This window comes from Colias croceus, chromosome 8, assembly GCF_905220415.1.
Source record: "Colias croceus chromosome 8, ilColCroc2.1".
Taxonomy (NCBI): domain Eukaryota; kingdom Metazoa; phylum Arthropoda; class Insecta; order Lepidoptera; family Pieridae; genus Colias; species Colias croceus.
This window is the reverse complement of record NC_059544.1, coordinates 5,593,226-5,725,057: the sequence shown is the minus strand read 5'-3', so window position 1 is coordinate 5,725,057 and position 131,832 is coordinate 5,593,226. Positions and strand designations below refer to the sequence as shown.

The 131,832-nt window shown below is 33.2% G+C and overlaps 17 protein-coding genes across 24 annotated transcripts; 11 read left to right on the top strand and 6 right to left on the bottom strand.

The window, feature by feature from the left end:
- The first annotated feature begins 4,615 nt into the window (after positions 1–4,615).
- On the top strand, positions 4,616–6,482 carry LOC123693920 (uncharacterized protein KIAA1143 homolog). Of its 2 annotated transcripts, none has more exons than XM_045639190.1 (2): positions 4,616–4,809; positions 5,047–6,482. In XM_045639190.1, exon 2 carries the CDS (start codon positions 5,086–5,088, stop codon positions 5,470–5,472), a length of 387 nt encoding a protein of 128 aa, XP_045495146.1. In that variant the 5' UTR covers positions 4,616–4,809; positions 5,047–5,085; the 3' UTR covers positions 5,473–6,482. The 2 variants fall into 2 exon arrangements, with proteins under 2 accessions (XP_045495146.1, XP_045495147.1); XM_045639191.1 differs by having other exon boundaries at positions 4,642–4,684.
- Positions 6,483–8,241: 1,759 nt separating this feature from the next.
- On the top strand, positions 8,242–13,985 carry LOC123693959 (menin). Its single transcript, XM_045639225.1, has 5 exons — positions 8,242–8,909; positions 9,005–9,230; positions 9,331–9,634; positions 10,705–10,854; positions 11,553–13,985. Exons 1-5 carry the CDS (start codon positions 8,352–8,354, stop codon positions 12,031–12,033), a joined length of 1,719 nt encoding a protein of 572 aa, XP_045495181.1. The 5' UTR covers positions 8,242–8,351; the 3' UTR covers positions 12,034–13,985.
- A 5,082-nt stretch (positions 13,986–19,067) lies between these two features.
- Positions 19,068–26,301, top strand: LOC123693762 (cytoplasmic dynein 2 light intermediate chain 1). Of its 2 annotated transcripts, none has more exons than XM_045638972.1 (4): positions 19,068–19,315; positions 22,046–22,397; positions 23,529–23,779; positions 25,813–26,301. In XM_045638972.1, the coding sequence occupies exons 1-4, from the start codon at positions 19,214–19,216 to the stop codon at positions 25,999–26,001; spliced, it is 894 nt and encodes a 297-aa protein (XP_045494928.1). In that variant the 5' UTR covers positions 19,068–19,213; the 3' UTR covers positions 26,002–26,301. The 2 variants fall into 2 exon arrangements, with proteins under 2 accessions (XP_045494928.1, XP_045494930.1); XM_045638974.1 differs by lacking the exon at positions 19,068–19,315 and adding an exon at positions 21,804–21,835 and having other exon boundaries at positions 25,813–26,300.
- A 14-nt stretch (positions 26,302–26,315) lies between these two features.
- Positions 26,316–30,321, bottom strand: LOC123693761 (tetratricopeptide repeat protein 8). The gene is made up of 5 exons (XM_045638971.1): positions 30,055–30,321; positions 29,577–29,825; positions 28,395–28,819; positions 26,668–26,842; positions 26,316–26,472 (listed from the first exon to the last, which is right to left on the bottom strand). Exons 1-5 carry the CDS (start codon positions 30,319–30,321, stop codon positions 26,347–26,349), a joined length of 1,242 nt encoding a protein of 413 aa, XP_045494927.1. The 3' UTR covers positions 26,316–26,346.
- A 2,152-nt stretch (positions 30,322–32,473) lies between these two features.
- On the top strand, positions 32,474–33,404 carry LOC123693763 (thyrostimulin alpha-2 subunit). Its single transcript, XM_045638975.1, has 3 exons — positions 32,474–32,567; positions 32,697–32,863; positions 33,278–33,404. The coding sequence occupies exons 1-3, from the start codon at positions 32,480–32,482 to the stop codon at positions 33,368–33,370; spliced, it is 348 nt and encodes a 115-aa protein (XP_045494931.1). The 5' UTR covers positions 32,474–32,479; the 3' UTR covers positions 33,371–33,404.
- Positions 33,405–37,439: 4,035 nt separating this feature from the next.
- Positions 37,440–40,590, top strand: LOC123693912 (vacuolar protein sorting-associated protein 54). Its single transcript, XM_045639179.1, has 2 exons — positions 37,440–37,662; positions 37,842–40,590. The coding sequence occupies exons 1-2, from the start codon at positions 37,565–37,567 to the stop codon at positions 40,411–40,413; spliced, it is 2,670 nt and encodes an 889-aa protein (XP_045495135.1). The 5' UTR covers positions 37,440–37,564; the 3' UTR covers positions 40,414–40,590.
- A 1,279-nt stretch (positions 40,591–41,869) lies between these two features.
- Positions 41,870–44,237, bottom strand: LOC123693503 (UDP-N-acetylglucosamine--dolichyl-phosphate N-acetylglucosaminephosphotransferase). The gene is made up of 5 exons (XM_045638642.1): positions 43,771–44,237; positions 43,583–43,697; positions 43,295–43,508; positions 42,903–43,134; positions 41,870–42,713 (listed from the first exon to the last, which is right to left on the bottom strand). The coding sequence occupies exons 1-5, from the start codon at positions 43,908–43,910 to the stop codon at positions 42,227–42,229; spliced, it is 1,188 nt and encodes a 395-aa protein (XP_045494598.1). The 5' UTR covers positions 43,911–44,237; the 3' UTR covers positions 41,870–42,226.
- A 2,840-nt stretch (positions 44,238–47,077) lies between these two features.
- On the top strand, positions 47,078–54,431 carry LOC123693505 (exocyst complex component 3). The gene is made up of 11 exons (XM_045638647.1): positions 47,078–47,428; positions 47,727–47,875; positions 48,005–48,200; positions 48,354–48,608; positions 48,875–49,156; positions 49,242–49,424; positions 49,579–49,737; positions 49,982–50,089; positions 50,282–50,461; positions 52,401–52,799; positions 53,339–54,431. The coding sequence occupies exons 1-11, from the start codon at positions 47,336–47,338 to the stop codon at positions 53,594–53,596; spliced, it is 2,262 nt and encodes a 753-aa protein (XP_045494603.1). The 5' UTR covers positions 47,078–47,335; the 3' UTR covers positions 53,597–54,431.
- A 269-nt stretch (positions 54,432–54,700) lies between these two features.
- On the top strand, positions 54,701–60,733 carry LOC123693504. Of its 3 annotated transcripts, none has more exons than XM_045638643.1 (7): positions 54,701–54,972; positions 56,507–56,728; positions 57,093–57,212; positions 57,830–57,965; positions 58,671–58,852; positions 59,812–59,883; positions 60,631–60,733. In XM_045638643.1, the coding sequence occupies exons 1-7, from the start codon at positions 54,936–54,938 to the stop codon at positions 60,690–60,692; spliced, it is 831 nt and encodes a 276-aa protein (XP_045494599.1). In that variant the 5' UTR covers positions 54,701–54,935; the 3' UTR covers positions 60,693–60,733. The 3 variants fall into 3 exon arrangements, with proteins under 3 accessions (XP_045494599.1, XP_045494601.1, XP_045494602.1); XM_045638646.1 differs by lacking the exon at positions 54,701–54,972 and adding an exon at positions 55,640–55,726; XM_045638645.1 differs by lacking the exon at positions 59,812–59,883.
- A 3,654-nt stretch (positions 60,734–64,387) lies between these two features.
- LOC123693965 (fibroblast growth factor receptor substrate 2) lies at positions 64,388–66,791 on the bottom strand. The gene is made up of 2 exons (XM_045639233.1): positions 66,365–66,791; positions 64,388–66,260 (listed from the first exon to the last, which is right to left on the bottom strand). Exons 1-2 carry the CDS (start codon positions 66,582–66,584, stop codon positions 64,954–64,956), a joined length of 1,527 nt encoding a protein of 508 aa, XP_045495189.1. The 5' UTR covers positions 66,585–66,791; the 3' UTR covers positions 64,388–64,953.
- A 980-nt stretch (positions 66,792–67,771) lies between these two features.
- Positions 67,772–73,891, bottom strand: LOC123693963 (rab3 GTPase-activating protein regulatory subunit). Of its 2 annotated transcripts, none has more exons than XM_045639230.1 (9): positions 73,750–73,891; positions 73,451–73,662; positions 73,091–73,340; positions 72,797–72,968; positions 72,416–72,565; positions 71,718–71,967; positions 69,113–71,638; positions 68,813–69,010; positions 67,772–68,211 (listed from the first exon to the last, which is right to left on the bottom strand). In XM_045639230.1, the coding sequence occupies exons 1-9, from the start codon at positions 73,826–73,828 to the stop codon at positions 68,035–68,037; spliced, it is 4,014 nt and encodes a 1,337-aa protein (XP_045495186.1). In that variant the 5' UTR covers positions 73,829–73,891; the 3' UTR covers positions 67,772–68,034. The 2 variants fall into 2 exon arrangements, with proteins under 2 accessions (XP_045495186.1, XP_045495187.1); XM_045639231.1 differs by having other exon boundaries at positions 72,797–72,959.
- A 5,012-nt stretch (positions 73,892–78,903) lies between these two features.
- LOC123693966 (mediator of RNA polymerase II transcription subunit 8) lies at positions 78,904–88,139 on the top strand. The gene is made up of 4 exons (XM_045639234.1): positions 78,904–79,220; positions 79,396–79,641; positions 87,528–87,624; positions 87,815–88,139. The coding sequence occupies exons 1-4, from the start codon at positions 79,056–79,058 to the stop codon at positions 88,051–88,053; spliced, it is 747 nt and encodes a 248-aa protein (XP_045495190.1). The 5' UTR covers positions 78,904–79,055; the 3' UTR covers positions 88,054–88,139.
- Positions 81,158–82,719, bottom strand: LOC123693967. Of its 2 annotated transcripts, none has more exons than XM_045639236.1 (5): positions 82,596–82,719; positions 81,996–82,061; positions 81,822–81,905; positions 81,614–81,736; positions 81,158–81,484 (listed from the first exon to the last, which is right to left on the bottom strand). In XM_045639236.1, exons 1-5 carry the CDS (start codon positions 82,666–82,668, stop codon positions 81,258–81,260), a joined length of 573 nt encoding a protein of 190 aa, XP_045495192.1. In that variant the 5' UTR covers positions 82,669–82,719; the 3' UTR covers positions 81,158–81,257. The 2 variants fall into 2 exon arrangements, with proteins under 2 accessions (XP_045495192.1, XP_045495191.1); XM_045639235.1 differs by lacking the exon at positions 82,596–82,719 and adding an exon at positions 82,358–82,539.
- LOC123693964 (T-complex protein 1 subunit delta) lies at positions 88,083–93,840 on the bottom strand. Its single transcript, XM_045639232.1, has 11 exons — positions 93,615–93,840; positions 93,014–93,066; positions 92,049–92,138; positions 91,696–91,863; positions 90,906–91,047; positions 90,419–90,627; positions 90,078–90,217; positions 89,770–89,974; positions 89,315–89,597; positions 88,758–88,957; positions 88,083–88,376 (listed from the first exon to the last, which is right to left on the bottom strand). Exons 1-11 carry the CDS (start codon positions 93,718–93,720, stop codon positions 88,359–88,361), a joined length of 1,614 nt encoding a protein of 537 aa, XP_045495188.1. The 5' UTR covers positions 93,721–93,840; the 3' UTR covers positions 88,083–88,358.
- Positions 93,841–94,630: 790 nt separating this feature from the next.
- LOC123693908 (TATA-box-binding protein-like) lies at positions 94,631–97,062 on the top strand. 2 transcript variants are annotated; one of them, XM_045639174.1, is made up of 6 exons: positions 94,631–94,938; positions 95,053–95,360; positions 95,599–95,745; positions 95,995–96,091; positions 96,350–96,548; positions 96,845–97,062. In XM_045639174.1, exons 1-6 carry the CDS (start codon positions 94,897–94,899, stop codon positions 96,919–96,921), a joined length of 870 nt encoding a protein of 289 aa, XP_045495130.1. In that variant the 5' UTR covers positions 94,631–94,896; the 3' UTR covers positions 96,922–97,062. The 2 variants fall into 2 exon arrangements, with proteins under 2 accessions (XP_045495130.1, XP_045495131.1); XM_045639175.1 differs by having other exon boundaries at positions 95,019–95,360.
- Positions 97,063–97,370: 308 nt separating this feature from the next.
- Positions 97,371–98,727, top strand: LOC123693909 (cytochrome c oxidase assembly protein COX20, mitochondrial). The gene is made up of 2 exons (XM_045639176.1): positions 97,371–97,838; positions 98,114–98,727. The coding sequence occupies exons 1-2, from the start codon at positions 97,788–97,790 to the stop codon at positions 98,426–98,428; spliced, it is 366 nt and encodes a 121-aa protein (XP_045495132.1). The 5' UTR covers positions 97,371–97,787; the 3' UTR covers positions 98,429–98,727.
- Positions 98,728–108,140: 9,413 nt separating this feature from the next.
- On the top strand, positions 108,141–127,236 carry LOC123693506 (xanthine dehydrogenase-like). Its single transcript, XM_045638648.1, has 8 exons — positions 108,141–108,317; positions 113,290–113,444; positions 114,270–116,418; positions 116,493–116,801; positions 116,998–117,335; positions 117,900–118,704; positions 119,878–120,045; positions 125,610–127,236. The coding sequence occupies exons 1-8, from the start codon at positions 108,246–108,248 to the stop codon at positions 125,658–125,660; spliced, it is 4,047 nt and encodes a 1,348-aa protein (XP_045494604.1). The 5' UTR covers positions 108,141–108,245; the 3' UTR covers positions 125,661–127,236.
- The last annotated feature ends 4,596 nt before the right edge of the window (positions 127,237–131,832 follow it).

Genomic DNA, 131,832 nt, shown 5'->3' with positions numbered 1-131,832 from the left:
GGTATTGATATAAATTTATTTAATACCATACAAATGACCGATATCAAAACTATTTAGTAAATAGCACATCTAAACGCACAATTAATAATATCGTACGTACGCAGTAATTAATAATATCAAATCTTTTTTGCATTTAACTTTTTTTTTTTTTGAAGTTGGTTTTTTTAGCGTAGTTATTTTTACTGTATGCACATTGTACATACAAGATTGTACAACTATGATCTATCATCTATCATGGATCTATCAGTTGTTTTTTTTTTTAAATAATTATACCCATTTTGTATTAACTGGCAATTTCGTTTAGTTTTCTCAAGAAGCTTATATCCTCTAATACACTGGAGATTGCACTATGACCATTAACTTGAAACAAGAAACTATGACATTCAATGACGTCAGTCATGTTATTTGTCTCTTTCTGTCGAGTGACCACGCTGGTTTGTAAATTCAGGATTTTTCAAAATAGAAAAAACTAAAAATCATGGTCTATAAATAATAACGACATATATTTTTAACAGTATTTATATTATAATATTATGGTCATACTTTATAGGTAGGTACATACAATTTTAATTGGTATAGAATGATAGTTATAAATAACTTTTGGCTACAAAGCTTGGATATGAACCGATATATAGCATTAACATCCTTTGTAAATAGAGGAAAGTTGTGTTTTGCATCAGATCCTGTTTACCAAATTGTTAGCTACTCAGATCTTCTTTTTAAACGCGTTGCTTCGACGGGTCAATTTCAAGCCAGAATCATCAAAGAAAAACTGTTTATAGCAGCCTTGCACAAATTTCAGCTAACTTTACAAAGTTTATTTTTCAAAAGGTATTTTTTTCTGGGTCGTAATCCTCAGTAACCTTGATGGGCACATATATTTCTTTTTATTTTACTTTTTGGAAAGCCGAAATACGTAAAACAAAAAAATATGAGGTAAGTTAAAAAAGTATAAATTTCAATGTAAAAACGAACAATCTTATAACTACATGTGAGTGCAATACCGATGTCATGTGTTGTTTCATTACTAGTAACAATCTTTAAAATGGTGTTCTAAATTTTCATCATAATATTGTTATTACAATATATTCTCTTCGCTATCCATAAAAACTCGTCATCATGGTTACCTTACTTGTTAAATCTGTTTATTGAAAACTTGTTGAAAAATGATAAAGTATTAGGGAAATAACAAATTTAACATTACTGCTTACTAAAATGATGCTAAATTAGACAATTTTTGCCATTGAAATGATTCTAAACAGGTAAATGCAGGAGTATTGAGGAATATTGTAAATAACGTAAATATACACTTGCCTGTGAAATTCTATGCCAGAATTTGGTGTCCAAACACTTCTGCAATTTTGCACAATACAATGCATTCTTTATATTCGGAAAATATTCATTAAATAAGCAACAATATTAACTTAAATATTCGAAGCGACGCAATTTTTTTGACACACATGCCATATTGACAAAGTGAGAGTTGCTACAATTTTATTATGGTGACTACCCATAATCAGGGAGTATCGCTTTTTAATAATTGGTTCAGATACTTAGTTTATAAAGCATAAATAATAATTGTCTCATCCAACAATGCTTCTGAATGACGTTGTTGGCAATTTATCAACAAACTCATGTACAAAAACTAACCTTTTGCACAGAATATCACAGCATACATAGTAGCCTTGGGAAAACTTCGTATTAACAGTGGCAATACCAAGTTAGGTGTGAAAGTGATAAAAAACATGAACTGGGCAATATTTTCTTGTTACACGTCAATGTTCATACCGAAATCTCCAGTGTATTGATATAAGCTTCTTGAGTTTTCTCTAAAAAATTCTGGCAACACTCATGATGATATCGGAACGATTTTATCGGACAACGTGAAAGGGCAAATTCGTAGGCAGAGAAACTAATATAGGTACAAAGCAAGAAGCTTATATCCTCTAACACACTGGAGATTGCACTATGACCATTAACTTGAAACAAGAAACTATGACATTCAATGACGTCAGTCATGTTTTTTGTCTCTTTCTGTCGAGTGACCACGCTGGTTTGTAAATTCAGGATTTTTCAAAATAGAAAAAACTAAAAATCATGGTCTATAAATAATAACGACATATATTTTTAACAGTATTTATATTATAATATTATGGTCATACTTTATAGGTAGGTACATACAATTTTAATTGGTATAAAATGATAGTTATAAATATTTTTTGGCTACAAAGCTTGGATATGAACCGATATATAGCATTAACATCCTTTGTAAATAGAGGAAAGTTGTGTTTTGCATCAGAAGCTGTTTACCAAATTGTTAGCTACTCAGATCTTCTTTTTAAACGCGTTGCTTCGACGGGTCAATTTCAAGCCTTGCACAAATTTCAGCTAACTTTACAAAGTTTATTTTTAAAAAGGTATTTTTTTCTGGGTCGTAATCCTCAGTAACCTTGATGGGATATTTCTTTTTATTTTACTTTTTGGAAAGCTGAAATACGTAAAACAAAAAAAATATGAGGTAAGTTAAAAAAGTATAAATTTCAATGTAAAAACGAACAATCTTATAACTACATGTGAGTGCAATACCGATGTCATGTGTTGTTTCATTACTAGTAACAATCTTTAAAATGGTGTTCTAAATTTTCATCATAATATTGTTTTTACAATATATTCTCTTCGCTATCCATAAAAACTCGTCATCATGGTTACCTTACTTGTTAAATCTGTTTATTGAAAACTTGTTGAAAAATGATAAAGTATTAGGGAAATAACAAATTTAACATGACTGCTTACTAAAATGATGCTAAATTAGACAATTTTTGCCATTGAAATGATTCTAAACAGGTAAATGCAGGAGTATTGAGGAATATTGTAAATAACGTAAATATACACTTGCCTATGAAATTCTATGCCAGAATTTGGTGTCCAAACACTTCTGCAATTTTGCACAATACAATGCATTCTTTATATTCGGAAAATATTCATTAAATAAGCAACAATATTAACTTAAATATTCGAAGCGACGCAATTTTTTTGACACACATGCCATATTGACAAAGTGAGAGTTGCTACAATTTTATTATGGTGACTACCCATAATCAGGGAGTATCGCTTTTTAATAATTGGTTCAGATACTTAGTTTATTTAGCATAAATAATAATTGTCTCATCCAACAATGCTTCTGAATGACGTTGTTGGCAATTTATCAACAAACTCATGTACAAAAACTAACCTTTTGCACAGAATATTACAGCATACATAGTAGCCTTGGGAAAACTTCGTATTAACAGTGGCAATACCAAGTTAGGTGTGAAAGTGATAAAAAACATGAACTGGGCAAAATTTTCTTGTTACACGTCAATGTTCATACCGAAATCTCCAGTGTATTAGATATAAGCTTCTTGGTACAAAGGTACACTGTCATTGCTGTAACCGCGACTGAGACAAAGATAGTTTGTCAATGTATAAGTTGAATGTTGCCACAGTATCCGAGCTCCCGGATGTTTTGCAAAGGGTAAATATTTTAGGATCAATTAAATAAAACCAGTTATGAGATTTTTCTTTTGTCTTTATAATCAGTGTAGTAGATACAAAAAATATAAATAGATTGATTATTGATGACGAAACAATGTTAATTTCGTGTACACATTTCTTATTTTTTCATTGGCTTGTTCATTTTTTTTTTTTAATTTTTGAGAATCCAATCTTTTCTCCCACTTCGATCCATTTATTACGTAGGTCTGGATCATCTGGAAACAAATCGATAAACATAGGTTAATAATTAATGCTCGCAGGTAGTTCAGATCTCTAAAACTAGAAGTGAAATTTTATGTCAATCACAATTACTATGAGAAATAATAAATTAAAATATGTTTTCGATGCCGAAGTCTTCCCGAAACACTTACTTGTTGATGTTTAAATAGGTTATTGAATGTAAAAATCGATATTACGCTAATATTTTCCTTGTTATGTCGCGACTTGTTGTTACTTTAGGCTTAAGTATAAATAATTATCACTGAGAAACTATAAATATGAACAATAAAGTCGTACTTACGCGTGAAAAGACACACCGGCAATTTTCTTCTTACTATCGCTTAAACATGCAATAACACGACAACGCACCATTCTATTTACTTCGATGTCTATATTATGATAATTTAACCGTCTTTTCAATGTACTCGTATCGATTTTTTACTAAATAATATCCAAAATTCGAACACCAAGCACGATGAAGGCACGACCTGTCAAAGTTTGTTTCGCAACTCAAGTTGCTGACCTTGAAAAACAGGTTACGCACTAAGGGACAAAAAATTGACTATTTGTGTCTTTGTCTTATGCATTTGTTATGGAATTTTCGCTCTCTTTCTTGTGTAAGTGAGAAAGGTATCGTCATTGGGTCTATTAGTTACTCTCTCTACGGGCAAATTGCAAAATTGTATCCGATATCCGTTATCGGATCGGATGATGTGAAAACCACAGTGAAAACGCTCATTAATGTCAAGCTGTGATGTCAAAGTGTACAATTTTGTTGTGACAGGTGACTACTGACTGTCAATGATATGTCAAATAAAAATCAAAACTCAAAAACCAACTGGTAGGTACTATCTGAGGGTACTATATTACTTGCTCTGTGCCAACTGCAACTGGGTGCTCAAAAATCATCAAAAATTATTGTGATTGAGACGTGAGTACACAAACGGAATGCAGTGAAGGTGTAGATGGATATAATATTACTGTCTAAAATAATAAGATGCTATCTACTTATGCTATAGTATTGGAGCAAACATTACGAATAATATAAATCAATTGGTAATTATGATTGTGATTGTCAATATAATATCAAGCAGTAATGTAATGTGCTTGTAATGTGTATGTTTCTAGTGTTTTTTTTTAATAGCTTTTTTTTATATGAGAAACATAGTTCTATTTTTCCAACTTTCAATATGTAATAAATTCAAACGACTGAGTATGAATGTATAGATAATATTATTACTTAAATATTTAATTGTAATATATATAATATCTAATAACTTGTATTGTTCACAGAATTTGATTTAGGTAGGTAACATATATTATACTATCAAGATGAACAGGAAAAGGAATGTAAATTTTATAAAACCTGATGACCCACCATTTTTAAAAGCTTTAAAAAAGCAGGCTGGCTATGATGACAGAAATCATAAATTTGATGAACTTCAAAACAATGACGAGGATTTTGTAAATGATGATGATACAGAGTTACCCCAAGTAGTAGTTTTGAAAAAAGGTGACCTTACTGCAGAAGAAGCTGAGATTGAAGAAGAAAAGTTGAAAAAAATTGAGTCTGAAACTAAAGCAGATTTAAATCAAAGAGTAATATTTAAAAATAAGAGAAAAGTTAGTGAAGCAGGTAAAAAAGGCTCTGAGGATAAATCAAAAAGCAAAAAAAGTAAACAATTATTGTCATTTGCTGATGAAGATGTAGATGATTGAAGAAATTAATAGATAATTAGGGCCAATTTTTCAAACCTTAGTTAAAACTTATTCATCGAATATCGTATTAAACAACCACTTTAAAAATGTGTTACTTGCCCACTTGTTGACAGTTTTTAGGTGACATCTGTATATTATTGTGTAATACTTTATTGGGCGGATAAGATTTAACTAAGGATTGAAAAATCAGCCCTTAGGGCCAATATAATATTAATGAAAAAATAATATTAATGTTATAAAATAAAACACCATGTGCTTTTCAAAAAATCAACATTTTTTCTATCAGTTTTTGATAATCTTAAACCAAAATTATATTCGTACATAATCTTATGATCTATAGGCATAAACAAAAGTACTTGCCGCATTATATAATTTGACACAAGTTGCAAATAAAATTATATGTTCGATAAACAATGTATTGTCAGTCAGTTTACAAGATTGTGTCTGGAAATGATTAAGGGGGGATACTTTTTCCTGAATCTTCATGACTTCTTCGTTTTTTTGGTTTAGTTTTTGAACCGTTTGGGGGAATAATTGTTGGTTCATTTTTATAATATATCTGGGAAACATCAATACCATTTTCATATTCAAGTAATTTTCTCAACAAGAATTTTCTTTCATCCTTAACAATTTGAATGTTTTCTTGAATTTTAGCAACTTCATCACACAGTGCTGCATTCTCCTAATAAAATTAATGAAAATATTAAAATAAAATCTTTAATGAAATAATATCACACTTTGAATTAAATATTTTTTTATTTAATATAGATATCTCATTTTATTTATCTTAAAATAAATAATAAAAATAGTGTTCAGATTTCACAGTGTTATTTAGAAAATGATATCACGTAAATGGAAAATTTTCTCTGTTTGCTTCTACCCACTTTAAAATCAAAATTATTCTTACTAAATTAAAAAAGAATTGAGAATAATTTGTGATTTAATATAATAATAATGTATTTATGTATAAAAACACGGATACTCACAATTATAAGACTTTTAACTTTTAATTTCATGTTATTGTATTTCTTTCTATACCGTTTATTCGGACTGCCGTCTTGGACAAAATTCATTCCTTTTTTCGGTACCTACCACCTACCTAAAAAATAAACTTTGTTGAAAGAATTATTATATTTTGTATTGCACAAAAACGTTTGTAAACTGTTTGTTGCACCAAACTTACTCCAGGTTTTTAATTTAGACGTAAAAATATCAGAATTTAAATATTTTCGAATTAATCTTTATCTTATTCGTAGTCCAATTATTTTAACAATTTTCATTGTACCTAATAGCGGCAGTACACATGGGGCCAAGGCGTTGGGCCAACGTGTTGGGTAAAAATGAAGGATTCAAGATTCCTGTTCACACATTGGCGTACTGATCATTCTGCATTGGCGCTTCAAAGATGGACGTAGTCCGTAGAAGTTCTTGCAGCCGCGGCAATTTATTTATACAGTGCGTTTAATTATTACGTACATGTGCACCAATAACATTGAGTGTACTCTGCTGTCTATGATTATTATTCTGTACAAATAAAACATTATTAAAAAAATATGTTTACATTTTTTTAAATGTTTTAAATTTGTACATTTTACATTTAATTTTAACTATAAAACGAAACTTTAAAGAGTACGGACGGATGTATTGATTGGTGATATTTGATAATATTATTTATGTAATACCTAAAGCACAATTTGATATTTGATCAAAATCATGCTCATTGTATATTGTTATTTAATTTTTAAGAACAAGTACCTACTTAACTGTTTCATACTATTTTACTCATTTTATAAATTTATTCATTTTTTATCGAAAATGTATGAAAGTGAGTTATGAAAAACATCTAGAATCTTAGTCTAGAATAATATAATAAATAGAAAATAAAACATCTAATTTATTGAGTCAAATGGTTTTTATTTTTGTGTAGTTCATGCCGTGGATTCCAAATTATTCATTCATGTCGATACAATTCTACGAATTGTAAAACCTCATTGCTTGTCCACATCGGCGCCGCCATCGCTATCGGAACATGGAAACGTAAATTTCATTGACGCGCAACGATACTGTCTCCGCTGATGAGTAACAACAAACTGAAGAACACACCAACGTGTGAACGCTGTTTGCGGAGCGCGCCAAGATCCTTTGAAGTGTGCACAAAAAACCGACAACATTCGGATGGCCTGCCAATATTGGCGCCAACTACACTAATGAAGCCAACATACCGCCAAGTAGCTCTCTACACGTTGGCCCAACCCGTTGGCCCAACACGTTGGCCCCATGTGTACTGCCACCATAATACAAGTGAGTACTTAACACTCAACCAATATTTTTTTATTGATTAAAATTTCTGACAATTTACTCAATTTGACATGTCATGTCAAGAATCAAGATTGAAGTGTTGGGCATAGACAGCACGCCACAGATCTATAGATCTGTGCAGCACGCTCAGGTAATTTTGTTCATTATTGTATGCTTAAAGATACTTAATTATAATAAATGGAGTTACGGACACTCTGGGGCACTCGTTAAAAAAATAACTGCACTCTTGCAATCAAGAAGCTTACATCTAGTGAAAACTGAAAACACTGGAGTCTGGAGATATCGTCTAGAACAGTACTGACGACTGCGGACTGAGTACAATTTCATCGTCCGGCCGTGGTGGGTGCGATTCAAGGTCCGATTATTGTCACAGACGTTAAATTTAGAAAATATTATCTGTTACAGTTTAATAAAGATTAATAAAATATCTGTGGTGCCGCTGTGGTCACCGGCATTTTGACTACCTACCTACGGTTATTTATTTACTGTTGTTAATAATTATATTGCATATTTGCTGTAATCATTCAATACAAACCTGATTAATATGTAAAACTTTAGCCATGAGTGGACTTATTGAATATAAATCTTTTTTCCCCTTTGACAGTATTCAAAAGGTGTGTGAATTATTCGAAGAGCAACTGCGTAGCGAAAAAGAACCTGATTTGGCTTTGTTTTCAATCATAGTAGGAGCTGTTGAAAACAACTTAACTAATATAAAAGCTAATGATAAAGATGTAACACTCGCCAATAACAAGTTTGTTAAAATGAAATTCCCTTCGGTGTCCTGGGAAGAAGTAAAATCTCTATATGATCGCTTCATTTCGTTGATGAAAAGTGGGGTTGATGCTAAACTACTAAGCGGTGAATTTTCAAGTCGAGAACTTGTGAAAAGAGTTGCTGATGTTGTATGGAATTCTCTTACCCGCAGTTACTATAAAGATAGAGCGCACCTTCAGTCTATATACAGTTTTTTAACAGGAAACAAGTTGGATTGCTTTGGTGTTGCATTTGCAGTTACTGCGGCCTGTCAGGTGCTAGGTAAAAATGATGTTCACCTGGCTCTATCAGAAGACCATGCCTGGGTGGTATTTGGAAAAGATGGAAAAGAAACTGCGGAGGTAGTTTATAATAATATGAACATACCTATAAATTTAGTTTATTTGTCTTTTATTAATAGGGCAAATACTTTAACCATGGTTTATACATATCACAGGTAACTTGGCATGGCAAAGGTAATGAAGACAAAAGGGGAAGATCTGTGGGAGATGGAGTGTTAGCCCATTCATGGCTCTATGTAGCTGGCAAACCTGTTGTTTGCACTCGTGTCATGGAATTAGCAGCACTAGTGTCATCAATTAATCCAACATTAACACCAACAATTGATGTCCATGAAGTTGCATTAATGCAGCACAAGCTTCTTTGGTTGTTGTATGAGAAAGGTACATTTTTCAAACAGCACTCTTGATATGAGACAATATTATACAATGATTCCATTAAAAACTAGCTTAAATTATTTATAATCTTTTAACTTGATTGCAGGTCATTTACATACCTATCCAATGGCCTTGGGTAATCTTGGTGATTTGGAGGAATATATGAAATTGTCAAATTGCTCAGAAGAAATGAAAAATTCAGCAACAAAAGAAGAGAGTACAAATACAAAAAGTAATACTCCAAGACCAGATTCAGCTGCATTGTATTTACAAGCCATAAGGTCATCCCGGCATCACTATGATGACAGACATGTGTATCCATATACATTTCAAGGGGGCTACTATCACCGTCATAAGATGTATAAAGAAGCATTTCATGCTTGGGCATGTGCTGGAGATGTTATTCGACAGTATGTTTTTAGTATTGTTTGCACTATAGAAATAGAGGCTTATTTATGTTAATAAATTACATATTATTCAAATATAAATCAGGCTAGTAAATATATCATGATTACCAATTAAGAAAAAATCTGTACTTTGTTATAAAGGAGAATGCCCATTTTTGGTACTGGTTTTTCTCATGCATCAAGACAACAATATTATTAAAAAAATCTCGGTAATTTAGAGGCCTTCTTACCATCGGAAAATATATTTTGAACAGGGAATGTTTTGTAAAATCTAATAAGACATGTAATTGTTTAGATCCGTTATTATAGATTTAGTGTCCATTACCAGTTACCACGGTAACCAAGCGGTAAAAAAAGTATTAATATCGATTATTGTTTTCATTGAATTACAAAAAAATCAATTAACATAAAATCACTCTTTAAGGTATTGTTTATACACTGTAGGTTGTTTTAACATAGATAGTGAAGTAAAATAATATAAATATATATATAAAAAATTACAAAAAATTATGACATAGCTTGGTAGGTAACCAGTTATTTCTTATTTGTTTCTTTCTTCGAATATGTAGTGAAAAAATGATTCATACAACAACAACAACATGTAAACCGAATAAAAACTCTATTGGCATTTTTAAAATATATATTTAGGTTTTCTTGAAATCCGTCCCGGAAGATTTCTGGTGCCTACCTACACTAGCCGATGAACAGATGGACTTTGTCTGAAAGCATAAGCTCTACGCATAGATTAAATATGTTAATCGAAAAATAACCTTCGGCAGATAAAATGCTACCTAAATCACACATAAACCTAACTAAATCGGTGTTATTTAAGTTTTGAGGTTATTTCACATTTTTCCCAATATCTTGAAAACCCCTGTTTTTATCATAAAAAAATCAATTGGTAAAAATCTTTTGAATATCGAAGAACCCTCCAAAACCACTCTGGCATTGACGCAACACTATACTGTGGTCCATACTTTCATGGGCATTCTCCTTTCACATTTATTTTCATGTAATTACACAACTTTTTGAAACATAGAGAAATAATTTATCAAAATTTTTATTTGTTTTAGTTATAATTATTCAAGAGATGATGAAGAAATTTACAAAGAATTTTCTGAAATAGCAAATGAACTCATTCCTCAACTAATGAAGGCTGAAAGTTCAGGACATTCCGCAAGATCCATCTTGAAGGATCCAGAATGTTTTGCATCTTTATTGAGGTAATTAAATTAAAATAATAATACTGTTTTATTTCATTAGCTTTGCTGCAGTTATGGTTTTTTGTATGACTCTCCAAAACTTCATTGACTTTGTGGGGAGCATTTTTCTGCTTCTATATATAGGGTGTAATTTTGCAATAGTACCTGGAGGGAAAGAACTCTTCAAAGGAAACAAAAATCATTCCTCAATTTTTTTTAAATTTGTATGTCACACTGCCTATCAAACCACTGCCTACAATATAAGTATATGATAAAATTTACACCCTAATTGACGATTTACACCCTAATTGACAAATAAATAAATATAGACAAAAAAATCAGTGGGTCAAGTTAAGTAATTTTTCATCAACTGACTGCTTGACTCAGAACCAGTGCTTTATAAAAATTATTTTACTATTTATGCGCCGGTATGTTGTATGGGCTAAATATTATATTTGACAGGCCATCGTATCCTCAGTCCTCTCGGCCATTTTAGTCACGCCTTGTAATATATTTACGCTTTTTAAATAATTTATTTAATATATAATATTATTATAAGTAATAAAAATTTGTAATGATTATGCAAATACTGTTTATTAGTTAAATTATAGCAGACATAATTGCTTCATCATAATATGTAATACATTAAATTACATACATTACAATTCAAAACCAATTCACTAAATGTATAGATATAAAAAGAAATTATCCATTTTCAGGTTTTATGATGGTATTTGTAAATGGGAAGAAGGAAGTCAGACTCCTATTTTACATATTGGCTGGGCTAAGCCTCTGGTTAGTACAATTTCAAAATTTGATGCAGAGGTAAGAGCTCAAGTAAATATTGTTTGCAATACAGAAAATAATCATATTGGTGATGATATAAAGAAAACTGAAGAAGGGGAAAATAAAGATTCCACAGCCAGTAATGATAGCTGGAATAATGCTTCTGAGAACATTGAAATGACTGTTAGAGAGCAACTAACAGCGGCGGTGAATAGTCGGCCACGCGTGACTTTATATAGCCATAAAATGGCAGCGCTTAAACCTTTGTTATTAGCAGAGAGATTAAATACGCACGCACTGCAGCTGCAACTAACAGCTCAAAGTCAGTTACAGAGGCCTCAAACACAAAGGCGAGATGATGAAGAAAATTCGGGATCTGTATCGCGTGCAAAGCGAGCTCGCCGTGAACGCTGATTGATCTGCGGATTCTAATTGTGATTGAATAGGATATGCAACTGTTTTACGCTTACTGACGATTATTTTGTTATAATTCTTTATTGATTAATATAATGCATGTTTCTTTTAAAGCTTAGTGGGATGTAACCTTTAGGAATATTTTGTGATGACACTTATTGTGTCTTATTGCCATAGAATAGGCCTTAGGGTAAAACTATCACAATGGTGAAGCTTTATTTTTTCTTTATTAAGGCATTTATGCCAGCTATACGCTGACAAATATACTCTATGAAAGAGTAAGTTGGACTTATGATAATGTACAAAGTACAAACAGTATTTTACTATTTACATTGTTATGAAGTTATTATCTCGTGAGTTTTCCATTAAATGTTATTTTAATAAGATTTTAAAATTACAATTATATAAAGAGTTTAACTCTGTATTCTTGATGTTAATTATTTTTTTGATCTGTCTTGCAATACATATTGGTATTTTGTAAAATTAACTCTACTTAGTAGATGTTTAGTAGTTTAATGTGGGGCTAAATATTAGAAATCTTATTTTTGTCAGTTATTTTGAAGAAAAAAGTAAGTACATATAGTTATAGTGAATACTTACATTTTTTCACTCATTGGCATATTTTATTCTATAAAAATAAACTAAACATAAGAAATCATTCATAATATTGTTAAGATTTATTCTATATAATATTCAATTTAAGTTTACAAGTTAACAAATCAAACAATATGCCATTGCCTCTCAATATCTTGTAATTATCTAGTCTATATCAGTACTAACTGCAAAAGATCATACATTTAGACATTATAATAATTAATTTTAATAATAAAAAAAGATTCAATGAAACTACAACATTCAAATTGATTTTATTTCTGACTGACATGTCAGTAATAAAATAATCTTTTGCAGTTTAAAATAGTTAATCTTAAATGGCTGGTTTACACGCATTAAGTTGATAAGTAGGTAACTAAATTTTAACTTAATATTATGTGACTTATATTTAAGTAGCTGTCCAAACGTTAGTAGTCAAGTTCATTAGGTAACTCAGGATGGACGATCAACAACGCAAAGAAGTCGTAAATTCTATCCTTAAATTTATTATTAGTGAGATTTAAGAAGCGGTTAAAGAAGGAAAATATTAATATAAATGAAATAAAGAGAGAAATAATCACACCCAAAAGATTGTGGGTGAGAAATTGGCTAAATAGAAGATATCAGTACCATGCACATTCCACAAGCATTCTCTTTATAATATATTCTTCCACAAATTTACAAAAAGAAAAACGATAAACAATTTTTGTGCAGTTTTAACTAAATTGTAGCTGTCCAATCGTGTCAAGTAATAAGGCTGGTTGCAGAGCTTGACCGACCGTCAGTGCGTACCGTCGGTCCTGACGATACGCATCAACAATTGTATGACTATGACACTAATGCGCATGACAATACGCGTGCGTATGGTCGGTCTAGCTATGAACGGTTTTATGAATTTCCATACATATGACAAGCGCGACTGACGTACGCACTGATGGTCGGTCAACCTCTGCAACCAGCCTTAGCCTGAAGCCACACCCACCAACATAACAGAAAAATAGAAAAATTCTAATTATCGAGTTCAGTTGTGAACTAAATTTTAACTTGCAACTTGCTACTAAATTGTGTGTTTACACGCAATTAATCACTTAAAATTTAGTTATCTTATCAACTTAATACGTGTTAACCAGCCATTACCAGAGTACATACCTTAAAATAAATAAGCATTTAATCTTTTCTATGTCTCAAAAAAATTACAATTGAAGTCCAGAAAATATTTGTAAACATGACGTATGTAATAGATAATTATTAATAGCTTGAAAGACATTTCCCTTTACCTCATACTTTACATAATATCATGTAGTTATGGATAGTGTAATTCCCACCGTTAAAACAACATAAAATATAAACTATTTTTTTTATCCGTCCTTTTATTATTTTTAATGCGTACTTACTTCAAGAATAATTAATTATCAGTTTCTAATTATTATGTTTGTCTTAATGTGAACAAATAGGTAGTGATTGACAAAAATATTTCACAATTAGATATTTTGAGTAATTTTTTTAAACAAGATGATGAAAATGCAATATGTTAATAAGATTTAAGAATTATTATAGGATAGCAATAATTTATGCATGAAATTACAGTAAAAGAAAGTATTTAATAATACAGAAGCTTTACGCGCAGTGTTATTTTGTGAAGAAAGCGCGCCATTACTAGTCGTGTTATGGTTGGAAAAAATAAAAATATTACGTATCAATGCATCCAAATTACGAATACATATTTAATTATCTAGTCCGGTACATTGAGATATACATATGGAGACGACACCGCCTACATCACTTATGTTCCGCTCAACATACGCCATATGGCGTAACTGCACGCTTATTTTTTATTTGTTTTAAAGTGAAACGCATCAAATATGCCTTCGTGTGTGTTACGATATTGCACAAATAATACAAATAATACGGAAAAGTGCAAAGGAATTACTTTCATCGGTAAGTACCTAACTAGATAATAATTTTTAAAACTTAGTTAGAGCAAAAAAATGGCGCACAGATTTTGTTCGTGGTGTCTCCTCCATACGAAGTAATATTATCTCAATGGTCCGGTATATTATTTTATTAACATATTGCATCCTTAGAGCATTGCATCTCATTTTTATTATTGTGCAATTTCGCTGCATTTGAGAAACCATGACGTAAAATTTTAATGACGTCCACTTCTACATCCTAAGCTATGTTCTATAACGATCCTTTTTATAAATATTATTTCTAAAAGCTTGGCTACTTTTTATCTTTCTATGACTGGATATACATGTTTTAGAATTAATGAAGACATACTAAATTAACACAAAGTAGAAGTAGTGACAATAAGTTAAATTGTAAATATTAAGACTGGCATTAAAAAGCTGTAAATAATACCTATATCTACAATTATTATTATATTTCCATTCTTTGATCAATGTAATTCGTAGTGTAAATTTTATAAATATGTATTAGGTACTGGCAATGTCTATATTTTATTATACAAGTAGTTATAAAAATGTGTGCGTGTACTAGTGTACACACGTAAGAAGTGAAACTTCTTTATGACCTTATTTTTCAAATAATGATTTACTATATGCAACTTTACAGAAATACGTCGAATCACGCGTGGTAGGGATAAGAAAAAGATGGTGCGTAACGGAAAAATGTCACGCGTAACGAACAAATTTTACACTAAATTTTTTTCCAACCCCGATAAAGAAGTTTTAATTCATAAACTTCTTCGGGTGAAAAAAAAATACATTTAATTGTCTTTCCACTGTTACGAAAAAAAGTAGGTGATTAATATTGCTCGGTTAACATTACTCCAGTCCATAATAGCGACCGAATCTTGCGCTGGATTACTATTGGAATAATGTAAATTTTGCACTGAAATGCACTTGATCCATTCCAGTATATTTAATACCAAATACCAATAGATGATAATATCATAAAAAGAGAGAAGTAGGCCAACTCCCGGCGTTTAGGTACACACGGCGCGGCGTGGCTAAGCTGTGGCTAAGCGGTCCGCGTGCATACAAATGACGCGATGAACCTTTGTTCGAAATAACATATTTCTCTCTTTTTACTATGAATAATCTTTGAATAATAGCTAGTTAATACCAAACATTCGTAACTGCGGATAAATAAGCCTTATAGTCGTCGTGGTTTTTCCGAGCCTTTTCCCGTACACGTAGAGCGTAACACATACCTACCAACAACAATCGACAAATAAATGATTGTTAATTAGATACTCGTGGTATTTATTTTAAAATAATGGCCACATTTTGACGACGCGGTTGGCGCAGTGGTAAAGTAACTGCCTACTGAGCCGACGGTCCCGGGTTCGATCCCCGGTCAGGGCAAATATTTGTGTGATGAACTCAATTATTTGTTCTTGGGTCTGGGTGTTATTATCTATATATGTATTTATTAAATATTATATTTATCGTCGCCTAGTACCCACAACACAAGCCTTAATTGAGCTTACTGTGGGACTAGGTCGATTTGTGTAATAATGTCCTATAATATATATTTGTTTGGTGTACCTACTAATTACTAATATGTACTACTAGGAATAGAATTGATTCAGCGCCATTATGTGACGACATAAGTGTTAACTCAAACTTATTATCTAATATTCGGGCAAAGTGGATAGAATGGTACCTATATTTGTATACGTAGTATATTATTATTAGTCTGTGCCTATATATATGAATTATGTTTGCAGTCTGGATATATTATTCTTATCTTTTAAATATTTTTATCTTTCCTTTTCACGATATTGCAGGATTTAAACATGATATAACTATAGGTACATTGCCAGGAACCGTATATATAATATATACATATTAATACAATATGTAAAAACTACGATAACTCATGAGTAGTTACTTAGGGTTATAAATTATTTTGATCTAGATATTGTTTATTAAGTGCTATATTTATTTTGATAAAATTTGAACAACTATTATAGTTATATGCTTAATTATACATTACAATTTACAAAGCCTTTTTATAATTTGTAAATTATTATTCATTTATTGATTTTGTTATTGTACTCACAAAATGTATTTAAAATAAAGATGACTAAGTACGTACCTAATTGTATTTTTTTTTGAAAAGGAAACTGTAACTATAGGCTTACTGTTATTTAATTTTTTTTTCATCGAATTGTTTATTGTATTACCACAAGAATTACCAAAAGCATTTACCATTCTCAGCACAGACCAAGAAGCTTATATCTAATACACTGGAGATTTCGGTATGAACATTGACGTGTAACAAGAAAATATTGCCCAGTTCATGTTTTTTATCACTTTCACACCTAACTTGGTATTGCCACTGTTAATACGAAGTTTTCCCAAGGCTACTATGTATGCTGTAATATTCTGTGCAAAAGGTTAGTTTTTGTACATGAGTTTGTTGATAAATTGCCAACAACGTCATTCAGAAGCATTGTTGAATAACCACTCAACGGTTCGACGCCTCCTGGAGGCACTTAACGGTCAACACTCAACGGTCGGGCGCTCCAAACATCCTTACGTGGTCATTGGTTAGGCCTCTCGCGCGTACTCCCGCTCGCGGGCGCGCAATCGGCTTGTAATGAAGATTTCTCAAAAATGGCAAACACTTATAAAAAATAAAAGAATTACTCGTAATTCCAGTGAAATTTCCATTAAGACAGTATTATTTACATCGTATTTTTATTTGAAATTCAATTAAAAATAATGAGTTGAAGTTGCAAAGAAATATTTCACCATTTTCTTGTTAAAACATGTGATAATACTGATACACAAACATTTATTTGATTCAAATTTATTTTATACTTTACAATGTTGTTTTAGGATAAAATACCACATCTCATATAAAAATATTATTTATTTGAAGACAGAAAATGAAAAGACTCCCAAGACTACGACGAACTTCAAACTAACATAACGCGACAAAATTGTATCGACCTTGACCATAATTCTTCGAATATAGTTAGAATGGGATGTGTAGATTACAATTTGTATAAGTTGGACAGGGACAGGAAGAGTTTGGTGTATTTTAAAGTGGATATTTAAAACAGCTGCGTGCTTGCCTCCAGGGAGCATAGAACCATTCGAGCAGGTCAAAATAGTTGCCGCCAGGAGGCGTTGAACCGTTAAGTGGGTAAGGATGTTTTGAGCGCCCGACCGTTGAGTGGATAAGACAATTATTATTTATGCTAAATAAACTAAGTATCTGAACCAATTATTAAAAAGCGATACTCCCTGATTATGGGTAGTCCATCGCCATAATAAAATTGTAGCAACTCTCACTTTGTCAATATGGCATGTGTGTCAAAAAAATTGCGTCGCTTCGAATATTTAAGTTAATATTGTTGCTTATTTAATGAATATTTTCCGAATATAAAGAATGCATTGTATTGTGCAAAATTGCAGAAGTGTTTGGACACCAAATTCTGGCATAGAATTTCACAGGCAAGTGTATATTTACGTTATTTACAATATTCCTCAATACTCCTGCATTTACCTGTTTAGAATCATTTCAATGGCAAAAATTGTCTAATTTAGCATCATTTTAGTAAGCAGTCATGTTAAATTTGTTATTTCCCTAATACTTTATCATTTTTCAACAAGTTTTCAATAAACAGATTTAACAAGTAAGGTAACCATGATGACGAGTTTTTATGGATAGCGAAGAGAATATATTGTAATAACAATATTATGATGAAAATTTAGAACACCATTTTAAAGATTGTTACTAGTAATGAAACAACACATGACATCGGTATTGCACTCACATGTAGTTATAAGATTGTTCGTTTTTACATTGAAATTTATACTTTTTTAACTTAACTCATATTTGTTTTGTTTTACGTATTTCAGCTTTCCAAAAAGTAAAATAAAAAGAAATATATGTGCCCATCAAGGTTACTGAGGATTACGACCCAGAAAAAAATACCTTTTGAAAAATAAACTTTGTAAAGTTAGCTGAAATTTGTGCAAGGCTGCTATAAACAGTTTTTCTTTGATGATTCTGGCTTGAAATTGACCCGTCGAAGCAACGCGTTTAAAAAGAAGATCTGAGTAGCTAACAATTTGGTAAACAGCATCTGATGCAAAACACAACTTTCCTCTATTTACAAAGGATGTTAATGCTATATATCGGTTCATATCCAAGCTTTGTAGCCAAAAGTTATTTATAACTATCATTCTATACCAATTAAAATTGTATGTACCTACCTATAAAGTATGACCATAATATTATAATATAAATACTGTTAAAAATATATGTCGTTATTATTTATAGACCATGATTTTTAGTTTTTTCTATTTTGAAAAATCCTGAATTTACAAACCAGCGTGGTCACTCGACAGAAAGAGACAAATAACATGACTGACGTCATTGAATGTCATAGTTTCTTGTTTCAAGTTAATGGTCATAGTGCAATCTCCAGTGTATTAGATATAAGCTTCTTGGCACAGACATTAATTAAAAAAGCTGTGTTTGTTTTCGTTCTGTGGTTTTCGTTACTAGGCAACCAAAACCTGTAAAGGAAGCGAAGCTTTATTCAAAAGATTGTTTTTAATATGGTTTAAATAACAAAATCTATCAAAACAACAACTTTAGAATGTCCATACCAGAGTTAGCATCCGAACTTGTAAAGAAAACTCTTTCAGAACAAAATGATCGTTCCATGAGTACAATAATAATAGCAGGTAGTAAAAACGTTGTAAGTACCTACCTACTAACAGTTTTAGTTATATTACATCCCGCATTGTCAGTTACTGTAAATTATACAGTTAATCACTGCCCATTACCCCGCTTCAAACAACCTAAGCGTCCCAATTTTAATAAGTGTAATTTCTCGCGTGCTCGGTATGAAGTTTCTCAAATTGAATGGAACAACGTGCTTTGTTCCAAGGATATTGACGTCAACGTCGATATATTTTACGGCATAATAAATAAAATCATTCACGATACATGCCCTTTAACATCCAAAAGTACCGATGAATTTCCCTTATGGTTTACGCCTGCATTGAAACGATGTGTTCGTGAAAAATTAAAGTTTCACAAAAAATTTAAAAAGTTTAAAAATCCACGCGATTACGATACATACTCTCTATTACGTCGTCGCAGTAAATTGCTTATTTCTAAATCTTATAATAACTTTATCTCCTCAATTGAAAGTGCCTTGCAGGATAATATTAAATGTTTTTGGCGGTACGTTAATGATAAGAAATCTTCCAAGTCCTCAATTCCTAAGACGATGAAGTATGGTGATCTGGCATGTTCTGATAGTAGGGGGATATGTGAGTTGTTTTCTAATTATTTTAATTCTGTTTATCAAGGCGCGCAATCCTCCACTTCATCATTTACCGATAATACAATCTCTGCATCTTTAAGCAACTCTGTACTCAACAACATCGCAGTCAGTAAGCAGAAGATTATTACAACAATTCGAAAACTTGATGTGCGTAAGGGAGCAGGACCAGATGGAATACCACCCCTCTTTATAAAAAATTGTTGCAAGGAATTGGCGATTCCATTAACGATCATGTTTAATCAATCCCTGAAGACTGGTACATTTCCTAGGGTATGGAAAACGGCTCACATAATACCCATTTTGAAGTCTGGTGACAAATCGAGCTGTGAGAATTACCGACCGATTAGCATACTATCTTGCCTGGCTAAATTATTTGAAGCAGTAGTCTACGATACACTGTATTTTCATCTCCTTCCCTTGATTTCTCCGAATCAACACGGATTTATAAGACAACGCTCGACAACTACAAATCTCCTGACTTACCACTCATATTTATGCTCTGCCTTTGAAAAAAGACAACAAGTGGACGCTATCTATACCGATTTTTCCAAGGCTTTCGATAGAGTAAACCACATTATACTTTGTAATAAACTAAGTGCTTGGGGAATACATGGTAATTTACTCCGATGGATTACTTCTTACCTGTCCAACCGTAGTCAGCTTGTTGCTCTTAATGGCTCATTATCCTCACCTGTTCTAATACCTTCTGGCGTCCCGCAAGGGTCCCATCTCGGACCCTTACTCTTTATCGTATTTATTAATGACCTCATCGACAACTTAAAATGCCAATCTCTTATGTATGCTGACGACTTAAAGGTATTCTCCACTGTGGCCAATATTCAAGATGCTTATATACTACAAAATGACCTAGATTCTATAGCGAAATGGTGTGAACTTAACCAAATGACCCTGAACGTTAATAAATGTGCTGTTATAAGCTTTACGCGAAAGTTTAACAAATTAAATTTTAATTACAGTTTTAACAGTCAGGTTCTTCCTCGTGTTTCCGTTATTAAAGATCTCGGTGTTTACTTTGACGATAAATTGTCTTTTAGAAGTCATTTCGATGATATTATCAATAGAAGCTCTCGTCTCCTTGGGTTTATCTCAAGGATCACGAAGGGTTTTAAAACACCATCTAGTCTTTTACATTTATTTGAAACCCTGATTCGTTCAATCCTAGAATTTAACTGTGTCATATGGTCACCGCACTATACAATTCACATCAAACGCATTGAACGACTTCAGAAGCGTTGCTTAAGGCTGGTTTCTCTTCGTTACCACATCGGTCGAAGTGGATCTAGCTACGAAAGTCTTCTTGAGAAATTTAATATTGTCTCGTTGGAAAAGCGTCGACAGAGGCTAGAACTCATAACACTCCATAAAATCGTTCACTCATCTATCCACTCTCCGTCACTGCTGTCTACTGTTAATTTTAATGCTTCATTTCGCTTCCGGACTAACAAAACTTTTTCTTTACCTTTAACCAGGAATAATACCTCTTTTTATAACCCTATATCTCGTTTCTGCCGTTTGTACAATGATTTATCCACAAGATTCCCCGATTTTGATATATTTGATCATCGAATAAACATATTCAAAGAACATGTCTGTCGAATCTTGAAATGATGTCCTAGTTTTGTTGTTAATGTATTGTGTAATGTAACCATTATTTTTATTGTCTTTCTTTTATATGTAATATTGAATTATTGGATTTTTAAATATGAAATTATTGTAATACGCTTTAGATAACTTTAAGCTGTATCCCATTGTAGTATTGTAATTGTACACATTTTGTTGGGTTCCGATCTGCTCGTAAAAATGGTGTGGCGCCTATGGACCCGGCAAGATCGTGGCCTGTTGTGTGTATTTAATTTGAATAAATAAATAAATAAATTGAAAATATTCACTTAAATCAGTAAAATGGTAGGCAACTTATAGAAAAGCTTTACTTATAACATATTACCAATAAAAAACACCAATACGTGTATAAATAAATAAAAACCACCAAACGTTCTATTCTAATTTCTAAGGTTCTATTTCTCTCGTCCTGAAGTTTGATTGTACATTAGCGTCATAATACATTAATTTTACATTTTCAAATAACAAATTTTACATGATCTATTAAATTTTCAGGGAAAATCGAGTTTAATTAATGCCTTCCTTGATAAAAATGATAATCCGAGGGAAACGTTAGTCATGGAGTATTCATTTGGAAGGAAGTCATCCCAAAAGCCAGGCATCGATAAAATGATTTGTCATGTCTGGGAATACGGCGGCAAAATTGAAATGCTTAGCGATGTTCTCTTGTCTATACCTATAAGAGGATCTTTTTTCTTTTGTATAATGCTTGATTTAAGTAAAATCAAAAAAATATGGAATACTTTAGAATCTTGTATTCAGGCTCTTCAAAATAATTTTTCGAATGCAGATTCTGCACTAGAAATAATCATCGTTGGCGGGTACTATGACCAGTTTAAAAATTTTGGTAAGTAGGTAGCAAGGTCGTAAACATGAACTCATAGACATGATGTTAACTGGTTGTAATAATTAAAAAATATAATATTTTGTACAGTCATGATGATCTTATCTTTATCATCGAAACTAAATTACCATTGAACAAACAATTACCTATAGATTTATGTAAGTAACTACCTACATACCAGTGTACAGTTAGGTACTAAACATTTTGTCAATATAATATCTACTACATACCTTCTTCCTTTTTAATTTTTATTGTAACCAAGAATTTCATTACAACCTAAACTACCTACCTACTACTACCTACCCGAAATAGGCTATGATCGTATAATAGCAGTATTTCCCATACTTACCTGTGTAAAAATTGTTATTGTTACCTGCAAAAATTGTGTGCTCGGAAAAGGATTTAGTTCAGGATACATCGCCCATTTTTGCAAGTGACTACTATCAAGCTGATTTTCCGTTTGTAGCTTTATTTTGATGAGACGCCCAATAATTTCGTGCACGAAACTCTCGATTGTGGTAGCTAACAGAGATAACAAGGATAAAAATTTTTGATTTGATGGTTCTCAAATATTTATTACTAACTGAATTTTTTTTTTTTGGTTCAATCTCAAGATAATTACCTAAATTATTCGAAAAAATATTTGTCCTACATAATCTATGGTTGGTTTAAAGAGTCCCCCTTTCCAAAGTGTATCGATAACGAGGTCATCATAAATGATTACTAACAAGCAGATTTTTTTGTTTTCACTTAGTTAATGTTTATATAATTCAACAGATATATTGTCCTACAAATTGCGTAATAAATATTTGAGAACCATCAAATCAAAAAATTTTATCCTTGTTATCTCTGTTAGCTACCACAATCGAGAGTTTCGTACACGAAATTATTCGGTGTCTCATCAAAATAAAGCTACAAACGGAAAATCAGCTTGATAGTAGTCACTTGCAAAAATGGGCGATGTATCCTGAGCTAATTGCTATAATATGTCAGTCGTCGGCCACGGTAGGTATGGCGAAACTCACTGCGAAAGACGCAGGTTCGATCCCGTCTCATGATCGGAATTGTAATCATTTACATTAGCATTAATTTAAGTCCATAGAACGTAGAACTAAAAATTTAAATCTCTTTCAGACACTGAAGTTAAAAAAATAGTTTGTACTACATTGAGAAGTGTTGCTTTGTTATGCAACGCACATCTTTTATTTTATTCAAAGAAAGATACTCATTTAGCCAGGAAAGCAAAAGATTTATTCTATGGAATGGGTTTTGGAAACGGCGTATTATTAAAAGAAAAAAATACGAATTATTTGAAGCCCATAATGATTCCTAGAGGTTCAGACAATTGGGAAAATATTGGTGTTTCGCCTTGCAACTTAGATGAGGTAGGTGAAAAATATCTAAATATCTAATGCGAATCAGACTCGCGACACTAGGGTTCCTGATGATGTAATGTTTTTCCTTGTATTAGCTGCTCTCATAAGGAGTTGCTGTCATTAAGCTTTTTTATATCTTTAATATTTGTTTTATTTTAATTTAATTAGTTAGGTATTCTTTTTTATTTTTAAGTAAAATATTCTAAAGGTTTTTTCAAACTATGACGTTTTGCTGAGCCAAGACCTTTTCAGGGAACATTGAACATTTTAGATTTTAATTTTTAAGTGTATTTTTTTAATTTTTTATTGTTTAGTAAGTACTTAGTTAGGTATTTAAGAATTGTAAAAGATTTTCCCTGATTAAATGAATATAGGTAAACCAGAATCTGATGGCAATTGGGGAAATCAAAATTTTGAGTGTGCAACCCTAGGGAAAATGGACTGACCGATCTTGATACTGCTTATTTTTTATTTTGTCCTCAACATCATTAGTCACATTACATAAGTGAACAATACTGTACCAAATAATGAGATATCCACTTAATATTTTGTAGGTACTACTTACATGTATAATATACATATTACTTTTATCTATGTAATACATATTATTATTTACCTACACATACCTGTATTTGTATATTCATTATCATTAAGCCATGTAAAAATATGGATGTAATGATAATGCAGATCAAAACTAGATAATGCTAATATTTTTTTTTTATAAAATAGAAATAACAATAAAATAAAATAAAACTATGTTTATTTTCGTAAGTATTAACAGATACACAAATAATTATAAAATTGACTTGGACAGCTTGTACTTGACGTATAGCCGTATTGGAAACTCCTGTAATAAGTTTTCATAAAATTATATTGTAATCAAAAAACAATATTATAGTTAGTTACCTACCTACTTATAATATTTTTAATTTTAAGTATCAAAACGGGTAAGTCCAATTTACCAATAAAATATTCAAAATTGAAAATTGTGATGTGTTTGACCCTTCTTCATGGAATGTTTTTCTATACACATTATAAACAACACCTCTTGCTTGTGATCGCAGCGGCTTTTTCGACATCTTCGAAGATTTTTTAGACAAAATCCTAAAAATTATTCAAGAATTGCAAAGAAGACAAATAATTTGACAACCATTTTGATAGTTGTCAAATAAAATTGCCATATGAAAATCTTTTATTTCTTAAATATAAATATGCCATCAGATTCTGGTAGACCTATACCTAATAATTATGTATGGGAGGTCCCTTATATTTATTCCATAAACTAGCTTACCGGCCGCGTCTTCGCCCGCTTTGTCTAGGACCTAATCTATACTAATAATTATAAAGCTGAAGAGTTTGTTTGTTTGTTTGAACGCGCTAATCTCAGGAACTACTGGACTTATTTGACTTGATTGACTAGACTGATTAGCTAGTAAATTATATAGGTACTAAAACTTCCTCTTGAATCACTCGATCTATTAAAAAAACTGCATCAAAATCCGTTGCGTGAGTAGGTACCTACCTAGTTTTAAAAATTTAAGCATACAAATGGACATAGGAACAGAGAAAGCGACTGTGTTTTATACCTACTAAGTCAATAACTACTTTTAAGTAATACATATATCAAGCTACCTATATTATATATAACGTTAAACGTGGCTTATTTTTAGTAGGTAGGTATTTGTTCTAATAGCGGCAACAGAAACACATATTTTCAGAAATTTTCAAATGTCTAAATATCATGGTTTATGAGTGGCACACAGGCAGAAAGCGAAGTCTTAGTAATTAATATGGTCCCGTTCAACCCTTTCATATGGAACCAAAAAACATGAAGATTGTTCATCATTTCAACATTAAATGTTAAAACTTAAAATCACCTCGGGGCCGACCCCACGAACTTGAAGTTAACCTTCTACAAACTCCTCCTACACACCCGTAAAATAAAATTACGTCTTCTGTGCCCTGAGAAAAAAAATATAACATTTCAATGGACTGTTCAGTGCACGCGACCTTAATAATTTGTGTTTATTTTTTTCTTCCAGATAAAGAAACGATATACCGCTAAAATAGCTTCGGATCCAATTATAAAATCCGATTACAGTCAAGATATACAACGCACTCACCCTGAACCTATATTAGATACATTAGCATCTTTGAAATACGAAGAGTTGCGGTGTATGGAATCTTTTGAACCATCAATAAAAGATTACTTGTTTTGTGTAAACAAATAATCGCTTCATTTTATATATCGGCCTATATCAGATTTGTTAACTTAGAGTTTTGTATGTAGGTAGGTATTACAAAACATTTCAAATGTGCTATTATACATATGAAGAGGGAGAATCTCCGTCGTCTTTGGGAACATCTTTTAAATTAGTTGCTTATTATTTGATAGTTATATCACAGTATTACAATATGTTATAATATGGTATTGGTTAACCTCTATTCTACTTTGTGGCACAAAATGTTTACCATTAAAAATTTTGGTGCAGATGGAGTGGTACCTACGTACGGATCTTATGTGAAATAAAACATTGTATTGTAAAAAAATGCTTTTTATTATTAAGATGAACTAACTACATATTTTTGCGTACTTTCAATCGTGCATCTAGCGCAAGAAGAGCTTGTCGCGACGGACCATGGTCAGATACAGCTAGGCTATTTTGTAAACATCTTCTTGTCAAAATTAAATCACCCGTTGACTGAAAAACGTTATGAAATGTAGTTAAAATAATACAAACAGCGAAAAAGAAGTTATACTCATCTGCGTCATGTCTTTCTTTAAAATATAAGTACTTAGTTTTTCTGATATAATTCGTATAGCAATTGGCATATCTAAGTACTAAGATGATCAATAAGCAATAGAATGAACCAAAATATTTTAGGTTTTAACGTACAAGAGCCACGTGAGCAAGATTAAACCAAATATTCGAACGGGACTCAACATTTGTAGAGTAATATAGGGCCTGCTTGAAGCATGGTAAGATTAGATCCCATTGACTGCAATAAAGGCAACACAGCCCCAAATTGTTGTATATTTCAGGGCCTGGTGGATTAGTGGCCAACAGTCTTCTGGAATAAAAAAGAACAAGTTTTCAGTAGTTGTATTTACCTATTCAGAATTATTTTTTTTTTTTTATTTTTTTTTTTTTTTATGTCAGAGCAAGCAAAGGAGCAGGTGGGCCACCTGATGTTAAGTGGTCACCACCGCCCATAAACACTTGTAACACAAGGAGTGTTACAGGTGCTTTGCCGGCCTTTAATGGACAAATACGCTCTTTTCTTGAAGGCCCCAATGTCGTAGTTGTTCGGGAACACCGCAGGTGGCAGATCGTTCCACAGTTTCACCGTACGCGGAAGGAAGTTGCGGGTGAAGCGGACAGTGGTGGAGCGCCAACCATCCAGATGGTGCGGATGGAACTGGTTTTTACGGCGTGAGGTCCGGTGGTGGAACTGTGCGGCTGGTAAAAGGTGGAACAATTCCTCAGAGCACTCCCCATAGTAGATTCTGTACAGTATACAGAGAGACGCAACGTCTCTCCGCACTGACAGTGGATCGAGCCTATCGGAAAGCCTACGGTCATCGACAATTCGAGCTGCTCGACGTTGGATGCGGTCAAGAGGAAGGAGTTGATACTGTGGGGCTCCGGCCCAGAGATGAGAACAGTACTCCATATGCGGTCGCACCTGAGCCTTGTACAGCTGAAGTCGGTGGGCCGGCTTGAAGTACTGTCTCGATCTACTGAGCACACCAAGTTTTTTCGAGGCTAATTTAGCCTTCGCTTCCAAATGACTGCGGAATTGAACGTCACTCGAGATTTCAACTCCGAGGATTCCGATTTTCGGCGATATACTAAGGGGAGTACTCTTAAACCGAGGTTCTACGACAAATGGGGTCTTTTTAGCGGTGAACGCGCAAACCTGTGTCTTTAGGGGATTGAACTCGACAAGATTAAGTTCGCCCCAATCCGAGACTTCTTGGAGAGAAGACTCGACTTCAGACACAAGTTTGTTTCGACTCTCATTGAGGCTTTCCTTTGAGGTGTTTGCACGGCCGGGATAAAGAGCATCCCCCGTACTGTCGTCTGCATAGCAATGAATGTTACTGATTTGTAACAAATCATTGATATGCAGAAGAAACAGTGTAGGAGATAGCACGCAGCCTTGTGGGACACCAGCGTTCACATGAAGAGGCTTAGAGCAAGAACCGTCGATTACGACCTTAATGCTCCTCTCTTCCAGGAAGCTGGCAACCCAATCGCATAACCTCGCAGGAAGTCCGAAAGATGGTAATTTCGCTAGAAGTGCCTTGTGCCAGACCCGATCGAAGGCTTTCGCTACATCCAAACTTACAGCCAATGCCTCCCCTTTACTCTCAACCGCCTCCGCCCATCTGTGAGTGAGGTACACCAAAAGATCACCAGTCGAGCGACCACTACGGAAACCGTATTGCCGGTCGCTTAACAACTGGTTCTTCTCCAGATACCTCATGAGCTGGCTGTTAATAATGGATTCCATTATTTTTTATTAATTATTATGAATACAAAAAATATCCCAAGTAAGTAGTCTGTAGTTTATCATTAGGTAGGTATATTATACTTATAGATAATTTGTGTTTGTTTACCTGTAATATCGAAGTGCTATTTCAGGTTGGTCATTATAAAAATTATACATCGCTATATTTGCTACAGCCTCCATGTTTGATGGATCCTCTAGTGCTACCATGCGGTAATATTTAACAGCTACAGCATTGTTGCCCATCATCTCATGAATCCGGGCTTGTTCAAGAAGCAATGGAGTGTACTCCTGAGAAACAGATAATCCTTGCTTGCACACGTCTAATGCTGAAAGAGGTTGATTCATGCTGACGTACATGGCCACTAAACGTAAATATATTGCCACGTGTTTATTTTGTTTCAATGCTTGCCGTAAACAATCTTCTGTATTTCTGTACATTCCAAGTGCATAATAGCATCGTGCTAAGGAGTAATTCCACCACCAGTCGTATTTTTCATCCAATTTTTTTACTTGAAAGATAATCTCCATCGCCTGTTGTAAATACAACATATTGTGATATTATTTTACATAAACTATGTGTAAAAAGTCTGGGTGTGTACTGATTGTTTTTAAAAGATAATTACTTTACATATTATTAGTATTATTATATATACTACTAGTGGTCCGCCCCGGCTTCGCCCGTGGTACATATTTACGTTTTCTCTACACAAGAAACATCCTCGTACTTCAAGGAATATAATAAAAAAAGAATTATCGAAATCGATGCCGCGGCCGTGAAAACGCGAAACGGGTTTCATTTTTAACCGACTTCAAAAAAGGAGGAGGTTATCAATTCGACTGTATTTTTTTGTATATTTGTTACGCGATTACTCCGGCAATTATAAACCGATTTGAATAATTCTTTTTTTATTTGGTGGGTCATACGTCAGAGATGGTCCCATTGTCACCAGTTCAGAATCTGATGATGGGATCCTCGGGAAATCGAGGGAAACCCTCAAATTTTGTAGGTATATACACTGTTTATCAGAAATTATCTTAATATATTATGTATTTTTTTGTATCTAATGGTCACCATCTGATGTTGCTGAGCTGATGATGAATGGTAGGAGTATGGGATCTCTGTAACAAAATTATGTAATACCATCGAATTTGAATGTGATTCTACTTTTCAGTTTAAATTTGTACATAAGTATAGGTATAGTCTTGAAGTCGGTTATTGTTTTTTTTTTCTAAAAATTATATTATTATTATTATAATACATATTATATAGGTAGATGATATGTGGTACCTTTCGAACGTCACCTTCGCAATAGTAAATATATTCGAATAGAGTTTTTGCTGCAGGTATAAAGTTTTTGTCATCTTTAGAAAGAAAACGTAAAATTATAGGAGCTTCTCCAATGGCCGTGCCACCAGCTGACGCGGTCGCTGCGCGGGACAGACGGGATGCCGTTAACAAAGCAGATTGCGCGGTACGAGCACGGGCAGTTACAGTCCCAGCTCTTGACTTAATTGTGGCAGTTGCCGGAAATCGTTGCTGAAATATTTTTACACAATTTGTATTTTAGCTTATATTTTAATTTTGCTCAAGATCACACGTGTGTGTGATCTTTAAATTGTCACACATGAAAAGCTTTTAATTGAACTTAGATTAAGTTTTTTTATGACAGAATATACATACTTCCACTGAAATATAATTTAAAGCTAACTTTAATATTAGTTTAAAATTCCGAATCAAATGCTTTCCAGACATTTGCTTCTCTTACATTATGTGCGGTTTTTATTTCCCTTTGAAATGTAGTTCCTGGCCTCGGAGTTTTTGCTACTGCAGTATTTATTAAATCTTCTTGTACGGGATAATACTCCACTTCTTCATAGGCATTACCAGCTATTTTAGCTTGAATGGTTAGAGCACGCAAATGAACGAAGTCGATTACTTTATTGCTAGTTTGTGACGCATTTTGACATAATTGAATACACTCGTCGTATTGTTTATTTTTGTAAAGATTAATTATTCTGTATTCTACTTCCATTTTTAAACAGAACAAGCACTTAACTTGTTGTCAATTACACCGTTGCTAGGTAACGAACGAACGAACAAATATATTTAGAACTAACTTTCCGTCAGCGACATCGCCCGCGTAATAAAAGAAAATTCTGCATAGTTCCCGTTCCCGTGGGATTTCCTTGATATAATCTATCCTATGTCCTTCTCAAAGGTCTCAATGCAATATCTGTATCAAATTTGAAGTAAATGCATGCAACACTTTTTTAGATTAGCCCGGACATACAAACAAACAGACAACAATTATAAAAACCTATATTTTTGGCTTCGATATCGAGTGTAGATATCACGCACCAAATATTCTTTAAAAAAATACTATAATTTATCATTATTTACTATTAAGTAAGTACATATAAGTATTTTACCTAGCTGTAATAGACATTTTAAGATAATCCATTTATCTACTGTTCCGGGAGCCACATGCATTTTCGGATCGTTTCTACCCCTCGAGTGAAACTTCTTAAAATTCATCAGGGACTTATACCTACTATATGAACACACGCGACCGTCAGCAGCTGCAACTTCCTTGGTGGGTCGGGTAGTAGCAGCCTCCCAGAGTCTCACGCATGTAGAAGAAAATTGATTTTTTAGTCATTTCCTCTCATTTTAAAATTTGTCATATTACATTTTATGTAGTATCTTGAAAGAAAGACAAAGTCACCTGACCGTAACATGGTGGATTGTAGATACATCAGCTGGCTGCTCGAACAAGAAAAAAAATATTTTCATTTTTCAATGATTTCCTCTCAACTGGATATTTAGGTGATGGTTTACTTAGATCGTTTATATGTTGATATAAATGAAAATTAATATGAGCTGGATGTATCTCGGAAAAACGTTCGTCTGCTGGTAGGTACCTTGAAAGATGTAACGCAACAGCATCTATCCTACATGCATGAATGAGCATGAAACCTAAAGTAGGTTTTATAATTTATCAGCTATGGTCAAATTTCTTACATATTGAAACAAAATTATTAGTAACTAGCTTTCCGCCCGCGGCTTCGCCCGCGCATTCAAAGTACCCGCATAGTTCCCGTTCCCGTGGGATTTCCAGGATAAAACCTATCCTATGTCCCGGGGTAAAAAGTAGCCTATGTCCTTTCTCAGGTATCCAAATATCTCTATACCAAATTTCATGCATGTTGGTTCAGTAGTTAAGGCGTGATTGTGTAACAGACAGACAGACAGAGTTACTTTCGCATTAATAATATTAGTACGGATTATTATTAAATCTAAGTTTATAGGTAGGTACATAGATGATATGTAAAGCTATATGCTGCATATACTTAGTCACTTTAACCTTTTACGTCACGAAAAGAAAACAACTCTATTTTTCCCTTTCGCTCCATAACGCCAGTCGCAAAAATTAATGACATGAAAAAAATGTTCTTTCATTGAGGTAGTCTGAGGTAGTAAACAGTTTTAAATTTTCAAATATATTTACTGCGTATTTTTTAAATTAAGTAGGTACCTATAAAATACATATATGCAACTATAGCTGCGCCCCGCGGTTGCACCCGCGCGCGTGAATGAGTTTTTCCTTTTGATCCTAATGTTCCTGAGGGAATATCGGTATTAAAAATTACAGTGAAAATCCCAATTGCAAATTTTACTGCTAAGTATCGAAACTATTGACACCACTCACATAAAATACATTTTTCATTCATTTATTTTAAATAACATTTTTTTTAAATCCATACTTCCATACTTAATATTATAAATGCGAAAGTAACTCTGTCTGTCTGTTACTCAATCACGCCTTAACTACTGAACCAATTTGCATGAAATTTGGTATAGAGATATTTTGATACCCGAGAAAGGACATAGGATAGGTTTTATCCCGGAAATCCTACGGGAACGGGTTTTTCTTTGTAAACGTGGGCGAAGCCGCGGGCGGAAAGCTTGTTTATTATATGTTTTCGGACACGAATATAATTAATCAATTAAAATTTTCAATTCAACCTACTTGTTCTTATGCCTTCCCCAAAAGAGCATGTCAGTTTAGTAACTAAAAATAAGCTTACAGACAAGTTAAAGGTTGAGAATATTTGACTAAGTTGCAAAGAAAAATATAAAAGCAGACGCTAAGCTCTCAGCACTCACACAATTCTGGTAGTTTATACAAAATGCTTTTAAGAAGTTTCTTGCTTACCTGTTTTCTAAGTCACTTGTTAGCTGCAGAGTCATGGAAAAAACCAGGCTGTCATAGAATAGGTATTGATATTGTATATATTACAACATAGTTACTTTACTACATAATGTAACTGCACTAATATAATATATTTATTGACGGAATTGTAAGAAAATTTGGATTATGTGTACAATGTATTTAAAAACTTGTAGGTCACACAAGAACAATAAGCATCCCTGATTGCTTGGAATTTAAAATAACGACGAACGCATGCCGTGGTTTTTGTGAGTCATGGTCTTTGCCTAGTATCATGCTAGGCTTCAAACGTCATCCAGTTACTTCATTGGGACAGTGCTGTAATATCATGGAATCTGAGGATGTAAGTGATAACAGAAACAACAATAGAAAATACGGGTAACTCTCCGGTTACAATTTAATTTTCAAAATTTCAAACCGGAGAGCTACCTGACGATATACTGATGTGTATTGTGTATCTACGCGATCTGAGTCGATAAATTTCCAGTTTGAATAGGCCTTTAATGTAAAAAAATATACCAAAAACTCGTTTGAATAGGCCTTTAATCTAAAAAATATACCAAAATATATACTTACTCAAACTTCAAATGTGCAAACTTCAAAAAACGCATCAAAATCCGTTGCGTAAACTACGCTAAAGATTTAAGCATACAAAGGGTCAGGGACAGACTACAGAAAGCGACTTTGTTTTATACTATGTAACTAGGGGTAGCTGTTATGCTATTAATAATTTTTGATATATAATACTTATTTTCAGATTCCGGTGAAGGTATTATGTCTGGACGGAGAAAGAAATTTAATATTCAAATCTGCACTATCGTGTGCCTGCTATCACTGCCAAAAGGAATAAAGCGACTAATTTATACCATTTACCAATGACTTATAATTTGTGATAGTAAAATATTTTATAAGATATTAAGTAACATAACTACTAATATATTTAATTTATAAAAAATATTTCGCGTTAGTATTAATTATCCTATGTTTTTAAATTATTGTAATAGTGTAAATTCGTATAAAAGTAATATTTAAATAGTGTGTAAGTTTATTAATATTTTGTATAATTTATGTAATGGTTATGATTAAACATATCGGACGTTAATAGGTATATAATAAAGTTTAAAGCATTATATAATTGATTTTTTTTCCCTCAAATAAATAAAAAACAATTTAAATCAAATTACGATTGAATGCAACCATTTTTTAACATAAGACACACTAAAGTCAACTGTAGTAAAACATGTGACACAAGGATTCACAGATTTATTGTACCTATCTATATACTATACTACATTTACAATGGTCAATATGTGTGTGCGTGGTGGCTGCAATAAGCCCTTTTTTTTAAGCTATCGCGGGCCTTGAGCGCGGGGACCGAACCCAGAAATTTCGTAACGAAAAAACCTCACGCTCCCCCTTCTACAATAAAGCCACAACTAAACAATTAATATCTCATAAATGTTTCATTTTAACGCATATTAAACATGATATAAACAATAGAAACTGAATATAATATCAGACTAATATCGTGCTTATTAAGGTGCTTATATTGGCTATGTGCGAAGTGGGTGGTAGGGAACAGCAAATCGACCGTAGCGCACGACGTGGCAGAAATGTGAATTAATTCTGGGCTGTCATGTGTCAAATTGCTTTATTTTCATAACTTCCTTTATAATTATAAGTAAAAACATAAAAATTTGCGATATGGGTCATAGTACATGCTGTGTCGTAAATTGTAAAAACAATGGGAAAAACAGTTCCTGCAAGTTTAATTCGTTTCCAACATCAAAGTGGACATTACAGCAAAGACAAAAATGGATAGCTGCTGTGAAGAGAAAAAAATATTTTTCACCAGGAAGAAAATCGCTAGGTATAATATACACACTCACTTTTTTACACTATTTTTTTCAATTTCGTTGAAAAACTAGTCGAAAATCAATATCACAAAAATATCTCATCTAAATGAAATGATTTGACAGATGACAAGTCCTGAATAGTTGCGGCCACTAGGGGCGCTGTCATCGCGCACACAACGAATAGAAGTGTATCATTATTATAGTATAATCGCAATATTAGTAGCCGACTTTACACACTTGCATATCAAATTTCTCCTGGAAGATAATTTTAATTAATAAAATTAAATGAATAATTATTGATATAAACGATCACAGCTAGATATGTCTTGAATTATTTATTTATATTTAAGGAGATGAAAAAAAAAAAGAAATCGAAAGTACATATAATAAATTAATCGTAATATTTTTTTTTATGGTCCGATCTCAAGAAAAAAATTTTCAACGTTAGAGCGTTTTCACATTGTCCGGTCCGATATCGGATATCGGAAGCCGATAGCCGATATCCGATATCGGACACAATTTGCCCTTTCACATTATCCGATAATATCGTCCCGATATCATGAGTGTTGCCAGAAACTGGAAAAGTAAATATATGGAGAATTAAAAAAAACAGTGGATGCATTTATGTTACAAAAAATAAACTTTATTTTAAATAAAATAAATAGTAATAAATAAACTATGTTTTTCAAACCGGTTTAATCTGCTGACTGCGGAGTTTGGATTTGTACCCTCTGCAGAGTCAGAATCTAGTTTCAATATTCAATTTCATTGTGAGGCTTGTTTTTTTTATATGCTGTTTTTCTTTTTTTAATAATAGAACATGTTGTGTGGTCGCGTCGTAGTGAATTTTAGAACTTTTTTATATTAAATCATGTACGACTGTTATGTTCTTATACAAATAAAATAAAATAAAATTCAACTCAGTATTAAAGCGACGAAACTGGCAAATATAAATTCAAATTACATTTACAAATGTAGGTGCTGTTATCTACCACAGAACAGTAAATTATCTACGTATAGGTCTACCAGAATCTGATGGCATATTTATATTTAAGAAATAAAAGATTTTCATATGGCAATTTTATTTGACAACTATCAAAATGGTTGTCAAATTATTTGTCTTCTTTGCAATTCTTGAATAATTTTTAGGATTTTGTCTAAAAAATCTTCGAAGATGTCGAAAAAGCCGCTGCGATCACAAGCAAGAGGTGTTGTTTATAATGTGTATAGAAAAACATTCGATGAAGAAGGGTCAAACACATCACAATTTTCAATTTTGAATATTTTATTGGTAAATTGGACTTACCGGTTTTGATACTTAAAATTAAAAATATATAGTAGGTAACTAACAATAATATTGTTTTTTGATTACAATATAATTTTATGAAAACTTATTACAGGAGTTTCCAATACGGCTATGCGTCAAGTCCAAGCTGTCCAAGTCAATTTTATAATTGTTTGTGTATCTGTTAATACTTACGAAAATAAACATAGTTTTATTTTATTTTATTGTTATTTTATTTTATAAAAAAAATATTAGCATTATCTAGTTTTGATCTGCATTATCATTACATCCATGTTTTTACATGGCTTAATGATAATGAATATACAAATATAGGTATGTGTAAATAATAATATGTATTACATAGATAAAAGTAATATGTATATTATACATGTAAGTAGTACCTACAAAATATTAAGTGGATATCTCATTATTTGGTACAGTATTGTTCACTTATGTAATGTGACTAATGATGTTGAGGACAAAATAAAAAATAAGCAGTATCAAGATCGGTCAGTCCATTTTCCCTAGGGTTGCACACTCAAAATTTTGATTTCCCCAATTGCCATCAGATTCTGGTTTACCTATAGTACCACAGACTAATAATAATATAGCCATATATAATGTAAGCATACGAGCCATGACAACCAAAATAGTAAACAAGCCAAACAAGCTCAAAAGTCGCCGCGCGTTCTTGACAAAATGTAAGGTCGCCGCATTCTAATTCTGAAATTTTAGAGAAAACTAAACAAAATTGCCGTATTGTAAATTTTCTTTTCAATAAAAAGAGTTTGATTTAAAAAAAATTCAACTGATAGATCGTAGTTGTACATACAGTAAAAATAACTACAAAAAAGAAACCGACTTCAAAAACAGCTGGAAAAGTAAAATATAAAAAAGATTTGATATTATTAATTACTTAATATTATTAAGATGTGCTATTTATTATACAGGTTTGATATCGGCGCTAAAACAAAGCACTAAATCTGTGACTCAATGACAACAATACAATAAACAGCTTACAGCACAACAGTAGTCCAAGTAGGAGGAGGAGCGAGGCAGAATGAGTAAATAAAGATAAAAGACACTAATAATTCGAAAATACGGTTGAATTTAAGAACGCAATATATTTTTGTTTACTTCAGTTCAGCCAATTGCCGTATATTATAGGACGGTATTAAAATAGCTCCCGTAAAAATAGTATTTTTAATGCCTTTAAATACTTAAATGAATGTTTTCTTAATAAAAAGGTTTAAAGTAAATGAACTAATAATTCGAAGATACGGTTGAATTTAAGAACGCAATATATTTTTTTTACTTCAGTTCAGCCAATTGCCGTATATTATAGGACGGTATTAAAATAGCTCCCGTAAAAATAGTATTTTTAATGCCTTTAAATACTTAAATGAATGTTTTCTTAATAAAAAGGTTTAAAGTAAATGAAAGGATTTTTTTTTTACATTTAGCGCCTAGAAATGACTGAAAATACACAAACTAGTGCTTTTTTTGCTGTTGGTATACTACCTTTTCGAAAATTGAGTTGGTAACACTGAACATTATCGTCCGATAGTTCACGGGAATATCGGTGTTGGCTCCGATATCCGATATCGGACTGGACAATGTGAAAGACAGGTACCTAAATCATACATTTTACTTAGCCTCCGATATCGGATATCGGCTATCGGCGCCCGATATCCGATATCGGACCGGACAATGTGAAAACGCTCTAATTGTTGATTGTATTTGAAGGTATTTGAGGTTTTGCTGTCAAATTGTCAATTGTCAATTTGACGGAGTATCTTTCATCAATAATCATGAAATTTCTATTTTTTTCTTCGGACAAATATTTAGATGATAGTTTATACACATTAAATAAAATTTAAGTGAAGTTGAAAACAAAAATGTTATGGAGGATACTTCCAATGAATGTACGAAAACGCCAACATGGCAAAATTGTATCCATTGCCCAAACTTGCTGTTCACCACATCCTCAGAATTCGAAAAGTAAGTAACATATATAAATATAATGAAGAGAATTATTCTGTATACAATGTGTGTAGTCGCTAGAAACTATAATGATATGCATAATTCTTCTAATTACTTTATGTCTATCTATAATTTATATTTGAGAAACTCCAATAAGGTTAGAATAATGTTTAATTTCTACATATTATGTTTTTCAGACACATACAAGAAAAGCATAGTATAAAGGAAGGATCTATTATTCTTTGCCAATATGGACAGAATGGCATTTGTTCTGCATTACAATTTGGTGATCTACGAAAAGCTGGTTTTAAATATCATATACGACAGCATCACTTGTTTAATACAGATGGCCCTGAAAACTGGGACTTTTATTCATCATCACAAAATATACCTGCAGTTTTAAATGATCCAAACCGAGGGAAACAAAGTAATTTTTTTACAAAGACATGGGGTGATAGTTTTATAGATAAAGTTGAAATATATCCCAGTCCATATTTGCCAGAAATAACATTGTTGCATTTTGAATCATATTGTAAAAAGATTGCTAGAAGGTACAGAAGACATTGCCAATTGAAAGAAAATGCTCCAGTCAAATCAAAGACTCCTGTTGTTGAAAATGTTTGTGAAGTTCCAAGTATATTTTATGAGCAATCACTAGCATTAAATGACCCTAAAAATTTTTCCAAAGTTTTCCCTGGACTTTCCGATTCAGAAAATATAAATACTGCAATAAGATCACTACAGGAAACATTGAGTACTTATCTTGATGTCATTGAAATGAAGATATCCAAGCAAGTTGCACAAAAATCAGATGCATTTTTCCATGCTATGCTTTCTCATGACACTATAATGGAGCAAATGGCAAGAGCTTTAAACACAGTGCAAACTTCACGGAAAAAAATCATTGATGTGAAACAAAATTTAACATCCAGTCCCATAAAATTAATTAGTCTTACAAGAATCAATCATAACTTGAATAATGTACACGATTTACTCAAACTAATGGGGACAGTTCAACAGACTCAACCAATGATACAACTTTTGTTAAGTACTTCAGACTATGTAGCAGCACTTGATTTAATAAGTTCAACCCAAAAAGTTTTATCATCTCGTTTATCAGGTATTCAAGCTTTTAGGCATCTATCACCACAGTTAACAGAAATGAAGAGGTTAATACAAAAAATGCTTAATGATGAATTTTCGAGATTCATAGTGGCAGATTTAAATAGATCTCAAGCGGATCCTGAAGAGTTACCAGAAAGAGATAAAATAATTTCCATTGTGTCTGGAATACTTAGACTAAAAGAATTTGACTTTATTGATAATTTCAAAATTGAAGCCATGACCTCAATTCAAGCAACAATTAAACAGAGTGTTGTTGAAATAATATCTGAAAGGGAAGGCAATACAGAAATTGTATTAAGGGGATCAAACACTGATACATGGCTTCTTTGTAATGAAGGCATTACATTTCTTCAAAAAGTAACTCCTAATATAGTGAATTTGTTTAGAAGAATCTTATCAGTTACCAATGTTATCCTTGATGTCAGTCAAATGAGTGATGTTACTGGAAATGACAGTGAAGACAATTGGACTCAAGCAGAGATTACTTCTTTAGAAGATAAAGTTAATAAGTTGATATCATCCCTCTCGGACTACAGTAATGAGAGATGTGCCAATCTCATTGTAACCAGGACTGACAAAGATTATGTTTTCTCTGATTTAACTCAATTATCAAAATTGTCAGAATTAATAGATAACTTTTCAAGAGAATGTGAAGAAATAACTGGACATAATAGCAATGCTATGAAACTAGCTTTGAGGAGTTTTGCTATGAAATACATCCAAAATCTGCACTTAGAGAGAAGAGCTCAACTAACTACAGCTCTCAATAATGAAAGATGGAAAACGGCAGATGTTCCTTACGAATTGCAAAGCGTCATTAATAAGATTTGTGAAACTGGTGAAATACCAAGTGTGTTACAGTATGAAAGTGGAAAACCAGATGGAAAATTTTTAGTAATAAACAGAGAAAATTATGCTGTTGTTGCTACAGTACAGCTTTTGATAAAAATATTGCTAGAATACTGTGATGCAACAAAACAATCTCCAGATATTGTCCAATACTTAGTACACTGTATGTTAGAATTAATTAGACATTTCAACTCACGGTGCTGCCAGTTAGTATTAGGTGCAGGAGCCATTCAAAGTGCAGGGTTAAAAACTATTTCTACTTCAAATCTGGCACTTGTATCTAGATCACTACAGGTTATATTGTGGCTTTTACCTCTTGTAATACAACTTCTAGAAAAACTACATTCTAAGGAATTATCTCTCAATGGATTCAATAGTATAGAAAGTGATATTGCTGGTCATAAGAAAGAAATAGAAAATAAAATATCTTTGATTGTAAGTAATATGCTTTGTTCTCAACTATCAGCATGGGATGCTAAGCCACCAGTTCCTTCTCAAACATTCCGAAATATTTCGAAACATTTAGTTAAATTACACGAGGCCCTTATTGATATTTTGCCCCTTGATCAAATAAGAAAAATATATATGAAAGTCCATGAAAATTTTAAAGACAAGTTAAGAGAGCAGTTGGCCAAAATGAATATAGTGGCAAATGGAAGTCCACAACATGGTATTGTTACATCTGAATTAACATTTTACTTGCAAACACTTAAAACATTAAGAGTGATCAATGATAGTGATCCTGAAGATAATATATTATATGATATTTGGTTGACTTATGGTAAAGAAACTTAGATATTTGAAAGTTTTATACAGAATTTATTTAAATGTGTAAATAGCATAGGCAAATGTGAAAAAGCTTAAACATCTCCTTTAATTTATTTTAATATGTTATATGTATAAGTATTTATAGTACGGGAGCTAGCAACGTTTAAAAAAAAGTAATTTTAGTATAGTTGGGTTTTTGATATACTGTTTCTCTTGCTATTTCGGTTAGAGTCCGGGCTGTCTGGCTGGCCGCTGTGGTTGCGTTTATTAGTGCGCATCTTATCTGCACAGGAAAATATCCTTAATTTAAAGTCATTTTTTAACGCGTAATTTTTAATCTTTTGCCTTTAGATAGATCCATCAGACATAATTTTTTTATTGCAAGATGTTTTTTTCGTTGTAAAATAGGTGCCATACGCAATTTTTATTTCAAAATAACTAAAATGTCATCGAAATAAGTGAAATTACATCAACATGAGATAAGATGCGCACTATTAAACGCAACCACTGCGGCCAGCCAGACAACCCGGACTGTAACCGAAATAGCAAGAGGAACAGTATATCAAAGAACCAACTATACTAAAATGCTCACTTGTCAACGTTGCTACCTCCTATACTATTATTGATTTTTGGTTCTATGACTGAGCTTATACTATGAAACAATTGAGTCATTAAAAAGTATTATTTGTACATTATATTATTATATTATATTATTGCACATTCTCACAATTTACTTCTATAAGTACAATTTTTAATTTCAGGATAGGCTTTCTGCATAGCGAAGTTAACTATATTTTTGTTTAGACACCGCCCTAGCAATAGCAATCAATTTATAGATCAATAATGGAGATGTATTATTACTTAAGAATATTTATAAAATATTGTAAATTAATCAATCTCAAGTCATAGTGTAGGTAATAAATATTGTTGTGTTTATACTATGCAAAAAATTATTTGTAAATAATCATTTTGTATCTCATTTCTGATTGTTTAATAAAAAAATGCATTCCAAATGTATAAACGATAATAAAATGTTTCTGCTTACATTATTACTTTTACTGTATTTCATTTGATGTTAAAAAGTAGCTCTTTCTCGGTATGATATGAAAATTGGTTTATGTTTATTCTTGAAGAATACTGTTCCATTTTCATTGTATAGGTAATGTCACTTATATTTTGCCTGATAATAAAAGCTTCTTTATTACTTACCCAAAATAAATAAAGGATGGTGCAAAATATTGCTGGTAAATTATTATCATAATAGAAGTTTTTATCATAGCTATATCAACATTTTCGAGCATTTTTCTTCTGAAAAAATATTTTTATTTATTTACTACATTATAGATATGAGAACTGCATGCACTAAATTTATACAAATCAAATTTCAATCATAACTTCTCAAAACAATAAGAATTTTGAAGCTGAAATTGATGTATGGTTGTTGCATTTCAATGGTTTGTTTGGCTTAAAAATAAGGTGAAAATTGGGTGCTGTGTGAACAGTTTATTGTTTTATTTTCATAACAAAATGATATACAATTCTGTAAAATTATAGAATCAACTATATGGTTATATATAAGTTTTCTTGAAAGGAAAGAAAAAAATAACTACATTACACAATACAGATACAATCATAAAATAAATACATATAGGAAAGTTACCTTATACTTATTAAATAAAGTAACCGCAAGTGACTTTATCATTTAAATGTGCAAATTTTAAAAGACTTACCTATATTTTTACTTTAGCTAAGCTATTCCTCACATACATAAAGTAATTTAACATTTATTTACAATTATATCCTCACAGAGTATCACAGACTCAAATAAAAAAAAAAACTGTCAAATATTATAGAAATATGATGCCATTGGATATCTTATTATAAACGCTAAACATGAACAAAATATTTGGAATATTAACAGACTTGAAGTTAATCGTTTTTCAGGCATTGGTCCCAATTTAATCAAAAATAAATTGATTAAAGTTAAATTATTAATAGTAATACATTCTTCATCTTCAACTTTTTCAATAAGGTGCAGCACTGTAAATATTTTTAAAATAACACTATTCAATAAATGCAAATCTTTCTTTGCTATCACAGTTCTACTGGCTTGAACTAAATCAGTCTCTGCACTGTATTTAGGTAAGCGATGCCTTGGACATGGTATTATATGAAAAAGTTGTGGAGTAGAATATATGAAATTAAATATTTGGGGTATAAAAAATAAGAGGACTGTTTTACTGAAATGTCCTAGGATACCAACAACTGCAAATGTCATCCCAGAAACATAACAAAATGTATCTCCAATAAATACTCTTGATGGGTACCTGAAACATAAAACAGTTTACAAATGACAATGGGAATTTTTGGGGGACAATTGAGATATTTATATTTTAGTCTAGTAGTAAACTCAGCAGTAGCCAGAAGGTTAATATTAGATAAATTTATATGTACAACTGCAAGCACATTTAAAAACAATAGTTTTGTTTTCATTAATATTATTTTAAAATACATACCAATTATGTTTTAACAATGCCAGTGTTGTTGCTAGATAAGGAATCATCAGATGCAATGAAAATGTATGTGCCTTAAACTGTTCACCCCTCAACTCCATAAAATCAAATACAATTATGGAACTAGCAATAACAACAGACTGTCCAACCTCAAGGCCATTAATTCCCGCCAATATATTTATTGCATTTGTACAAAACACTGCCAACATCCCCATGTATACATAATAGAGAAATCCTGAAAAAAAAAATTTTAGATTTAAAACCTATACTTAAAAATCATTACAAACATTATAAATTCAATGTAAGTAAGAAATATAATTTGTTTATAAATTGTTCTGAAACAGAAGTTCCATATTATATAATATGTATTATCAAGGAACTAGAATCATACAAACCTATATTTATAGAAGGCCCTAAGTAATCTCTTAAAAGTATAGGTACAATAATTGTTGTTGAGTTGAAGTTGACATAATAAACAACTAACAGGGGCAGTGAAGCCACAGTTGGTAACAGAAGTTTGTATCTCCATCTTAAATCCAATACATCATCCGCAAACCCAAGTAAAAGCATACAGCATATTGATAATAAGCCTGCTAACAACTCGGCAAACTGAAATACAAGTTTTATGTTATTATAGGTAAATAATAAATATAGTTATTTTATAATATGCCCATTTTTTCTACCTCATTATGGGGAAAATTCCTTGTGTCTATGAGACTATTTCCAAACACAACAGGTATAAACAAGAAGTTAGTTACTAAGAATACACATCCAGATACCACTCCAATAGCTTCTGGTCTGAAAAATCAATAACAAAATGTCAATATCATAAATACTGTCTAGTATTACGATAAATGGTAACAATACTTACATTTTATCTTTTGACACTTTGCATAAATCTACACCATACAAGCCGGCTTTTATAAATAAATCTTTTAGCTTTGGTATTAACTCATCAGTTATGAAATAGGCCATTATTGAAAGAATAAATATTATTATTATCGTCCACATTTTCGCTAGTAAATATAAATCAACATCGCTATCACAAACCTTTGGCAAAGATGTACCTAGTTCTAAATTATTTTAGACTCAGTGCGTGTTTTTTTAAGTTCGTGTAAACATTTAATCTTGTAAACTAGCCTTTACTGTTAGATAACACAAAATAAATAAATTTGGATTGTCCTTCATTTAATTTCAATATCTAGTTAATAAAAACGTGTCCTTATCACAATCAGCTGTAAACACGCAAAGTCAAAATAATAAAATCCAATCCAATTCCAATTTCCAAGTTCCGAGTTCCGACCTTCCAACACAAATTCAAACAACGGATGACGTTGACAGACGACAGTAATGACACCTGAGAGCGTTTTCACATTGTCCGGTCCGATATCGGATATCGGACGCCGATAGCCGATATCCGATATCGGAGGCTAAGTAAAATGTATGATTTACGTACCTGTCTTTCACATTGTCCGGTCCGATATCGGATATCGGAGCCAACACCGATATTCCCGTGAACTATCGGACGATAATGTTCAGTGTTACCAACTCAATTTTCGAAAAGGTAGTATACCAACAGCAAAAAAAGCACTAGTTTGTGTATTTTCAGTCATTTCTAGGCGCTAAATGTAAAAAAAAATCCTTTCATTTACTTTAAACCTTTTTATTAAGAAAACATTCATTTAAGTATTTAAAGGCATTAAAAATACGATTTATACGGGAGCTATTTTAATATCGTCCTATAATATACGGCAATTGGCTGAACTGAAGTAAACAAAAATATATTGTGTTCTTAAATTCAACCGTATCTTCGAAATATTAGTATCTTTTATCTTTATTTACTCATTCTGCCTCGCTCCTCCTCCTACTCGGACTACTGTTGTGCTGTAAGCTGTTTATTGTATTGTTGTCATTGAGTCACAGATTTAGTGCTTTGTTTTAGCGCCGATATCAAACCTGTATAATAAATAGCACATCTAAATAATATTAAGTAATTAATAATATCAAATCTTTTTTATATTTTACTTTTCCAGCTGTTTTTGAAGTCGGTTTCTTTATTGTAGTTATTTTTACTGTATGTACAACTACGATCTATCAGTTGATTTTTTTTAAATCAAACCCTTTTTATTGAAAAGAAAATTTACAATACGGCAATTTTGTTTAGTTTTCTCTAAAATTTCAGAATTAGAATGCGGCGACCCTTAGACTAAGGATTGGTCTCCGCGCGCGCGCTACGACTAGACTAGATACCGCTCCACCTAAAAACAATAGCTCCGTGAGTGCGGCAACTCAGTTCTGTAGTGTGTGTAAGGCAATTTGTAAGGACGCTAGTGTGTGTGAAGAATTGTACTGCCAGCTACATAAATTTTACCCCATAAATGGGAAATGGGCTATCTTGGAAAGAAGTTTGAAAAATATTTTCATTTCATTTTGGCCTTGCCGGGAATCGAACCCATGAACATGTGACTCAAATCCACTTGCGATGCCACTATACTATCACAAAGGTTTTTTAAAAGTAAAAAAGCAGTAATAAAAAAATAACATATGAGTCAGTTAAACAAGGTTAAACAGAAATAAATTATTGTTATTATCATTTTTTTTATAATATGCGTTAGTACCTAATAGTATTGAAAAAAAAAACATTATGAATAAAATAAGTTCAAATTAAAAGTGTGTTTTTGGGATATGCAGTACGGCAACACTAAATGGCGTCGTATTTTCGTAAACAACATTTTCAAAGTACAGGTGAAATATCGAATAATACGATTATTCCTGATGTTACGTGATCCCAGTGTCTTTCTTATTATTTGTTGTATTTTTTTTAAACAGTTTTATGGCACAAACAGGCATTTTACTTCAGGTTTTGTCCAAAATCTTTAGAAACTATCGGTACACCCTCTCCACACAATGCTTGTGACACGACTGGCTCGGGTACGCCGATTTCGGCGTACTTTTAGTTGCCGCATTTTTCGAGTACGCCGGCGGTATCTAGTCGTAGCGTGCGCGGAGACCAATCCATAATCTAAGGCGGCGACCCTAAATTTTGTCAAGAACGCGCGGCGACTTTTGAGCTTGTTTACTATTTTGGTTGTCATGGCTATATTATTATTAGTCTGTGGTACTATGTACATTGCGGAATCTGTGACTGTGAATTAGTTTAGTTTAATTTATTTCTGTTTAAATATTTGCACCCCCAGATATTAGGTAGAATGTACATATTAGCACTATAAAATTGTAATAACAGCACCTACATTTGTAAATGTAATTTGAATTTGTATTTGCTAGTTTCGTCGCTTTAATACTGAGTTGAATTTTTTTTTTATTTTATTTGTATAAGAACATAACAGTCATACATGATTTAATATAAAAAAGTTCTAAAATTCACTACGACCACACAACATGTTCTAATAATAAAAAAAGAAAAACAGCATATAAAAAAACAAGCCTCACAATGAAATTGAATATTGAAACTAGATTCTGACTCTGCAGAGGGTACAAATCCATACTCCGCAGTCAGCAGATTAAACCGGTTTGAAAAACATCAGTTTATTTATTACTATTTATTTCATTTAAAATAAAGTTTATTTTTTGTAACACAAATGCATCCACTGTTTATTTTAATTCCCAATATATCTACTTTTCCAGTTTCTGGCAACACTCATGTTATCGGGACGATATTATCGGATAATGTGAAAGGGCAAATTGTGTCCGATATCGGATATCGGCTATCGGCTTCCGATATCCGATATCGGATCGGATAATGTGAAAACGCTCTCAGAATGACACAATAAAGAACAGAATACCTATAAATTAATAAAATATTTAAATATTACAACGTGTGTACGGAATAAAATAAATACTCGCATTAAAAATGTAGTGATCACGAACCGTGATCACGAATCACCAACTCATGAAATTCGTGTCTGATACATACCTGATAATATTTGATACTCTTATTACAACTAGGTACTTACTACTATATTTAATAAAAGCCTTTTCCCTGTTTTGTTGAAGTTATTTTTATAATTCTAAAGGAAATTCCCATGTCGTATCGTGAATGGACTTTTGTTTTGTTCGTATAGAAACATTTTATGAGATTTGATATTAATATTCTATGGTTCTTATCAATTTATGATGTACGCTGTGGTTCGTTTTTCTTGTCCGATGACAGATGATTTTTGGTACCTATCAAAAATCAAAATACCTATCAAATCAATGTCAATCTTTATTCTTGTATTATTCTTGTATTAATAACATATTGACATAATATTTTAAAAGGAAAATATTAGAAATTTTATGTTTTAATTTGTGCACATACCTAGAAATTTTATTAATTGATATTAATTTCTAATTTAACTTACAAGGTTAAATCAAATGTGCAAAGTTTATAAGTTTATACGGTTACTTTGAGTACTGTTGCTTTTTTTTTTGTAAATATGAGCACCATGGAAGAAATAGAAGAAGAGTCAAAAGCAGCAGCAGAAAAAATGGTTATGAATATGATGCAACGACCTGGTCAGCTGGAAAAGGTTCGTCCCTTTTAAACCTGCTCATAAAAATAGAAACGAAATATGTACGCTTTGAAAGGGGCGTATATTTAATAAACATGATAATATACTATAAGTTTTAATAACAGCCCCCGGAATCACAGACACAATAGAAAATCTATGGTGTCTTGGACCAATCGGGCCGCTGGGGGCTCAATGGGTTAAGTACTCGCTAAGAATAATCAATGATAACTTCCAAATTATTGTGATTTCATATTGTCTCATTAAAGAACATTTATATAAAATTAATAATAAATTCCCATATTTGTATAAAATTCAGGTTGAACAATATAAAAAACGGATAACACATAAAAAGGCATCAATTGAGGCCCAACTTAAATCAGCAGTTCAAGGAAAATTGGATGGAGTGAGTGTAGGTTTACGACAGCTACAAGAGTGCCTTGATGATGTTCAACAAATCAGTTTAAAGTAAGAAGCATAACTTTATCCTTTTTTTCTTATTTTCATGTTTATTATACATTTACATATACTCCTTTCATATTTTAGAATCCAATCTTTAACTTATATATTCTAAATATGTTCAAACTGTTTTTTTAGAATGGATGAATTAGAAGAACTATTAAAAGGTGTACCACCGTTAGTAGCATCTCTACAAGCAGTGCGAGAAGAAGATTGTCGTCATTCTCAATATGTTACTGCTATGGACAGTTTAAAACACATTTTTACAGTTCCAGAAAGTGTTGCAAAAACCAAGCAATGGATTGGTGAAGGAAAATTGCTACATGCTCACCAGGTTATTAGTCTCCTCACCTTTCCCCAAATACAATTTAGTCATTTTTGTTTAGAACTTACCTTTATACGTCTAATGCTGTTAGTTGATAATGTTGAGATTCTCATTTGACCAGATATTAAATTTTTACTTAATTTTCTTATAATATATTTTCAGTGCCTCAGTGATCTTGAAAACTCAAGAGATGATCTGCTTTATGAGTTGCATAGACTTCCCAATCAGTCTTCACATGATAAAATTATGTTAAAAGCATATTTTGAAGATGTTGGTGTTGTATCCAATTTATTGGAGAAGCAGATAAAACTTATACTGGCGAGAACTCTAAATACCGTTAGGAAAGAGCCAACCGTCATTGTGACTGCATTGAGAATTATAGAAAGAGAAGAAAAGAGAGACCAAATGGCATTACAGGTATGTGTTTGAATTTTTATTTAAATCACTTGTTATTCTTGAAATGCATGAAGCATTGGAGCGAAGCATTTGTCCCTGTGAAAAATATAGACAACACTCTTTGAGGTACAAAATAGAACAAAACTTGTTATGGTCATAGTTATAGCTCTAAAGAAATCGCTTACGACGCGTTGTGACGTGACATATTTATAGCGACATACTATTCAACTATGATGTATGTTGGCAATGAAGAAGAGCTATTTACTATTGAACTTGTTCTGTTTTAGCAACAAGATCAGTCTGGCTTTATGCCACCTGGTAGACCAAAGAACTGGAGAAAGACGGCATTTGAGGAACTAGAACGTGCAGTTGCTCAGCGCATCGAAGGCACGCGAGTCGACGAGCGTGAAGATAACAAATTATGGTTGATACGATATTTAGAACTAACAAGACAACTTATTTTAGAAGATTTGAGAGTGGTGAAAACCTTGTGTGTGCCTTGTTTCCCGCCACATTACGATATTGTTAATAAATATGTTAATATGTATCACACATGCCTTTCTTGCAGTGTAAGTTTATACATTGTGTTAATAATGTGTAATTAATATAAATTATGATATCGGTATAAAATTATAAAAATACAATACATTTCAGTTGCAAGATGTTGTCCAGAATGGTTTAGAAGGCAATGAATATGTGACTTTGTTGTCATGGATACTAAACACATACCCTGGACAGGAGTTAATGGGAAGTCCAGAACTTAAAATCGATGTTTCTACGTTACCTCCATTACTCAGTGATGAAATGATGCAAAAACTGCAAGACGAATATTTACAGGTACAACTCTATAACATTATTTGACATATAATAAATTATCTATATGTATAATAAAAATGTAGTATATAAAATTATAGTAACAAAATATGAGTATCTTAAAATCTATAAACACTTGGTTTATAAAGCTCTTGACTAATTCATTTGTATGTTACAGAAAATGGAATCCAACTACCGCGAGTGGATGGACAAGACGCTCGAGTCGGAGCGCGCGGAGTGGGGCGGCGAGCGCTCGCCCGAAGTGGAGCCGCACACTGCCGCGTTCCACACGCACGCGCCTGTTATTATATTCCAGATGATCGATCAGAATCTGCAGGTTTGTGTGTATAATGCACGAAAAATATCGGATTTAACCAGTAAGTGCGCAAGCGACGAAATTTTTAGTTTTTGGAAAATGTTGGTTTTGTCTTTTTATTCACGATTTAACCTAACGGAAAAAAATTCTTAAATAGAACTGATCTCCAAAATCGAGGGACTTTTACTGAGCATAAAGTAGATTTTTGTGAACTTCCTCAACCCACAGTTAAAGACATGGTACTTAAAGGATTTTTTGTTTTCAGGTTACAGAAACAATAACAAAAGAAATCACATTCAAAGCTCTCCTATTGAGTATTGAACAAGTGACTCGCTTCGGAAATATGTACAGGGAAGGTGTAATACAGTTTAAGGTATGTGATATTTTCCGTAATTTTTATAATTATTTCCTTGAATTATTTTATTAAATGAGATAATAAAAGGTAAGATGAATCTTTCTTCTCCTTTATTATCTCATTTATATCTTAATAGCTTTCGAAAACCCTACTAATATAGGCTAAAATTTTGCACGATCCGTAGAAGATATACTTCTATTCCTTTACCAGAACGCACACTTCGCGGACCGCGCTCGCGTCGCTTACTTCACGCACCACATGATCACAATAGTGAATAACAGCGAGCAGATGGTGCGGCTCGCGCAGCAGACGCAGGCGCGACACTGGCCGCCCGCGAGACATGACCCGCCCGCTGAGGAGAAGTTCAACAGGATGCTGGCCACGTTCCAGGTGAGGTGGGGATAACAGCGAGCAGATGGTGCGGCTCGCGCAGCAGACGCAGGCGCGACACTGGCTGCCCGCGAGACATGACCCGCCCGCTGAGGAGAAGTTCAACAGGATGCTGGCCACGTTCCAGGTGAGGTGGGGATAACAGCGAGCAGATGGTGCGGCTCGCGCAGCAGACGCAGGCGCGACACTGGCCGCCCGCGAGACATGACCCGCCCGCTGAGGAGAAGTTCAACAGGATGCTGGCCACGTTCCAGGTGAGGTGGGGATAACAGCGAGCAGATGGTGCGGCTCGCGCAGCAGACGCAGGCGCGACACTGGCCGCCCGCGAGACATGACCCGCCCGCTGAGGAGAAGTTCAACAGGATGCTGGCCACGTTCCAGGTGAGGGGGGGATAACAGCGAGCAGATGGTGCGGCTCGCGCAGCAGACGCAGGCGCGACACTGGCCGCCCGCGAGACATGACCCGCCCGCTGAGGAGAAGTTCAACAGGATGCTGGCCACGTTCCAGGTGAGGGGGGGATAACAGCGAGCAGATGGTGCGGCTCGCGCAGCAGACGCAGGCGCGACACTGGCCGCCCGCGAGACATGACCCGCCCGCTGAGGAGAAGTTCAACAGGATGCTGGCCACGTTCCAGGTGAGGTGGGGATAACAGCGAGCAGATGGTGCGGCTCGCGCAGCAGACGCAGGCGCGACACTGGCCGCCCGCGAGACATGACCCGCCCGCTGAGGATAAGTTCAACAGGATGCTGGCCACGTTCCAGGTGAGGAGATTCCAGGGGTTCTAGGGGATAAGATGGTGCGGCTAGCAGTTAGGAGGGGAAAAAAAAAAGATTAATATTGACTGACTAGCAATAACACCCCCTTTATTTACTACTCGCGCTGACGCGTATTGCTCACGATAGTGAACAATGCGCGCAAATGGCGCGTTGCGACTCACATAATTATCAGAGGCAGGTGTGCCACGCTCAGCAGTCGCAGGTGCGGTGGGGTGGGGGTGATGGTTGTGGATAAAACTGACTATGCTATTTTTCATAATTGTATGCAGTGCTATCTTGCTGCAGATCTGTCAAGAAATATTATTATACTGACTAACTGATGAGGGACAGTTCTGTGATAATTCTGTAGGTTTATTTCTGCTGGAATTAGAAAGTAATATAAGTACGGTAATTTTTAACCGACTTCAAAAAAAAGGAGGAGGTTATCAATTTGGCCGATATGTTTTTTTTATTGTTTTTTTATGTATGTACACCGATTACTTTGAGGTTTCTGAACCTATTTACGTGATTCTTTTTTGTTAGATGCAGAATTGTGTCGAATTGGTCCCATAAAAATTTTATTCGGATAGGCCTAGTAGTTTTTATTTTATGAGCATTTTCTCTGATCTCGATGATTTAATTGAAATGTAGCAAGTAACTTTGATTCACTTCCCGGTAACCGATTGAGCTGTATGTAAATTTGATGGCGATGAAACATTATCATGACAAAGAGCTGATTTGATGATGGAATCGGAAGGTGGCCATAGGAACTCAGTAATATATTGACTGAACTTTATCGAGTTTGGGCTCGTTTGATTCGTGTTGAAAAATACACTAAAAAGTATTAAATAAAAATAACTACGTTAAAAACAACAGACTTCAAAAACGGAAAAGTAAAAAATAAAAAATATTTGATATTATTAATTACTATATATTATTTAGATGTGCTATTTATTAAATAGGTTTGAAGTCAGTTGTTTTTAACGACTACGTTAACTATATATATTTTTTTTAAATAACTGTATTTTTTCTCAAAAATGCTTCTACTGACAAGATCCGCTTTAGCTTCTGTTGTGACTTGTTTAATTCTCAGTAAGTTCTAGTTTGCTAAAGCTCTTCCTAATGCCATATCGCATTAGGCAACAACAAAAAATACTCATACATTTTTTATAATACTTTGCAGAATTTGAGAAACGAGGCTGCTAACTTTTTACTCGAAGAAGCCTTTTTAGATCTAGAAGAACATTTTGATGATCTTTTTACAGCCAAATGGCTAACTTCTAGCATTCCAGTTGATACAATATGCGTTACGCTCGAGGATTACTTCCAAGACTATAATCATTTGAGGGAGAAAAACTTCGAGTACGTAATAAATCAAGCGCAAAATCTAGTCTACAGAAAGTATATTACAGCAATGTTGTCAAAGAAAGTTACTTTTAAAACTGTTGATGAGGCACAACAAGCAGCGACTAAGATAGTGAAAGAAGCCAACCAGATCAGATCGTTTTTCAAGAAAATTGCTCTCGCTGCCGAAGGAATCAATGTGGACTGGCCGTTTGAAGTACTGAGCACTCTAGCTGAAGTAAGTGACCATAAATTTACTTTATTTTCGAACACATTTCACACAAAAAATCTTGTTTATTGTTGATGCCTTAAATAGTCTTCAGTACCTGTTATTAATGTCTCATAAACTACATTTCAAATTCCATCAAAGAGTTAGAGGCCGCAAATTTTATTGAGCATAATAATTATAACATTATTGCAGTCGTCAATCACCGTTTCAAGGTTTATAGCCAAGGTTATATTGTTGTACGATTTTCTAATACGCAAGGAAATCATACTTTCGCAACGACGCAATGTGCGGTTATTTTATGAGTCCATTACGTGTTCCTAAATTCTACTAAAAACAATTGATATGAAATTGCTTTTTAACGGACCGGCGATTCGAACACGATTCACGATTCAGCGAATGTGATTTCGGCGAATTGTGGTTTTACAAATCTTGTCGGTGATTAAAATATTTTAAAGTAGGTAATCGGCTATCAGCTTTAAAATCCCATCACTATATATTTTGAATGCACTTTCTGAAATTACAAGAAAAACATTTAAAAATTCACACAGGTGCTTCGTTGCCAAGACATCGAGATGTTATCTCTGGACCTGCACGGTGTAGTGGACAAGTGTCCCGGGGTTAGCGAGGAGCAACTGGCCCGCTTGGTCATGTTGCGGGGCGACGTGCCCCGGGCACATGTCCGCGATACTGTAGCCCACGTGTGCTCCACTAGACGACCTGCGAGATCTAGCACGCACCCCACACATCCCGATTTGTTCAAGGATATCACGTTTAGCGATCGATTGTTGTCCCACTTTACTCTGTAGAAGCTATTATTTGGGATTTCGTGAATATCTTTAAAAATAGGTTTTATTGCATATATGTTTGGATAATGTAGCATACGCCTTATGCGTAATACAATAGATGAACCAGTCCCATAGTCCAGAAATAATATTTAGTAATAGATAATTAATTTACGTTTTATAAGCTACAAAATAATTGAAAAGACATTTTTTATGTTCTTCGCACTATACATATAAGGTGCATTTGCGATATGCAGTACATATTATGCTATCAATTTTCTTTATTGACTAGTCTGATTTGACTATTAATTGCGTAAATCTTTTTTATTACTTATATATATATTAATTAGAATAATAATATACAAAATGTTTTAATAAACCGTTCATAAAAATTCAAATTAGAATCTAAATGAAAGCCCTGTACTTTGCTTATTTGCCTTTCAGCCTTCCGTATTCTGACAGGATAAATAAACAAATTGCTTTACGCTTTAAATATTGGGCAGGCAAAAATAGATCCCGTGTGGTATCTTGCAGTCGCTCTTTAAAAACTAAATTGTTAAAATACATAGGTTTAGCTATTGGTAATTATATAATTAGTCGAAAATTTAATATTATATTTAATTAATTGACTTTAGGATATATTGTGGCTTATCCTCGCCTTTTCTTGAAATAAGGATATTTGTTTTGCAATTATTTAAAATTGATGCTAACTGCTTAATAAAATTACATAGGCGAAAGTTAAGTGCAGATTTCAAGGATTGTTCATAAATTATAAGACAAATATTATTGTTTATTGTAAATGTATAAAGGTTTTTATTACTTAAATTATTATTTGTTTAATCTGTTATATGTAAATATGTAATTTATGATACAATATTATTATTACTTTAATAAATAATTATATTTTCTTACGTATTTGTTTCTTTTTTCCTCGTTTCTTTATGTACTGGAAAATACTTATGTACAAAAAAATTGAAAGAATATAATAGCGGAATTTTTCTGTAACCCACAAATGACTAAAAAATTTAATTGCTTCTGTTATGAAAACAGTATGTAAGGAACCCCATATTATGAGTACTTATTTAAGATGCCTTGAAAGAAAATCCGCTCCTACGCAACTACAGTATACTTTGCCATTATGTACCTATATCGCTTCCAAGGCGGGAGCGGACGCGCAAATTGTTTGGGGAATAAATTTTATGTTTATTCGTCAGAGACACCGTAAACTATTTGTTACAGTGACACATCTTATACTGTGAAGTGATTCTGTGCTCGTAGGATAAAACCTAGAAATCGAGGATTACCGTCAAATTGCAAGAGATAGAAAGCGGCAGTAGCGGCAGTTCCTATCGTCCAAAACAAAATGTTACGTTTTGGACTGCTATTATTGCTTGTCACAGGTACGTTCATATTTTCCTACTAGGTATATAATTCTAAATGCCATATAAACTACAAACTCGTTATGAACATTAGATAAAAAAAAATACTAATAAATATAGGTATACTCAACTACTTATATTCTCACAGAAGATGTCCATAGTTATTAACAATAGTAATGTAATAATGACAACGACGAATACCTACTCATATATAGGAATAAGAGCTGTTATTTTAAAATGGGAAACGAATGTGATGTTTTTGTAATACCAATGGAGATACCATGTTACATGTATTTTTTTTTTTATTTATTCTTGACATTCAAAACAAAACATTTACTTAACGGTCTATGAACGTGTATGATAAATGCTAAACATCTGAGCGATCTCGTCATTCAGAGTTATTATTGTATATTATTCATAGCTGCATCTTTCCGTGTATTGAGAGGGCTTCATTGTAGAGTATAGAGGCATGCGCGTCCTCTTATCCCAGATTAGATAATAATACTAACTCTATCGAATAATTCGAATAATCGGCGCGTGCGATACACACTGAGGTCGCTCCCGACCGCCGTGGTATTTTTAACATTCCCGGACCAACTCAAGGTTGGCCAAGATAGCCCGCTTATTCATTTGGATATGACCTAATTTTAAATGATATTCAAAAATAATGTATTAATAGATAAAATAGAATACAGATGCAAACTAAGAGTTCTTGATATCCTCTAAAGTGAACTCATAATTTAGTGCTTACAATATATTTTTACGAACGTAGTAGGTACGTAATTTGCTAGATCCTATAAAAAATATGTAGGTGGACACCTAGTTGTAAATCATATTGAATGGTTTTAAACATAACGATGATCTATGACCGAGGTGTAGGACATTTAAATTATGTTCAGCTAAAATAAATATCTGCCCACATTCAATGAAACTCACTGTTACGAAAACATTTTATTATGTACACAGAACGGATAGTTAGTCAAATAGTTATGAATATTAAAATTATACATTTGTCTATCTAAATAATAATGTAGGTCTACATATTATATTGTCTCTACAAATGAATGTGTATTGTGTACGTAGGTACTCTCCCACGTACCTATCTACTTTATGTATATTCTCGTTTTTGATATGAATCATTTTATCTGATATTTTACTAAGTATCTTGTTGACTAGACGTCCCCAAAAGCACAGTATTACAATATATTTCCTATATTGTTATACTGTGCTAAAAGTCTACTGAACTCTTCTGAACTTGGTTAGTATGTTTACTAAAAAGGTTCCATATTCTAATTGCAATTAAAACCCGAAGTTACAAAATTGACTGTGTTGATACACCTCTAGGCTCTACTACCCCTATTACTTGTCTCAAGAGGCATATTTCCACGGTTTTCCCAATCCTTATGTACCTACCAAAGGACTGAGGGTGTTAAGATTGCACTAATTGTGTTTGATATAAATTATTTCTCCTTCGCCTTTGTCTAGTCTCATGTAAATAAGCAGGAATTAATATTTTTAATTAATAGATAAATAATTACAAAATGTTATTTTCCAGTCAGTAAACAACTGTCAATATCAGAGTTTAGCGTACAAAGTCCAGTCAAAGAGGGTGATGATGTTCTTCTGCAATGTCGGTATAAATTAGATCAAGGTGAATCTGATAAGGCGCTATTTGTCAAATGGTGGTTTACCCCCATGAATGGCAGCAGTGATAATAGGAGCCAAATCTACCAAAGAATAGTTGGCCATGAACCTTTTTCAATGCATCACGATATAAGTAAGTTTCAATTGATTTATATGTATTTTAAAATAATAATTGCTCAGGTACGAAAGTTAAGAACATTTACCTACCAATTCATTTCGTGTAGATACACGGCATGTAAGAACAGCTTTTCAACCACAAGTTCTTTCAGTTGGTTGCCTGGAAGAGATCACTAATAAGTGATAAGGCCGCCTTCTGTGCTGTTTTTTCCTTTAGAATTATAGTTTTGTGTATATTTTATTATTTTGGCAGCACAATAGAGTAAAGATAAATTAATAAATTTAGGATTATTTACAAGTTAGTGTGGGGTACTAAATTTATGAGCGAATAAACATTTACCATAGGAAATTAATTAACATTGGCATGTTTGATGTTTCAGAAATAGTGGAAAATGACGACATTTTATTGCTGAACGTTTCGGTGAAGGACTCTGGAACATACGAATGTGAAGTTTCGAATATAGATGAAGTTCGTGTATATAGGGATTTAATAGTCTACAGTAAGTACGTGTTTATTTTAATAATTTTATAACATCACATTTTAGTATTATGTATTATTATTAAGCTTATATCATTTTATTAAGAACATGGACCATGGTGGTGCAACGGTAAAATTAGCTGTTTTGAAATTGGTCTAGTGAAGTCTAAAAAAATGAAAAACTACTCCTACACGTCTTGTACTACTCTTACAAATTTTCTCCCGATCACTGTTTTTAAAATTAATCTAAAATTGGTTCTACTCTTTCTACGGTTTTTTATATACTATATAATATCAGGTCAATATAAGTTGAAACCTTAAACATGTTTTCTGATTATTATTAACAAAAAATATGTTTATTAACCTCCTAGTCACATCAATCTATATTTTCTTCACGAAGTCGTGAGAAAACCAATATTTATTTACAAAATCCATAGAAAATAATTTTTATATTAGATATACATACCTAATATATTAAAATTGACTATTATAATTTAAAAAGAAAAAATGATTTTCAGTGGTTTCCAATTTCCCAAACATTCTTTTCTAGCTAATAATTATTAATTCACACTTTTAACAGCGTCTCTTGGTGGGTTATTAGATTGAATAATAAATAATTATTACTAAAAACCATTACAGCAACTGGCAGTGGTGTCGAACTGGACCTTTCAAGAACAGAGGACGGACCTGACGAAGACGAAGACGAGGATGTAGTGATCACTTGTTACGCGACGGATGTGTCGCCGTATCCTGATCTCACTGTTACTGTTAATGGGTTCGTTGACAATTTCTGGTAATTTATTTTTAATGGAATTGAACTCTGATAAACGTTGGCTAGGCGAGGATTGTAGAGGGAAGTTGTTAGTTAGGTACAGTAGTAGGTACAGGTAGGTAGGTACTTACTGCTTTGTAATAAAAAATTAAGCGTTTTCCGAATAATGTTTAAGCTATTGCATAGCTTTTATAGCGGGCCTTGAGCGCGGGGACCGAATCGAGAAATTCCGTAACGAAAAAACCTCACGCTCCCCACTCCAACGGGCTCGGAGGTGTGGCTTGAGGGCATAGCATGCAATAGCTTTACCGCGGCAGTCCCCGACTGCCACACGTCTTTTTAACTTTATAGTTGTATATAGATACGACGAATATTTACATGACTTCTTTTTCTTTCATTTATATTGTAATATTTTTAAAACCCGTTTTGGCTCGCTTTTAACATAGTAGAGGTTCACCCCAGCTCCGCCCATGGTACCTACCTATGCATTGTACATATAACCATTAGCCAATATAGCATTCAGAGATCACGTTTATAACGAAAGAAACGTTTGAAATCGGTCCAGTAGTTCCTCAGATTAGCGCGTAACTACAAACTTTTTTTAATATTATTTATGTTAAAGTATTAATGACAATAATTACCGGAACCTATAGGTTTGAATCGCCATCGTATTTTGCTTATAAATAACGATGCAAACACTAATTCCAGAGTCATTGTAAATTCGTCAAAAGCTGTAATAACGAATGAAGAAGAATTGTTCGACGTGTACAGCAACAGCACGATTAGCGACGACGATGCCGCTGGCGCCGAAATCAAATGCGAACTCTCGTTTCAAGACGTGCAAATTACAGATGAATCACTGATCGTCACCCAAACCTACAGTAGCACTGGTATGTACTTTAATCTAAACTATCATAAACACTTAATAATTATTATTATTCAGTACACCTACTTAATTAGGTATTAAAAGTTGCAACGGTTGATAAGTTTTAGAACATGATTGTCCCATAAGCACTGACAAGGATTTTCTTTTTATAAGTATCTAGTTATAAAAAAATAAACAAAATCGTTATAATAACTTATCTTATGGTTATAATTTTATATATGGTGGTTTCGATTGTATAAAATAATTGTTAAGGCAATATGCAAGATGTTTGTATGTACTTAGTTCATAAAAAAATATGTACTAAGTAGGTACGTATGCATGTGGTCCTGTGAGCACAGATTGCATGTCAATTATTGTATTTCACTAACATCGACACAGCTTTTGAGATTTTTCAATTATCTGAGGACGAATGAATTGCTTGAGCACAAAATTTAAATAATCTCATGCATGTGCAATTTTACTGTAAGAAAAGATAGATATCAATTTAATAAGGCCTTAAAAATTACCTAATATTTTTATGAAAAATTACGTGTAAACAAAGTGTTTAATTGAGTTTGAATTTAAGCGATTATTATTTATTATACAGATAGAAGTGAGCCTAAATAAACATGTTGCCTATGAAATATGCATGTTCCTAATGATATCCTATGAAACATGGCACGACCGCCCCAGTATTATTTTGTTTATTGAGATAGATTGAGATATTTTCCGACAAAAATGGAATATTTTTTAATAAATAAAAAATGGAAGGAGATAAAAGTAAACGAATAATAATTTATATTCGTAGGTTGAAGGACTAAAACGGGCTGAACCATCCCGCTTCTGGTTTCTAATGTTATCTTCATTCCTACTAATCCCTGATGACAATATCTTATTCTCATATAAATTGTATTGACATCTAAAAAAGAAGCATAAAATGCAACGATACTTAAAATTATTAACTTGCTTTGGTTGTTAACGCAGCTGAGCCTCTGACGGAGAATTCCACAGAAATGGTTACTACTACGGAGGCCACTGAAACCGATATGTTAAACTGTAAGTTTAGAAACCCACATACCAAACTTTACCCTCCTTTACTTCAAACAATATTCAAATTCCAAAAGTTTTCCTTAAATTTCTAAATATCTTGTTAAAGTATCTCATCACTCCACATTCTCCGTTAATTTAGTAAACATTTTCACAATTAATAAATTATTATTTAAGTACCTACGAAAAATTATCTGTTTAAAAATAAACTTACTAATTCTTGACAAGGAAATTAAGGACAAGAACTAAAGAAGACAAGGAACGATTAAATACTAAGTTTAATTGGTGTGCATGCTTGTATTAAATTCAAACGTTGATATTTAACGCTTCACCTAACAAATGCTTTAATAAAACACTACCTACGGAATTTATTTATTTTATGTATTTTTTTTTTACTGTAAATTTGATGATAACAAAGGTTCAATACTACTCTAAAAGGGGTGGGAACGCTACCAGTACCTATATGAAATACTAAAGTTCTAGTTTTTTTTTCTGATGAACCCGGAATCCGGGCCCGGGAAGTTTGCAATACGACTACGATGACGCGTAAATTGACACAAGTTCTCGAATGCGATCGGTTTTTACATGTGTTCTGCTATTTGAGTGTAATAATGCAATCTACGACTTCCTTTTCCCGGTTTATTCCCCGAACAGACCAGAATCCAGATCTTACATACACCATAATGTGAACCTACGAAAATAATAGTGCATTTCCTTTGCATAATATGATAACCGCATAATGAATTATTTTTTCAGCTGGGAATGGCGTCACACCATACTGGATAGTACTTCTGCTTGCGTTAATTTTTATGTATTAAAAATGTTTGTAATAATGAATGAATTAAACGTTGAATTTTAATATTTTGTTTTATTCTATCCAGCTTCTTTAATAGGTCTATGTATTTTTAGATAACTTTATTTCTCACTAGCTTCCGCCCGCGACTCCGTCCGCGCGGAAAAATGAAGAAAAATTAAGATTTTTTTCTACGTATTTTCCCGGGATAAAAAGTATCCTATTTTATGCCCAGGATAATAAGGCCAAGTTTCATCGAAATCGAACCGTCAGTTTTTACGTGATGCCTTCACATACAGACAGACAGACAAAAATTTTTTTAATCACATATTTGAGTTGTGTATCGATCCAATAACACCCCCTGCTATTTATTTTTTCAATATTTTCAATGTACAGAATTGACCCTTCTACAGATCAAAGTCTTTGGGTGAATTATAAACAAAAGCTTTTTTCAACATAATATTATGTTTATTTATTTACAAGTTCTCTGGTTCATTTTAAAACACATTTCTCAGGTACAATGCCTCCTAAGGAAGTCAACTAACATTTATACTGTTTAAAAGAGGCAATTTTGATTACCATTGATTTTTTGAATGTTCAAGAATTTTTGTATATTTAAAGTACATACTTAGTAAATTTTTGATAATAATGACACTTATCAATAAATCAGTCACTCAGGTTTCTCTAAAACTTACAAAAACAGTTTTATGTAGTTACAACACTCACAAAATAATCACTCGAACAAGTGGCAACATTGATGCGCGCAAGAATATACAGCCAGTAATACGTCGTGACATTCTCATTCATATTACATAATTCATGCAGTAATATTTCAATTACCAAATTGTACATAAAAACCTTACATTATGTATTAAAAATACTAAAAAAATTACAATAATTACACAACTTTGTTTATACAATCTTATGCATGTATAAAATAATAAAAACAACGCATTTAAAAATATATCAAAACCATAGATAGCAGCCCATTACATAGTGTACTTTTGTGCTTACTTAAAAATATTATAACTTAAATAAAGTATTATCTTTATACACACTTAAAAAATCATAAATCTTTGGTACATATTTAAAAGCATTTATTCACTACATAATAATATCAATTGGCCTAAAACTATTTACAACATTCCTAAATTTACTAATTATATTTGCATTTATTACACAAAACAGGCCATTTATTTATCAACCGATAATCCTTCAATTATTTATCTACCTTTTTTTCTTATCTATTAAAATGTCTATTAATTATAATTAAGCAATTAGCATTGCAATTTTAGCCTCAAATATTTCTAAACATTCAAACTTATTTCTCTTTCAAATTATTATTCAAATTTATTTCTTATCTAATGTTTGTCTTGAAAACATTTATTAATATAGTAGAGCCATTTTAATAGGCAACATTTGACAGTTCAACAAAATTCAACAACGTAACCTAGTAACGACGACATAGAATAACATGATATTTCGTTTTGTTAGAACTGCACATTTGCTTAACTTTTTTCAATTATGATTACATATTTATAATAATAATGACCGATACAAGTAATTTTAAGATTTGATTTTACTGATAAACCATACTAACAATTTCTGAATTGAAGAACTGACGTCGCTACAATTTTGTGTCAATAAACCTTTTTTCTTTTTAAATACCAGAGACGTTACTCTAAAAATCGAAATCTGACATCTAGAATCGAATGCATTGATTACTTGTGAATAAAAATCATCATAAATTAATAAATTCGATTGACAAATGTTTCAAATCCGTATCGATTAATTCACTTTAATCGATGTTTTTAAGCAGGTTACCTCTCTTCGAAGATAAAATTGATAGACGTCAAATGTTGCCTATTAAATTGGCTCGACTATAGTTACCTTTACACATGGACGTATAAAAAAAGACGGACGCCGTTTTACGAACAAACAACGTGAAGCCACCGTAGTAAGCTAGCGATCGTGTAAATACAATAAACACGCACACACTCTCACCATAGTAAGCTAGTCGGCCGCCATTACGTTGCGAGCTTCCGAATGAATAACTGCGTCACTGTTCCAAAATAAATATTTAAAATGCCGTCTTGAGTTGTTAAATGGTGTCGCAACAGTACAATTTGAAATAAGTCTCAAGGGATTACATTCCACAGTTAAGCAAGTTATTTCTTTTATGTTTTAATGAAAAAATTATTACGTCAAAATTTATAGAAAAAATACAACCGCCATTGTTGTCAGGACAGCTGTTGCCATTGTGTTGCCATTATTCGAAAATTTCATTCTCCCAAAATTCGGGGAGTTGATGTAAAGTTAATTAATTTTAAAATACGCTAAAATAATATTTTATTAATCCATATTTATTTAATTTAATTTTACCTCCACATCCACTCAGAGAGTAAACACACCCATTGTTACTTTTTGTAAAGAATACGCTCATTATACTAATGATAATTTTGCTGCTTTTAAATATTTTTATATGCATAGGTTAATAGGCTGCGTTTTTATATCGTGATCCCCGAATTTCGTTATTTTGTGCTGTTTAATTGATAGCGGGTAGTGACTTTTCATAACAAACTGCTTTTCATTTTCGCCGGAAATGCGTAGTTTTTGTGAAAATCGAAAATGATTTTTTTTTTAGATAAACTAATATCTGTATCGTATCAAAATGTCTAATTCCGCTCACACGCAATATTTTAAAAAATAAATTTTCGTACCTATGAAATTATTAACATAATATTACAATAATTTATTTTAACTAGAATTTATTATAGCCAAAAATCGTTCATTTGTCATCAAAGACCAAAGTTTGTTCATTCACATCAGATTGGATATATTGGTAAATACAAACATAAATTTTTGGTCAAATTTAAATAATGTAATGAAATTGTTGTAAATAAATTAACAATCCGGCAATATATTTGAAAATATTGCATGTGTGAGAGACACAGGTGCGAGATTTATTTAAAGTTTATTTTCAGTACAAAAATAACCTTAAAAAAATAATTTTCACTTTCGATTTGCACAAAAACTACGCATTTCCGGCGAAAAAGAAAAGCAGTTTGTTATGGAAAGTCACTACCCGCTATCCATCAATCACCTCAAAATAATTAAATTCGGGGATCATGTTTCAAAAATTTAACCGTTTAACATTCTAATAGTTAGAGTACACATAAAATGTACAACAAATTGAGAAATAAAAATACTAAAGCGTGGGGTAATTTTAATACATCTGGCAATCAATCTGGCACACACACATGGATGTGTCGCCGCCATTACTAGGCTTCACTCAATGTTTAGGCGATATACCGTCCGTCTTTTTTTATATGTCCATGCCTTTACATTAAAATTTCTATATTTGGCATATTTTAACCCATATCTCATATGAAGGTATGATTTATAATTTGAATCCAACTCACTGCAAAAATGAAGTCCTATTTCTAATCAGAATTTAAGTGTGGACATTTTATAGCATTGCTTTTTTGCAATCATCACATAATCCAGGAACATAATTTATGTTACATTTACATATAATACATTTATGACAAATAATAGGTGTTTTTGATCTTAACTATAAAATTAATTGTCTCATTATGGCCTTGGAATCAATTACAAAAATATTTCTTATATACATTACTTACAAAAAAACATACCATAACAATGTCTTTAATAAATTATTCATTAAATATTTTTAACAACTAATTTATTGGCCAAATATTAGTAAATATAAATATTGTCCATTCATATAAGGTTTCATAAATTTTATAATAAATTGAATAATATTTTTATGCATATAGTAAAAAATATATTAATATTAGGGTATGAAAACCATTAGGTTGTTGTTATAGAAAACATATTGTATGGTTCATTTTTATGCTAAGTACGCTCAAGTCAATTAAGTTGCAGTAAATGCATAAACTCCTAGATGACATGCATAACTTACTTATTTATATTATTAGTTTAATTAGGTTATTTAGTTTAATTAGGTTATTAGTTTATTCAGCTTTGGCCTTTACCAACATATCTTTGGCTCTTAATTTAAGAGGCTTTGGCCTTTCTTGGTATTTAATATCTATCGTCATACCCAACTACATGTTGTGTATAATTTTCATTTGGCATAAAATATTTGATCAGCAGTCACATAAGATAATTAAAAAATCCAAAGAAACATAGTAGTCACTATTACAACATTAAATTCCAAATAGACAAGGTGAGAAAAGAATTTTCTAAACACTTATTCTACTGTTCAATGTAAAAATTTAAATATTTAACAAATATTTACCTTACTTTTTATCTGAAGAAATCATTATACATGAATTGTGTCTACTTTTACGACAAGCATCCAGGTTAGCATCAGCTGCTGCAGCTACTGATGTCAACGCTACAGTTTTATCAAAGTCAATAGTTGTGTAACCAATGCTTGCCATAGGCAATGAGGGGACAGCATTAGTACTTGAACTTTTGTCAATACTGTTTTGTGAAACCATTCGGCTTCGGGCATGTGATGAATAAGATGCAGTGCTTTCGTTTTTCGAACTATTATATGACTGACTCTCAGGGCTAGCTGCTGAGATATCAGTTTTTAGTGTTTCTTTATTATTATCAATATCCAAAATTGCATAGTTAACTTCCAACTCTTCAACAGGAGACATAGATGTAAATGTATCGGATTCTGAAAATTTCTGGTGATGTTCATGCTTCACAAATTTCATGCTTTCAGAAATTTCACCAATCATAAGATTTGCATATGTGTTGACTTCTGGATTTGAGCCAATAGTTAAATTACAATACTCCACTGGTCTAGGTGTGACTGGTGTAACAGGTGTTATAGGTGGTTGGTCATTTTTATTTTCTAAAGGAATGTTTTCATTTGGGGCAATGTTCACATAAAGTCTGGCTGCTTCTTTATGTTCCACATTTAATTGTGCGTAATGTTCACTTGAATGGCTAGTTGTTGGTGATAATGCCTCATCTTCAGGTTTTTTTGTATCATTTTCTTTATTAGGAGAAGCCTGATTTGACGATTTCTTTTCAGTATCTGTGTCATTCTCCATGTATCGACCCTCAAGAAACCGTGTTTCATCTTCAATATCCCTTATAGCAATAAGAGCCATTTCACGTCTTAAAGTCTTCCTAAGCATTGCCAAATCTTTGTTTATATCATTTGTGTATACATGTTGTACCAATCCACCTTCAGCCTGGTTATTATTATGCTCTCTTTTAAATTCCCTTACTTGATAGACATTTGTTGCTTGAGTATTTGTTTGAGATCGAGGATATAAAGGCATTACTTCGAGAATATCTGCACTTGATGGAGATCTTGGTGCTGGATTACGTGGCAGGGGAGGCATTGCTGTATTTGACGTGTTATTGTTGTCAGGTTGGCCATTATCCACTGAAGATCTATGCACGACAGTGGCTTGAAGAGTTTGTCGATTTTGAGGTGATTGAGTAATCCTTGAAACTGGATATGGAGCCGAATCATGAACCACATTTCTTAACTGAATTTGTTGTTGCAATGTGCGAAAAAGAAATGAAGCTCTACGGCATCTAAAAGCATATATTCCTTCACCGGTTTCACATCTTCTACCTAAAAAATAAATGATTTTCCATAAATTAAAATCGATAAAAACAACGATAACCCTTCCATATTATTATAATTCATGAATTCATTTCAACAAAAACAAAATTTACCTGATTCGAAGCTAAATAAATCTCCTTCAAACCCATATCGTCTTAGGGAATGTAGGGGCCATATAGTAGAGTCTCTGCCTTCTCTATAAAGTATTATATTAGATTCTGTGATTTCCAATTGACCAGAACACAAATTCGATCCATGTTCATCAATATTGATCACACGAAATATATTAGGATGCAAATCTGATATGTCTTTTTTACTCTGAAAGCACCCCATTACGGCTTTATCTCCGCAAAATGTACGATTCTAGACTTGGCCTTCAAAACATAATTTTATACACTGCACTGTATGCATATTAGATTCTCATTTCCCATTTGAAGAGGATGTTTCAATTACTTCATCTCACTAACAATAACAACAGTATCCTAATTTTATGTAATTACTACGTGATTTGATTTCAAATACGAATTATGACAAAATTGACATATTTTATTGTAAACATACTTTTTTGTTGAATTTACCACAGATATCCTTCAGAAGAAAATTGTTAAACAGATAAAAAAACCAACGATTTATTGTGATGGTAACAATACGAAATTACGTAGAAAATGAATCCCAAAATGTGTTGGTAAGCGCATAACTTTAGAACAGCTGGAATATGTACCACGGGCGAAGCCGGGGCGGACCGCTAGTTATAAATAAAAATGAAACCCGTTTCGCGTTGTCACGGCATTACGCGTGAACGGGTGGACCGCTTGTTATTTAATAATTCAATAAAATGTTAATACCTTTAATTCATCGTAATAATAATACTATTTCGGTGAAAACTACGAAAGCCACCTTTTTAACCGACTTCAAAAAAAGGAGGAGGTTATCAATTCGGCCGGTATGTATTTTTTATGTATGTACACCGATTACTCCGAGGTTTCTGAACCGATTTACGTGATTCTTTTTTTGTTCGATGCGGGATGGTGTCGAATTGGTCCCATAAAATTTTTTTTCGGATAGACCCAGTAGTTTTTATTTTATGAGCATTTTTGTCTGTAGGTATTTGTAAATGTTGCAAGTGCAAGTTTGAAGTCGGTTGTTTTTAACGCAGTTATTGACTTGTTGACCTTTGGTCTCGAATAGTTTTTTCCACAGTGTAGGTACCTAATGTTTTTTCCAAGTAGGTAGGTACCTATCGGAATGACGAGGAATTTTAATATATTATTATTTTTTGAACAATTTTTAGCTAATGTGAAGTTTTGTACTATTGGATGTATAATTTGATCGCACTACAAGTCGTAAATAAATAAAATAATTACCTAAATAAATATTTCAGGACAATTTTCACGGCATCGTCGGGTGGGTTTGTAGAACTTAGATTTAAAAATAAACTCATTTCTTGAGTAAATTATTTTAATATGCATAATAAAATGTAGGTATAGTACGCGTCACGTAAAAAGAACGCTGGATGAAAGTGATGGGGTGTGTTTGCGCATGGATCGAGTTTTGCACGAAAGCTATGTGCCGATTATTTTATTTTTGAACTAGGCTCGCGAATCGTGGCTTCGCATTTACCTATTTATTATTCTTATAACCACCTCATAACACCAAATAGACCGATAAATCGCCAATGCGCAGCCATCCGTCAGCGTTCTTTTTACTTGACGCGACTTGTACAGTTGTAGGTAACGATATGGTATCAGTATCAGTAGCATGTATATACCTATATAAGTAATACTTATAACTTGCGTCGTATTATAATTTCACAGCTGTCAATAAGAAGTTTGATGAATTTCAAATCTTGAACATCAATTTTTGCTTCCGACGACTTCTTATCTATTTGTATTAAAATATTTTGCAAGAGAGATACCGTTGATGTTAGAGATGGATTCGAAGGTACCGAAGGGTCTGGAGGCTGCAATGAAATTAATATAAGTATTGAATAGTGAATAATTATAAATGGAAAACATGAATCCTGCTGGTACAAATGCCTCGTTAATTGAGAAAATAAAAATCAGCACGAAGTGAATTTGTCCATTTGTAACTATATTTTCCCGTAACTTCAATCGCACTGTCCTGTAATTTTTGTATATATCCGGGTGATTTTATATAATTATATAGTAGTAAGTAGTAGGTAGTAGAACTTTTTGGAAATAATAATTAAACTAGATTTATCCCGAATATACCTAAATAGTTTATGTTATAGGAATGCGACTTTACATTTTTAACTTTTATACACACGCTAGGCGTGTTAATTGGTGTTCATCACGTTTGCAGCACCGTTGCGGCCGCGAAGCGGGCGGCATGTCACTTGACGCGGTGTGCGAGAAGCAAACCTACCTACCATATTAAATAACAAAAAAAAAGTACGTGTTAAACCGCATGCGCTGATTGACTTTTTCTAAAATATTTATTTGTAATTGAATTTTACTACATTTCATTATTTACCTACATAGTTAGTGTAGGTGTACATATTATTAGGCACTGATTCTGATTTTACAAGAGCAAATACAAACCGTGTTCTGCATGCGTTTATATAGTTGTGGGGGCATTGAAACAATCCACTCTGCCTGATTGGAAGAATTTTCAAGACTTTTCTTCAGCCTTTGTATCGTAATAGCAAGAATAGGTGGTAACACGGATTCTGGTTCATTTATTAAAACCAAAATATTTTCTGCGAGGCTGTCATAACCTGAATGATACAATCCGATAATCTGAAAAGTCGATCAACATGATTATATAAGTAACATGAGTAAATAAGCATTAAAACTCGTAGAATATAGCAAGTGTTATATTTTAATCTACAATAAACTCACATATTGCCGTTGTACGAAACTTTTGTCCACTTCCCAAGACTCAGCCAAACTAGATATGTTATCAATCCATTTTAAACATTCGCTATCATTGTATATTTGATTAATTTCGTCACTGTCGATACAACTAATAGTTTCAATTGCAATTCGAATCAGTTTTGTCAGATATTTCATTCTAGGGTTCAATAATTTTTCGGATGGTTTTGTAGAGAATACTTTTTGAGTATTAGCAGCTAAAGCTTCAAGTAAACTCTGATAATCAACATCATATAACGTATCCAAGGGCTTCGATATTTTCAAATTAAAATAACATTGATAGTATATTGTACAGGACATTTGGTGTAACAGTTTTAACACACTACTGTTAACATTGTTGGTATCTTGGGCTACTTCTACCAAAGAAGGTAAACTTTCATCCCAAATTTTTTCGAATTGTATTGGTTCTTTGTCATGGTTGACTAAAGAAGTAGAACATTGGTAAAAATTTTCTAAAAATAACGTCATGTTTTTAAGAAATTTGATTAAACTTTCACTGTTTAACCCCAGGTCTTGGGAACAAAGATGATCTTTTGGCAATTTGCCAACCTTATTTACTAAACGACAACTAAGTTCAAAAATCTGTTTAAAATAGGTACACCATGTAATCGAAAAAAGCCCTAATCGTAAGTGCAAATTGGTGATGTGGTCAAGACAGTTCAGTACAGCAGACAATTCTTCAGTTTGTTTCATAGCTTTTTGCCATTCAACAGCATATTCCCAACACATATTTGCAATAATATAGTCCGATTTAGTACTCAATGGAAATTGACGTCTAAGAAGTGATAACCATTTAAATATTTTAGGATTTTTATCAACACAATGTCTGTTGTTTTCCATAAACACATACAAAGACTGATCTTGGCCTATCGTATCACACATTTCAGAACTAGCAGACACATCAAATACTTCCATTAATTCATTGACTACAATAGCTTGTGGTGGGACTCCCATACTACATAACCACTTAGCTATCAATTCCGTTACTGATCCTTTTCCTCTGGTATATATGTATTTTAAGTTCACATTAATATTCTCAAGTTTTAGTTTTGTCGTAGATTCGCCAACATAGGAATCTTTGAAAATAAGAATAATGCTTAGGATAGAGATGTCTTCCAGTTTACCGATCAAAATGCCCCACTTTGCATTTTCTGCAGTAACTGATTCCCAATCATCTTTATCGACGACGTTAGTTTCAAATATATTTACAACTGCCTTACAGGCCATTGCTATTATCATACTTCTCAAGGGACACGACATATTTATTAATATAGTTCGTAAGTCTTCCCACCACAAGGATATTTCGTTATAAGTAATTTTTGTAGCTTCTTCTGAACTGCTGCAAATGTAATATACTATTTCAATGATCTTTTCTATTAGCTCTATATTAAAGTCTTCAAGTGGCATATTCATCAAATGAGTTATAACAAGTTTAACAAGATCTTTAGGATCTATAACACTATGTTTAAGAAAAACTTTTAAATCGGCAACATTCTTCAGTTTTAGAATAGACTTAAAAATATCTGATGCCAAAACACATACTTTGTCCTCGGATAAATCTGATTTTAATACAATACATTTGGCCTTTTCATCAAAATTAAACATAGATATAAATTCTTTATAAGAATTGTTCCCTTTATCCGCAAAAGTAACTTTTGCGTGTTGGTACTCTTTGTATTCTTTTTCTTGGGCAAGTATCAATAATCGTTCTAATACGCAGCTGTCATCTTCCACAAGATGAAACTCGAATGTATCATCTTCATCAGCTGATCTGAGATCTTTTTGATCGATATCACTATCAATATTCACATCCAGTCCATATGACTTATATATTTTGTTAGCCAAGTTCTTCATATCTTCCGTATTATCACCTTTTATATTCTTATAGAATAATGTAACCAATACTATGTTACTAAAATAGTTTTTAACTTTTTGATCCAATTTACTTTTTTCTTGAGAGCACAAGCTGTCCCAAAATATTTCCAAACATTCTATAACTATGTCGCTAGATATTTCATAGGATTTTATCAACAATTCAATGCAGTGCTTTTTAATTTCAAGTGTCTTCAAACTTGAAATACTTTTTATGATTTCAATTTTTTCTTCTTCATCGTGACATCCTTTTTTTAAAAGATCTCTTATATTACGTAAGATATGCAAATCTTTGGACCGTTCCAAATGTTCTCCTTCTAGAGAATAATAGAATGGAATGTTGAATTTTTTAAGTTTTCCATCTGGATCTATTAAAACACATTGAAATTCAGGCAGGTTTAATTTTTTATGAGAATAGTTCTTTTCCGCTCCTACTAAACCACATGTGTTATATAAAAGTTTACCATTCTTTGTAGCAGTAAATACTGCTACTCTATTCCCTCTTTGCATTAATCTTATATCTATGAGACCCTTTTTAGGGTTGTATATAATAAGAAAGACTGCTCTTTTTATATCTTTGACGACAGATAGTTGTGGCTTTTTGTTGTCCGAGTCAAATAGCTAGAATAAATGTAAAAATATGAAAAACATTATGAAACATGTCACACTTACATAATAATGACAATTTTGTAGAACCTACTTGGATAAAGGCGCATTGAGCATCTCTGCATCCTTTGAACAATCTTATTAGATAGCCTTTATTAACATCCAAGACAGAAACTCTACCCAAATTATCAGTAACAGCAGCAAGTCGTCGATCTGGAGACACGACAACGGATGTTCCGTGACGCTGTGCATCATATAAACCGTTACGCATTGTCAAGGCTTCGGCTCGAATAAGTGGTTCAGTACTAGGAGTGGCACTTTCAGTAGAACCACCAAGCCAGCCACTAAAAAAATGTTTCTTATAAATTTCAAGGTATTATTACAATTTGTAATTCAATTTTTTCTATAGCAAATAGGATTACAGTTCTTGCAAACATCAATCAACAATATCAACTAGGTGTCACTTCGGCGCAAAAAATTGTCTAGGCGAGCGCATTTGAGAATTGAGCTCTTATTCTGTTTAGTTCGATTGAACACAGCGTTTATGTTTTGTGACAAATGCTTGTAAGTTTAATTGTACCTGTTTATTACGATTATGAAAAAAATGTAACTGTATATTTAAACAAAGTGGAAATTTTCTATTGGCCCTGGTTGGCTATTGCTATTGGCTTGGCTACTTTTCCTCCAACCATATTAAATTTCCACTGTATATAAATTTTCAAAGCTTTGAATTAGTATTGTTTTCAAACTCTTGCAAAGTTACTATATGACAAATTAATTTTTTGTACATACGGAAGGGCTGATTTAATTTTATTGGCTACAGCACGGGCAACATCTTGAAGTGGTGGTGTGGTACCACCTTCAATAGCATAATGAAATCCCAAATATGGTGTGTGTCCAGTTGCTGATATTAAAGTGTTGACTGGTGGCACTGAGCGGTACCTGAAATTATCATAAAATATATTATGGTGGCTGGAAAATTTTTAAGTATTGAAAAGTACAATGTTTAAACAACAAAAATCTGACAATGAGTAGATAGAATAGTTTCAAAAATATTTATTACTATTACATTATATTTTTTTATTGACAAATTTAAAAAAAAAACATGAAAAAAAAGTTTTTTTTGTGTTTGACTTTTATAGATGAAGAGAAAAAAATTGTTTTCAATCAAACCATATATCATATCCTCCATAAGTTGAAGCAGCAAGTAAATGATCATATGTATTTTTCAGTTCAAGTCCAACAACTGTAGCATCTGTAATAGTCTCCTGGTCTGTGAATGACCATTTCCGGATAGATATGTTTTTGCTGTCCACTGCATAGTCTTCTTGAATACCTGCATGTACTATTGAGCCATAATATACACTGACATAATAGTTTATCAGTTTATTTCAAAATTGAGTAATAATAGCTTACAAAATAGTTGGAATTGGATAAAAAATAGTTAACATGAAATATGTAAGTTACCTTTTGCAAGTTGAGCCTTTGCATTTCTAAGGCTGGGAAATAAACTAGAACCAGATATAATATACACACAATGTTGGAATAAAATGTGAATATCATCAGGCAAAGTTCCATAGGTACCAGTGTGACATGATATTTTCATGACAGGTTTCTCTTCTAATTTCTCAAGCAATAATAAATGTCCTGTATTAGTGTAGAACCCAACACTACCATTAACAAATCCTACTATAACACAAAACCAATCTGGTCCGTTCTGTAACAGAAAATATTGTAGGTACTGTTCATTTTTATTTTATGCTACTATCTATTTCATAAGGTATTTTATATAGAAGGAAATAAATATTTTTACAATATTTGCATTACCTGAGATGATTGCTGTGTTGGACATAGAGAAACTGATAACACCGATGTTATTTCAGAAGGAAGTGTGCCACTCCATGATATAAGATAAGAATTGCTTTCTATCGAGCTTATCCATTGGGCGGTGAGAAAACAAAGACGATTTTTATATCCAACAGCAAGAAAGCTACCACATGAAGATAGTGATACTAAACATTGAGACAACCAAGAAGTATCTAAAACACAATCGTATGGGTAAGGAATGGGAAAAGATTCCTAGTAGAATATTAGAATAGCATAATTATGGAAAAATAATCGTGTACCATCTTTTTCAACAATAAATAATGCTCTTCCTAAACTTAATATATCACCACAGTCTGCTATTTGTTCAACATTACACATTTTCGTAGTTTAATAAAATACAAAATAGTTAACGATACTTTTATCTGGCTTAAAGCATAATATTATTTCATTGTGAAAACGTAAACTTATTTATTTCCAAATTCCAGCAGGAATAGGTACGCTACGCTCATGGCTACGCTGTTATCATTAAAAAAACAGCTGACAGCTGTCAAGTGTCAGTATTATAAAGGCCCTACTCACGGTTCAACACAACCCACAATCTGCTGACACAATTTGTTACAGTCGCGATTGAGCGTTCTCTACTCACGATTCATCCAACCCTCAATCTGATGACACAATTTCATTCCGCGATTGCTTGCCACAACGTGTGCACGTCACGTTGATGCCTGGCCTGATGCTAAACCTCAACGCAATAATACGCATTATTAATGGATATACTAATTTATGAAATATAAGATAATTATCTTTGTAAAGCTTGTATTTTTTCCAATTTTATTTATAGATTTCAAGGGCTATAAAGTATAAACGGCTATAAAATATAAACATCTTCCTCAAATATGTAAAAATGTCTTTCCCGCGTTTATCTCAAAACCGCCATTTTGCGATTACTGCGCAGCGCGATTGAGCCGAGATTGGAGCAATCACAATACTCACGTTTCAACACGCACACAATCTGCTGAAACAATTTGTCGGGTTGCTTCCGCGCCGATCCAATTCGCAACATGTTGGGTTACGCCCCCAACGTGCCCTCAACTATACTATTCACGACACAATCTGTCAGCTCACTGCAGATTGTGTCAACAGATTGTTACTGAAATTGAATCGTGAGTAGGCTACTTTAGTGTCGTGAAAAATAAAGGTCCAACCGCACTAGACGTAACTGCGCATAGAGCAAGGTATAAGTCGCGTCAAGTAAAAAGAACGCTGACGGTTAAGCTGCGCATTGGCGATTTATCGGTCTATTTGGTGTTATGAGGTGGTATAAGAATAACAAATAGGTAGTTGAGAAGCCACGATTCGCGAGCCTAGTTCTAAAGTAAAATAATCGGCACATAGCTTACGTGCAAAACTCGATCCATGCGCAAACACACCCCATCACTTTAATCCAGCGTTCTTTTTATGGTGCGTACAGACCGGCCCAACGAACGCCCAACGATGGATATTTATCGTTCGCTAGCGTTGGCTTCCGCACGCTCGTTGGAGTTCGTTAATACATCCAAATACATTTAGTGCTTGAACGAACGTTCGTTGGCACTTGATTCCGGTTCTTTTTTCTTTCATTCGCAATTTATATAATATATATTATAATTAAATTCTGCTCGTAAAATGCTCATCGCAAAAAACTGCTGAACCGATTTTGATGAAACTTCCACTCTTCCCTAAGTTCAACGTTACATAAACGAACAAAAAAAGAATCATCCCAATCGGATGATTGCTGTGTTGGACATAGAGAAACTGATAACACCGATGTTATTTCAGAAGGAAGTGTGCCACTCCATGATATAAGATAAGAATTGCTTTCTATCGAGCTTATCCATTGGGCGGTGAGAAAACAAAGACGATTTTTATATCCAACAGCAAGAAAGCTACCACATGAAGATAGTGATACTAAACATTGAGACAACCAAGAAGTATCTAAAACACAATCGTATGGGTAAGGAATGGGAAAAGATTCCTAGTAGAATATTAGAATAGCATAATTATGGAAAAATAATCGTGTACCATCTTTTTCAACAATAAATAATGCTCTTCCTAAACTTAATGACACAATTTCATTCCGCGATTGCTTGCCACAACGTGTGCACGTCACGTTGATGCCTGGCCTGATGCTAAACCTCAACGCAATAATACGCATTATTAATGGATATACTAATTTATGAAATATAAGATAATTATCTTTGTAAAGCTTGTATTTTTTCCAATTTTATTTATAGATTTCAAGGGCTATAAAGTATAAACGGCTATAAAATATAAACATCTTCCTCAAATATGTAAAAATGTCTTTCCCGCGTTTATCTCAAAACCGCCATTTTGCGATTACTGCGCAGCGCGATTGAGCCGAGATTGGAGCAATCACAATACTCACGTTTCAACACGCACACAATCTGCTGAAACAATTTGTCGGGTTGCTTCCGCGCCGATCCAATTCGCAACATGTTGGGTTACGCCCCCAACGTGCCCTCAACTATACTATTCACGACACAATCTGTCAGCTCACTGCAGATTGTGTCAACAGATTGTTACTGAAATTGAATCGTGAGTAGGCTACTTTAGTGTCGTGAAAAATAAAGGTCCAACCGCACTAGACGTAACTGCGCATAGAGCAAGGTATAAGTCGCGTCAAGTAAAAAGAACGCTGACGGTTAAGCTGCGCATTGGCGATTTATCGGTCTATTTGGTGTTATGAGGTGGTATAAGAATAACAAATAGGTAGTTGAGAAGCCACGATTCGCGAGCCTAGTTCTAAAGTAAAATAATCGGCACATAGCTTACGTGCAAAACTCGATCCATGCGCAAACACACCCCATCACTTTAATCCAGCGTTCTTTTTATGGTGCGTACAGACCGGCCCAACGAACGCCCAACGATGGATATTTATCGTTCGCTAGCGTTGGCTTCCGCACGCTCGTTGGAGTTCGTTAATACATCCAAATACATTTAGTGCTTGAACGAACGTTCGTTGGCACTTGATTCCGGTTCTTTTTTCTTTCATTCGCAATTTATATAATATATATTATAATTAAATTCTGCTCGTAAAATGCTCATCGCAAAAAACTGCTGAACCGATTTTGATGAAACTTCCACTCTTCCCTAAGTTCAACGTTACATAAACGAACAAAAAAAGAATCATCCCAATCGGCCTTCTAGTTTTCGAGAAACTCACTCATTTAAATCGCGCAAGTGTTTGATAATGAAAATAAATAAAAATGAACTAAATTTTAAATAAAAAAAAAATTTGTGAGGCCCCCTCAGGCCCGAGGATTTGATGGATCCCATAGACACGGCTTCTCTTTATACAAATCTAAAAATAAAAACATATCGTCATTACTCCATTCTTTGTTTTTCTCCATGATCTAAATGGCGGGCAATATCCAAGTACTTATCAAATTGGCCGTCTACACGTTACGCTCTCTTGCTTCAATTGAGCATTCGTTCGTTGGCCTTCGGCGACCGTCCAAACAGAGTTCGATCAAATAGCTCGATTTCTTTGATGTTACCGCCACGCTTCGGATCGCCGGCACACGCCAACGTGCGATCGTTGGCATTCGCTAAGCCGTCCAGATTGCAGCAACGAAGGTTAACGAAACCCGTTCGTTGGCGTTAGTTTGGCCGGTCTGTACGCAGCTTTACGTGACGCGTACTGTAACTGCGCGGCACTGCGCGGCAGCGTAGTGAAGCGACGCGACACAGCGGTAGTTTTCCAATTACAGCACTAGAGCGCATTATGCGGCATAATGCTTAACGTTGAATGTTTTATCTACAGCAACGCTTCGCACAATCGAGCACTCTTAAAAGTAAGTGCTGATTTACACAGAGTCAGTAGACAGGTCAGTCGCGGCGCCGAAATTCGGCGCCGCGACTGACTTTAACTGTTTACATAGACTTCAAGCCTCTGTACTGACTTCAAATCTGTTTACACAGGGTTTTTTTTCGGGTCAGCACTGATTTGCCTCGAATTTGTAGTCAGTTACTGACCCTGTGTAAATCAGCACTAATGTTTTAAATCGCGTGATGCGTGCAATCGATGCCAACTCAGTGACAGAAAATTAACAAGTGTTTTCCCCTTTAAGTTGGCATTGATCGAAATGTTTTGTTTATATATTATCGTTAGTAATATTAATATTAATAGTTGGAAAAAAATTTAAAGCTTTCGTTTCGTTGTAGTCTTTTCGAAATAATCAAAGTTAATTCAAATTGTGTTAAAAAATAAATATAAGTATGGATGAAGGTACAAACATTGAAAAAAATATTAATGAAATAATCAAAATCCAAATTATTTAAAATAACCGTAAATAGTTTTCAACCAATTATTATGTATACCCAAGAAGCTTGTATCTAATACACTGGAGATTGCACTATGAACGTTGACTTGTCACGGGAAGGTATGACCTTGAATGACGCCTGGTTGTTAACCGACTTTTTTTTTTTTTTTTTTTTTTTTTTAAATGTATGTACACCGATTACTCCGAGGTTTCTGAACCGATTTACGTGATTTTTATTTAGTTCGATGCGGGATGGTGTCGAATTGGTCCCATAAAAATTTTATTCGGATAGACCCAGTAGTTTTTATTTTATAAGCATTTTTGTCTGTAGGTATTTGTAAATTTTGTAAGTGTAAATTTGAAGTCGGTTGTTTTTAACGCAGTTATCACTTGTTTTATTGTCCCTTTCACACCTAACTTGGCAAGTTGGTGTGAAAGGGATGAAGGAACAACCAGGCGTCATTCAAGGTCATACCTTCCCGTGACTTGTCAACGTTCATAGTGCAATCTCCAGTGTATTAGATATAAGCTTCTTGTGTATACCCAAACCACTTTATTTACACATTAATGAGGTTATTGCTAACTCTATGAATTTTTTTTTCAACACTGAACTTAGCGCAACCTGCTGGTGCATTTGAAAACTAATTCACGTTCCAATTAGGCATCAGCATAATTTTGCATTGTGCGCCGCTGAGTCGCATTATGCTCTGTAATTGGAAAATTTACAGCATAATATCCTTGAAATAATTGTTGGAGGTGTAACGCACTACTAACGTACATACTATATAACTACGCGACATGACACGGCAAATATGTGGCCCCGCGGCCGTATCGCGTCGCGTAGTTACGTGCGTAGTGCGGTCATCTGTGGGTCAGGCCATAAAGTTAATGCCACGTTAATGCCTATTCCCGCGTCTGCATTATACTACTCTTTGGTCTGCACGCTTGCCAAACTCCAACAATCCGTAGCAAATTCATACATGTGGATTGTGGAGTATTTGCCCCATATATGTATGAATTATATTATTATTATGATGCACGTAAATACAAGATCTGTTTTCATCTAGATAAATACTTGCTCTGTGAATATATAGGTTAGTTATCTGTGCTCTAGATGTCTCATGTCAATTGTCATTTGTCAAATGCCTGTTTCTATTTTATTGTCGAAAAGTGAAAATAGAAAAAAAGTAGAATCGTCGTATTTTAAAAGGTATCATTTTGAATATTAAATCGCAGTAAAACTTTGAACATATTAGTGCTTAACGGATACATAATATATCGCAATGCAAAGAGAAGAAAAACAATTGGAAGCAACTTTACATGCTATATTAAACAGAGTTAATGATTTGAAAAGTGCAATTCAAGCTCTAATAACAAAGTTAGAAACTGAATATGAAACTATCCATTGGCCAAGCTTCCTCGATAATTATGCTATTTTATCAGGACATGTAAGTAATAAATAATAAATTCTTTTTCAGTAATTAAGCCCAGAAGCAGGTTGGTCTTACTTAGAATAAAAGTTACAGTTGCTGTGTTTGTATTTTTAAAAGGATTTATTGTAAAGTATTTGAAATTTACGTATCAACATAAAAGAAATAATAACTTTCATTGTCTAATTTTTAGTTAACGGGCCTAAGTAAAATTCTACAAGCAGAGTTAGCTCCATCACTGAGATCTGTAGTGGTATTACCTTTACAACTTGGCTGTGAACGTGACGAGGAACTTGCTAGACTCACAGAGGGCAGAGTTCCAGCATGTACACATGATCTTGTCCCAGATCTCTTGCGTACAAAACCTGAACCTCAAGCCGAACAGAGATTGCAACAACTTAACCATAAAGCCAGCACACTCAGTTATGACACTGCTCAGGTATAAAAGTTTTGTTACTATTATATTTCTGTTCATGTTAGATTTTTTTTTTGTTATAAACAGAATACATATTATTACGTATTTTATTTACTAAGAGGTATTTCTGTTTGTTCAAGTATCATGTAATAAAACTAGCTGACTGTAAAGCCCAAGATTAAACCCTTGTCTGTCGGAACACAGATCTGTGCCAAAAATTTTGTACCCGTAGTCTGTCGGGGCACAGATCTGTGCCAAATCACCGCCGGTTGGAAATTGGCTCATTGTAACGCAAATATAGTTCAAATCTGCATAAACGACTATTTAGTTGATAGCTTATGAATTACTGAATATTTAAAGTCCATCCAATAATAATTTGACCGATAAATATTCGAAATATAACAGTAATTATGTCATACTTTAGTCGAGTAACTTTTAACTTTTAAAGTTTTACAAAATGTAAAATTTTGCGGAAAGTTGAAAAACGGTAATTATTTATTGGTCTTTTTATTATTATTGACTAAATAACCTAATGTTTATGTGCCGAAATAATGAAAATTACCATCAATTATACCATAAATGGACGTAGTTAAGCAGAAAGGACTCAATCCACAATAAATGACTTTGGAGATAATTGCGTTTGAAGTTTCTGATGTAATTTCTCTAACATTAAGTTACATTTTACAGTTTTTTTCTCGTTATTATCAAGAAGATATTATGTGTTATTTAATTGGTCATCAATATAGTAATATATTTTGATTATATGTTAAGATATTAAGTAAAGTGTGGGTTGAGTCCTTACAATTAAACTTAAGTTTACAAAGACAGGTATTTTTTCTAACTTTCTCAGAAAGGACTCAAAACTAACCATCGACTAAAAAATAAGTTATAAAACAAAAAAAAAACAAGTGTTTTTGTCAAGAAGTTACATATTTATTGACCTCAATCATAAAACTAACGGAATCAGGTATAAACGCCATAAATAAGAATAAAATATAGAAAGAATAGCGAAATAATCAGCGTGTATATCAATTTCTGTCATCATCTAAGTTAAAATCAAGAGTTGGCCCGTATCCATCAACATCTTAGTTGATAGAGCTACTTCCCATAAGGGTATTATATAACTCGTGACAGTCTTGAGGTATTAAATTAAATAATAAAGAGAACTATTTTGATATTCCTATTTTGTCCCCCGCAACAATCGCTACATAAAACTAAATTCTCCACGCCATCCCTCAGATCATTCTTAATAAAATTAATAAGGCTCGAGCCTACTTCTTGTAACGTACACAACAACAACAGTAACGGGATAAGCAGCTTCAGCTTCGGGGTGAAAAGCTTGAGGATCAGAACTTTGACACGTTTTAATTATTTCACCAACCGTTATGTCGTTATGAACAGCATTTGTAACAATGGGTGGGTTTTCATTGTGTATTATTTGTGTGGTTCTGTCAGATCTAGTTGGATTATCGTGTACTATAGCAACATGATTTTCAAAGAAACCCTCTGTTATAGTTTCATTCTCCGACCTGTGACTCTCGGGGATTGCGATACCCTTTTTTTGCTTTACATATGAGTGCGATGCATCAGTTTCTGCTCCACTGTCAGGTACATAATCAGTCTGTATCGTCGTCATAGTCTCAGTCTTCTTTAAGGTTACTACATTTACTAATTCCATTACTTTGGCGTCTTTTTGCGAACTCATCATACTCATGCCTAACTGTAAAGAAATCTTCGTTTAGGGTTTCCAACAGCTCTAATGTACTCTGTGACATTGGCGGCATTGGTGAATTATTGTTTTCAGCTTCTTTCCGTGTAGTAAGAGGAGTAAGCGGAGAATATACTGGGGCAGCTGGAGATTCAACACCTGGCAAGAACAATCAAAATAGATCATTAGAGTCATAGCAGTCATTGGTATCTTAGTCAGCTTATTTTCTTGCGTGTTTGAATAAAGAAGAATACAAAATAGAAGTCACTACTCGTATTTCTGACTTACATGTCGTAACTGCTTTGCTTTGGCTACGCAAAAAGTTACGACTTACATGTCGTAACATGGCTTTTTGCGTAGTCAGAAGCGGAGTCAGTGGAGAGTATGAAGGCGCAGCTGGAGATTCCACATCTAGTTGCATAAGAATTTAATTAATATTCCCCATAAATTACTTCAATTTGCAATAACATTCTATGTAGGGAAGTGATATACTCACCTGATCCCACAATTTCATTAGCTTTAATTACCGCCAGACTCATTGAAGGGCACAAAGGATTACTTGCATCTTGAAATTCGTCATCTGAAGATATTAAAATAGAAAAGACCATTGATATCTGTATTAATTTAGGCCTCTAATTCATTTCTTGGACAATTTATTTCAATTACCTACCTTGGCAATTTATGTCTTTGGACGAATCAGCTTCAAGTTCTGACGGAGCCCCAGATATATTTCCATCTACAAATTGAGAATTATCATAGTAGAAGTATTAAATTAGTAAATAGGGTTATTAAGTTATTAATGCGCATAAGCTTAGTAGGTGCAATTTTATTATATTATCAGAAAAAAAATAATGTGATAAAACCAAAACGAAAGCAAAAACAAAATAAGAGTGTTTAGTACAGCAAAATTCCACAAGCATTGAATCCTGCCCTGCCCGCCTTGCTCAATCATGCTTTATTGATTGCAAAATAATAGTATTAACAAAAGTTTAATATTATCACGAACATCGCAAACCAAAAAGTTATAGGTACCTATCAAGCTCTTTGCAGGCGGCTGCACCGTCGTTTTCGCAGCAGAGATCTCTTCCATATCTTCTTCTCTGTTCATCGTAATAAGTTAGTTACATCAGATTGTTAGAACCAGTTTAAGTAACGAATATAATAAAAAAGTGACAAGGAATCTTATGTAGCAATGTATGTAGCCTTATACGACAAAGCAAAATTAATTATTTTAGGTTAGAAATAAACCTGGTGAAAAAGAAATACTTACCATCTGGTAACTCAGATTTATCGGTAACCTTATGTTCCAAGGCATTCAACAAAATTCGATCAATTCGTCGCATCTTAATTCACATTTTTTGTTCACATACATAAACGAAATAAAAATAACATACCTACGCGTCACGCCACACAGGCAGATTTCGAGAAACTGGCAGAGTTGCCAAAATTTTGCAATATTAGACAATATTTGTTTTCAAACTTCTTACAATATTTAAGCCTGGTGCCTTATTTAAAAAAAAAGTAATTTGAAAACTTCCAACTAAAATAGAAATTGATGAAATATTACTTAAACCAAAACAATAAAATAACATAAATATTTTAAGTTGTTTCAATTAATTTAAATGTAAATTTTTGTTACCTAGATTTATTTCTTACAAACGACTCATTCTGCTTGAGCCGTCGATGGTAAGTGCGCAGTTGATCAAAAACTGTTTTTCTAAAATATCTTAAGTGTTTTGAGTCGTTTCTGGCAAACAAAAAAATATATATTATATCAGTAAACTTATATCACAGAAACGACCCAACCTGTTTGAATCGTTTCAGGTATTTGATAAAATGTTATTTCCAATCAAAATTAATTCTTAATAAGGATCCAAACTGTTTGAGATTATTCTGGTTTATCGACTTTAAGAACATACTCACAGAAAGGTCATTACTCAGAAACAATTCAAGTGGTCTGAGTTAGTTCAGCAAATACGTTTTGTATGCTCTTCATACTGTGGGTTGAGTTGGCATAGTCAGAAAAACTAGTTTACATTAACATAAAAAAAATAGGGATTTTACTAAATGATAGATTCTACTCTCAGGAGTATGATGGCATACATAACTCAATTTTGGCCAAAGTGTGGATTGAGTCCTTTCTGCTTAACTACGTCCAAATAATGGTTTCAAATATGTATCTATCACTTAACTGTACGTTGCTTAGTTTTTGACCCCTGGTAAATCATATTTTTTTTTACATATTGTATTTGTTCTTTACATCATTTTACGAGAAATTTTATGAAGATTTTAATGATATAATTCAAAATTTGATACTGTGTTCCATTTTAGAGATATTTCGTTTTCAAATCAAAACCGACAATAATTTCCCCGTAAAATCCGCATACAGGATGTTCACAAATTCAACGTCACTATTTTTTAAATTTCGTCTTCAATTAAATTTTTCATTTTCATACAAAATAAAATGTACATGATAATATGTTTTGTTTATATTGAAAGGTATCGTTTTTGTGGTATTTATAATTGTCCTCAGGTTAAAAACGATATACATAATCAACTACAAAAATTATAGTCCGTAACCTGCTTACGAAAAAATTCCAGAGACACATTTTCTTTCTTAATTCTTTTAGTTTTAGTATATTATGGTTAAAAGTGTATATATGCTGGAAAAATAGTAAAAAAACCTACAAACAACAATGAACAAGGGAACAATGGTTTTCACTATGACCTATATATAGGACAAAGTGATACTATGTAATTTGTGTAGGACAAACTCAAAAAGAAATTTAACACTTTAATTGTACAACATATTCTTACCTTCATACAAATACAACATATTATTATTTATTGGGGAACCTTAAGTTTCAGAAAAAATAAAAAGCCGGCCAAGTGCGAGTCGGACTCGCGCACCGAGGGCTTCGTACAAACTTATTTTTTTTATTATGCTGTAGGTATCTTTTAAATTGTAAATCTGAGTTTTAAATGTGAATATCAAGTTAATACACGTAGGCGTTCATATTAGTTGAAAGTTGAAATTATTAAGTACTTTTTTTTATTTGTAAATGGCAATTAAAAAATCATGTTCTTTGCAATTATTCTTATATCTGTTTTTATAAAACATTGCTTTTTACCAAATTTAAAGATTTTATGTACTTGGGAAGTACCCTGTCGGTTTTGATTGCCTTGCAAATGTCAAAATTTGCTAAAAATTGCAGTATTAACGGCTGCATCCCAAAGGGTTTGGTTTTTAAGGGTCCAGAACCCTAATAAGATTACGTCTGTCCATCCCATCTGCCCATCTGTCTGTCTGTCTGTCAAGACCCATTTTATAAGGAGCGCGTAATGTGACATTTAACTGAAATTTATATTGATTACTTGAGTCGATTGAAGCTGCGAAAAAATCAAACTTATAAACCAACGCAATCAAAAGATACAGCCGTTTATGCTGCAAATTTCGACATTAGCAAGGGAATCGACACCTACAGGGTACTTCCCGTGTACGTAGAGTTTTGAAATTGGGGTAAAATAAGCTCTTATAGCGCAGATTGAGGAATAATTTCGAAAATCATAAAATTTTAGAGTTACAACATAATAAAAAATTGGTTTGTTCGGAGCCCTCGGTGTGCGAGTTTTTTATTCTTATGTACTATATGTAGTACATTCGTAGGCAGAACGTTATAGATGTAGATCGCTGTCTGAAGACGATTATTTTTTTGCATTCATGACTTTAAATAGCCTTGGAACATTACAGATTTAATAAAACGAATTAAATGCATCATTTGCAGTACGCCTGAAAATATAAATCTATCCTCTCATTTTGTAAATGACTAGCGATAACAATTAATGTATTTTTGGTGTCAAAACTGCTTCTATTACCCAGAAGAAGAATGCAATTTTTTTATTTGAAGATATCACATTGCTGTCTAAAACTACATAATCAATAATTACTTATTTGTTAGGTAACCCTAAATAAACTTCCACCTTGATATTTTAATTTTCATTTGAAGATAAAAATATCTAAGTAACTAAGTATTTGATAGGATTACCTTTTTCCGATTCGTAAGCATTTGAGTATCAATAAAAGAGAATTCAAATGGAACAACGATCCTTGTGGCAATGGAAGACAAGACACTCCAAGGCTTACTTTAACAATAGGACGTAACAGTATTTGAAATCAATTTGCAGCTTTTAATTCCTGATACTAGGATTCTTCATGAAATTCTACACATTACGTTTTATTTTATTCCAATCAAAATATTTTTAAGTTCCATGCCGTTTGTGTACTACGGACTTAGTAGTTAGGACTAAACTACTGAACCGATTTTAATACAATTTTACCGATTAGTTTATATCTTAATTACAATATGCTTGGAAATACTGCATGTATTGAAGTAAAATAAAAACTAGATTGGATAGCTTTCATCACTTTCCTGATCAAATTCAAGTGGAACCTCGTGGTAATAAATCGTCGTCTCAAGGCGGTCGTTGTGTTCGATATATTACAAGAAATAATGAACAAGTTCGTTCTGTTCGACGTTATTTGTGCTAAGTTGCAAATATTCCTATTAATTGGCCAATGTTGGCGTCAACATCACACATTACAACCACATGAGTATATAAATAGTACAGACACAAAGCTTCATAACAATTTTTTATAGTGCTATCAGTTAAATAAAATTTATTTAAGTACTTACCTATTATTTCAATCCGTTAGATGATTGATATTTTTTTAAGAATCTCTGTACTATTTATTTACTCATAAGCTAATTTAGCCCACGGACAAAATTATTTGAGTAACGCGTGGCTAAGTTATATATGCATAAATAGGATTGGGAGCGTTAATTTTATTAAGGCATAACGTTCATTTTTTTAATAAAACAATAATATGATACGATTCTTTCTTCTATACAACTAGGGACATAATATAATGATTTTCATTTAGTATGTTTTCTGATTCCTATTATTTGTTGATTTTTAGAATGATAAGTATAAAATTTAGATGTATACTATCATTTATATGTAATATGTAATATTTCGATTTGTAGTTGGACAACATTTCATATTATACGATTACTAGCTTTCGCCCGCGACTCCGTCCGCACGGAAAAAATTAACATTTTTTTCTACGTATTTTTCCGGGATCAAAAGTATCCTATTTTACGCCCAGGATAATAAGGTATAATTATACCAAGTTTCATCGAAACCGAAACCTTAGTTTTCACGTGATGCCTTCACATACAGACAGACAGACAGACAATAATTTTTTTAATCACATATTTGGGCTTGGTATCGATCCAGTAACACCCCCTGCTATTAATATTTTCAATATTTTCAATGTACAGAATTGACCCTTCTACAGATTTATTATATGTATAGATAATAATTAAGAGCATGAAAGAAAAAAAAAGCATTTCTTCATAATGCTATTGTTACCACAAAAAATATTTTCTTAAATGCAAATTTTAAGAGAAAATAAATTAGACATGTAGAGACGTTATACATACAGACGTTAGAACAAAGCCCACTATAAGAATAACGTCATTTAGGAATAAGACGATTTTTAAACATTAATAAAAACCTAAATATTTCCAAAAAGTAAAAATTACTGTTAGTTTTTATCTAGTTTTGATTAAAATAAAAATAAAAACAAGTAGCAAAAAATTTTGAAATGTTGTCATTTTGGAGCACCCTGTAAAGTCTGTATTTGTATGAACATGATTGGAGATCGCGCCCGCTTATGCTCATGCGTAAACGATGATATTCATAATCAACTTTCTCGAATTTTTATTAAATAAACCTATGTTTTTGTTATATTCACTCAAAAGATTGTCTATTCTAGTATGAAAATACAAAAATAAAAATCTAAAATACCTTGATATTATTTTTTTATGAGTATTTTTCTTTACAATGTAACATTTATTCAAAATGTGTGGGAAAAAATGCTTCTAATAAGTAAAATAAGCATGCCAGGGAGTAAGTAAGGTAACTAATATAAAGTTTGGTTATCTAGTTAGCATCAAAATTTACAAGAGTCTCACAGGTTAAAGTTTATATCACAAATTTTAATATCGAAAAAAATCGGCAAATCAGCGCCGAAAGCTCGAATTTGCCCGACAGACAGCACCTTTTTGAGGCGGCGCGCCACGACAGCTGAGGGGTTAAACTGATTTATATTAGTGTTGCACTGTGATTTTTTTTTCAGAAACAAGTAGCTCAGTTCACGAAGGTCATCAGTCATGTTTGGGAAATAATATCAAAAGGTCGGGAAGATTGGGAAGGAGAATCTATGAGATCAGCAGGTTTGTGTCAAACAATTAATTGACTTGAGTATACAATTAAATAATAATGTATATTTTTATTATATTTAGCAAGTACTGCAACTACATTGTATAAAAATTTTAAGGTTTAAGCTTTATGTAAGCTTAAAATTTTATTGTTCATTATTACATAACATAAGGTTTGTTAATATTTTTTTATATTTCATCACAGGAATGCAACCAACGCACAGCATTGCTGATACACATGCATTGGTCACAGCTGTTGGAACAGGCAAAGGTTTAAGGCCAGGAATGCCACCATGTGTGCCCCAAGGAGTTGCCCCTGGTATGGGACCATCAAGAGGTCCCACCCCACAAATGGGACCATCAGCACCAGCCATGCCTAAAGCACCATCAGCTATTAAGACTAATATCAAATCAGCCAATCAAATCCATCCCTATCAACGCTAAAATAATTATATGAGTGAAAAAAACAAACATTTTAATAGTGTTATTTATTTGAATTAAAACTAATAAAGCAATTGCAAGAAATAAAATTGTTCTTTTATTCGAACCATTATAATACAAGAACTAATCAATGCACTGGTTAATCACCAATCATATCCATAATATTATTCCATTAGAAAGACAGAAGTTCTTGTATACATAAATATTTTATTAATAAAACATTATTGTTGTTTAAAGTGATAACATAAATTAAACAAGCGTTTTTAAAACATACTATTAATACTATGTGAATATGTTTAAATGCCACATCAGTTAATTGTGTTGACCTGAAACAAAAAATATTTTTTTTTAAACATTACATTATAAATCAGTAAAACTAACACTGTAAATATAATAAAAAAAGTAAAAGTTGTTTTCTCCATAAATGCTGAGTCCATACCCTTTTCGTGGTGATTCTTTTATTTTTTATCTGTATTTTTTATTTTATTTTTTGTTTTGTATGTATATCTTGTTTAACCACGAATCAATGAATTCTATTCTATTCTATTCTAAAAAACACGCATGTACAGATGAAATTATTGTATTGTCACTATTTCTTGATGAGTGTACATGTTTTGAATTAAAACTATATTTTTTAAAGTGGGTTTTACCCATAGATAATGAGTCATGTATCTAAGGAAGTGTGGTAAAATAAATGACAAACTCACAATATCATCAATCTTGAGTATAGCGCGCACTGTTTCCGTTGAGAGCGCGAGCGCGGACGCGGTGACGTGCAGCGGCTGCAGCACGTGCTCGTGGCGCATGTCCGTCACGCGGCCGCGGCGCACGTTCACTCCGGCGCCGCTCGCCGAGCCCGTCGCGTGCGCCGCGCGCAGCTCTGTTACCGTCTCGATCGGGTTCAAACCTGGGGTTAGATGAAAATAAATATTTGCTTTATTTTAACCTATGTATTTTTTAAGTGAAGAAAAATGTATAAGCAAAAAATTATACTATTACTTCTAATAGTAATAAATAGTGTGTATCGATAGTACCATGCACTATAATTGAAAACTGCACAATGCCATGCCCTTTTGAATTAAAGCGTTGGTTTTGACTTCTACAGCCTTTGTAATAAGTGTAAACTTATACAGTCAGCAATTATGTCAGTGATCATGCATCGGGTAAAATTATGGTATATGAAGTAGCTGTAACTTATTTATGTGCAATTATTGTAGCCAGATCCTGTGTATCATTACAAATAGTAGTAATCAAAATATCGCACCTGCATTCTCGGCCAACGTGGACGGTATGACCTCCATGGCGTCCGCATACGCCCTGAGACAGTAATGGTCCGCCCCTGGCGCTGTGAGTGCTGCACGCGCCAACGCCGCCGCGGCTGCAGCTTCAGGCGCCCCACCGCCCGGCAACAGCGCCGGCCGCCGCGCGACGCAGCGCACAGCACACAGCGCGTCGTGCAGCGAGCGGGCCGCTTCCGCGGTCACCGCGCCGCTCGTGCCGCGCACCACTACGGATACCGTGCGCCCGCCGTTGGAGCAACCTGTCATCTGTGGTTATAAAATTGGATTTTATACATTTTTGTGATTTCTAACCATGTAGGATTCGAGGTATTACAAAGTTTTTAATTAATTATTAATAAGTACATATTTAAATGATTGCTATTTCTATGCTAGTTTTTTTATTTTCTTTGTTATTACTTTAAAACGAAATAACACTAACCTTGATATATTTGCCCATAGGTTCATTGATTTCTTCAACCAAATCAACATTTACGAGATTTTCAGCTGTGAAGTGATCAAGTGATGCAATCGGGCGACATCCAAGTGTTTTGCAAACAAATTCAATGTCTTCTCGCTCAATGTCTTTGATAACCATTGCCTTGATTTTGTCCAAGAAATGAACAGCTAAGTCACTGAGGGCATCTCTGTGAAATAGAAAATATTTTTTAATATAAAGAACAGTCGAACAAACAGATTTGTTAGTATGTTTAATGTCAACAATATTATAATTTTTTTTTTCATAATCACCTCAAGATAGATTTCTGAACCAGCAGAACATTGCATCCAGCCTTTTTGATTTGTTTAACAATGTTCAAGATGTATTGGCGCTCTTCCTTCAGCACACGGTCCATAGCAGCATAATCAGATACAATGACATTGTGGTCCATCTGTATAATAAAAATTTAATTTATTATTACAGATATATTTGAAAACACTATAATAATTGACTTTTTTTTATAATGTCTAATCACCAGCTTTGTTTAAAAAATGAAAACTTTGAAAACATAATTATGTAATAACTCAGCCCCCGGAATCACGGGCCGCTCGGGCTCAATGGGTTAATTCAATATTGTAAAAATAGCACTCACATCAGTTTTGGGTGGTGATATGCAGAACTGAATAAGACCAACTTTGGCCTTCTCAATACGGTGTGGTCCATTCACATTAGCCGAGCGGTGGGCAATAACCAGACCTTGAACTAATTCTGTATCCTCAACAGTGCCTCCGATACGCTCAATAACCTTAACGTCGCGCAAATCAACACGAGCACCCACTCCTCCGGGAATTAGGTCCATTACTAAAACATATTACTCATTATCAGTTAATTGTTATATTATGTTGGTGTATTTACTTCGAAAATGTATAGAAGAAGCTTGTAAATATAAAAATATGACAATCAATTAAATTGGAAATCAAAACTGGAATAAATGCTGCTTCCACTGTTTACCTGATTAAGACACAATAATATTATGCTCTTCATATAGCATACATTGTCCTTAAGATTGTGAATAGAAATAGCTCAAACGATAATAAGATGTGCAAAACTCCTGTGAGCATGAACACAACATTTCTTACCAGAACGGATAGCCTGAACTGCAATAGGAGCTAAAATTGTAGAGTGCTGAGAGACAACTTTTGAATTAAGAGATGTTGCTGCAGCCTTCAATAGAGCATCCTCATTTGCCAAATCAACTGGGGTAGACATGCTTTCTACAACCTATAAATTAATAAAAGAAAATATTTCAGTACTAGCTTCCGCCCGCGACTGCGTCCGCGCGGATGTCGGTCTTCGCGTGGATGGTTTTTCTCCATTTTGAGTACCTCTGTCAATAACATCTTATAAATATCTATTGGACCCAATTCCCAAATACGGCTAGGCCTATAATAATACGCAACGTGTGTTCGCGGTTCTACGGAACAACGTCTATGGATAAAACTGAAAAATTAAGATTAATTTTTTTCTACGTATTTTTCCAGGATAAAAAGTATCCTATTTTACGCCCAGGATAATAAGGTATAATTATACCAAGTTTCATCGAAATCGAACCGCTAGTTTTCACGTGATGCCTTCACATACAGACAGACAGACAGACAGACAGACAGACAGACAAAAATTTTTTTAATCACATATTTGGGTTTGGTATCGATCCAGTAACACCCCCTGCTATTTATTTTTTCAATATTTTCAATGTACAGAATTGACCCTTCTACAGATTTATTATATGTATAGATATGAAATTCGATGACATTAAATTAGTTATTTTTATTTGATCATGAATATACAATTGTTATTATTTTTTAACTTAAAAATCATATTTACCAAATAAAAAAATGATGGATTAATGTAAAATCTTTTGTGACGAACCTGCAATGCCATTTGTAAAGCCTTCTGGAAGCCATCTGATATGACAGTGGGGTGAATTCCTTTCTGTAAAAGTTTTTCAGCAGCATCAAGCAATGCTCCAGCAATTACAACAACTGATGTTGTTCCATCACCAGCCTCAATATCCTGTGCACGGGACAGCTCTACAAGCTGAAATAATAAGCAGAGTATTGTTTAATTACCAATCCATAAATTAATTATAAAAATATAAAAAAAAACTAAGGTCTCAATTCTTTGGTAAAACTTATCCATCCATCAAGTCAGGCAATAAAACACATTTAAAAAATGATTGTTTATTAGGTTATTCAAAAAAAAAAAATAAATAAATTGCATACCATTTTTGCAGCAGGGTGAATGACACTCATTTGCTTCAAGATAGTTGCTCCATCATTTGTGATAGTTACTTCACCATTGGCTGCTTGTATCTGTTAAAGAGGAAATTGATTAAATAACTTGAAATCAAATGGAAAAAATTTTATGCAAAAAAAAATATCTAAATTCCATTCTTGTATTAAACATTATATGAAATGCTATTTGTTTGTATTTTCTTTATTCATGCTAAAACTGAGCATCACTTTCAAAAATGTATTATTTTACTGAAATAATAATTATTTACTTGAAATAAAAAATAAAATAACCTTTTATTTTCAATAATGTAATGACTAGACATCGGATTATATGCATTTGCATGTTTGCATATGCAAATGCATATAACTCTCTAATTACGCCGTTAGTGCATATTTTAGCCTTTTTCCTCCAATCGTGCATATTTCGTTAAGTAGCGGGAGTTTTAATTGGTTGACAAACCTTTATTAGCCAATCAGAACGCTCAGCGAGTAAACGAACCCTGTTTTGGCATGGTAAAATGGCAAAAAATAATGAAATGGGCTCCATTTAAGTAAATTTTGAGCCATTGAAAATAGGGCTAGGTTACCCTTTTCGGGCTAAAAACTTAAAACACGGGTTGAATTCCAAAAAAGGCCTAGATTTACCCCAAAAAGGTGGCAACACTGGGCTCGCGGGTGAAAAACGTCACAAATTTGCGCTCGAAAATTTGCTAAAAAGCTTAATTGTATATTGCTACAAAAACTATACTTAATTTTAAGAAAACTTCGCTGTTTTTTGATTTTGTATTGTGCATATTTTAGGCATATCAGCTGTTTTTGGTGCATATTTCGGCCTTTTTTAGTGCATATTTGCATGCATATTTTGGCATTTTGTTAGTGCATATAATCCGATGTCTAGTAATGACAGTGTCATTAATGCACATAACATAATAAACAAAATATGTTTAACATACCATTTTGTCCATACCACGAGGACCTAAACTTGTCCTTATAGCATCAGCAACAGCTAAAAATTAATAAAATTGTTATTACTTTAATTACCAAGATGATAAAGTGATAATTAAATAAAAACAATTAATGACGGTTAAGACAATGACATATGAGAGAAAGGAAAAAATATATATGATATATTTCAAAGGGTGTTCAAAGGAAAAGAAATAAGTCAAAAGGTAAAAAGCATATTAAACAAACTAGTAACAAGTGTAGAATAAATAAGAAGAGAAAAACATTATACCAACAAGTGAGTATTAATTATTTTTGTTAAATTATTGTCTTTTCACAAAAAAAAATATATGAAGACATGCATTTCAGTTGGAATTATAAAGTAACTATAAAATATACTCCGCAAACTTTTAAATATAAACAAAATGAAGGAAAAATATAACAGGTGTTACTACTTTGTACGCAGTTTCGGTGCTATAAAAATACTTATTTTTATGTGATAAAATTGTTAAATATCATAATCATAACATGACCTTATTAATTAACTAGGAAGTTTATATAATGTTTTTGTATTATATTAATATTCAGCAACGAAATAAATAGTTTATTTACCTTTTGCGGCATTTATATTACTGAGCCGAATATCAGTTGGTTTACTTTTGTCTTTATATACAGCTGAGTTAACTTTTGCCGAATCTCCACCTGCCTTAGGAGCCATTTTATTTGTTAATAAATGTTAATTCACACAAACACAAGATTAACAAGATAACTTTGGATAAAATTTGCTTAATTTATTTTAGGAAGAAGGAATCTTATTACTGTCAAATGTCATCTGTGAACGAACTGACATACAATATCTGTCAAGTGTCAAAAATATTCTTGGATTCATGCAAAGAGTATAAACAGTAGTCTCATGTAAAAATCAAGTCGCATGACTGCATGCCTTAATCAAAATGATAGCGATCGGATCGTATTATTTGCAAACTATTCTAATTCCGAGGCAGGAATAATACATTTTTATATGTTAAGTGAGAATTTATCTAGCTCGTAACATTTACATCAATTTGAGCACATAAAACTTCTTTTTTTTTTATTTCGACGATATTTGCTAACAAATGTTGGGGATATAGGGTATCTAGGCTTCATCCACTGAATGCACACGAAACGGTCAAATATTCGTGCAATTCACAATATTAATATTGCTGAAGCTCGATCTATAATGCCTCTTCTACACTACTCGCGAAGTTGAACGAGGTTAGACGAATAGAATAATGTAGAGAGGCAGTTCGGCTTACTTCGTCCAACTTTACCTCGCCTCGGCCGACTTCCGTTTGTTGTCGGTTTTTGTGCCTGAGTCAAAGGGCACGAAGTTACCCGAAGTGCGTTCTGAATATGAGCGAATGCGCTCCTCGCGAAGTTGAACGAGTGTGTTGTGTAGCACCGCGGACTTCAGTCAACTTCGGCCAAGTACTTCGCCGCGGAACTTCGCGAGTAGTGTAGAGGAGGCATAAGATATAGGCTTGGTTATAGGTGGTTATAGGTTACTTGCTCTGTGGTTATAGGTAATTGAGTTATCTGTTGCTCATTTGACATTGCACCATGCACATGTGTTTGACAGTTGCCTTCGTTGAGGTTTGACGTTTGCAATTGTTTGCAATGTTGTGGAAAGTGATTTTTTGGAAATAATTATTGTTATAATGTGCAAAGCCTTCATATATATGTATTGATAGTTTATTTGAAATTATAACTTATTTCTGATACAATTAAAATAATAAATATTATTTATTCCAAGTTTTTTTATGAATTAACTAGAATGATTTAATTTTTTTCGTATTTGGTTGTGTAAATAAACTAGTTCAATAAAAGTTGTATGAAAAAATAAAAATATTGAAATATGGATACAACTACTTCAATTAATTCGTCACTTACTGGTCCGGTAAATATGACTGCATTATTATCAAAGAGGATTCAGTAAACTGAAGTATAAAATAACGATGTCTAGGTATTGCATTCCAGTATTTTTACATTTTTTTTTTTAATTTTGGCTAAGGAGACAACTTCTAAAGCAATGGATACCACAGTAACAATGGACTCAACTCAAGAAAGTAAAGGTCAGTGCAATAAAACTGATACTGATAGTAATATGAAGAGTAGTCACTTAACAACTCCAAACTACAAAAGTGACGATGCTGCATCAGGAAGCCAGACTTCATCTCAAACAAGAATTGTAGGTGAAGTAGCCTTGACACCTACTAATAGGTCTTTTACACCACAAATAGTCAACCCACATTCATCAATGACTGCGATTACCCCTATGGCAAGTGCTGCAAGTCAAGTTAAAAGTAGTGTTAAATTACAGTAAGTTTTAATACATATTCTATTTCTTATTTTTATTTAATTTATGTTTTTTGCTATTTCTTCATACCTAAACTTATTCAAATGTATAATATAATACAGTAAAGGCTTGATACATTGGCCTTTTTATTGTTTGCAGGTTATACCTACTGGAAAAATTGCATTATAAAATGTATGAATAAATTCACAATTTGCTTTTTAGAGCCGGGTGACCAAGTCTTTATTTTTATATTATTTTTAGGAATTGTGTTTCTACAGTTAGTTTGGGATGTGAACTAAATTTATTGGACATTTACTGTAGAACAAGATATTCAGAATATAATCCAGCAAGATTTCATGGAGTTGTAATGAAAATATTGGAGCCTAGAGCTACAGCATTAGTTTTTAGGTAAGTTGAACTTTAATTACATCTGCCTATACAGGTTTGGTATACATTTTATGTACATATTGTATTCACTTCTGGGGCTCAGAATCAATAAAATGATAATGATAAAAAGACATTTATGCTTGGCAGTTGCAAAAATATATTAAACATTCAGATTATATTATTAAATCCTCTTTATAAATACTTTTTAATTTGATAAAGAAAATTAAATCAATGACTACTTACAGATTTTTATGACAATGATTTTTTTAGGTCAGGAAAAATAGTATGTACAGGTGCAAGAAATGAGCATGATGCATATATATCTGCTAGAAAGTTTGCAAGAATTATACAGAAGTTAGGATTTCCAGTATGTTTGTATTTTTTATTTCAACCTGAATAGGAAAGAGTGTGTGATCCTACTTTAAATATTGCTATTAAAAATTACATTTACACATTTAACTTTATTTATGTCAAAAAACATAGACAGAAATGTTTGAAAAGTTGCAGGAAAGGAGCACATTATTTCAAAATAGTTGTGGTAGTATTTAAATTTGGAAAAATAATGTTTATCTTATTTACAGATTATTTTAACATTTTATTACATTAATATTTGTAAAAATTTTAGGCAAAATTTTTAAATTACAAAGTACAAAATTTCATCGCTACTGCTGACTTAAGATTTCCAATAAGGTTAGAGGCACTGCAACAAGCACATGGACAATTTGCGTCATACGAACCAGAACTATTTCCTGGCCTTGTATATAGGATGGTACGGCCAAGAGTGGTTCTCCTTATATTTGTTAATGGAAAAATGGTTATAACAGGTATCAGTATCTTTCACAATCATAGTTATTTTTGATAGATTTACAAATTAAATAAGTACTCAAGGAATGTCAGTTTAATAATATTAACTGGGAAAGGTCCCACAAGAGTATTTGTTAAAATCAATAATTAAGCAAAATTTGTTCTCTGATATTTTTAAATCATCGTGTGAATAGAATGAAGAAAGAAGGATAGGGGTTTAGAAAAATTAACAAAATAATTCTAAAAAAACATTTTCATGTGAGTTAGTTTGATCAAATAATATGACTCAGCTTGTAAAGTATTTTTTTCTTTGCAGGTGGCAAATCTCGAGGTGAAATAAATGAATCTTTAGACATCATATATCCAATTTTAAGAAGTTACAGAAAGAATTAATAAAATTGGGACATGAAAAACAAGAAAAGAACAGTAACACATATGATTAATTCCAGGGATCCTTGCTATAAGATGTTGTTTATAGCCATAGGTCATAATATTCATTTTAATACTGATTATAATAAATTATTATTTTTTTAATTATGAAATTATAATTCAAACTTAGTTCTCTCAAGACTGAAGAGTCAATAATAGAAAATGATAAGTGGAGTTGGAAGAGTTTTGTTTTCTTGTTGTTACATTATCTTTTGTAATTATGCTATTAGGCTAAGTAGGCATGTATATGCCTACTTAGCCATTTGTTTTAAACCATATAATATACTAGCTTACCGCCCGCGGCTTCGCCCGCTTTCTCTAAGATTTGAGATTTAAACTATCCTATCTCTCAAGTTGGAACGAACTCCACATGGTGTGCGAATTTTATTATAATCGGTTAAGTGGTTTAGGAGTCCATTGAGGACAAACATTGTGACACGAGATTTATATATATAATATATATTAAGACAACTACAGTTCAGTTAAAAGCACTTCATTAATCTCGTAACGGTGCTCGTAATAATAAACTTTGATTTTATGCACTGGCACCACATATCGGTGGTGTTTGACTTATGAGTGATGGCAATATTTGATAATATTTTCGAGTTTTGACCTATAACTTGCTCTGTGGTTTTGACGTCATATTGACAGTGACCGCTGACGTAGTGTCATTTGAGTTTGACGTATTGGCAATCAGCTGGATGTTATATTTTGTTCCCATTCCTATTCCAGGCTTTTAAATTTTCATATTTAAAATAATATTTCCTTTGCTTTATAAATAATTGTATGCTATATCTCTACGTAAAAGTTACGACACTAAAGTTTTAATAATGGATACAGTTGTAAAATCAATGTTAGAAGAAGATGAAGAAGAAAAACAGGTGGGAATGTATTATTAATTATTAATACATATTATGTTAATTGCTTAGATTAATTATTGTAATAAAAGCCTTTAACCTATGTATCTTATTATAATTTCACTGTAAGAATAATTAATAAATAAACAAAATACATATTATGTTTGTTATTACTCACTTGAATAGGTTATGAGGTAAAGTTTTTTATGAGTTTTTTACAATTAATAATTATTTTACCTACTTATTATAAAGAAAATTTGTGAATGTTAAAAGAAATTGATTAAAAATGTATTTTTCAGGGTTTAGTACTGTTTGGTCGTGATTTGTCAAAAATACCGTGTTTTCGAGACAGCTTCTTAAGCGGCATTGCCACAGGCATAGGTGTTGGATTTGCATCATTTATGAAGACCTCAAAGCCAATGCTATCACAGCATGTTGGAGTTGGGGCTTTTGCAACAACAACATTGTTGTATTGGTCCTATTGCAGGTGGCAATGGTCACAACAGAGATTCGATGCACAAATGTTACAAGAAGCATTGAAAGATAAGATAATGTATGAAGGTACAGCTGTAGAAAAAGAATTAGAAAGTAAAGGTATCCTTAAATCAGCTTAAATATGAAATATCTTGTTACAATCAAATACTATTCCAATAGCATCTTTTAATTCAAGGTAAAATGAAATAACTTTAACATGAAATATTTATTGTGAGAGAGAGACAGGTGATACTATTCTGACAAATGGACAAACATTCATTCATGTTAATTAAATAAATAATGGAATTTTTAGTTAATATAACATAAAAAGTGCTATTGTTAAAAGTATTCAGAGATTTAAGTAGGTATTTATAATGTAGTATAATGTAATCATAATATGTAAAAATTTGTATTAAATAAATTTTATAATTTAACCGCATATTATTATGTTTGTAAGTACTATTTTAATTTAATTTTAATTTTCTTCAGATTTTTCGTGTTTTAGTGACAATGTTAAATAACCGTTAAACCCCACCAGAAAAATTAATTCAGTTTAAATTAATTCTGAGTTTATTTGTAACATTTTCATGAATATTTTCACCAGGTTCTTTTAGCCTTTTCTTACCTAAGATCGAGAGGATAATCGTTTTTACGAATTACGACATCAAATATAATGTGATTATATGAGACAAAGAAGTAATCTGCCTTGATGGTAAATTTTTAGTTTTGTTTGATATAAGTAGTCGTCTTTAATCCTTAGAATAAAAGAATCCGTAAAAGACCTAGATATTTGAAAAGGAAACAGTCGATATATTGGTACCGTCAATACAAGAATAGAAAACCCTTTCCTCGATAAATGGGCTATTGAACACCGAAATTATTTTTCAAATCGGATCAGTAGTTCCTGGGATAAACAAACAAACAAACTCTTTAGCTTTATAATATTTGTATAATATATGTACATCGAAAAGTTGAATATATGCGCAAAGAAGTCGAGATTAAATTTAATAAAGTAATCAATGGTTCTGCGAGTCCGACAGTAAACTTACCTACAAGACTTTTTTGAATACCTACCCTCAAACAAAATTTAATTTTGAATTTAAAGTATTCATTTCACTTCCGAAATGATTATAGAAGTTAAGGGTTAAAGGAAATAAATCATTGTAAACAATGCAGATGCACATACAAGCCTTGAAAATTCTCTGATATTCAATGTAAACACGGATTGTAGGTCATTTTAGGTTATCGTGTTAACACGAGTTCTTTCAAGAGACTCGTTCGAAGTATTAAATCTATAATACAATTCTTTAACACGCGATTGCGTTTGAGTACCTAATTGTTTAACTAAACAAAAAGAAAAAAAAAAATTCTTCACGTAATACATTCAATATTTCAGTAAATACACTAGGTAATCATCGCATGCTGAACGTTAAAAGCGGCGATAACTACTGAATAAAAAAATCTGTTATAAATAAATTTACAGTGTGGTCATCTGCTTCGAACCATGAGTGTAACCAAACCAGCCCTTGGCACAGGGTGGGGCAGACCATTGCACTATATTATGTTTTTAGGCCCGAAAAAGTGACATTCTTGTTTTATTGGAAACTAGGCTTCCGCCCGCGTATTCCAAAAACACGATTTAAAAAAAATATTTAAAATATTGGAATTTTCGCGGCCGACGGAAAGAAATAAATTCGTATAAAAAATAGATACCTATACTGGATAATTTATTAGGTTGCGAATATATATGTACTGATTACAGGCGCAAATTATCCCTTTTTGAAATTTTCGATATTCTCGATAGAGGCGAAAGTATTGTAAATTTTATTGATTTGCGTTTTTATTTTTCTATATTATATGCAGGCGTTATAAGAAGCTCTGTTTAGTACCAAAAGAAACCTTGAACTGAGGTCTACATGTGACAAAAATACATGCAAAAATACATGCCCTGCGGTGAAAATATTGTTATTTTGCCCTGGAAATTATTGTTATTTTATTTATATTGATTATTTTATTTTTCTACATACAGTAGAATTATTTCAAATTGGGTTAATATCTGCTTTTTATTACAAAATGTTATTTCTAACTAGATTTTTGATTGGGAGTTGCGGGGGTTTTGGAAGTAGATTTATAGGAACCACATTCTATTTAGTCTGACCTGTCCTATTTCCATAAATTCACCCCTAGTTTTACGAAATATTTTCTCTCCGGTAATGAACCGACAACATTACAGAACTTAATTAACCGTTAAAAACGTTTTCAACTCGTTTACCTAGTTATGTTACATGCTTGAACAATTTAGTAGGTATACTGATTGATATGTGCGTAATTACCTAAATAGTAGCAATTACGGCCCGGTGTTTTATTATTTATTATTTAAGATCCGAACATAAGGCGAAATTCAACGGCGTGATAATAGAATGAGACCAATTTTATAATAAATTTAGTCTATTAAAAAATGTATTAAAAATGGGTTGACTGAGAAAATCCTGGACAGGACATTTTTAATGAATTAAAAAAAAACCATTTTTTTTTAATTAATTGCAGTATCAAGATAATATTAAAAAAAAATATAATAGACTTAAAGTATGAACCCTACAGAATGTGCAGTCATAGTCGTTTTCTAATATTTACCGGGACAAACGGCTAGGTTGGCCGGTGTAAACAGGTATGTCGGTACCAGTTATTTTCACTTGATAGGATGATGAAAAAAAATTATGTCAGCACTGTTTTATTACAAAATTGTTTTATTATCTCGAAACTGCAATTAATAAAAAAATAAAATAAATGTTTTTTTTTAATTCATTAAAAATGTCCTGTCCAGGATTTTCCAAGTCAACCCATTTTTAATACATTTTTTAATAGACTAAATTAATTATAAAATTGGTCTCATTCTATTATCACGCCGTTGAATTTCGCCTTATGTTCGGATCTTAGACCATATTATGTAATATTATGTCCCTGTAGCTTCGTACATTTAGAAAGACTAGTGTCTGCTCGCGAATTTGACCGCGTAAAAGGCAAAAGACCGTTTTTGGCGAAGAGTCATATCTCACTAACCAGATGAAATCAAGGAAATGAATAGGTAGCTACTGAGTTAGACATCGTAATAAATTAGTGAAAACTGCTTAACTATCACTACAGATATCGTCGTGTTATAATTTAATTTTCAGTAGGTTTGTTGGTTGTCTAAGTAGGTTGTTTATGTTTAGGTAGATAGTAAATTTACATGAGATGATTCACAGATAAATTTTCAGGTTTTACGAAATCAAATGCAGGTAAACTTAGTAGGTTTACCTTGTTCATTATGAGCACAAAATTTAATGACTTAAATAATTTTGCACATCACTATTTATGTGTAGCATTATACAAATAAAGACAATTAATTACGGCTTGTAAATTTAAATACCAAATTATAAGAACCTTGCATGGTACAAAACGGATTTTGCAGCAATGATTGAATTAGGTAATAATTAACTTCCTAAATGAGACGAAGGCTTTTGCTTATTGAAGAGTAGGTACCTAACAAACATCCATCCATCCATCCTCACAAACTTTCGCATTTATGAGGATGTTTTTAGCATTTTGATACACTAGATTTCCGCCCGCGGCTTCGCCCGCGTTTGCAAAGGAAAACCCGCATAGTTCCCGTTCCCGTGGGATTTCCGGGATAAAAACTATCCTATGTGTTAATCCAAGTTACCCTCTATATGTGTGCTAAAGGAGATTGCCCAAGTGACTATGGAACTTGGTATCGCAATCAAACTTATTGTGTCAAGATGAAATATAGCTCAATGTAAAGTTTGATATTAGTACTTTTAGATATGATTAAAGTTTTTATGTAAATAAGCCGCAGTTCGCGACAATAAAAATAAAACAATAGTTTTATTCAACACTTCAAAAAATACTTTATCGAGTTTAAACTAACGATGAACGTTAAGTTTTACATTTATTACATAGGTAATATTTTAATTTACAAGACAAATGTGAAAAGTAAATCGTAATAAACATTATTTCAAAATAAATAACGTCGAACAATGCGTCGAACACATTAATAATTTCAAATAGAAACATAACATGACGCTTGCAAGAGAGATAGATATATGTGTCAAAACAAAAACTTTTACTTTTATTTCTATTTATTCGGTATAATTACGACTTAATATTGATAAATACGATCATTATAAATACAAATAAGAATTAACAAGATCACGAACACGTGACACAACTAGTATTTTACCGATTCCATACGTGGTCATACATGTTTCAAAACAAAAACTTTTACTATTATTTCAATTTATCCGGTATAATTAAGACTTAATAGTGATACATATGATCATTATAAATACAAATAGGAATTAACAATATCACGAATACGTGGCACAACTAAAATTTTACCGATACCACCCGTGGTCATTCTCCTTTCATTGTAATCGGTTCAGTAGTTTTTACGTGAAAGAGTAACAAACATCCATACATGATACATCCATACATCTATACAAACTTTCGCATTTATAATATTAGTAGGATTAGCTACGTGGCTACACTAAATCGTACTTAATTTAATGCAGTCATGATTGTGGCTGGTGGATAACTAGTAACTACCTAGGTACTTGCTTATGCTAAGTTCACATTCAAAGTGCGTGGCCAAGGCTTTAGGTAGGTTAATAAAATTAATTCTATGAGATATTTAGGTTACAATAATATGTAAAATGTCTATCAAGTTATTGAAATGACATAATAATTTTGGTTTTTGTATTAATGGTACGGGAGCTACCAACGTTTTAAAAAAAGTCATTTTAGTATAGTTGGGTTTTTGATATGCTGTTTCTCTTGCTATTTCGAATTCGGTTAGAGTCCGGGCTGTCTGGCTGGCGGTAGTGGTTGCGTTTATTAGTGCGCATCTTATCTGCACAGGAAGATATACTTAACTATAGTAATTTTTTAACGCGTATTTTGTTTTTAATTCGATTGAAATTATTTTGATTTGACCTCGATCTTGAACGACAACTTTGCAACCAATTCGAGTTTTATACAGGGTTAGTTTTCAATGACCAGCCAAAATTTAAAATTAAGATCTAGATATTAAACCAAAGGTACATTTGAAATATTATTGTCGAATAAAAAAAAAATAATAGCATTCATTTGAAAATGTCTTAAAAATTTCCTAAATCGTAAACACGCGATAATCAATGCACTTGTGTGCGTGCGCGCATCGGTTCAGTTCACATCAGTTTTAAAATATCGATAACAGTCGCAATGAACCCCGTATTGTAGGAAAAAAGTCACTTCCCATCTGATTCAATTAACGACTTGATCTTTAGGATTAAGTCGGTAATATCTCATTTACTGTTATTTTAAATCAATTATCATTTGAGCATCAGATTATTTACATGTTATGATGATGTCCTGAATAGACATCGTGTTCTACACGTCACTTTTTAAAGCACAAATTCGTAGTCAGATTTTACAGTTACTCGTGGACATCTTTAAGATTTAAGTAAATGTACCTGTACCTACCTACTCTCATATTAAATACTACCGAGTAAAACTCCTACATTAGACAGGACTAATGAATAACCTCAGATACCGGTACGTCTCCATTGTTATCTAGAGTGCCTGACAAATAGCAGTGGGATTTATTTTGACAAATCACTCAGTGGGATTGAAGGCACCGATTTGTAACGAGGGTCTTGAATTGATTCCGATTATTGTCATTAGTTAGACCCGAATGTTTTAGGCTCTGATAACAGGCCCATTTTATCTGGCTTAATTATGACGTACTGTTTGAACTAATGGCCAATTTCGTGTACTAACTTCTACCTGTGTGTGTGTGCTAACTTCTACCTATCTAGGTTGTTGAACTGAAATGTGCTTTTGTAATGTCCACACGTTCGCTTTTTAGTGGCGGACAGGAATGAAATCTAATTAAAAAAAAAAACGGTTTTTTTTTCATTAGATCGAAAATGTTATCGATTCTGAACCATTTCTGAAAATTTGGCCGGTCATTGAAAACTAACCCTGTATACTAATCGATGATATTATTATAAAAATTATATAATATTGAAATTTTCGATCGAGATTTATTTCATTTTGAACCAGCTGTAGCGCACGATTGAACTAAATGCTAAATATTTGGGCCTAGGTATAAACTTCAGGTATCTAACATGGTTTCGTTGGTCCCTTGATAAAATTTTTGAAAGTTAATGAAGCTTCTGTGAAATCAATCTAATTAGTAATTATCATTGAATTTCTATAAATGTACTTAAATATAAGTAGTTATTATTCCTAGTTTAGGTATTATTTTTTATATTAACGCAATAGCAGCAAAATTCTTGCAATACGTATCTAATCTAGAGGTAATAAAAACATTAAATAGACGTTGGAAATGGTGTCAACAGTCAAGTAGAATAATATGTGAAACTGTACCAGTAACCATTGGTAACTTTACCTAAAGTGAACAGCCTCATAAGAACAAGTCAACTTTTAAGTAGGTATTTGTATCTGATATCGGTAAAGTGTTGGACGAGTAATTCGATAAGTCGTATCAAAATTCATGGCACCTAGATAAGATCTGAGAATTACTATTATATTATATTTCTCATGTCTAATGCCGTCTGAAATCTAATATTCACAAAATTACATGAACTTTGACGATAGAGTAGGTACCTAACTAATCGGCAATGTTCTAATTATATGATTAAGTTTTCGATCCTTCCTCTGTCCCGAAGCATAAGCCTGGTCATATATAGACATCTATAAAATATATATTTATCCAAGTTATTAACCTTCAAACTAGGGCAGCAGCCAGCATTATAAAAGCAGACTTAATAAAGAAAATATAATGTAATTACAAAATTTTTATCCATTATAGTTACAATGTTTGAACTTGTCATTACTTTGTTCCCTCTTTCCTAATTTATTTGACCTGGAAAATAAAATAGAACTCTGATTCCATATTTAAATACATATCGAATTCTATTATTAGGTGTCGTAAAAACAAGGTGCATATAATATATTATATTACTTTGAATAAAAAAATAATGAAGATACACAGTTGACAGATAATATTATATTGTGGTAAACGATTAAAAAAAAAAACTATAAGTAGATTCAGAATTCATTCATAAGATGTTCGAGAAGATAATGTTTTATCAATTAATTTATAAAAGAGCAATTAAAACATAATATTTATATTATGAAACATAATATTATTATATTTTTAAGTAAGTCCTTGTATTATTGTACCATCGTGCCTTCATAACTAAAATGTACTTAGATGTGCGAAAAAAATGTCTATGTTGTTAAACTGTATATTTTAAATAACCGTCTTTTCTGTAGCTATACAATTATAGCTGTTTACTGTTCTAATAAATTATCATCATGGCTAATAGCTCCTGTTATCTTTACCATCATTGTTATCGTATTTATTTACTTACGGTATATGTGCTCTACTAACACGGTACCTAACTAATAATCCTACGTATAGGTGTAGTTTGCAACAACATGCAAACTTCTTGAGTATTTTTATTTCCCTATCTAGACAATATATTATATCTAGACATTAGACGGATAATAGGTAATAAATATCATTATTTATTTATTTTATACTATTTATTTATTTCGAGCAGTGGTGAGACCTCGGACTTTGCATCGATAAGTCCGGGGTTCGAGTCCTTCGAGACATAAATTGATTTTTCAATTTATCTCCGCATGTTGTAACATCACCACAGCTCGAACGGTGAAGGAAAACATCCTGAGGAAACCGAAATAGTTCATAATCAGGCCGTAATCCAACACGCACTTGGCCAGCGTAGTGGCCTGTACCTACCCACTATAGCTACGCTCATAGGAGGCCTGTGTCTCAGCAGTGGGAACGTATATGGGCTATGGTATGATTTGATATCTATATAGTTCAGGATCCATCGCCCATTTTTGCAAGTGACTACTATCAAGCTAATTTTCCGTTTGTAGCTTTATTTTGATGAGACGCCCAATAATTTCGTGTACGAACTACGAAACTCTCTATTGTGGTAGCTAACAGAGATAACAAGTAAAATATTTTTTGATTTGATGGTTCTCAAATATTTATTACTAGTTAACTGAATTTTTTTTTGTTCAATCTCAATTGAACATCAAAAACAAAAAAAAATTCAATCAAAAATCTAATCTACTGATTAGATTTTTGAATCTAAATTATTCGAAAAAATATTTGTCCTACAAAATCTATGGTTTGTTCAAAGAATCCCCCTTTCCAAAGTGTATCGATAACGAGGTCATCATAAATGATTACTAACAAGCTGATTTTTTTGTTTTCACTTAGTTAATGTTTATATAATTCAACAGACAACAAATTGCGTAATAAATATTTGAGAACCATCAAATCAAAATTTTTATCCTTGTTATCTCTGTTAGCTACCACAATCGAGAGTTTCGTACACGAAATTATTGGGCGTCTCATCAAAATAAAGCTACTCACGGAAAATCAGCTTGATAGTAGTCACTTGCAAAAATGGGCGATGGATCCTGAACTAATAGGTAGTGAAAGAAGACGAAAAAAGAGAAAGAGAAGACTTTGTTGTGGGAGAAATAAGGTTCTGTTAGGGCTCTGCGGCTTTTGTTAATTACCTATGTACATATTATATGATAATATGAATGATTTGGTAGGTATCAGGAGTATTTCGGCACTTAGGTAGCTATTGTTGTAGATTGGAGATCTATCCGGGTTTTTCTTAGAAAACGCGGGCGACTCTGCGGGCGGAAATCTAGTTATTATATAATGTAATATGTATTATGTAGGTACGTTCGTTTGATAATAGCTGATAACCTCTCAACATTGTTTTAGACAGTAGTTTTAGCTAAAAATAACTTCGTTAAAAACAACCGACTTCAAAAACGGAAAAGTAAAAAATAAAAAAGATTTGATATTATTAAAGATTATTAATTACTACTTACATATTATTTATTTAGATGTGTTATTTACTAAAAAGGTTTGATGTCAGTGCACGGGCTTCATACTAAGTGCTCAGTATAATACATTTTAGTTAGTTTTTAACAAGAATCAAACGAGCCCAAACTCGATAAAGTTGTGTCAATATATTTCTGAGTTCCTATGGCCACCTTCCGATTTCATCATCAAATCAGCTCTATGTCATGATAATGTTTCTTCGCTATCCAATCTCTATCGTTTTGTGTGGTGAGTCTCAATATTAGCCAGAAGGGCTACTACATTTTAACGCGGACACGTGGGTGAACTGAAGGTTCACCCTGGTAGCGACATGCGCAAGGGCGTCCCCCTTTGACGGGGATCTCGAACCTCGGCTTGGGCTGTCGCTTGAGTGGAGGAGGCCGGAAGGGCCCTAGTCGGACGGGAAAGTTACTTGCTACATTTCAATTAAGTCATCGAATACAGACAAAAATGCTCATAAAATAAAAACTACTGGGCCTATCCGAATAAAATTTTTATGGACTAATTTGACACCATCCCGCATCGAACAAAAAAATAATCACGTGAATCGGTTCAGAAACCTCGGCGTAATCGGTGTAGGTACATCTATTTGTGTACATACAAAAAAAAAATACCGGCCGAATTGATAACCTCCTCCTTTTTTGAGGTCGGTTAAAAACGAGAAGATTTAAGTAAGTAGGTACCTACCTAAGTAACTAAGAGTTTTAAGGTTTTTTTATTATGTGATTCTTGTTCATTATTTAAGACTTATTATGAAATATCAAGAGAATCAATCTGATAGATTAAACAGATTATTTTTAAATAGGTACATACTTACTTAGTGAACTTGTTTATACGTCACTTCACAGCTCGCTTCGCTCTCAGTCTTAAAAATAATTATTTCATTTGGATTCCGCCAGTTGATCGACAGCGTTCATTGAACGAGTGTGTTGTGTTGAAAGTGATTTTACAACAATAATAAACTTGTATAGCTAACCATTGGAATAAATATGGATAATATCGAGGACTTTTTGCCAGAGAAAAAAGATACAAGTTTAATATTTTTTGTAAACGGTAAAAAGGTGAGTTTTTATTCATCGTAAATTTAAATAAAAATGTTTTGTTTTATTATTATGGAGTGATTAGAGAATTCGATTAATAATAGGTTAAGGAGATTCTGAGCCTAGCACGAAACCGCATACAACCTAATTACCGTCTCAATTATTAGGCATTTAAAATATGGTAGGTATCTTCTGTTTTTATTGATTTCATTTTTGTTGTTTTAACTTGTTATGGGTGAAATAGGTAATAGATGTAAATATATTGTGCAATCGATTTGTAAAACAGAATGGTGACCGTTATGTAGAAAAGTAGGATACCTAGGTCATGGTTGATCATAATAATATATTTGAGCTAGAACATATTATCTACAGTTAGGTACATATTTCATATTATACGTTGGAAATAAACAATCTAATATATAAAAATCAATGCCACTTTTCGTTGTAATTCCATAACTCGAGAACGGCTGAACCGATTTCGATAATTCTTTTTTTATTATATTCCTTGAAGTACGAGGATGGTTCTTATGTAGAGAAAACGTTAATATGTACCACGGGCGAAGCCGGGGCGGACCGCTAGTATTGTATATTATTTTATGATGTAAAACTTCAAGTTATTTCAATTTCTCAATTGTGTGTGGTCTTAGATCAAAGTTTGTAGTTCCAAAATCACTTATTTTGCACATATAATCACTACCAATTTTTATTTTGTGGGTCGGTACCTAATTGAGGCTTGATATCGGCTGTGAATAATAACTACATACCTATTTGAAGAGTGCAGAATAATTAAGTTGTCGAATACCATCGTAATAATTCGTACACACTACCCACATTAAACCGAAAACATTCCTTATAAATGGGTAGAAATATTACCTATGTCATCTGATACCTGTGAAAATAACGACATTTACATTCATTTATTCAACAAATAATCTCATACAATAACATTTACAATTTTTTTTGTTGCTTGGCATGCGTGAACCCGGATAAAAAGTTAAGTACCTATAATATATGTTACTTTCTATACTACCTACCTACATACTTACTATGAAATAAATCTCTCTTTGATAAAATGAATTAGGTAATAAACTCGTGTCTCAGTTCTGCCGAACGGAAGACAAATAAACACGTTTTTATATTCAATAAGTTGTTTTCTTACTGTAAGATAAGGGGCTCAGTAAAGAGCTTGGAGAAACACTAACCTAGATACCTTCCTAGATTGAGGAGACGATTTATATTTAGAGACGGTTACTGTAGGTATATACCTATCGACGGACGGAATAAAGCTGTGGAATAAAGCATAGCAATATGAATGACCCTCAATAGTGTATAATTGTTGTGTTATTGTAACATTTTTTATATCGAGAAAATCGAGGAGGGTAGGATCTTTATGAGCGTAAATTACCTACCTACATTTGTTTTTATCAGGAGACGTTCATTGGCTCCAGTAAGGGCTCCAGTATAACATAAAAAATTGTATTAAAATATTCATTTGTATGGAACGAAGGCAATGATGCCTTTGAATTTAATAATGGCGTCTCTTTGGTCTGATAGTAAATACATAATATATTGGACTGCAGTCTGCAGATCAAAAATGACCAAAGTTCAAGTTTCCAGTCCTTTCAATGTTACTGGAATTTTCCCCATTTCAATTAAAATACGATCATCCGTCATGTGGTTGATTTCTCTCCAATCGCGCCGGTCGCGGTGTTTTGTTTATATCGAGTATACCCAAAATGGAAAATGAAATGTAGGTACATAAGTGCGTATTCTTGTGCACTATTATAATCCTTCGCAGTGGCCTAGTTTTTTTTTTTTTTTTTTTTTTATACATAGATAGGCGGACGTTTGACCCCAGTCCCACCTGATGGAAAGTGGTGACGAGATCTAAGGTGGTAAGTCACGCCCGCCTAGAAAGTGCCTGTTAATTCGTCTCTTGAAAATTCCCATGTTATACTTCTCTGGAAAGACGGACGCCGGCAGAGAATTCCACTCTTTGGCAGCTCGCATTAAGAAGGAGGACGCAAAGCGTGCTGTGCGTGCAGTCGGCATTTCTACCAGGTAAGGGTGGTATCCCGCCGTGCGCCTGGACGTTCTTTGGAAAAAAGGGGAAGCTGGGATAAGGCCATGTAATTCAGTTGCACATTCCCCGAAATGAAGTCGATAAAAAACTGAGAGACTGGCAATTTTGCGGCGATGACCAAGGCTCAGAAGCCGGTTTTCGAATAGCCGGTCGTTTCCAATAATTCGCTTGGCGCGACGTTCCATAGCTTCCAGAACATCGAGGTGACATTTGGCGGTACCTGCCCAGAGGTGGCAGCAGTATTCCACACAAGATCGAACTTGAGCTTGATAAAGAGTTAAAAGCTGTTCAGATGTGAAATACTGCCGCACCTTAGCTAGTATGCCAAGTTTTTTGGCTGCGAGTTGAGCTTTGGACGTAATAAACTGGCCAAAGTTGAGGGTTGGCGATAGTGAAACTCCAAGCATTTCTAAGTTATCGGCTAGTTCTATCGACACACCGCGGAAAGAGGGAGTTAAGGTGAGGGGACTCCTTTTGGCAGAAAAAAGACACGCCTGTGTTTTGGCAGCATTAAACTTCACTAAGTTGGCATCTACCCATTGAGATACTTTTTGTAGAGTCTGGTTTATTCGCTGCACCATGGCCTCTCTCTCGTTCTGGATGGTAACATTAGTTGCACGAGCATTTGACAGGTATCTCTCCACAACCGTACAATCGTCTGCATACCCAAAGATGTTTGATTGGAGAAGGTCATTTATATGTATCAGAAAGAGGGTTGCGGAGAGAACAGACCCCTGAGGTACGCCGGCGTTGATTGCCAATTGATTAGACGAGCAGCCGTCAATGACTACCCGAATAGATCGTTCCCTCAAGAAGTCGGCTATCCAAGCTGTGAGGACTGGAGGTAAGCCGTAGGAAGGGAGCTTGCTTAGAAGGGATTCGTGCCGTTCCATTTACTGTCACTCACTGAGTTTTGTTTCTTTAATCCAATTTATTTATTCTTGTGGTCTGAATTTAGATTGCAGTTTTGTCAACTTATTACCTACCTACTACCTATTTCCTTTATATCATGAGCTTACTTATGACCAAGTAATACAAAATTTATAAAGGTAGGAGGTACCTACGTAGGTACGTTATATTACGTATGAAATTTATAAGTATACCTACTAGCGCCCGCGGCTTCGCCCGCTTTGTCTAAAACCTAATCTTTATCTAGGTACGTAAAGTTTTTTAGACAAAAATATTCGTCGTGATGAGTCTTAAATGAGTTCGTTACACACTTGATACAGCAGCTCACTTTGTCGTATCTAAAGTAGTGTACTTACAAATATGTTGAATACAGATGGAATCTTTTAAATACACATTGATGCGTAGGTAGGTACTACCGTAATAAGGCATAAATGCAAGTATAACCAATGTATATTTATAAGTATTTCATGGAAGAGAAATGGCACATTTGCATTATGCTATCTTGCTTGCATTTCAAAATACCTAGTATTGTGGTTAATGGATATATTTATCCCACCAAAAACATTTTCATGTAAAATGTTTCCAAGACGAGCCCATGTGACTCGCACTGTCAAAAAGTTATCAGATCTCATGTAGAGCCAAGCTTCTAACACTACACGCCCTAACTCTACAAGGCCTAACTTCACAAACTCTACACCTTAGTCAAAATATGTGGCTTGGCCATTTCGCTACATTCACATCGGCGTAAGGTGAAAAATTAATTAATTCACTGTTCATTACTTTTGTGTTATACATTAGTTCATGTAGTAACGAACGGCCAAGCCACATATTTTGACTAAGGTGTAGAGTTTGTGAAGTTAGGCCTTGTAGAGTTAGGGCGTGTAGTGTTAGAAGCTTGGCTCTACATGAGATCTGATAACTTTTTGACAGTGCGAGTCACATGGGCTCGTCTTGGAAACATTTTACATGAAAATGTTTTTGGTGGGATTTCATTTCTTTTTGTAAGTTGTTTGTAACAAAATTTTATATGTCGATTAAATTTTTAATTTTTTTTTTTAACAAGGAGTACCTATGCATATATATATCTAGGGGAACCAAGTTTTAGATTATTAGATTAGACCTCTAGCGTCATCAAAATTTAATTTAAAATTACAGGTCTCATACAAACTCCCATCCCCTAGTTTAAGGGGTTGGGGGATGAAAGTTACAAGTTTTATAATTTTTTTGTTGTTCGTGTGCTAATACTAGCTCACATACAAAATTTCAGCTTTCTAGGGCATTAGGAAATACCTTAAGAATTTTGATGATCATCAGTGAGTCAGTGACGAAATTAGCGTTTTTTAGATATAAATAAAATCTGAAGTATAAAAGCTAATGTAATTAAAACTTAATATTTTCATTAAGTCCGCTATTGGCAATATATCCCGAAAATTTTGTTGATCTAGCATAATCCAAATCCAAGTTATGAGGGTTCAAAAAAACGTCGAAGCGCTTCGAGAAAAGGTAGGTAGTGCCCGTGCGCTTCGCTTGTTCGCTTGGCTCGTCTTGGCGGGGGCACTACTGTGCCCCCAGATACGCATCATAAATATGTAGCAATCGTTTTTCTGCGCTATTTACGCTATTAAGTCAGTGCTGTTTTATTACGAAAACATAATCGTGTGGAGGTTTGTATGATAGGTATATTAGCGATACATCCTCAGTAAGTTAGTTATCATTTTGGCTTATTATTAAACAGCGATATTAAATAGCGATTAGCAACATAAAAAATTTGAATTTAGATACCTACTAGCAATTAGGATTTGTGTTCTTCTATAGTTACATATTTTTCTTAGTATTTACGTGAATATTTTTAAACTGGGATATAGTGGAGCGCTCTTTCAGTCTGTTAAAATAGGCATAGAATATATTTTAAATTTGAAATAGGAAGGCCACAACGTGGTGTGAAATGGTATTATTGATTCCGAGATCAATTAATTTATGATTTCTGTTTAATAATTCCAGGTGGTTGAGCCACAGCCAGACCCAGAATGGACCCTGTTATGGTATTTGCGAAGAAAACTGCACCTGACTGGAACGAAGTATGGGTGCGGCGAAGGCGGTTGCGGGGCCTGCACGGTTATGGTGTCGCAATATTTGCAGGACGAAGATCGAATCAAGTATCCTTTTATATGTGACAAGTTTTTTAGTAATCTCCTGTTAGTTACGCAGTTAACAAGTTTAAGTACATATTGCGTTGAGTAGCTCATTTAATGCATATAGATAATTGCAACATCTAATTGATACCACTTAAGTAAACCTATTAGTTATTAGGTTATTACATCCCTTGTTTTTTACGAGTAAGCATAATATTAGTAAACAAATATATCAATAATTTAATAATTACTAAGTATAGGTACCTATGCAATATGCACATCATTGTTTTATGATTGTATGGCTGTTTGCCATCATTCATTGTTAGGTAGTTAGTTACGTGTTTTCAATTTAACTTCATAATCGAACTTTTTTTTTTCAATAAAATTTGTTTAGTCGGAGTTATCTGAGATAGCTACATATTAAGATATTTATGGTATATTATTTTTGGTGTGATTTAGTCTTGATTTAGTTTCTACAATGAAATTGTTTCTTATTAAACATAAATACTCAGTATCTACTAGATGTCCAACTATTAAGAAACGTTGATAACACGATAACCTATATTTACATAATTGCAACAATTATTATTATTTTACTTCTAAAACCAAATTAAATACCTACTTCACATCGAGTACAATTATTAAATCAGTATTCTTCAGTTCTCGTGCTGCAAATTGATGGTTTTGTTATAAAATATTGAAATCAATTACCTACTTATCTACTGGCTTATTTTGCGTTGTACTACTTAAACGAATTTCTATGATCATGAAATTTGGTATAAATCATCATGAAATTTGGTATAAATAATGAAATAAATAAATAACTAATTATCCTTATAATACCATCAGACATTATTCGGTTAACGCGTGTCTAATGCCTTTGTGCACAGTACATGGCATGGCAATCACAACTGTGGAAGGTATAGGCTCGACTCAGGATAAATTGCACCCAGTTCAAGAAAGGATAGCAAAAGCACACGGATCTCAATGTGGTTTTTGTACACCAGGAATAGTTATGTCGATGTATACTTTATTAAGGAACAAAAATAAAATTGATTTCAGTGACATTGACACGGCTTTGCAGGGTAATCTTTGTAGGTGCACCGGTTATAGACCTATTATAGAAGGCTTTAAAACATTTTTGGAGGAATGGGAACATCAGTACAATGGAAAACTAGATGCCAATGGTGATTCCAAATCACCGTGTATGATGGGTGAAGATTGCTGTCGACTTAAGAATGCGGATAGTCAAGAAAAAGAAACGTTGTTTGATAAATCAGAATTTAAACCATACAGTCCCACACAAGAGCCGATATTTCCCCCTGAATTAAAAATTAATAACAAAGAATACGTCTCTAGTCTAACATATTTCAAAGGACCAAATATAGCATGGGTTCGACCTTTTAAATTAGAGGAACTTCTTTTACTAAAGAAACAGTATCCGTTTAGTAAAATTGTAGCTGGGAATACTGAAATTGGAGTTGAAGTTAAATTTAAAAAGATGGTATATCCCATTTTAATATCGCCAATTATAATAAAAGAACTGAACACTATTCAAGTTACTAGTAGTGGTATACAAGTTGGCGCTACCGTTACTCTGAGTGATTTAGTAAAGTTTTTGGATAACTTTATAAAGGAGAATGATACTAAAGGGAAAGTTCTCGAAGCTATAAAAGATATGCTTCATTGGTTTGCAGGCACTCAAATTCGCAATACAGCATCATTAGTCGGAAATATTGTCACAGCAAGTCCAATTTCTGACTTAAATCCAATTTTAATGGCTAGTGCAGCTACACTTACGGTCAAAAGTTTAGAGCGTGGAGAGAGAAAACTGACGATTGATTCCAATTTCTTCAAAGGTTATAGAAAAGTTGCAATAGAAGAAGACGAGATAGTATTATTTGTAGAAATACCTTTTACAGGTAACGATCAATTTGTTAAGGCATACAAACAAGCTAAGCGACGAGAAGATGATATTTCAATCGTAACGGCAGCATTTAATGTTCAGTTTGAAAAAAATAATTTAATTGTATCCGATGCCAAGTTATGTTTTGGAGGAATGGCTCCAACCACTGTTTGTGCTACCAAAACATCTTTATTAATGAAAGGGAAACATTGGGACCAATCACTTTTAAAATCAGTATTTGACTCTTTGACGGAAGAGTTTAAATTAAATAGTTCTGTACCAGGAGGTATGCCAGAATATAGAAAATCGTTGTGTCTTAGTCTCTTTTTCCGATTTTATTTGCATATTTTACAAATACGAAGCTTGAACGGTACAAGGCCCAGTAATTACGAACTATCTGGTAGTTATCAAATACCTGCACTGCAGCCAAAGAGCTCTCAATGTTTTGAAATCAAAAATAATGAAAGGACCACATATGATGCTGTTGGAAAGCCAATTGTTCATATGTCAGCTTTTAAACAAGCTACAGGCGAAGCAATATATTGTGATGATCTTCCGACTCTGGAAGAAGAGTTATACTTAACATTAATTTACAGCGCAGAATCTCATGCAAAAATTAAATCAATTGATGCAAGCAAAGCACTAGCTGTGCCGGGTGTTGTAGCGTTTTTTTCAGCGGCAGATATACCAAAAGAGCGTAATAAGATGGGTCCAATTCTAAAAGACGAAGAAGTATTCGTAAGTGATGTAGTGACTAGCAAATCTTGTATCGTGGGAGCTATAGTTGCTAAGACTGAACAAATTGCACGAAGAGCGAAAAATCTGGTGATGGTTTCGTATGAAAAAATAGAACCAGTCGTAGTAACAATTGAAGATGCAATTGCTCATGATTCATATTATCCAAATACTTATAGACAACTGGTACACGGCGATGTACAAGAAGCTTTTAAGCAATCGAAACATAAGAAAAATGGCCACATACGAATTGGAGCTCAAGAACATTTTTACTTAGAAACAGTTTCAGCGTATGCTATAAGGAAAGAAGACGAATTAGAAGTAATATGCAATTCTCAAAATCCGGCGGAAGTTGCGGTAAACATTTTTTTTTTAATTTTTAATTTAATCAAAATAGCTCGACCAAAATACTAAACTGTTTTTTTTTTCAGCATACTGTAGGCCAGGTACTCAATATACCTAACCATAAAGTTGTATCTAAAATAAAAAGAATTGGTGGAGGTTTTGGTGGAAAAGAAACAAGGTCTCTTATACTTGCATTACCAGTTGCTGTCGCTGCTTATCGATTAAAAAAGCCTATTCGGGGAGTACTAGATAGAGATGAGGATATGCAAGCAACAGGATACAGACATCCATGTTTAATTAAGTATCAAGTGGCATTTGATGATACAGGTAAAATCAGTGGTGCTATTTATGACGTCTACGCAAATGGAGGGAACTATTTGGATATATCGCCCTCGGTAAGTGCAAAGAAATTTAATTTTAATTAATCAAAAAATTATTTTAAGCATAGATACTGCAAACAACTAACTAAAATAAACATGAAAAATTCAATCTTAAGCACTATCTACACCGAATCGCAAAAACAAATTTAAATATAAACATATTGTCTTCTTGGAATAAAAAAAATATATATTAAGTATATAATTTTTTCAGATGTTGGAAAGAGTGATGACTCATTTGGATAATTGTTGCAAAATACCAAATATCGTTATAAATTTGAACCTTTGTAAAACAAATACTCCTTCAAATACTGCATTCAGAGGTTTTGGTGGTCCTCAAGCTATGTTTGCTACCGAATCCATGATAAGAGATGTTGCGAATGCGTTGAATAAAAGTTATGAAGAAATTATAACTGTCAATATGTATAACGAAGGAGATTTCACATATTATGACCAAGAGCTAATACATTGTACAATAAAAAGATGTTGGCAAGAATGCATTGAAACATCCAATTATTGGCAAAGGAAGAGCAAAGTACAAGAATTCAATAGGTATGTCTATTTTTTGCTTAAAACTAAATGTAATTTAATGTTATTAAATAAACCGTATATTTATTTATTCTACTACTAATAACATTTAAAATATCAACGACTATTCTTATTAGATTAATTATTATAAAGTTAATATACGATGTGTGCATGCTTTATACAAAAAGCTGCTGAACGTGTGCTGAACCAATTAAGCTGAATGTCGTGTGACTTGGCAAAGATGTACAACAATGTATATTTAAAGTCTTTCCAGTCAGTACCTAATCTCCAAAAATACTTTTTTTTTATTTATTTGAATTTTACATGCAACAAAGGCAAGCTATTGATTCATTAAAACGAAAAAAGAGATCTCAAATTTTCAGTGAATTTATAAATTTAAATAACATGCATACTTTCACTTTTCGTCCCGTACTTTTTCACTTTTATTACGTACCTAATCGTAAAAGTGTAGACACGTTAAAATAATTAAAATATTTTATGAGAATTTAATATAACGAATTAAAGAATGCTAAAAAAATAAAGTGTTTGTACGTGTTTGTACTTAATTATGATTTGATTAATTTTTAGAATGAATCGATGGAAAAAGAAAGGACTGGCATTAACACCTACTAAGTATGGTATATCATTCCAAATTGACATGTTGATGCAAGGTGGAGCTCTAGTGTTGATATACTGCGACGGATCAGTGCTTATATCAATTGGAGGCATAGAAATGGGACAGGGGCTTTTCACAAAAATGATTCAAGTCGCATCCAAAGTCTTAGATATAGAAGTGTCCAAAATTCATATCAGTGAAATGTCTACAGATAAAGTACCGAATTCTTCACCCACAGCAGCAAGTGTCAGTTCTGATCTGTACGGAATGGCCGTATTAAACGCCTGCAAGACACTTAACGAGCGTTTGGAACCGATTAAGAAAAGCAATCCAAATGGCAAATGGGAAGACTGGATCTCTGCAGCATATTTAGAAAGAATAAGTCTTTCTGCAACTGGATTTTATGCTTCTCCAAAGATACAATTTAATCCTAAAACGAATTCTGGCACGCTCTTTGAATATTACACGTTTGGCGTGGCATGTTCTGAGGTTGAAATTGATTGCTTGACTGGTGATCACCAAGTGTTGCGTACGGATATTGTCATGGACATCGGGGAAAGTCTTAATCCTGCAATTGATATTGGCCAAATCGAAGGTGGTTTTATGCAGGGCTATGGGCTGTTTACAATGGAAGAGATGTTATATTCGCCAACGGGAGAGATTTTGTCGCGTGGCCCAGGCGCTTATAAGATTCCAGGGTTCTCTGACATACCAAAGGAATTCAACGTTTCATTGTTGAAAGGTGCTCCCAACCCTCGTGCTGTTTACTCGTCTAAGGTAAATTAAAGAAATAAATTTAATTTTCTCTATAATATTTAATCTTATAAGAAACTCCATTATCCCATTGAGCCTCGAGCGGCCCGATCGGACCACGACACAATAGATTTTCTATTGTGTCTGTGATTCCGGGGGCTGAGTTAAATAAACATTGTACACTGTACAGGCCTTCGATGTTCTCGACTCTTGATAATTAATTTTATGAAATCTTTCCTCAGTGCGTTTCGTGCAGGCATCTGGACTGTGTTAATTAAAATGCACATTGTACATACGTTTTTAAAAATTAAATAAACATTTTAATTCGTCTAACAATGTACGTCTAAGTACATAAGTAAAGATGGTATGAGTTTTACAATTTACACAGGTATTATATTGGCGCCACTCATAATTATTCATGAATGTATGTAATTTTCTAGTCTGGCATTATTTTCTCTCACATAATAACATACACAATTACACATGTAGGTACGTTTTTTTACGTAATTAATTCAAAAAAGTGTAGGTACACAGCATTCACGGTCTAGAATTCCATACATTTAGGTAATATAAACAATCAAGTTACTAGTATGCAACGGAATTTTACAAAGGAATTTTAATGGGCGTTATCTCTTTGTATTGGCACAAATAATATAAAGCTGAAGAGTTTGTTTGTGTGAACACGCTAAACTCGGGAATTACTGACTGATTACTGCTCCGATTGTTGTAGTTTATATTAGTACTATTTCCATCCATTATCCAAAAACAGCGAAGGAGTGTAAATTACAACTCATTAAGTGGTTAAAATATAAAAATTATGAGGATATAGAGGAATTATTAAAATTAAATTAAATATTTTTTAAATAAAGCAACATATATAATATATACTTACACATTACACACACACGCACACACACACACATACACAAAGATACACACCTGTTCTGTTCCATAAAGTATATCTGAATAGTTTTTACATACCCATTTATCTTTATATCACTTTTTACTTTATTAAGGAAATGTTATTCGTGTAACAATAAATGGTAATGTACTCTAGGAAGAGCGAGATATTCTACCACAAGCTTATAAATGCTTAAAAGGATGTCTCAATGACTGATATAATTGTAAACATATTTGTTAACGAATAAATATTTTTGATTTTTTTTTTGATTTTGATTTTGACTATTTCAATTTCAGGCTGTAGGTGAACCTCCCTTATTCTTGGCGGCGTCTGTGTATTTCGCTATAAAAGAAGCCATCAAATCTGCTCGTATGGATTCTGGAGTCGATCCTGAATTTGTTCTCGAAGCTCCCGCCACATGCGCTCGTATACGGATGGCGTGTGAAGATGATATTACAAAACAGGTACTTAAAATATGTGGTGGTCTTTGTTTGGTCGTACTTTACCGAAACAATTTTTGAAGTGAAACTTCTTTATTTATCTTCTTTATTAACTTTTATTTATTTATTTATTTAAATAAATAAATAAATACGTTAGTAAATGGAATAAAAAGTGGTGAAGGTTTTAAAAACATAGACTATTTTTCCAAAAAAATGATATGACGAGAACCATCTATTCTATACATATTATTATTATAATAAATCTGTAGAAGGGTCAATTCTGTACATTGAAAATATTGAAAAAATAAATAGCAGGAAGTGTTACTGGATCGAAACCAAACCCAAATATGTGATAAATAAATTTTTGTCTGTCTGTCTGTATATTCAGGCATCACGTAAAAACTAACGGTTCGACTTCGATGAAACTTGGTATAATTAGACCTTATTATCATGGACATAAAATGGGATACTTTTTATCCTGGAAGAATACGTAGAAAAAAAAAACAGTTTTATCCATAGACCGTAGAACGTTGTTCTGTAGAACCGCAAACGCACGTTGCGTTACCCGCAGTGGATTCAGCACCGTAACCTGAAGCGCCGAAAGTCGGATTTGGCTTGAACCGTTTGCGGCACACGCGGGCCGCACGACGCCACGCCTCCCCGACTCGACCTATACAGGGTGTAATCGTTAAGTGTGCACAAGCGATTATTCCGTAACTATTGCAGATACCAAAAAACTTTAAACTGATATCGAAAGTACTTAACCTAATGAGTAAAATGGCCATAATAAATTTTTAAAAATAAAACGAGAAAGAAACGAAGGTTTTTTGATATCTGTAATAGTTACGGAATAATCGCCTGTGCATACTTAACGATTACACCCTGTATAAGGATTAAGGACGGCGTTCCGCGCCGCGCGATGCATATTATTTATGAATGAATTTTGATGCGAGCGGATGTGTCCAGTGTGGCGAGCGAGAGTGATCGTCTAATATTATTTAGTGAGAAATATCTTCCCAGTTCTAAATGGAGAAATAAACCATCCACGCGAAGACTGACATCCGCGCGGACGGAGTCGCGGGCGGAAGCTAGTTTAAAATAAAAGTTAAAAAAGTAGATAGGTACCTATAGTTTTGTGTTTTGCAAATTTACGTTATGCACGAGTGGAAACAGGAAAAAAAAGTCCGTTAAATGTTATCTTTCATGATATTTTACGTCTGAGAGTAAAGACTCGGTTATATTTGTATACGTAGTATATTATTATTAGTCTGTGGTTATATCATGCTAGTTTGAAACATATACCTAATGATAATTTTTACATATAAAATTTGTCGCTACGGTACCCACGTGATACCTGCCTAATACCCAAATACCTATGTTGAATGAAATGCCCGTGAAAATCCCGTCCCGTCAAAATTGGTCCTGCGGTTTCATAGATTCGCTGGAACAAACAGATATAACTTTTATCATAATTAATGTATGGTTATATTATAGGTGTAGTGCCCCCTGTCTTTATCATAATTTATGAACCACAGATAAAGTTAAGTGACACTTCGTTATCAATCCGTTCAAAGGCCAAATCATTTTTAGCATTTGCTCGTAGCAATAAAAAAAAAATTATATTGACTTTTAAATAGTTATAAATATACGATAACACGATATTTCAATCTGAAATTATGTTATCTAGATATTATATACACATGTGTAATCTAGGTGTCAGCCATAATTTACAGAACAATTTATATGAGGTATTGAGTCTTGAGATAGTTATGATTCAACTTGAAGCATGGGCGCTACTGACAACAAAAAGTGTATTCAATTTAGAGAGTGAAAAGCAATTTTTCCATGACTTTTTCAGTGCACATCTGTAAATCAGCAAGCGGAAAGCGAGATAGTTATAAGTTTACTATTATTATAAATCCATATAACACGGCTATCTCGTTTTTGTAATGTATTTTTAATAGGATATAAAAACTGGAATGTCTATGTAAATTCTTTTTTTATAGTAAGTATTTATTTATTTCCACAATGAAAATTGCTCATGCTTGCATGTTAATTATTCAATATTCCTAGCACGTGAGTCGTAACTTTTACCACCACGTTGCTGCTAGTGCAAATTGCAATGCAAATGTTTCGCATAGTTCAACCGAACATCTATAATGTTTAAATATTTTAAATTATAATATGTTATATAATCAATGTGAGATTTGGAAAATTATAAATTAAATAGTTAAGTATTTTATAGGCATTTAATTTCAGAAAGGATGCGATAGCGAATGCCCATGAGAATAAATTTTATTATTATACCTAGGTACTTACCTTAAAGTTTAAACGTAACTTGTTTGCTGAATAAATAACGTAAAAATGCTTTATAGCTACAAGCTATAAATAGCAATAGTGCTACAATGTTAATTAAAGTAGGTAAAGCATTAACAACTATGTTTACAAAATCGTATTACGTGAAAGCAATCACCATGTGTGCAAAAAAGCCACAGTTCGTTAGGCAATCAGTGAACTATGTGATTAATATAAGTTAATTTATCTCTGAGTAATTGTTATAGGTGTAAAAAGTGTATGTATCGTGCAGTATATAGGTAGCATTCGCTAGTAATTTCACAGGTGATGCATTTTAATCACGCGTAGCTAACGGTCGATACATCTACTGCGTTATTATTTTTAATGACTAAGCTGGCTCTCTCGCTCTCCTTGTAAAATTTTCAGGACATTCCGCTGTGAGTGACAAAAAATAAAAATTTGCTTTGTGTTGCAAACAACATAAGTTTTAGGTCTTTTCATACAGTCGGATGTCGATAAAAAATACTTATAAATTTTTATACTCTATATTTCGTACCTCAGCGTAAATAAGGTTCTTTTTTTGTAAATTAGGAATATTGTGTTATGGATTATAAACCGTCATTCATGTATAATTTACTAATCAGTTGTAATTTATTAAAACCTGTTCACTAACAATAGGCACATGTATAATGTGTTACATGATCGCAATCACGGATGATTAAAAAACGATAGAAACTACAGGCTTAATAATTCATAAAAAATCCAGAACCGCCATTTTTTAAATTTAATTGGGATAATGAAAATGTAGTAACCAGTAAGAAATCATTTTAATTGTTAAATTTTTTCGTACCTACAATCCTACCAAAATTTTTTATTATTGTTTAGTTAAATTTATCACGAAATAGGTATTGTATATAGATTATAGATTATAGATAAAATATACAATTCCTATTTTGTGCTTGAATTTGATATTTTTGGTTTTATGGCTAGTGATCCAAACGCCTATACACTTAAGAGAGAACTAAACTCAGCCTCTAGGTCCTTCAAAAGAGCAATTGCAAAAGCAAAGTCAGAGCATATTGCTAAGCTTGGCGAGAAACTTGCCCAACTTCCTTCGGGAACGCGCGCCTTTTGGGCTCTCGCCAAAGCTGTGCAAGGAAACTTCTGCAAGCCGTCACTACCATCTCTGCGCATGGAGAATGACTTGTTGGCCCACACGGCAAAGGAGAAGGCCGATCTTCTTGGCTCCCTTTTCGCCGCAAACTCGACTTTGGATGACATGGGAAACTCGCCGCCTACCATCCCGCGGTATGAGGGCTCTATGCCGGACATCCGGTTCACCCAGAGCGCTGTGCGTAAAGCACTTTTTGCCCTAGATGTCCACAAGTCGAGTGGCCCCGACAGTATTCCTCCAATTGTGCTGAAGATGTGCGCACCTGAGCTAGAACCGGTCCTCACGCGACTCTTCCGGTACTCCTACTCCACAGGCGTTGTCCCGAATTCATGGAAGACAGCGTTAGTGCACCCAATCCCGAAAAAAGGCGATCGCTCTGATCCGTCCAATTATCGACCTATAGCAATCACCTCCTTGCTCTCCAAGATAATGGAATCCCTTATTAATCGCCAACTACTGAAATATCTGGAGGATCACCAGCTGATTAGTGACCGACAGTACGGTTTCCGTCGCGGTCGCTCAGCTGGGGATCTTCTTGTATATTTAACTCACAGATGGGCTGCAGCGATTGAGAGCAAGGGTGAAGGCTTGGCGGTCAGTTTGGACATAGCGAAAGCTTTTGATCGGGTTTTGCACAAAGCGCTCTTAGCAAAACTTCCATGCTATGGGCTTCCCGAGAGACTTTGCCAGTGGGTAGCCAGTTTTCTCACAGAGCGTAGCATGCGTGTCGTTATCGACGGTTCCTGCACCGACCCTAAGCCTGTGAATGCTGGTGTCCCACAAGGTTGCGTTCTGTCTCCCACTCTGTTCCTTCTGCATATCAATGATATGCTGCGCAACAGCAGCATTCATTGCTATGCAGACGACAGCACTGGTGATGCAGTTTACACCGGCCAATGCAATGTCTCTCGGGATCGCGTCATTGAGTACCGGAACAACCTCGTGTCTGAAATTGAGGCTTCTTTAGACGAAGTTTCTAATTGGGGTCGACTAAATTTAGTCGAATTCAACCCGAAGAAGACACAGGTTTGCGCGTTTACCGCAAAAAAGCTTCCCTTCGATGTAACCCCTATTTTTCAGGGCACTCCTCTATCAGCCACAGCTAGTATTAGTATTCTCGGTCTCGAAATCTCGAGTAACGTGCAGTTTTCCTGTCATTTGGTAGGCAAAGCCAAGTTGGCTTCTCAGAAACTTGGTGTGCTCTGTAGAGCGGGACAGTATTTCACGTCGCGTCATCGCCTCAGTCTTTATAAGGCGCAAGTCAGACCGCACATGGAATACTGTTCCCATCTCTGGGCCGGGGCACCCCAGCAATACCTCCTTCCATTTGACCGCATTCAAAGGAGAGCTGTACGACTCGTTGGCGAACCGAGTCTCACCGATCGGCTTGATACTCTGGCGTTTCGAAGAGATATCGCTTCCTTATGCGTTCTCTACCGCATTTACTATGGGGAGTGCTCTGAGGAATTGTTTGGAACATTACCCACCGCTGAGTTCCATTACCGCACAGCCCGCCATAAACAGAAATACCACCCTCACCACCTTGACTGCTGGCGGTCGACAACTGTGCGCTTTAAACGGAGCTTCTTTCCGCGCACAACAGTCTTATGGAACCAGCTTCCTAGTACGGTATTCCCGAATGGTTACAATCTGGGGACCTTTAAGAAGAGAGCGTATTCTTTTTTAAAAGGCCGGCAACATACTCCCAATGTCCCTGGCGTTGTGTGTGCTTATGGGCGACGCTGAACGCTTACCATCAGGCGTCGCGTCTGCTCTGTTGCCTCCTCTCTCATAAAAAAAAAAAAAAATGGCATTCAAATCCTATCCTACTACTAATATTATAAATGCGAAAGTTTGTGAGGATGTGTGTGTATGTCTTACAATAGATTGTTTGTTACTCTTTCACGCAAATCCTACTGAATCGATTACCTACAATGAAATTTAGCACACATATAGAGGGTAGAGAGGTAGAGTCCCGGCTAGTGATAGAATTTTTTCCATTCTTTATAAATTTATAATCATTTTTAGGTTAAAGAATCGATATAAAAATATGCCTTAATATCATTAAGAATATTTAATAGGTATTATGTGTTTATTATAGTTCATTGTTTTTTTACAGGTTAAACCAACTATCGAAAATGTTGGACGCCCATGGAACGTCATTCCCTAACGCACCGCAGCATTACAACCTTAGAATAATAATGCCTAGAATGCCCAACTACGTGCAAGAATAGTGAGGCAATTTTAAACTCAACCAATTTATCTTATTCAGCCTTAACGTGTCTTCAGTTGTTAAGGCCAAGCTAGTAAAGGCATTTGCGACAATTAAACATATTGTGATTTGTGTTGTTGAATTGGGTGTCACAATAAATCAGTTAAAAAAAATCGTGTCACGTGTCAGAAGTGAAACTTTTTTGGCAAGATTTAAAGATACCAAAGTCGTCGCCTTACTCGATGACGTGACAGTATTGCCATGGCGCGACCTTGAAGTTTTACTCTCATCATGCCTAAAGAAGTTTCACTTCAAAAAAGGCTTCTCACATAATAAAATACCTACTTATTAGTACGTAGTGATTACGGGTACATCAAAAAACAATCTGGTTTACGCCTTACTTTAGAAGAAGCTTGCATGAAGATTAACGATCGAGGCGTTATTAAACTAAGATTACAACGCACATTACTATAGACACTAGTTATACGATTAAATCTTAATTTCTATCTATAATTATAAGTCCTTTATTGTATGTCTATTATAAATAGTGCAGTCTTAGCCTTTCCTCTGTTTAAGAAAATGTTCGATTCAAACTGCTAATAAAATAGTAATAGTGTTTAAGTGGTTTTTAAACATATTCTAATTTTACTTACACTTGTGTAGTGGGTTTACTTAATACCTATGGGATTACCTTCACTGTAGTCTATAGTTTTTCATGCTTAAAAGTACCTATATGAAGTGTTAAAAATTGTATAAAGATCTAGCGCAATAAACACTGCAACAAAGTAAGAACAAAGTAATGAACTATCGTATTACTGGAATATTACTGAATCGAATATTACTGGTGAAGAAACCAATAATTTTACCTGTAGAAAGTGAATATTAAAATAAACTAACGAAACTTATATTAATTATTGCGTAAGGGAATTTATTAACAATATTTTTACCTTAAATACCTATCTATTTATATAATATCATATTTATATTGTCTCTCGTCTCTATAAAACATACTATATAAGATCCTATAGGTACCTATCATTAGTCTTGCTGATTGCAAAATTCATTATTAAATTTTATAAAAACTTCAGGTTGTAATCTTATACATGGCCCAATTAAGAATACTTACATTTTGCCTTATTTTGAGTCGAAATAAATTGTTGAATAATATAATATCTTATTACTTAGCAATTTAAAATAAATATAGTCTAAAAATTATCTAAATAGTGATATTTAGACAATTTTACGACTTACAAAGCGAACGTACCTACCGTTTTACGTAAATAAAATATGTATATGTACCTAGAATTTAAGATTAGGTGTTAATCGATTTTTTTTAAAGTACCAAATATTCTTTTAAATTGTTTTTTAAATATTACAGTACATTTTATATTGTTATTAAATGTATGTTAGTTTATTGTTGTACCTACATTTTTTAAACATTAAAATTGTAAAGAAGAACATGTAGGTACCTACCCTTTTAGGCTTATATTCTGTTCTTTTTTACCTATTAATAAAATATTAATGAAATCAATAATTTATGTATTACTTCATACTTGCATGCGTTATTTCGTAAAAAAGCATACATAAGTACCTATCTATTTTAAGTAACATATTTTAAATGAAAGACCTAAAAAAATATGTAAGTATTAGAATAGGTTCATTCATCCATTCATCCGTTCATCAAATCACCTTTTTTTACCCCCGCCCTCCCTATGTGTTACACAATCTATAACCCCCCTAGAAGAAATTGTCACAAAAATCAAGACACACGTCTTATGTTCATTTTTTATAGTTATTAGGGCCGGCCGCGGCGCCCACTGCCGGCACGGCCGCGGCATGGCATGGCAGGGCAGAGGATTTTATTACTAATGAAGTTATTTTGAATCTTATTTCAATCAGTTTAGAATTCAAGTTACTTTATTTCGATGCCACGATGCCGCGACGTGTCGCAGGATGCTGCAGCATGACGCGTCTTACTGGGATGCCGCGGCGCGCCATTGCATCCCGCGAGGCGTATGCGTCACTTTGGGGTCGAGGAATTATGATTGCTAGCTAATTGAAATAAGGTTGAAACTTATGCAGCATTAGTGGGGCTTTTAGCAGGATGCCACTGCACGCCGCGGGATGCCATTGCACGACGCGGGATGCTCTGCCGTGCCATGCCGTGCCGTGCCGGCAGTGGGCGCCGGCCCTTACGAGTTACGTAATATGGTTTTTTAAACACCTGCCACCTGCCGTAGATTCCTACCTATTATAACAATTCATGTCATTATATTATATTATTAACATACCTATTTAAATGCGAGATGAATATGATCGCAGGTCTTAATTTGAATTTTTTATGGAGTTAATTTTAAATACATCTATAATATAAAAATGAATCGCAAAATGTGTTGGTAAGCGCATAACTCGAGAACAACTGAACCGATTTCGTTAATTCTTTTTTTATTACATTTCTTGAAGTACGAGGATGGTTCTTATGGAGAGAAAACGTAAAAATGAACCACGGGCGCAGCTGGGGCGGACCGCTAGTATCTCAATATAATTAAAGTAGGTAGATAGGCAACCTACTAAGATTTTAAACATCTTAGTAAGTAGGTAGGTACCTAACAGAACACGTGGTTAACATTTATTATAATTTATCTAATTGTTATGCAAGATCGTTATTTATCTAGAGTTGATGTGAATGAATCTGTTTAAGATGCTTGAGAAATACGCTTAGTGGCAGCTTTTACATAATACATATATAGAGCTTTTTAAGTTTTCATTATTTTTGTTACATAAGTTGTAAAAGATAATGCAGATGGCAAAATATCGTATTTGATAAAATGATGTAACTAAGTATTTATACATTGTTTTATTTTTTAGAATACAATATGTAGATATTAATCGTTAAAAATAAAGTTAATTTACAATAGACAAAAAATAAAGTTAAGATATGAGATAAAAAATTTGAAGTAATTAAGGTTGCTAATTTCAAACACAATTAGGGTTTAAGAAGCCAAAAAACAAATGTAGTTCGAGTGACTTTCGATGCACATTGATATTTGAGATACTTATTCTAATATTATTATTTGCTATTGATAATTCTTCGAATAATTAATTACAATTGATGTAAAAATAATGTTGTTTACTATTCATTACTAATAATGGTAGGTAATGTTATGGAGTAAATATGTAAATAAATAAAATAAATCTTTATTTTGCCACAAACATTATAGGTATTTATATTTAAAAGGTTAAGTAATCATTGTTTTCACTTAGTTTCAGAAATCAGACATGTGAGAAGGTAAGAAGGTATCAAATATAGGGTTTCACATTACAAAAATATTTAGTTGAGTTTGTAAATGTAACAAGATACCTAGGTATTCTAGGATTATAACGCACAATCAAGTTTAGAAAGTCGACGTCGGTAAAATACATAACTTAGTACTGAAATCTTACATATCGTACATAGGTACGCAATTTAGTACTGAATCATTGGATACAGTCACGTGGCCTCCTCTGAAAATCAGAGCAGCAATACCTACATTTTAAATAATGGCTGCCCCTTTGCTGACGGGGAGTCCTTTTTGTCACCATTGCTATCTTATTTTTCTGTGTTGTGTGTTAACCACTCAACGGTTCGACGCCTCCTGGAGGCACTTAACGGTCAACACTCAACGGTCGGGCGCTCCAAACATCCTTACGTGGTCATTGGTTAGGCCTCTCGCGCGTACTCCCGCTCGCGGGCGCGCAATCGGCTTGTAATGAAGATTTCTCAAAAATGGCAAACACTTATAAAAAATAAAAGAATTACTCGTAATTCCAGTGAAATTTCCATTAAGACAGTATTATTTACATCGTATTTTTATTTGAAATTCAATTAAAAATAATGAGTTGAAGTTGCAAAGAAATATTTCACCATTTTCTTGTTAAAACATGTGATAATACTGATACACAAACATTTATTTGATTCAAATTTATTTTATACTTTACAATGTTGTTTTAGGATAAAATACCACATCTCATATAAAAATATTATTTATTTGAAGACAGAAAATGAAAAGACTCCCAAGACTACGACGAACTTCAAACTAACATAACGCGACAAAATTGTATCGACCTTGACCATAATTCTTCGAATATAGTTAGAATGGGATGTGTAGATTACAATTTGTATAAGTTGGACAGGGACAGGAAGAGTTTGGTGTATTTTAAAGTGGATATTTAAAACAGCTGCGTGCTTGCCTCCAGGGAGCATAGAACCATTCGAGCAGGTCAAAATAGTTGCCGCCAGGAGGCGTTGAACCGTTAAGTGGGTAAGGATGTTTTGAGCGCCCGACCGTTGAGTGGATAACTAAGTATATTAATAAGATTTATATTTTTTTACATGGTGGCAAAAAAAAAAACGCTTTGTATTTCTATTTCAAAATAGAAAATCTAAATATACATAGATACATATACAATATACATATATGTACAATAGGCTATACCTTATAACAGAAATTTCAGCTGTCTTGTGCTGTAACACGGATCAGCCAGGCGCAACGGCTAGCGGCGCGGCCGCGGCGAATACGGCCCAGCGAATGGTACAACGTATAACTCATATAAGTAGTATTATAATAATATTATCACAAACTCTACACCTTAGTCAAAATATGTGGCTTGGCCATTTCGCTACATTCACATCGGCGTAAGGTGAAAAATTAATTCACTGTTCATTATTTTTGTGTTATACAATTATAGTTCTTGTAGTAACGAACGGCCAAGCCACATAATATTTTGACTAAGGTGTAGAGTTTGTGAAGTTAGGCCTTGTAGAGTTAGGGCGTGTAGTGTTAGAAGCTTGGCTCTACATGAGATCTGATAACTTTTTGACAGTGCGGGTCATATGGGATCGTCTTGGCAACATTTTACATGAAAATGTTTTTGGTGGGATTTCATTTCTTTTTGTAAGTTGTTTGTAACAAAATTTTTTTTTATTATTTTCTTTTTTTGGGGTGTATTTCTTGCACATCAGAGACGCCTTTTTTTATAGCCCACTCTCTTGACAAGGACAATTTTTTATTATTTTTAGCTACTGTGTGGACGTAAGAGGCAGGAGACGTTCGCAACACTTCTATTCATTCATATTTATATGATCTGATTTATGTCGATTAAATTTTTAATTTTTTTTTAACAAAGAGTACCTATACATACATATATATATCTAGGGGAACCAAGTTTTAGATTATTAGATTAGACCTCTAGCGTCATCAAAATTTAATTTAAAATTACAGGTCTCATACAAACTCCCATCCCCTAGTTTAAGGGGTTGGGGGATGAAAGTTACAAGTTTTATAATTTTTTTGATGTTTGTGTGCTAATACTAGCTTATATACAAAATTTCAGCTTTCTAGGACATTAGGAAATACCTTAAGAATTTTGATGATCATCAGTGAGTCAGTGACGAAATTAGCGTTTTTTAGATATAAATAAAATCTGAAGTATAAAAGCTAATGTAATTAAAACTTAATATGTTCAATAAGTCCGCTATTGACAATATATCCCGAAAATTTTGTTGATCTAGCATAATCCAAACCCAAGTTATGAGGGTTCAAAAAAACGTCGAAGCGCTTCGAGAAAAGGTAGGTAGTGCCCGTGCGCTTCGTTTTCGCTTGGCTCGTCTTGGCGGGGGCACTACCGTGCCCCCAGATAAGTAGTATTATAATAATATTATCTGTGGTACAACCAATGTATGGAATTAATGTATGAAAGAGGGCAGTGGCCACAGTCTGTGACAGCGGGCGCGGCTACTTTATGTATTATCAAGTATTACTGAATATCCGTTATGAGCTGTTAACAAGGGGCTATAAATTAAGGACCCGTTTAAAATTCCCACAGAAATAGACTTTCTTTCTTTCGGTAGAGTTTGTAATGAAATGAAACTTTGACAAACGAAAGTAATTATTGACATAAAATATATAACAGGTAGGTACTTCTTCATCACCGATCAGATTAGTAGCAACTAGCAGGATTTTGGGAAGTTTGATTTGAAATGTTGATATTTTGATGTCGTTTAAAAAGATTGTTAGGTATAAATACATCCAGTGTGGAAAATGTGGAAAGTTTCGATGAGCCCTGGAGGGAAAATAATTGAAATACTAAA

Coding starts and splice junctions, on each gene's coding strand:
- LOC123693963 (XM_045639230.1), bottom strand. CDS start 73,828: ATGTGTAATGTTGAACAAATAGCAGACTGTGGTGATATATTAAGTTTA. Junction 73,663..73,749: donor ATTTATTGTTGAAAAAGATG/GTACACGATTAT, acceptor ATTGTGTTTTAG/ATACTTCTTGGTTGTCTCAA. Junction 68,212..68,812: donor ATAAACGCATGCAGAACACG/GTTTGTATTTGC, acceptor ATTTCATTGCAG/CCTCCAGACCCTTCGGTACC.
- LOC123693965 (XM_045639233.1), bottom strand. CDS start 66,584: ATGGGGTGCTTTCAGAGTAAAAAAGACATATCAGATTTGCATCCTAAT. Junction 66,261..66,364: donor TTTATTTAGCTTCGAATCAG/GTAAATTTTGTT, acceptor TTTATTTTTTAG/GTAGAAGATGTGAAACCGGT.
- LOC123693763 (XM_045638975.1), top strand. CDS start 32,480: ATGCTTTTAAGAAGTTTCTTGCTTACCTGTTTTCTAAGTCACTTGTTA. Junction 32,568..32,696: donor ACCAGGCTGTCATAGAATAG/GTATTGATATTG, acceptor AAAAACTTGTAG/GTCACACAAGAACAATAAGC. Junction 32,864..33,277: donor ATATCATGGAATCTGAGGAT/GTAAGTGATAAC, acceptor ACTTATTTTCAG/ATTCCGGTGAAGGTATTATG.
- LOC123693959 (XM_045639225.1), top strand. CDS start 8,352: ATGAGTGGACTTATTGAATATAAATCTTTTTTCCCCTTTGACAGTATT. Junction 8,910..9,004: donor ATGGAAAAGAAACTGCGGAG/GTAGTTTATAAT, acceptor TACATATCACAG/GTAACTTGGCATGGCAAAGG. Junction 10,855..11,552: donor TGTTTTGCATCTTTATTGAG/GTAATTAAATTA, acceptor ATCCATTTTCAG/GTTTTATGATGGTATTTGTA.
- LOC123693964 (XM_045639232.1), bottom strand. CDS start 93,720: ATGGCTCCTAAGGCAGGTGGAGATTCGGCAAAAGTTAACTCAGCTGTA. Junction 92,139..93,013: donor CTCGTGGTATGGACAAAATG/GTATGTTAAACA, acceptor CCTCTTTAACAG/ATACAAGCAGCCAATGGTGA. Junction 89,975..90,077: donor GTTCAGAAATCTATCTTGAG/GTGATTATGAAA, acceptor TCTATTTCACAG/AGATGCCCTCAGTGACTTAG.
- LOC123693503 (XM_045638642.1), bottom strand. CDS start 43,910: ATGTGGACGATAATAATAATATTTATTCTTTCAATAATGGCCTATTTC. Junction 43,135..43,294: donor AGGGCCTTCTATAAATATAG/GTTTGTATGATT, acceptor TTTTTTTTTCAG/GATTTCTCTATTATGTATAC. Junction 42,714..42,902: donor GCATTGTTAAAACATAATTG/GTATGTATTTTA, acceptor TTTATGTTTCAG/GTACCCATCAAGAGTATTTA.
- LOC123693504 (XM_045638643.1), top strand. CDS start 54,936: ATGTTACGTTTTGGACTGCTATTATTGCTTGTCACAG. Junction 54,973..56,506: donor GCTATTATTGCTTGTCACAG/GTACGTTCATAT, acceptor GTTATTTTCCAG/TCAGTAAACAACTGTCAATA. Junction 59,884..60,630: donor TGAAACCGATATGTTAAACT/GTAAGTTTAGAA, acceptor TTATTTTTTCAG/CTGGGAATGGCGTCACACCA.
- LOC123693909 (XM_045639176.1), top strand. CDS start 97,788: ATGGATACAGTTGTAAAATCAATGTTAGAAGAAGATGAAGAAGAAAAA. Junction 97,839..98,113: donor AAGATGAAGAAGAAAAACAG/GTGGGAATGTAT, acceptor TGTATTTTTCAG/GGTTTAGTACTGTTTGGTCG.
- LOC123693505 (XM_045638647.1), top strand. CDS start 47,336: ATGAGCACCATGGAAGAAATAGAAGAAGAGTCAAAAGCAGCAGCAGAA. Junction 48,201..48,353: donor AATTGCTACATGCTCACCAG/GTTATTAGTCTC, acceptor ATATATTTTCAG/TGCCTCAGTGATCTTGAAAA. Junction 50,462..52,400: donor GGATGCTGGCCACGTTCCAG/GTGAGGTGGGGA, acceptor AATACTTTGCAG/AATTTGAGAAACGAGGCTGC.
- LOC123693966 (XM_045639234.1), top strand. CDS start 79,056: ATGCAAAGAGAAGAAAAACAATTGGAAGCAACTTTACATGCTATATTA. Junction 79,642..87,527: donor TCAGTTATGACACTGCTCAG/GTATAAAAGTTT, acceptor TTTTTTTTTCAG/AAACAAGTAGCTCAGTTCAC. Junction 87,625..87,814: donor AGAATCTATGAGATCAGCAG/GTTTGTGTCAAA, acceptor ATTTCATCACAG/GAATGCAACCAACGCACAGC.
- LOC123693912 (XM_045639179.1), top strand. CDS start 37,565: ATGGAGGATACTTCCAATGAATGTACGAAAACGCCAACATGGCAAAAT. Junction 37,663..37,841: donor ACATCCTCAGAATTCGAAAA/GTAAGTAACATA, acceptor TATGTTTTTCAG/ACACATACAAGAAAAGCATA.
- LOC123693506 (XM_045638648.1), top strand. CDS start 108,246: ATGGATAATATCGAGGACTTTTTGCCAGAGAAAAAAGATACAAGTTTA. Junction 113,445..114,269: donor CAGGACGAAGATCGAATCAA/GTATCCTTTTAT, acceptor TAATACCATCAG/ACATTATTCGGTTAACGCGT. Junction 116,802..116,997: donor ATTTGGATATATCGCCCTCG/GTAAGTGCAAAG, acceptor TAATTTTTTCAG/ATGTTGGAAAGAGTGATGAC.
- LOC123693908 (XM_045639174.1), top strand. CDS start 94,897: ATGGATACAACTACTTCAATTAATTCGTCACTTACTGGTCCG. Junction 95,746..95,994: donor GCTACAGCATTAGTTTTTAG/GTAAGTTGAACT, acceptor TGATTTTTTTAG/GTCAGGAAAAATAGTATGTA. Junction 96,092..96,349: donor TACAGAAGTTAGGATTTCCA/GTATGTTTGTAT, acceptor TAAAAATTTTAG/GCAAAATTTTTAAATTACAA.
- LOC123693762 (XM_045638972.1), top strand. CDS start 19,214: ATGTCCATACCAGAGTTAGCATCCGAACTTGTAAAGAAAACTCTTTCA. Junction 19,316..22,045: donor TAGCAGGTAGTAAAAACGTT/GTAAGTACCTAC, acceptor TTAAATTTTCAG/GGAAAATCGAGTTTAATTAA. Junction 23,780..25,812: donor CGCCTTGCAACTTAGATGAG/GTAGGTGAAAAA, acceptor TTTTTCTTCCAG/ATAAAGAAACGATATACCGC.
- LOC123693967 (XM_045639235.1), bottom strand. CDS start 82,433: ATGAACAGAGAAGAAGATATGGAAGAGATCTCTGCTGCGAAAACGACG. Junction 81,906..81,995: donor CAAAGACATAAATTGCCAAG/GTAGGTAATTGA, acceptor TAATATCTTCAG/ATGACGAATTTCAAGATGCA. Junction 81,737..81,821: donor TAATGAAATTGTGGGATCAG/GTGAGTATATCA, acceptor TTATGCAACTAG/ATGTGGAATCTCCAGCTGCG.
- LOC123693920 (XM_045639190.1), top strand. CDS start 5,086: ATGAACAGGAAAAGGAATGTAAATTTTATAAAACCTGATGACCCACCA.
- LOC123693761 (XM_045638971.1), bottom strand. CDS start 30,321: ATGGAAGTAGAATACAGAATAATTAATCTTTACAAAAATAAACAATAC. Junction 29,826..30,054: donor AAATAAAAACCGCACATAAT/GTAAGAGAAGCA, acceptor AAAATATTTCAG/CAACGATTTCCGGCAACTGC. Junction 28,820..29,576: donor GCGAAGGTGACGTTCGAAAG/GTACCACATATC, acceptor TATTTACAACAG/GCGATGGAGATTATCTTTCA.